The sequence below is a fragment of the Zeugodacus cucurbitae genome, chromosome 4, assembly GCF_028554725.1.
Source record: "Zeugodacus cucurbitae isolate PBARC_wt_2022May chromosome 4, idZeuCucr1.2, whole genome shotgun sequence".
In the NCBI taxonomy this organism is placed as follows: Eukaryota; Metazoa; Arthropoda; class Insecta; order Diptera; family Tephritidae; genus Zeugodacus; species Zeugodacus cucurbitae.
This window is the reverse complement of record NC_071669.1, coordinates 28,154,285-28,298,463: the sequence shown is the minus strand read 5'-3', so window position 1 is coordinate 28,298,463 and position 144,179 is coordinate 28,154,285. Positions and strand designations below refer to the sequence as shown.

The window sequence follows — 144,179 nt, the reverse complement described above, 5'->3', positions numbered from 1 at the left end:
TGGTAGCTTAATTTTTTCTAAAGAAACAGGACTTCCTATAAAATAAAAAAAATTTAAAAAATATCTTTTGTTTTAAAATTTTTTTCTTGCCAAAGTTTATTTTTTAGTTTTTTTTAACCATGTTTATATAACTGTTCGTTTGCAACATTCAACCTTGCACTTCTAGTTTTAGCATTGATATATGGTGTATTACGGGCTGTAAGGCCATTTAAATCAGCTTCTCTGAGCATTCTTCTTGTGGTTTTGGGATAACTGTTCTTCCCAAGGATATTTTCCATATCGTTGCTTTAAGCTGGATCACTTAAATGGGGATTTTTACGTATTTTCTGTACAATCCAACGAGAGTCACTTTCGTTAAATATTTTATTACGAACCGACTCAGCTTCACCATATTGCGTTGACTTTTTCGGTCTCTATAATACTTAGGGCTAACTCGTGCATTTTAATAATTGTTTGGCGGGCCATTTTGAAATATGCATTACAAATGACAATACTAATAAAATGTCAAAACTTTTAAATATTATTCCAGGATAGCTCACATTTATAATAAATATTTACTTTGCATTCGAAAATCGGCGCCACACTGTCGCCGCTAACGGTAAACATTTGTACATCATTTTGGCTGTAAGCTTATGTTTCGGTATATGAACATGTTTTTTATTACTTAACTGCTTTCCCTAAAAAAAGCGTCAGCGGCAAATGGCTGTCAAAAAATTCTCCAGCCCAAACAATTTGTATGGCGCATACCGATATAACGCAACGGCACCGCTGAGCGGTTGAAAAATTATATTTTGACAGAGCGTTCAAAAGTAAAGTTGGCTGCGAAAAAATAAGTTTCTCTGTACAATAAAATTTCACAACAACAATTCAAGTAAACACATTGATATTTGACGTAAAGTCGCCGCTTTTATTTAGGGTCGATGACGACGTTAACGCTGAGCTGTAACAAACGTTCCGCCAACGCTTTTATTTAGGGAAGGGAGTAACGCTTCTTTTTTACTTTATTTAAAATATTAAACATATACATATGAACCTAATCAATAAATTAGTAAAAGTTTTTAACTTCGAAATATAAACATGATTTTTTATTAAGCGACTTTTCATTCCGTTCCTGCATCATTTTGGCTGTGAGGAACTGTAGGTATCTATCCCAGCCAGCATTCACTATCAATTTTTAATGGAAAATTACTCATTTTCAATAGAAAAATTGATAGAAAACAGTCAATTTCTATATCAATATTCATTGTAAATTGACTGTTCCCTCGGGAGAAAATGGTCGAACAAAATTGAATGATTTTGATTGAGTCATTTTCAGGGTCAATTTCCAGTCATTTTATTATAAATTTCGATTGTTTTTTCCAGTCATTTCTCAATGCATTTCTAGTCAATACTTAGTCAATTTACAGTCATTTTATTATAAATTTCGATTGTTTTTTTTCAGTCAGTTTTCAGTCATCTTATTAATCAATATTCCTTTTTTGGTTTATTTTTAAATTCAAATTTATTTATATTTTAAATTAATTCATTAACATAGTTTTCCTTACAGCTCAATACAATCATTTATTTTCAGACAAAGGTAGACGGCGTTTTTTTACTCTTTCGTTTGCATAAACGAAATGTTTTTGTAGCGTTGATCTAACGGCTTTTTCGTCCACTTGAAACATTTCATGGCAAATATCTAAAGAAAGAGGAAAGAAATGTAGTTATTGTTAAAAGAATTAATGCAATATAAAATAATATTACTTTTTATTATTGTTGTAACCAAACATTTTTCCGCGCTTGGCTTATCTGCCGTGCCCCTCCACGAAAAAGACATTGTCAACTCGTCGAATGTTGGTCGAATTGTGGGCTTTGACTTTCAGAGGGTTTTCCCCTGTTTTCCAATTTGACCGCAATAACTTCCTCTGTCAGCTTCAACAAATTTATTTTGTTTTCTTCCTTTAGCTCCTTCACTTCTGTCTTTAAAGCCAGCACTTCCATCGTCAACTCCGCTATTAAATTTTTAAGAGACTGTTGGTCTGTGCTGTCTAGATTTTGATCTGAGAAACATAAAGTTAAATAAAAATGAAGAAAATTTAAAGTGTTTTATTTGGACTTACATATTATTTGGCTGCTGTTAGGTTCATATCCATAATTATTTATAGAGCTCATGATGTCAATCAGTTAATTAGTGGTGTGAAATAAAATCCACTTCTAGAAGATTCATTCAAACATATATTCTTGGAAGTTATTTTTTCTTTTGTAAATTCTATTTCCCTATCGTACTGAATGCCAGCCACATAATACAAGTTACAAATAGGTGTTAAATTAGTAAGGTGTTAAATTTTTCAAGACAAGACCGGTGAAAAGTGGAACATTATTGGAATTAATGATTTTTATAATTTGGATAACTGAATTCATAACTAGGCAGAAATTATTTGGTTGCTCCAAAGAAAAGAAGTACCCATTTACCTGAACATTTGATTTGCCCGTTAACTACTTTACCAAATACTACACTTTGATTTTCATCGAGTCTTTTTAAGTGAAAACTACTTTCTACCTGCCTTTTGTAAATTTGAGAAGCAACTTGTTCCCCTTTCTTTACCTTCCGCTTCACTTTTTGGAGGTGATTCTCAAATTTGAAAGCGCTAATTCCATCTAAGGACCCATACCTTTTGGCATCATCATGTAAATGCAACAATGAATGAAAGTTGCATGTAATAAATGATATATCATACATAGACGGAATGTCACTTACAAAAGATTTTAGTAAATTTTCTGCACATGGATTGTTTTGTTTTGATTCGTCTTTATGAAGTAAAATTCTTAAAGCTAAAGAAAATTTTAAAATGTGCTCATATCTTTCTGGTGATAATATATTTTTTAACAAATAAGGCCCGGTATACAATGCAAACTGTCGCAATTCTGTAGCCTTCCATCTATCAAGCTCTTTTAAACTACGTGGTTTCCTATTAAATTCCTTTGGTATATTTTTTTTATTGAAAACTAATTCTGTTGAAAGTACTTCTGCTTTATACAAAGGCAAGGAGTAATGTTCACCTCTTTTCTTAACCCATGCGTTCAAAAGCGTTCTCATAACCCCCAAGCAAGCTACATACATATAATCTAAACAACATTGATGAATAATGTCTATATTTAAATTTTCTAATGTTGATTTGGACGACTGCTTATGATGCTCTGGTTGCAAGTGCATTCGGAACGATTCATTTGTTCTCGCAACTAAGTTTTGAGTTTCGGGGAAAACGAGGCGATGTTTTACTATTTTACCTTTTCGTGTGCAACGTACACATGAATAGTACCCAGTGTGGCCTTTAATACCTAACACAAAAGACTTAGCGGGCGCATCCATTACAAAACATCGGACCGCCACGTTAAAAAATTTTGTTTCAAAAACGAGACCCTCCTGTTGCAGGACTTTAAGTTCAGAAATAAATTCACTTAAAAAATCAGTTGAGCAGTGCGGCTTTGAATTGCCTTCAAATATTCCTACAATGAAAACATAGTCCGCATTGACAATACTGCCTAATATTGGCCAAACTTGCTTCGAGCTGCTCTTGAACAGTGGCAGACCATCAATGCCGAAATCAAGCATTATATTTGGAAGACGGAAATCATTTAATACTAAGAAGTCTGTCAACGCATTCTTTAGACCATAATGTACATAAATCCCATCTCCTACATTTCGCTTGACCACTTCAGCCGGTGTTTGTAAAACTGTTCTAGCATCTTTGGGAACTTTTATGTTGCATTTGTTTAGCACACACAGTAAAGCATTAAATGCCACAAAACTTGTTCCGAAGTCTGACGCCCATTTGATAAGCTCTGAACGCAGATCATAGTTTACATCATTTTCATCACTTGTAACACTATCACTATCACTGTCCAAGAAATCCTCAAATCTACTTTCCTCTCTCGCTTCGTTGACAATATCAATATTATTTACCACTGCAACACCTTGGTCTTGAAATTGAACTTCAACACTTGAATCACTATGCAAACACTTTGAATTTATATTTTTTTTAGCTTCCTTTCTAGCTTTTCTTTTTATTTGAGTGGCTGACATTATAAAATAATTAATTTTTATTACTTTAATTGGCAAATACAAAACTATGAATTATTAAGCTATTTTAATTAATTACTTTAAAATTATGTTTTTATTTCACGCACTAGATAGCTGTTGCTTTGGAGATGAACTATATGGAAGTGAGAAATGCATGCATTATTTTGTCACAAAAAAAATATTTTGATGTTGTTAACTGTATACTCATAACGGGATCACGAAACAACACAATTGACATTTAATCAACTTGCTGAGCATTTTTTGATAATTGTACATTTTGTTATTGTAAACGGCAAATTTATCAAAAAACAATCACCAAGAACAATCAATAATGATATGTAAATCACCAAACAATCAACACAATGCTATCTGGGATATGTATCTATTTATGTACATATGTATTGGTGTTTCAAATTTCTTATTAAAAAACTATACAGTATTGATTAGAAGATTAGCATTTACAACAATATTATTTAGTGGAATTAACCGGGGAAAATAAAAGGAAAATTATTTTTGATGAAATAAATTTTGAATCATCTAAGTGGGAAAATCAATTAACTACTATATTTTTTGCACCATCACACGGTTCAACTAAACACTTTTACTTGAAAATACACGAATGCTGCAGAGAATTCAATCAAGTTTTAATTAAATTAATATTTCGTAGGGTAGCCTTTAAAACAGATTTAAGCCGGGATTGCATGGACCCAACAAGTTTTTTGTGTATTCGGGAGATATTTTCTCTCACTCCACCTGGATTTCTGTTTTCATGTCTTGTCTATTTTGTTTTTGTTGTAAATATTATGCCTAAGAAAAAAATTATTTTGAAAGTTTTTCTTTGTGTTTGTAATCGAAAATAATGTATCTTTAAATGTGCATTTAAGTGTTTTTAATAAAATATATAAAAAAATATTACACATTTTCGTTTTAATAAATGGGCAAAGCTGTGAGCCACTGCATATTAATAACAAAATATATGTACATACATACATATTGTCACCTAAAATGCAAAAGGCCGTAACTAACAAGAAATTCAAAATTGACTTTTTGACTGATTATGAAGTACTTAACCGAAACACGTGTACACAGCAAATTTTACATGCATACGTCCAAAAATAACGACTTTATAGGCGAGAATCAGAAGGCCGCAACTACAACTTCAACAATTTCATAAACCAAAAAGCCGTAACTACCCTTTTTTCATTCTCTTTGATTCAATTTCAATGTGACACATTGTGTTATCCGTAATTACAGTTTTTTTCATTATCTTTCATTCTATATCAAATTGTGTTATTGTGTTTTGCCTTTCTTCAATACAGGCAAAAAATCCGGAGAGCCAACTGTTAATATGATCCGTGCCTTGGCATATGATCCATCTGGAAAAATTTATTATAAAACAAATATCAACGACGATTATAACGTTTTGCCACAACGTCTACAACAAAAATTTAGGGACATCGAACCTTCACAGTTACATACCGAAAGAATATCAATATCCAAAAAGAAATGGAAACACCTGCAGGAACTTAAATTTTTACTTCCGGCTGACTGCCACAGCTTTTATGATAACATACCCTTTACATCTTAACCCTTCTGCTATGTTTGGGTCAATTTGACCCAATTTTCAGTAAAACTCGTCGAAATTCGCCTGTAGGTCTAGTCGTATTGTATTGATTCTTCTTCAATTTGTTAACTGCAGTAAATGGAATAGATAAATATGAAAATTAAAATAACATCTGTTTTTTATGTTGCTGAACATGTGGCTTTGAAAATTGCCGTTAAAACATACATATCTCAACTATTTTCTGCAATTAACATACACTTAAGTTGATTCAAATAAAAAAATATGAACTCTTTCAATAAAATAGTGTTATTAGTGGAGTTTTTATAAGTGGGTCAAATTGACCCAAAACACTATATATGTAATTTTTTCCTAACAAAGCAGAAGGGTAAACCTATTCTAATTTACTATTTGTATTGCAGGTTTTGTTTTTTCAAATGAATTATTTTGTTTTTCTTAACCAGTTTAATTTAGTTTTATTTTCTCGAATTAAATGTATTAATTAAATAATTTCTTTTGTGTTAAAATACTTACAATAAATAGATACAAAAAGACATAACTTGTTAAAAACTTTTTTAGTTACAGCCTAAAAGCACATTTTCTTATTTTAACCATTGCTTTCATTTTATACACAATTTTTTTTCAAGTAGTTACGGCTTTTTGGTTTCAGAAAAATAGAGTGCAAAAGGCCGTAACTAACATTTCTTAAAGACTGCTTTTTTCCCATTAATTTGGTTTTCAGAAATAAATCAGAGAACGGCTTCCGTTGAGCGCAAAAATGTTCATACACAAACAATACCCGAACTATCAGCCCATTCGTTTGCTTGCTGAGTTTATTCACGCTCGTGTAGAAACAGCTCTACCCAGGCATTCGCTCATTCGGCTCAACGATGATCGTGTTGAATGAAAACAAGCACACAAAAGAGCAAACTCAACGGGTATGAGCAAACTCAACACATATGAATAAACTCACTGTGCTTGAATAAATGCGCAACCAGCAGCGCTACTGGTTTTGTAAAATCCGTTGGCACACACACATGCATATATACATATATATACGTACATATATAATTGTATATGTATACCAAAGAACTGCAAAACTCACTTTTTCCTTGAATCAGCTCATACGCAAAAGTTTCTATTCATTTCCAATCACTGAGCGAAAGTGAGCTAAAAATTTCGTGAAGTGAGCGAACGTGAGCTAAACATTTCGTGAAGTGAGCAAACGTGAGCAAAGCATTTCGGACCGAAGGCTCACATTGTACGCGAATGAGCGGTTCGGCAACATGAGCTGATTTTTACTCAACGCTGTGCTTCGCTCAGTGATTGGAATTGAATAGAAATTTTTGCGTATGAACTGATTCAAGGAAAAAGTGAGTTTTGCAGTTCTCTGAAACAAATCCGTCTTTATTTTCTAAGCTTAAATCTACAATTTGGATATTTAGCTTTAAGTAGTCTTTAATCTATAACGTTTTTTGCTTCTCCTGTAAAATACTAAAAATGTTAGTTACGGCCTTTTGCATTTTAGGTGACGATATATAGTGTTGATAATGCTAATATGAATCGAAAACTTGAAACCCTAGCAACAGGAGCAAGTGTTTCATCATAGTCGACTTGATATTTTTGAGTAAATGCTCGTGCAACTAGTCTTGCTTTATACATACATATTTTATAGGATCCCCGAGTACGTTATATTTAATAGAAAACACCCATCTACTGCAAAAATGATAGAAGACAAGATTACGACAGACCGAAGCGTTCACGATCCACGAATGGGAATAGGCAACAGAAGAATTGTCAAATGGAAAACGGAAATGTGAAACATAGTGAACCAAATTGAATAAAGTGCAGATAAAATATCACAATGAACGTAATTCTTAAAATCTTCATTTATAAAATTATCGAATATAATAATGCATATTTATAATTAAAATTATATGTTTTGTTACAAAAAGTTCGCCATTTTGCCAACTTTTTTGTTGGTTGGAAAAGTGAAAAAATTCTTTATATACGACTTTTTTGTACTATTGTTGTTTAATTCCGCCATTGCGGACTTCTTTTTCAAGTTAATACATTTTTCGCATAGAATTTTAAATAATAATTAAGCACTAGCCTTGACTTCAGCTCTTTATTTGGTTTTATTCTTTTGTACCACCGTGTAATTTGTAAATTTTTCTTTTGTTTTTTGTTTTGCTCGCGTGTTAGGGAAAGTTGTTCGTGAAAGTTGTCACTCAACAGGAACTCAAAACCCAAAAAAGCTAACTGTAAACGACTGTCGTAATCTTGTCTTCTATCATTCTTGATCTACTGTCAACAATGTTTTTGTTTTCTGGCTTTTTTTTAATTGTCCAAGAATTATTTATTTCATGAGCACTCAACTATGCTTTAATGGCTTCCTCCCAAAAGGATTTATCGTTTCTAAATTTTATTTCATCAAATGTATTTGGGACATCTTTGAACATAGTATGTGAATTCAATATATGTGACCTGGTCTACGGAAAGGGGGCTTAGATGTCAAAAAATCAATTTTCACTTTTTAGTTGATTTGGATGGAAGATGAGAGTTGCTTATTTTTAACAGCTGTTTCCCAGAAAACTAGTTTTCGCACGTTTGCTCCCTTTTCGTAGACCAGGTCACATATATTTATTCAAACTGTTTTCATATTCATTATAAGATATAGTATGTTGCTTAATCTTTAATCTTTCACTTCTTCTACCTATTCCTTTGATATGTTTATTACCACTGTCACTAATTTCACTCGGCGGTTTAGTTGATGTACATTCTGTACTCTCATTCGAGAAATTTTGCTCTTTACTTTCTTTTCTTACTTTCACTTGGAAAAATTACGTGATCAGATTCCTTACTGATTTTCAGGAAACCCGTTACATCATATTTCGTACTTTTATTCGATAAATTTACATTATCAGATTCCTTACCCTCTTCAGGAATTCTATTTTGTATTTCATACCCCAGTCAAATAATTATATGTGCATTTCTATTTTCTTATTATAAACAAAAAATATTTCTTATTCACTGTTATTTTTTGGATTTCGCTGCAAAAACTTTTTTGCTAAAATTTGTTTTCAAAATTATTGTAGGTGCATTAACTTAATAAATTATTAAAAATTTTATTGCATTTATTTAACTTTAAGCCTAAAAGCCTCGTGGTACTAGTTTATCAGCCGAGGAACAACTAATAATCATAGGAATGCATAAAAGCTGTTCCAAAATGGCTCTAGACCAAAGCGACATCGGAACTGTATCTCCAAATTTTTTAAAAACCCCACTAATTATGGTATAGTGCGACGCAGCGGACGAAAAACAACATTGATGAGCGGTGCGAAAGGATGATTCGACGGCTAGTAGTTGCGGACTTGATAAGCAGCGACCAAATATGGACCTAGTTAAGACAGAAAATCACAATAAATATAATTTTTCCAATTATACAAAAAAATCAGTTTCTGTAACACACCTCCATGGCACCTAAACCAACGCTAAAGAAAGACATAATAAAGCACATTTGAGGTTTGCAAATAAATACCAATCAATGAAGATCTTTTGGACAGCGAGTTAATAAAATTTGCTGGCAATATTTATGGCATATAACTGGACATATCGAAAGGATAACGCTTCAATCCACACGAAGAACATCTTTAACGACCGGGAAATTTCGGTATTACAATGTGCAGCATTGAGTTCGAACCTAAATCCTATTGAGGAACTCTGGGAGAACCTCTCTGCTCCTGTTTTCCACAACGGAAAGCAGTTTGAGACAGTACGTCATCTTAAATTAGCCATAAAGCAGGAATTTGCCAATATTTACATAATTATTCTACAATCAGTAGTTAATTCTCTGATTAAGCGGCTTAATTTAGTTTTAAAATATAAGGACAATTCTACTGACTATTAAAATAAACATTTCTTTCAGTTAAACTCAAATGTATAGTGGTATTCTGGACACCTATTTTTTTATTTTTTCATTGAAATAATGAAAATATACCAATTAATTAAATTTCTCGTGAACTCATTTCTAATTAGATCTGTGTTTCCATTTAGATCCGTAGAACAATCAGAAGCGATACGTAATAACACAAAATTTTTCGCCATCAACAGACAAAAGGTTAGACGAAAGTTTAAAGAAATGCTCAGTACACAAGTGTCAAATCATAAAGCACCGATTGTATTCGTGGAAGCTAAATTATCTCGATACCAATATAATGTTGTTAGACAACCTGCTCCAGAGTTTGCTAAGTTTTCACCATATAAAATAATAAAAGAAGAGAAAAAAGTGGTATCCAGAATATCAGTGCATTCTTCTTCTTCTTGACTGGCGTAGACACCGCTTACGCGGTTATAGCCGAGTCCAAAACAGCGCGCCACGTATCCCTCCTTCTGGCAGTTTGGCGCCAATTGGTTATACCAAGCGAAGCCAGGTCCCTCTCCACCTGGTCCTTCCATCGGAGTGGAGGTCTCCCTCTTCCTCGGCTTCCACCAGCGGGTACTGCATCGAATACTTTCAGAGCTGGAGCACTTTCATCCATTTGAACAACATGACCTAGCCAGCGTAGCCGCTGTTTCTTTATTCGCTGGACTATGTCTATGTCGTCGAATAACACATACAGCTCATCGTGCCATCGTCTGCGTTATTCGCCGTTGCCAATGTTTAAGGGACCATAAATCTTCCGCAAAACCTTTCTCTCGAAAACTCCAAGTGCCGTCTCATCGGATGTTGACATTGTCCACGCTTCTGCACCGTAAAGTAGGACGGGAATGATGGGAGACTTGTAGAGTTTGGTTTTTGTTCGTCGAGAGAGGACTTTACTTTTCAATTGCCTACTTAGTCCATAGTAGCACCTGTTGGCAAGAGTGATTCTGCGTTGGATTTCCAGGCTGACATTGTTATTGCTGTTAATGCTGGTTCCCAGGTAGATGAAATTCGCCTTCTTATCCATGCGGGAAAAAGCAGAACACACGGCGCGGTTGTTGCTTCCGATGATATCAATATCATCGGCGTACACCAGCAGCTGTACACTCTTGTAGAAGATTGTACCTTCTCTATTTAGCTCTGCAGCTCGTATTATTTTTTCCAACATCAAGTTAAAGAAGTCGCACGATAGTGAGTCACCTTGTCTGAAACCTCGTTTGGTATGGAACGGCTCGGACAGGTCCTTCCCAATCATGACGGAGCTTTTGGTGTTGCTCAGCGTCAACTTACACAGCCGTATTAGTTTTGCGGGGATACCAAATTAAGACATCGCGGCATAAAGGCAACTCCTTTTCGTGCTGTCGAAAGCAGCTTTAAAGTCGACAAAGAGATGGTGTGTGTCCATCCTATTTTCACGGGTCTTCTCCAAAATTTGGCGCTTGGTGAATATCTGGTCTGTTGTTGATTTTCCAGGTCTAAAGCCACACTGTTAAGGTCCAATGAGTTTGTTGACGGTGGGCTTTAGTCTTTCACACAATACGCTCGACAGAACCTTATACGCGATGTTGAGGAGGCTTATCCCACGGTAATTGGCGCAAATTGTGGGGTCTCCCTTTTTGTGTATTGGGCAGAGCACACTGAGATTTCAATCGTCAGGCATGCTTTCTTCCGACCATATTCTGCAAAGAAGCTGATGCATGCACCTTATCAGCTCTTCGCCGCCGTATTTGAATAGCACGGCCGGTAATCCATCGGCCCCCGCCGCCTTATTGTTCTTCAAGCGGGTAATTGCTATGCGAATTTCTTCACGGTCGGGCAGTGGAACATCTGCTCCATCGTCGTCGATTGGGGAATCGGGTTCGCCATTTCCTGGTGTTGTACTTTCACTGCCATTCAGCAGGCTGGAGAAGTGTTCCCTCCACAAACTCAATATACTCTGGTCATCAATAACTAGATCACCTCTGGGGGTCCTACAGGAGTGTGCTCCGAAACTTTCAGTTAGTCGCCTGTCGGCCAGCTTGTCAAGCTCTTCATACTCACGCATTTCGGTATCTTTCTTTTTTTGTCTGCAAATGCGTCTCTCTTCCCTCTTCAGCTCTCGGTATCTTTCCCATCCCGCTAGTGTTGCGGTCGATCGCAACATTGCGAGGTAGGCAGTCTGTTTTCTCTCTACTGTAAGACGACAAGCCTCATCATACCAGCTGTTTTTTTGACTTTTCCGAAAACCAATGGTTTCGGTTGCAGCTGTACGTAAGGAGTTTGATATGCCGTCCCACAGCTCCCTTATACCGAGATGCTGATGAGTGCTCTCAGAGAGCAGGAGTGCAAGTCGAGTAGAAAATCGTTCGGCTGTCGGTTGTGATTGCAGCTTCTCGATGTCGAACCTTCCTTGTGTTTGTTGACGTGTGCGCTTTTCTACACAGAGGCGGGTGCGTATCCTAGCTGCTACAAGATGCGTACGCACATCAAAAACACTGGAGACATGTCGTCCATCTATCACAACATGATCGATCTGGTTGCGAGTGATTCGATCCGAGGACAGCCAAGTAGCTTGATGGATTTTCTTATGCTGGAATCTAGTACTACAGACGACCATACTTCGGGCCCCGGCGAAGTCGATCAGCCTCAGACCGTTTGGTGATCTTTCGTCATGGAGGCTGAATTTTCCGACTGTTGTGCCAAAGACACCTTCTTTACCCACCCTAGCGTTGAAATCGCCAAGCACGATTTTGACATCGTGGCGGGGGCAGCGCTCATAGGTACGTTCTAGGCGCTCATAGAAGGTATCTTTGATCACTTCGTCCTTCTCTTCCGTCGGGGCGTGGGCGCAAATCAGCGATGAAGAACCTCGCTTAGTTTGCGGATTGTGACTAGACGTTCATCCACCGGAGTGAATGCCAGGACTCGACGACGGAGTCTCTCTCCCACCACGATTACAATAAGCAAAATTTCCGCTGAAGTAAAACAGAGTAAATCGATAAATTCAAACTCATGAAAATCGCATTGACTCGTTAACTAACTAAAAACTTTAACTTTATACTAAATAGGTGGTTGAGTGAACAGTCTCTCTCTATTCACAGATCGTATAAGCAAGCTTTTCATGGATGTGATGCTAGCGATTCCTCCGTATTTATAACAACGATTGTGCCTCTCAAACATTCATACCTTCGTATCAACCAGTATCAACCACAATGTCAGCCTCGAAATCCAGCGCAGAATCACTCTTGCCAACAGGGGCTACTTTGGACTGAGTGGACAATTGAACAGTAAAGTCCTCTCTCGACGAACCAAAATCAAACTCTACAAGTCGCTTTTCATTCCCGTCCTGCTTTATGGTGCAGAAGCTTGGACGATGTCAACATCAGATGAGACGACACTAGGAGTTTTCGAGAGGAAAATTTTGCGCAAGATTTATGGTCCTCAGAATATTGGCATTAATTGTTTAAATTTAATAGTTAAGATTAAAAAATATTAAGATCGTTTTAAAATATTGTTAATTTTTTTCAAATGTTTTATCTGGAATAAGGTTGATTCATTTATCCTCATATATGAACGTAGAATAATAAGATAAAAGAAAATATACAGAATAGGAAACTCTGCTACTCTGTTTGTTAACGGCTTTTGGACTTTGGTCAAAATTATATTTTTATTGGTCTTTCCTTTATTATGTGAACTATTGTTGAAATATTTTCTCAACGCGAAATCAATGTAAATTTAGTCGGTATGAATGTACATACTACTCGAAATTGTTTTAAAGCTGAGATGATCGCTAATCTAAAATCTGGGAGGACAGATTCTTCCATTAAAAAGCGTGACAGTCAATGGGAAAATGAGGTTGTGAAGGTAAATATGTATTTCATCATTCAGTTGGAACTGATTTTACATTTTTAGCACAAGATATACACTGCAAATGGGATTAAAAACTTTGCAATGTTTCAAATCGACTATTCAATTTATTTATAGAATTGTCTACATATATTTACATATGTACGTATATTTAACTACAGTTTAGCTTCCCTATTTAATTGGTTGCTGTTTTCTATTGTTTGGCTCTTGACGTCTGTATCCCATAATTTTTTTGCATAATTTTTGCAATCCATTATATCAAGGTAATATCATATGGTTTGCCTTAATATGATATAGGGACTCTTTTAACATTCTACCTCGATTTAAAATTTTACATTTTGTATTGGTCGAAAAGAGTTCGAGTTATGAAGAACAAGAATAGGCATGATGATTAACAAAAATATTACTGGACAGTAGCTATTTAAAAGCGATAGCTCTTGTACAAAGTATTAATATTTACTTTAAGGGTGGAACTTCATTATCTTATATTATTGCACCACCTTACGGAGATCGTTTTATACCTCGACGATATTTTTCCCATCGCCTAAACAAAAATCTTAAGTTTGCAACCAAGAATATGGAAAAAGATGTCCTCAAAGTTGTATGTATTGTACCATTAGTAGAAATTTAAATTTTATAGCAAACATTTTTCATATAGCGTTTCGCAGCTAATTATTGGAGACAAAATAGCCTAAAGATCGCAATCGATAAATCATTCGAATTGAAAGAAGAAAGAATTCTACAGCTTAGTGATCAAACAGTCAAAGGATTCGAAAGCCACTCCTATATGCTTGAAACTATTGATGTATATAGTGATGAGTACGATTGGCGTTGCATCCCTCGTTCAAAACCTCTGGCATTTGCTGAAACCACACACGACTCCCCCGGTTTTGATTCGACGTTCGGTAAATATTAATAAATATTTTAAAAGTTGTAAAAATAATTAAAAAGAAAGACAGTGTTTTAGGAAATGCTTGTCTTTAAAATTGTCATATGTATTCTCCAAACTTTCACAAAAATTTTATAATTTTTAGATCCAAATATGGTGGATTGGTCGGTGAATGGACAAATTGTAGCTTCTTTTGGACAAGACTTGATAATTTGGAAACGTACCGATGATGTTACTATGTTATTCAATGTAAAAAGTATCAAGTCTTTGGCATTTTCTCCGGATGGCAAGATTCTTGCAATTGGATGCAAAATCGATGAATATCCAGGTTAAATCATTAAAATTATATTTTTATACATATTTTACATAATAATTCAAATGAATATTATCATACCCGAAGGGAATATGATCTGGTATGCTTTATTAATAATTTCTTTAAAATATTAAAAATCCATTTAGATTAAGAAGAATCAATGGGAATTATTCGAATATGCCAATATCTAGTTATTTAGTTTGAATATGAAGTTGTAGTTATCATAGTCGTCAAGACACTCTCGCAACATATCTCAAAGAGTATAATAGTTTTGTTCACATAACGGTTGTTTGTAACACCCAAAGCTAAAGAAGTTAGATATGGATTTATATATACTAGAGTGATCACGGTGACGAGTAGAGTTGAAATCCAGATGTCTGTCTGTCCGTCCGTACAAGTGATAACTTGAGTAAAAATTTAGATATCTTGTCAAAACTGAGTTCACATGTTCCTTGCCATCGTAAGAAGGTATAACCTATAAGCTATAACTAAGCCATATATAAAGTTATAAAGTCACAATTTGGTACAGATGATCGCACTATGAAGGGGTACATTTGGATAATTTTTGTTTTGGGAAAACGGGAAAGGAAAGAAATTGTAGTCAAAAACTAAATCTCCAAACACGACCAATTTCAACGAAATTCGGTTTGTAACATTCTCTTTCCATCCAAATGCTAATGTCTATGCCGTAAATGGGCAAAATCCTCTAGCCCCCACATGCCCGATATACGAATATTCAAACTTTCGGTGGACTTTATATATACGGTATCGGTTAAGATGTGAGATATTATAGCAAAATTGAGTGTACGTATAATCTTGGATAGCTTGGTGATGAAAATGAGCGAAAACGATTCGGCAATTATCATAGCCCCAATAAACTATATATAATAATTTTCGTTATTCTAGTGGACTTTATGCCGAACTCAAATTGTGTATTACCATAATAAAATTACATAAATAAATTGAAAGAGTTATAAACGTTTCGGTTACACCCGAACTTAGCCTTTCGTTACTTGTTTGTGTAATGTTTTTGTAGTGGGTCTTAGTTACTTTATTATAATTATTATACTCTCGCATCCTGTTGCACAGAGTATTATAGTTTTGTTCACCTAACGGTTGTTTGTGTCACCAAGAAATAAAAGAGTAAGATATGGGGTTATATATATTTAAATGATCAGGATGACGAGTGGATTTGAAATCCGGATGTCTGTCCGTCCGTCTGTCCGTCTGTCCGTGCAAGCGATAACTTGAGTAAAAATTAAGATATCTTAATGAAACTTGGAACACACATTCCTTGGCACCCTGAGGAGGTTGCTTTCAAAAATAGGCAAAATCGGTCCACTGCCACGCCCACAAAATTGCGAAAACCGAAAACCTATACAGTATCATAACTAAGCCATCAATAAAGTTATGAAAATAAAATTTGGAACATAAGATCTCATTAGGGAGGGGCACATTTGGATGTATTTTTTTTTTTAAAGTGGGCGTGACCCCGCTCCCAAATAGGTTTTTTGTATATAACTCGCAAACCAATGAAGCTATATAAACCAAACTTTCTGTAGTCGATTCTCTTACGTACCCCACCACACCCCATGAAAATAGTTGAAATCGGATAATAACCTCGTCCACCTCCCATACAAAGGTTAGGTTGGAAATTACTAAAAGTGGGTTAACTCATTAACGAAAAACGGCAGAAACACTAAATTTCACATAAGAAATGGCAGATGAAAGCTGCACTCAGATAGGAACTACTCGACCGATTTCAATGAAACTTGGTTTGTAATAGTTTCCCTACATCTCAATGATATGTTGTGAAAATAGGCCAAATCGGTTCACAACCACGCCTACTTCCTATATACCAGAACTTTGAAGTGGATCTGAATCGTTTACATTACAATATATAAAGTAAACACTAGTGAAGATATCGGTGCAGAACTTTGCACAAATACTATGTTTATAGTGTGGCAGCCCCATTCTAAAAATCGCCAAAATCGGACCATAGGTTTTCAAGGCCCCATATATCGAACATGAGGTCCTCGATGCTTCTAACCTAATATTATGGTTTCTAACTTTCAATGGACTTTATATCATATATATGACGAATATGTGGGTCAAATTGTGTATTATATAATATGAATAAAGTTAAATAAATAAATTGCGAGAGTATAAAATGTTCTGTTACACCCGAACTTAGCCCTTCCTTACTTGTTATTATTTTATAACAGTTTTAGAATTGTGGGAAGTTGTTAATTCCACAAAGTCTTTGGTTGTGAATGGAAAAGTATTCTCTAGAGACCATTTAAACCTACACAGCATGATATGGAATCAATCAGGATCACAAATTATATGTGGAACAGGATTTGGTTGCTTATATGTTCTCTCAGTGCCGGATTTAAAGGTATTAAGAAAAGTTCGACGTCATAAGATGCCTATCAACAGAATAAAGCTGTCACCGAATATGAGATACATTGCCAGTGGAGATACAAGTGGAGACATCGTGGTATATAATTGGAGTTCCTGTGATGTGTATCTAGTCGTTTGTTCAAAACGCAAATTACATACTGATTTCGATTGGCACCCTTGGAATGGGGACGACTTGGTTATAGGTAAGTACATATATGTAATATAGTTGTAAACTTGTGTTTATGCCAGTAAGTATATTATAGTTTCATATTAAACAATAATAATAATCGATCTATTATTATGCTTATAATAATTTGTATGCTATAACATACGGATTAATTCGATATTCACAAAACCCACTACTCTGATTATGTAACTGCAACTTTTAAATAAATATCTTGCTTTTCTTTGCGATCTTAGCTGAAACAGTTCCAGCATCAATTGTTGTTCTACACGTTCCGAGCAAAGAAATAGTGGCATACTACCAGAGGATGGATCGAAGTATTATTATCAACCATATCACATTTAGTAAAATTACTGCGGAGCTTCTTGTGAGTGTTTCCATGGCAGGTAAGTTATATCAGTAACTTAGTACTTCAATATATTTTAATACTACGTCATAATGCTAATCGTTTTTGTTTAGCTTAACATAATGGTATAGAAATTAGTAGTAATTTGGGTTAATTTTTTATTTCTTTTTTGTTTATATTTATTTACGAGCACACAAAATTTATATCATTAATTAGTGCTTTTGTGAAATTGAATATATGACCTGTCGTAAAGCATACCATATTGATATTGATTTTAACCAAAGAGTAGATGCACCAATCCTACTTTCCATTCTTCATTTCAATTACAAACGATTTTTCCCCATATTTTCCAAAAAATTTAGTGTTTCTCTTTTTTTATTAGTGAGTTAACGTATTTCTAACGTGTAGTTTTTAACATAGCCTTTATATTGGGACCGACTAATTAAGGTAATTTTTTATAAAAATTACTTGATAGCCTAATTTATAGTTGGAAAGAGGGATCTGATTCGTTTACTTTATAATATATATAGAATTTAAATAAAGCACAACTAAAGATTGAGAAAGGGCCCCTCAGGTTACAGATCAATTGTGTACAGATTCTAAAAATAAATCAAATTGGGTCAATGCTTTTCCTAGCTCTGACATACCTAAATAAGAATATGGGTTAATATGAAATACATTTTAGTAAAATCATGTCAACTTTTGGATTAACATTAGTTTACTGGTCTTGCATGTTTTAAAATTTTAAGATTTCGGACAATAGATCGCCGCAGCTGGCTCGAGTAAATTCCAGCGGAGATGCCCAATTTTCGGTCAATATTTGTAGCAATTATGGTTGTACTTGTTCCGGAGTAAGTCTATTCATTACTATATGGCAAACCAAAATGAGTATAAATCAAGTAACAGCTGTCAAATAGACCAACACCGAAAAAAGTTCTGCCTCATTGAAAACCACACGTATAAAAAAACACCCCGTATAAGTTATTTTAGTGGACTTTATGCCCAATATAAAAGTCAATTTATGGGTTATCCTAAGATAATTACGTGGCAATAAGTTCTCGGGAACAGACCTTCCCTATCCCCAGTCGGTTTCAACCTTGGTAATAGCCTCCATACCTCTTATATAATGATTTTCGCTCATATGGGTGATTTTTCCTTCATATAGTTCATATTTTGTCTACTTGCTAGAGTTTATATTGTATATACATAAGTATCTTAATAGAAGATACAAATGAAGACGTAATTCAAAATGAGGCTCATAAAAAAGTTCTATCATTGAAAATTAATAGATTTCAGTTATTTAGTTCACTTTGGTATGAAATTTGTTTAAGATGCTATAGAACTTTTTGTTTTGTGAGAGAGTCCAAAAAAGGTGCATTTATCCATAACTTGTTCAAATGGTTTCATTCAACAAAAGAAATAAAAAATTAAGACGAAATTTTCGAAGTGCTTCTATCAGCGAAAAATTTCAAAATATGTACGTACATATATTTGCCATTATATCTCAATGTTTGTCGATCATCATGAATTGTAGTTATTTTACAATTCGTAAAATTGTATTTATCGTTTCGCTTGTTTCTACTATTATTATTTTTTTATCATCATCATTTGTTTGAAGTAAAAAACTGTTATATTTTCCCACAACAAGCTGTCTAAAAATCTTCCCAAATTTATTCCTTCAAGGTGACGATGGCTGCTGGGATTTTAAAATACTCATTATGTCTTCTTTGAATCGTGTTGTAGATTTGCTATGCATTCCGGAAAGTGGAGTCCGTTTCGTGGTTTGGAGCCCTGATGGGACCAGATTGGCTACATCTGGCAACGATGAAACTTTAACAATATGGAATTTTTGCTCCGAAAATAGAACAGAATACGGTTCGACTATACCGAAAGGAAAATTAACTGAATTGACTTCTAAGTTTGGTGTCGTATTTAAATCATGGGATTATCTTAAGTAGTTTACTAATACATTATTGTTATTAAAGACTTATGTATTTATTTGTTATTAGCATTTTGGTTTTTATCCAAAAATTAAAAGGTTGTGTTTATAGTATTTTTTGATTATTTTGTTTAATAGTCTATTTGTTGAATAGTAAAGTACATATTTTTTTTCATCATTTCAATATATTTATGTAAATACTAGCAGACCCGGCCACACGTTGTTGTGCCGGTCCAATCTTGGCTTCGGCGACGATATTGATTACTCGAGGTCGATTTATGTTACGCAGCATAATGACAACTCACACTACTTTTAATTGCAAAGTGAGTGGTGATAGTACAGGCAATTTTAAATAGTTTGGGATAATAAATTGACTACGTCATTCTGGTTTGTAGCTGATCATCGATATCTTTGTTTTTTTTTTACCACCATTATAGGTCATTCAATCAGTCATTTATGGTTATCATATTGAGGTTTCATGTCAGGAAAACTTCTCTTTCAAGTCAATGAAGTGACAGAAATCTGTTGGAAATGCTTTAATCCATCGAGGTGTCAACTGCGACCCTACCATTTCCAACTGCTTCTACAATCGCAATTTGATATTGTTGCACAAATTAAATGACTTTAGGCATGCGATTAGTCCGTCAGTAACAGTTGATCCAGGAATAATTGGATGAGTCTGGCGTAAATCACTTGTTAACAGAATCCTGGCTCCACCGAAAACGTTTATCGACAATAAAGATCTTTTAAAGTCCTGTGCAGTACTTCCAGCGAATTCTTGAATATTTGGAAAAACTTCGCTATAGCGCTATTTTTAGCGATTTTGCCGACTGGTGTTTCGTTCATTTGCGATTTAGGAGTAATTTCAAGGCCGAATGTGCCGTTTGTTTGCCTACTAACAGGTGCCAAGTTACCCCTATTCCCATTAACCTTGGTGGTGAAAATGAGTGAAATTGGTTCTGGAATCACATCCCTTATATACTATATGTTATGATTTTCTATGGGACTTTATGCCGAATATATAGGTCATATTGTATGTTATCTTAATAAAATTACTTTACCTCTTAATAAATTTACTTAGCCTTTCCTTATTTTTTACAAATTGTTTTGGGCTATCGACACAACCTTATACATTTGAACAATAACACAAATATTTTAACAAAGCAACAATGACAACCTTCAAAATATTATTTTTTTGTTTTCTCTTTTTATTTTTTTCTTGTCAACTCGAATAAAATTCTCTTATTGCTTCTTCCTCACAATTTTTCCATATTTACTCACTTTCTAATCTTTTTCTGGCCTTCCACGAATATTTCAAGACTAAAATTAGCCAGATCGGTTTGAACTTCAACCAACAATAACTTCCCGATTTTAGAAATTTTTTAATTTTCTTCGCGGAAAGTTAAAAAAATTTAGGGGTGGACCACCTTTAACATTTAGGAGGATGAAAAATAGATGTTGTCCGATTCTCCACCCTAGCGGATATGCACGCTAAGATTCACTAAAATCGGTCAAGCGGTTTCAGAGGAGTTCAATAACGTACACTGTGACACGAGATTTATCAGCTCCCCCCAAGCTGCTTGGTTGAAACCAAATATTTTTCATAGTATTTGGTTTAGAGCTACAAAATATTTTTCGAACATACGTTAAACAAATTGCCTCAAAATAAGCTATAGATATACATACATATATATAGAACTCAATACGATGCATTATAAAATTTTAATGATTTAAAAATCAAAATTCCCATAATTGCAAACGATAATTGCGTCATCAGGATAGCGCCCATTATTTCGCATAATTTGGAAACCACAAGCACCAAATTTTTTGTAGTGCTTAATTGATTATTGTTTTCAAATTGTTGTACAATTTGGGAAAAAGAATTGTTTATCTGTGGTGGAAAAATCCAAAATCGATACGGTTCATGAATATTTGTTGTTTTTGGATAAAATTGCAGAAAAAGTGGGAAGGCATCGACAAATATTTCTCAATTATCTTCAAAATAAGGAAACTTATGAAAAGAGTTTCAAATGTGGCAATAATCGTCAATTTACGGAAGCAGGCGGGCGGTGTATACTCAGAGAAGCTTCAAATTATCACAACTCCTCTGTCAAACTTTAAGAAAAAATAATATTAAATGATCAAATCAACTACTAAAAGGGTGATTAAGGAAGGAGGAATGCAAATAAATATGTATAACCGAATTTGAAAAAGTTGATTTCCCGTTTTTTTTTTTTGGAATTTTTGGCAATCAAGAATGAAATTCAAGGCACAACAATGCCTAAATTCATCTGTCCGGTTTGACAAACATGGATGCAAGACCGAAGCGTCGGTGTTCTGGAGTGGCCGCCATACTCCCCAGACCTAAATATTATAGATAACGTCTGGGGATGGTTGGTTAAAAAGGTTTATGAGAGTGGTAAACAATATACCACCAAAACGGAACTAATCGATGACATACGACATATAGTCAATCAAACGAGCATCACAAAATGAGATTGTGTTAGTGAGATTACTGTGGGACCAAGCAAATCAGCGATCAAAAATATTCAGTCTGTTTGCAGAGGTTGAGCGAGCAGGTACAATATGAATATGTGCACGTGCTAATGAATGTAAAAATTAATGATAATTTATATTTAATATAAAGTTATTTTGTGCTATTTTATAATGATAAAATTGTTAAATACAATCAATTGTTATTACTGAATCATACAGATGAAAACATTGTAAATCAGTAAACTTTATGTAAATTACATGTTTTGCAAAGAAATCGGTGGTACTACTTCGCTACACAATAATTAATTATATTACTAACATTAATATAAAAAAGCGAATGTAGTTGGAAAATTAATGGTTTCGGTTTTATGAACTTCCTTACAAAACTAATAAAAAATTAATAATCAAAATGGAAATAAAATAATATTATATATACACCATACGTCTTAATAACTGTGAAGCATTGTATAACCATCCAAGTAGCAAAATAATCAGCTGGTTAACGGAAAATGTTTCACAGCTGAGATCACCTGTTCGATATACTACGCATTTCTACACAGAGTTTTAAATAAACGCACGGAAAATGGAATATTATTCTTCACATATAGACAAGATTTCTATTTGTGTGTAACACACAAAAACTTTGTTTTTGAAATCAGTGTGATTCACTTTTTTATTAAAAGCGTTTACAAGGAAATATGTTCTAATTCTTATATAGAGACATTTTATCACGTAAGAATTACAGTTTTCACAACAATAGTAGGGTTCTACATCCAGCATTTTTATACTCTCGCAACAAAAGTTGCTAAAGAGAGTATTATAGTTTTGTTCACATAACGGTTGTTTGTAACACCCAAAACTAAACGAGTTAGATATAGGGTTAAATATACCAAAGTGATCAGGGTGAAGAGTGGAGTTCAAATCCGAATGTCTGTCTGTCTGTCCGTCCGTCTGTGCAAGCTGTAACTTGAGTAAAAATTAAGATATCTTGATGAAACTTGGCACACTTATTTCTTGGCACCATAGTTGCAAAGTTGCTTTCGAAAATGGGCAAAATCGGACCACTGCCACGCCCACAAAATGGCGAAACGCGAAAACTGAAAACACATAAAGTGCCATAACTAAGCCATAAATAAAGCTATGGAAATAAAATTTGGTATGAAGGATCGCACTATGAAGTGGCATATTTGGATGTAATTTTTTTGGGGAAGTGGGCGTGGCCGCGCCCCCAAGTCGGTTTTTTTGTATATATCTCGCAAACCAATAGAGCTATATAAACCAAACTTTCTAACCACGCCCCCCTCCCATACAAACGTTAGGTTGAAAATTACTAAAAGTGGGTTAACTCACTAACCAAAAACGTCAGAAACACTAAATTTCACATAAGAAATGGCAGATGGAAGCTACACTCATATTTTTTTACAAAATGGAAAATGGGCGTGGCGTCGCCCACTTATGGGTCAAAAACCATATCTCAGTAACTACTCCACCGATTTCAATAAAACTTGGTTCGTAATAGTTTCCTTACATCCCAATGATATGTTGTGAACATAGGCCAAATCGCTTCACAACCGCGCCTACTTCCTATATACCAGAACTTTGAAGACGAAAAAATCGCCGAAATCGGACCATAGGTTTTAAGGCCCCATATATCGAATACGAGGGCCTCGGTGCTTCTAACCTAATATTATGGTTTCCAACTTTCAATGGACTTTATGCACTATATATGACGAATATGTGGGTCAAATTGTGTATTATTAATATAAATGAAGTTAAATAAATAAATTGCGAGAGTATAAAATGTTCGGTTACACCCGAACTTAGCCCTTCCTTACTTGTTTCAAACAATATTTGTGAAAATCCGTTTCTATGGCAAGTAGAATCAAATTGTTGTGTATAAATTTCTTCGATTTTTGTTAAAAAATTTATAATTTCGAAGGTGGTTTTACTACTTGGCAATTACTATATAGCTTTTCTTTAGTAAAGAAGAAATCTTCCTCAGTAATACCACCATCAAATCTTGGTAATGACATTAAACAATTAGGGTATTCACAAGGCGTCATATTGTCATATTTTTTTATGATACCAACACTGTTGTTTTTTCACATGCAAAATTAAAATATGACTGATACAACACTGCGTGGTATGTTTCTTGAGTTCACTATTCTATCAGCTGTATTTGTTTACAAATACAACACTGCGTGGTATGTTTCTTGAGTTCGCTAGTCTATCAGCTGTATTTGTTTACTTTCTTATTATTGGCGTTTAAGTGTTTGAAATTAATAAATTTAATAAATTTCGTTATTAATATGGAAGGAAACTACGATATTCAGGTAAATTAAGTTGAATATAAGTGTAATATGAAAATATTTTGATGTTTATGTGGTTGCAAATGATTTTATTGCAGTGTAAACCATTTCAACCCGGTACATACATAAGTGGAATGTGGCAGAAGAAGAAGCGCTTGTAGAGTTCCTAATGGAAAATAGAAGTTTCGAGGTTTGTATGTTTAATTTAAAAAACGAAACAAAGTCAAATAATTCTTTTTTAAAAGAAACCAACGGCTCAAAGATTTTAATTGTTCTGCAGTAGTGGAAGACAGTTTGGTGACGCTGTTAGAAAGCGATTCTACAAGTCCATCGGGAGCAGAATGTGTGGTTGAAGCGGGCAGTTCAGTTGGAGCTGAAGAATTAAAAAGTCCTGCGTTGAACGACAATGTGTGCACTCGAAGGCAGAAAGGAATATATTCCAAAACTGCCTTGTCAGATATTTTGCAGGTTCATGGCGAGATCGCAGAAATAAGGAAGCAAAAGCTTAAGATGGATGTTGCAGCAAGGGAAAGGGAAATGCCAATCAAAGAATCTATATCGAAACTGATTAACATGTTGTGAAGAATACAACACACCATAATCCAGTCATTGCATTCCTTCTTATTTGACGTTGAAAGCATTCTAAATTTAAGCTCCTTTAAACTACCGAATTTCTCTTTCAAAAGACAAAAACAATTCTCAATTCGTACACGGTATTTGGAAAATCAAAAAACGCTGCGGAGTTATTCTAACATCAAATCCCCCCTCTACGTATATGTTCGAAAAAACTACAATAGAGTTCTAGAAACCACTGAAATTTTGTGCGGTTGTGAAATGTACTACAATGGATTGCATTGAACACACCGAAAGCTTTAAGCTCTTCTGCCACAATCATATGTTTTCTGACATTTTGACATACAGAAAATAAATTAAATTAAAAATAACTTCACATCAAAAAACAAAATTTCAAAAAATGATGTGAAAAATATGTAATATGTATGTAATAATATGTAATATGTAATAATTATACTGGACAATAATATTTTAAGATTGCTTAAAGTTATAACTAAGTCAGGATCAATTTTCCTGCCTGTTATTCATAATTATATTTTACATGAATCTATTTGTATCAGCTGATGGATGTAAACATAGTACAATACTACATGTGTGTCACTATGCTGGTATATGGTTTCTTGAGCTTTTATTGTAGTACACATCGTAGTACATATGTCTGTCTTAGGCATAAAGGAACTTTGTATGAAATTTTACTTCTATTGCCAAATTTGTATGAAATTTGATTTCAAAACGCTATTGCCAATTCAAAAGTTCGAGTTATGGAGATCTTCGACTTATAGAAGTTCGAGTTATAGAAACTACATAGCTCGCGTATGCGAATGCGAATGCAAAAGCAAAAATATGCGCTTGACTGCGTATATTTCGATCACCTCCATGAATACGCTTTTGAATGTGTTGACAAGTTGTGTGTATTTATTTGCGAGTTTGAAAACGACCTAAATAATATGGATTTTAAATTTTTATTGATTTTTATAAGCAGTGTACATGAAAACCTCGAATTAAGCAAAGGAAGGAAAATTTAAACTGCCGGCCTAGTTTATTAAAACTTCATCACCCCTAATTTTTAAAAATTACTTTAAATATTTGATAAATATATTATTAATAAATTAATAAATATTATATTTCACAAAATACTTATATTGTATCGAAGAAAACGAGCTTAAATAATTAAAACACACAAGATAGTAAGTAACGTAATGTTGGTTGCAGTTCTGAAGAATGTGAAGGTTGCTGTGTTAGCACACGAAAGTTGAAAATTTTCAACTTCTGTGCGTCTTCGAATCCGAGTTCGAAATTCGGAGCGTTGGTTGCGAAAACATGCGAAAGCTATGTAGCTCACCTCATAAGAACATGTCCTGCACACGGAAATGCTTTATTCGAAAATAGAAATATAATAAATTAAATTACTTACAACTTAATTAATTTATAATTTTTACAAAATTAATCATATACGCGGTATTTCTATTGGTTTAGTTCACAGATGTAAACAACTACTTGAGCTATGTTTCCCCAATTTGAAGAATACCCTGCCAATTTGAAAAACAAATGTAAACAGTAATAACTTAGTTGAATTAACTTTATGACATTTGAAAACAACAACAGTACATATAACTTTAAAAGTCTGGCGAGTTGATTTGTTTTAGCTCTTATTCACTCCGGAATCGCTGGAAACTGCAGACACGATGACCTTGACTTCTGTTGACGACCTCAAATTGTGAACAAACTAGTGCTCTGCTGTTCTAGCGCTGAATCGCCTATAATTATTAATAATTTTTGAGTTCCGATGTCTTCATAACAACCAGTTAAAACACTTAAACTATTATAACAATAATAACAAATCACAAAACGATTGCAATGAATACAATAGTTAAAGTGAAATAAATTAATTTATTTACGTTATTCAATTTGAATTGTCGCCACCATTCACAATTAATACAAATAACAAAGAGTTTTATTATATTTTTCTGATTGAAATATTCGCTTTTTTAAATAACTGTTCAAAATAATTTGAGGTCATAATTCAAATTACTTTTATCAAGACTTTTCATTTTATTTTTCACTCTCGAATTCGCTTATTAAATTTTTAATCCAATTCGTATGTTTGGTGAGATTAGTTAAAATTGTTGTACGTGTTTGGGAGCATGCTCCACCATCCGATACTATACCAAACTGAATATTGTCCTCGAATATTGCCGGGCTACCTGTGTCATCAGTACAGATATCAGAAGTTTTCGTCCGATCGCCAGAACAAAATACGTAATCAGTGTCATCTTCCTCATACAGATATTGAGCACACTTCTTTTCAGAATATATTTTAGTTTTTGTGAAACGCAAATTCTTCGTCATAAGCACACTGGTTTTATTGCTTGATAGTCCCCAACCAAAAATATATATTGATGATGGCTGTACCGAATTCGCAGCAGGCAATTTGACTTGTCCCACAAGTTTATCAGTGCTATTGAACGGCCGCAATAAATGTAGAAGAGCCACATTATAAGAGTGGCTGTTTTCCACATATTTTGGATGATGGATGGTCTCCTTGATTCTACGTAGTTTTCCGCCATTTTTGAATGCTGTAGTTCCAGCCCGCACCAAAAGTTTTGCTGGTTCTACATCCTTGATGCAACTGGCCGCCGTAATCACTATCTTGTTGGTTAATAAGGAGCCACCACAAATTAACTGACGATTTTTTATAATAGAAACTGCCCAGGGCGCACCGCCAATAGGAACCTTTTTCCCACCAATAACCAAATTGGCTCGGTTTCGTTCGCTATTTTGTTTAGATGCGTTTATAGGGCATACACAAAAACTAATAAGGAGAATCAAATAAGAATTCTGAGCAAACTTCATGCTGCCGAGGTATTTTAACAATTTAATGCTTCTTAATTAACGCAGCATTGTCTTTTATAGTTTTAATAACAAAACTAACTCACTTTCACCTGATTTCATGATTGTGTATTAAAGTGATTTAAATTTATTACATTTCCATTTCTTCATCGTCTTTTATTTGGAATTAGTTCTGGTTGACCAATATTTGCATATTCTTGTAGCAAAGCACACCTCTGCAGCTGATCAATGTTAAGATTTATGTTAAGAGTTTAGTTTACACATTTACTTTTATACACACACACACATGTATGTATGTATGTAAATCCAACTTCTCCGATTTGCATTTGTTCACTTGTTCGCTAGAAGCACCATATCATGGCACAGCGAGCAGTGAGTTATATGTTAGTTCTCCTCTGTTTGCCTAAAACTGAAAAACAGCAACAACAATTGAACTCTAAAAATTGCTTTGCAAGCTTACATTCACCTCGCGATTTCTCCGTGGCATTCGCCGATTACTAATTTATTTGAAATATTTATGCTTTATATAGCATATATTTTGCCTTATGTCGTGCCATTATTTGAAATTTCCAAGGGCATTAGGACTGAATTGTAACGCTGATGCCGCAAGAAAATTCCAGAAAAACCTCGCAAAATTTTTCTCAAATCATCTCAATTAAAACTTAAGTGTTTATATTTACATATGTATGTGGAATTTGCTGTAACTATGTTGGGACTTAGTAGGCCAGTAGAATGTTTGTATAAACATAGCATAAACTTCCTATATGTAACTGCTGATCTAAAAAATCCCAACCATAATGAAAGCATAAATTCAAAGTCACACCGAATCACAATCGAAATATAACTGATTTTCAAGGATTTTTATCTATATGGTATACAAACGCACATCTGCAACAAGGCGGCAAAATATTTGGTTAGAATCGTTCTCAGACTCACGGCTCTGATAAAGTGTCGGATTAATACTGACAATACTATGCCAAGTGCTCGATATATTAATTCATAAACATTAAGTTGCACTTCAATAGCAGATTGCCACAAAATATACAAGTATCACCTACAACAAGCGTACATCGATATTGGTGAGTACATATCATCGTTTAAGTTACCCTAAATGAAAAACGGTTGAAGCGCGAAATATAAAAACTTGAATTCAATTGTCGTGACAAATTTTTAACTCGATTGAAAACCACTGGCAACTTACGTAAACTTTTACTTTAATACCCAATGTATATTAATAAATTGGTTTACTTAATGGCTCTTTATCACACTGCACTCCACAATTTCATCCACAATTACATGTACATACATAGTATTTAATAAACACACACAAGAAAAAATTATATTTAAGAACTGAATTCACATTTTAAACCGTTATTGAGTCGTTTGTTAAATTAATATTTGCATGTTAATATGAATAATTGAAAGAATTTCCTACAGGGTAGTAGGGTAAAGCGATTAAGTTCTATATATATATAATTTAGGAAGGTAAGTCTACAAATACAAAGGAAGTCACACAACTGTTAGAAACGCATTTTCAGCTTACGTACTCATGCATATACATTTATAAACCTACATACTTGCATTAGTTTGTACTTTATTTAATATCAAATATTACTTTTGAAAGCGACCGAGATTGGGGGACATCTGAATATGTGGTTTCTCTGGCTTTTTCGTATCGCAACCGCGTATTGAGTTGCAGCTGCCCTCTAAACCGTTTTCGTCTGATATTCCATATTTTGCCACATACTCTACCTATGTGCATATATGTAGGTATATATATACAAATTTATATATGTACGTATACGTATGTGTTTTAACTAGCCACTCACTCATATGCTTTCATTTTTACGCCCAGTTTCGTCTAAAGGGGAGAAGGTCCGTTATCGGCTTTTTTCATGAATCAAATTCTACACCTGATTTGAGAAACTGAAAATTGTTCTTTTTATAATCTCGCAACACTGTATGCGCAGACAGTATAATAATTTTGTTCACATTACGATCTTTTATAACACATAAAACTAAACGAGTTAGATATAGATATATATATTTACCAAAGTGATCAGGGTTTCGAGTAGAGTTGAAATCCGGATGTCCGTTAGACCGTCCGTTGGTACACGTGCTTCTTGAATCCTGACTACTACTACAAAATGGCGATAACCGAAAACCCATAACTTGGTAGAACTAAGCCATAAATACTGCTATAGAGAAAAATTAGGTACAGATGATCACACTAGAGATGGGATATTTATATATAAACCCAAACGATTACCCTCCTCCCGCCCAACCGACGCTTGGGGCGCAGTCCGCATACGAGCGGAATTTGCCGAGTCTAGAAAGGCAAGAGATTTTTATGCGTCCAGTTCTCAAACTGCTCAGCTACAGAAAGAAATATTTCAACAGCTGAGATTTAAAAATGTATAAAAACAAAAAGTTAAAAATTTCTGAATATTATATTAAGAGAAGAAAAAATAGTTTTTTTGATATTAAATATTGAGTGAGATGGATCAAATGTGCTGGAATGAGAATTAAAATCCTGACATATTCGGCGGAATGGTTCGTTTAACTCAAAATTTGTTCTAGAAGATTTTAGAACTAATGGTCAAAACTGCCTAGGTGAACGCAATGGGACATTAAACTTAATATCAGACAAAAGGAAAGAACGACTAACTAAACAATTTAAAAGTTTTACTAGGAATATTATACCTAGCATTGCGACTAGTGAGCGTGGGAAGATTTATAAGTTTTAAAGGACTAGTATACGGGGGAAGATTCAATCTTGAATCCCAATGTACATATGTGGCCTAAAGCAAAAAGTAAAAATTGTTTTTGAACGGACTCAAGCTTATCAGAATGGGATTGATAACTAGCTTTGTATATATATTTCTTTTTGGCCTTTTCAAGGCCCCATGTATTGTGCTTGTGGACTTCGGTGCTTGTGGCTAATTTTGTACTGAAAATGTCAGTAGATATTCTAAAGAAATTCAACGAAAGTGCGTTTCTTTTTATAGTATGCCGCAATGCCAAATCAAGTCAATATTCTAGCCCCATAAATCTATGTTATATACGAATTTTCAAACATTAAAAAAGGATTAAATTTCTTTTTAGATTAAAAATTATATTTGGAATATCATATTTAATTATATGTCTTACCATATCAGTCATGTAGTTCTAGTTTCAAACCAGTATTTTTCGTACCGGTACTAGAGTATTAAACGTTATATGAAGTATTTACAATGTGTAAGTTTTTTCTAATAAAACTGTAGCCATTTGTAAAATATCAATTTCTCGTTTACCTTGAGTAGACATTCTCGAGAAAGGGTAGTGACAAATGAACAATAAAAATTTATTAGAGTAGGCATATTGTACAATTCATATGTGTATGATGAATGAATCTGGAAAAAAATTATCAAGACTCCAAAAAAAGTAAGCTATAGTTTATGTAATTCCGTTCCGTTCTGTTGATTTTTGAATACTAGACAATGCTTAATTATAATACTCAAGAAATGAAGAGACCTTCAAGGTTTAGACTTGTATGCATATCGGGTCGCAAGTCAGTTCTCTATACACTTATGCGACAAGTTGTTCATACATACATACATATGAAAGTACATTACTTTGTTGCAATATTTGAAGTGACTGCTTGTAATTCGGGATGCGCTCAAAATGAAAAGCAAAAAAACGAAAGCAACGCTTTTGGTGAGGACGATTTTATAAAGATTTTTACTGAGTTCTCTCATGTAGGTGTTTCATATGCCATTAAGGATTGTTTTGTTTAAATTTTTAAACAGCCGAAAACTCAGCCGTTGGTACTTCATCTCCGATGATGTGTCCAAAAAGGCTCTTGCCGTGGACATTAAAAACAATAAACCAAAAATATTTCGACAGTAAATGAATAAATCTAGTTAAAGACCGATGAAAAAATTTCTATTAAAATTTCAATTTTTGACAGATTTTTAACAAAAAAAAAAATAAAATTTTCGGCAAATATTGGCTCAAAAAATAGTTGTAAAAAAATATATACTATATAATCCTTAGATCATTAACTAGATAATGTTATTGCAAATAAGTGTGTAAAATTTGAATAAAATCGCTTCATAAATTTTCGAAATATCGTGTACCGCACACAACCTTCTACTGCAAAGATTAAGCAAGAATGAGATCGTCTGCATACCACACCAGAGAACGTCGTTGCTCGTCGCAGCGACGAGCATAAAAATTGAAACATTTCAATTTTGTTCATACTTGTATGCAGACTTAAGCAGAAACTACAGCTCGCGAATGCGAATGCGAACGTTTGACAGTTGAGTTGAATACACATGTTCTTATGAGATGAGCTACAAAGCTTTCCCATGTTTTCGCAACAAACGCTCCGAAATTCGAACTCGGATTCGAAGACGCACAGAAGTTGAAAATTTTAAACTTTCATGCGCTAACACAGCAACCTTCATATTCTTAAGAATAGCAACAAACATTATGTTACTTACAATCTTGTGTAATTTAATTATTTAAGCTCGTTTTCGTCGATACAATATAAGTATTTTGACAAATATAATATTTATTAATAATATGTTTATCAAATATTTAAAATTATGTTTAAAGATAACGGGTGATAAAGTTTTAATATACAAGGTAGGCAGTTTAAATTTTCCTTCCGTTGTTTAACTCAAGGTATTCTATGAACACCTCTAATAAAAATCACTAAAATTGAAAATCCTTGTCCATGTTATTTAGTTCGTTTTCAAACTCGCAAATAAAAATTGAGCCTGTGTATCACCTTGTGGACAGCTATCAACGCATTCAAAAGCGCTTTTATGGAGCTGCTCGAAACATACGCAGTCAAGCGCACTTTTACGCTTTCGCATTCGCATACGCGAGCTATGTGGTTTCAGCTTAAAGCTGACTTGACTGCGTATATATCGAGCAACTCGATAAATGCGCTTTTGAATGCGCAGTACAAGGTGATACACAGACTCAAATTTTATTTGCGGGTTTGAAAACGAACTAAATAATATGGACGGCGATTATAAATTTTTAGTGATTTTTATAAGCAGTGTACATAGAAAACCTCGAATTAAGCAAGGGAAGGAAAATTTAAAGTGCCTACCTTGTTTATTAAAACTTCATCTTCACTTATCTTTAAAAATTACTTTAAATATTTGATAAACATATTATTAATAAATTAAGAAATAATATATTTCACAAAATACTTATATTTATATCGAAGAAAACGAGCTTAAATAATTAAAACACACAAGATAGTAAGTAACGTAATGTTGGTTGCAGTTCTTAAGAATGTGAAGGTTGCTGTGTTAGCACACGAAAGTTGAAAATTTTCCACTTCTGTGCGTCTTCGAATCCGAGTTCGAATTTCGGAGCGTTTGTTGTGAAAACATGGGAAAGCTTTGTAGCTCATCTCATAAGAACATGTATATTCAACTCAACTATCAGACGTTCGCATTCGCATTCGCGAGCTACATAGAAAACTATGTAGTTTCTGCTTTAGAATTTGGTGTGCAGACTATGCAACGCCATAGTTGACATGTAGTACATACAAGTGTATTTGCCGCTAAATTTTCGCTTCATCGGTTTCACCAATTAGTAATATAAACAACCTCAGGGTGTCAAGGAACATGCATATTAAATTTCTTCGAAATATTTTGTTTTTATTCAAGCAATAGCTTACAAGTAAGTGTTCGCTTGTCCTGACTGTTTTAGGTGTTACAAATAACGGATGAATTTAAATTGATTCGTGTTTATCTCAATAAATTTAATTATTGTGGTAAGAATTGACTGAACAGATTACCTTAGAACACCCTGTGACGTATTGATTTTCTCTTCACCACTTCGTTGTTTTTAGAGGTGGTGAACTATTGGGATAATGGTACAGCGTCATCTCTGCAGCGGTAGTGAAGTTAAACCGGTTTACCAAAAAATAGTGTTGCTTATGGCGCCATCTTTCGGCAAAGGTTGCGAACGCAGTACAGTTTTATATATGTACGTGTTAATAAATTGGTGTGAAATTAAAAACCGGTTCAATTCGCATTGGCTTAGAATCGGTAGCTTTAGAATGCTGTAAAAGACAGTTTAATATTTCGGGTTCACAGTGGTTCATAATATGGACCATCACATGAAAGTTTTAAAGATTCGATGCTAATTTTACACAGCGAAGTGTGAAGGAATTACAGTAGACGCTCACAAATTAGAACTCTCAGAATTTCGAATCTTCCAATTATTAGAACCAAACATTAGCTGTCATCGATTGGTCACTTCTATGCTTGCTATCTTTGGGCGCTGCTCGTCTGTCAAAAAATTTACATGTGTAAGCAACAACAAAGTTATCTATTAGAATTCGTACAGGAGAGTATGCAGATACCTCATTAAAAGTGCTATCACCGCTTGCTGAGTGCTGCCAAATTTTGTTTTACATATGTATACTATTCACAATCGTAAAAACGACTCAAAGGACAAATTTTAGACAAAAATGACAATACATAGATGTTTGTTGTTTTTACTTTGAAATACATTTTAATTTATCAAATAACACGTAAAGAGTAGACGCAGCTCGAAACAAAGGGATACAAAAATATTTTTGAGCATATTTAAGTATTTCTCCACCTAAGAAAATTGTCCAGCACTATTGCGTATGCTTTAGAGGACATTTTAGCTAGTGATGAGCGATATTTCAATTTTTAAATCACTGTGATTTCAGTGATTGCTATTTTTAAATCACTGTGATTTTATATATGTAGCTATTGCGATCACAAAAAAAAAAACGAATTTATGAGAATTTATACTCCACATTTTTTTTTTTTAATTTTTTACATTTACATTTCTATTAATTTTAACAATATCCAAAATTTACCTGCTTTTGTAATCACAATTAATTAATTAATAATTGATTTGCTTTAACTCGCGCATTTATCCACTTTAAACATTTTACATTTGTTTACTTTGTTTAATTAATAGGCAGATTTCTCAATCAGCTGTCCAAATGCACAAAATTTGCCATATGTCACCATAAAATTTTAATACGCATATGCATTTCTTAAGGCGCATTAATTTTGCTCATCTGTCGAGGCTATTAGTCAACATAATTATGTTGGCTTGTCATAAGCTATCATAGCTATCATCACTTTTTTCATTCACAATTGGTGGTTTTTTCCAAAAAAAAAAGTAGTTGGCAATAGCGAGAAATCCCTTTTTGATTCTATGTGCAAAAAGGGAAATAAAAACGTTATCCATATTTATTTTGACCAACCCGGATCTAATAATGATTGTAGATTACTTAAAATGTCAGAATATTATAGAAAAGCGGTAAACAAGAGAGAAATTTGATTTATAAATTCAACCGTTTTTTTTTTAATAAATTGCATATCGCTGAGAGTTCGCGCCCGCATCGCCAACACAATTCATTTTTAAGTGAAATAAGCTAAATTCGTTTTATTTGTCCATGATTTAGCTATTAACTTGCGGTGGTAAAATGAAACACGCCTAAGATTGCTAAAGCTGGACTTTCTCAGAACATGGGTTTTTCTCAAGACAACTTTTTGCCACCGAAAGCGCCTTTGCTTATTGACAACTGCTCTGCTCACGCACCAATTAAAAAGCTTCGAAGTGATGACGGAAACATAAGTTTTTCTCAAGACAACTTTTTGCCACCGAAAGCGCCTTTGCTTATTGACAACTGCTCTGCTCACGCACCAATTAAAAAACTTCGAAGTGATGACGGAAACATAAGTTGTGTATATTAACTGCTGCAGCTGCTGGCTTTTTAGGAGAGGAAAATGACAAGTTACTCTCACAGCTAGCGAATGTAAAAAACGGAAAACTAGCAGAAATTAGCAGATAAACACCCGAGTGCTGTTTTTGGCAATTACTTAAAATTTAAAATTTCTTAAAAGTTAATCAATATAATATTGAATAAATTGTTAGTCAAGATCTTTTAAACACAATTAAACAAATGACAGTAAAAATTGAATTAACTTTTATAATAAAATCAGCTAGCGAAAATTCCACCATCAGAAATTAGCAGCTCGCATGCGATCAGCTGACGCTCTCTTCTGCTAGTTTAAATTATAATAAATAGCCCAACAGTTCTTCATCCTTTTTCATTTCTTAACAGGTTTCCACTATTAAGAGGCTATTCCATCAAAGTTTTACCCACAACTTAAAAAATACCCTAAGCGATGTGAGCCTCTTTGTAGACGGGACGCACTGCAAAAGAAGGTTCAAGTCCAATAACAAGATGTATGTCGCCCTACAATGTAAGTAATACTAGGTTAATTCGACTATATAAGCAATATATTCTTTCCGTACAATAGCAAGTTTTCTGATGAATACAATCAAACCATATAGAGGATATGATACTCAATACACATATGTATGTATGTATGTATGACTAACAACTTGAAAAGTAAGAGGCTTGTTGAATATCTATATTATTTTTTTTAATACAAAACGATATTTGTTAGCGATATTTAAAATTTTGTTATATCGATGATTGATATAAAATTCCGATTATTGAAAAGGAATAAAAAACGATATTTTTTATAAATTTTTAAAAATGATTATTTGTTGGAAAAATACTGATACATTGATACAGTTTATAGTTCAATATTAATATATTATCCAAAAGTATGAAATCGATATGATTAAAATTTCAAGAATGTAAAACTTTAAACGGATTTATGTCAAAACTCGAATTTTGAAGTCAGTGGACACAATTTCTTGAAAACTTATGAAGCGATTCTGTTGTTGGGGAATGGGGTCATATGTAGAAGTTCACGCAAGTGAGGAAAGTTTCTGATTGCCATTCACTTGGGAGTGGCCAGGAACGATTCTTTTGCATATGACTCAAGCAGCTCACGACTTTCGGTTTTAGACCAAGTATCCTCTGGGTAGCCAACATGCATCCGTTTGAAGGCGAGCTAAAGTGAGAAGGTGAAGCCCGCTTCTGCGGTTGTGCGTAGGGTTTGGGACCCACCACTTAAAAAAACCTCCCAAATGAAAGACCGAACAAAGCCTCGGATGAGAAACCCAACTTTTGATGACGACCCCTGCAAACGTTTTAAGGATCACGATTTAAGGGCACCTGGAATGTCCGGACCCTTAATTGGGAAGGTGCCTCTGCCCAGCTGCTTGATGTCCTCATACAACTAAAGGCTGACATCACCGCCATCCAAGAAGTGCGATGGACGGGACAAGGACGGACGAAGGTGGGTCCTTGTGACATCTACTCCAACGGCCATATAAAGGGGCGCAAATCAATCAATCAATTTTCGTTTCGAGACTTGCTTCGGATACTACAATCGAAGATATAAAGTTTTACATCTCGTCGAAATTAAAAACGAACGATATTGATGACAGAAAATTTAACTTTAAAAATGAAAGATGCTATTTGCTGTGCATTCTTCTATTCCATCTGAAGAAGTAGAAGTTCCTCATGCGGACATTAATTTGTATTAGTAAATGTTCTATTTACTTAACTTTATCTTAAATACCGCCTCAATCGGACTTATCTGTATATATGCAGCATGCTTCTTTAATAAATAAATGGCGATTTCAATTTACCGTGTGTATCTTGGAAATCTGTTGTCGATTGCATTACCCCTGTTTGCACTGAGTTTTTGGAAGAAATGTCTGAGATGGGTCTTAACCAAATTAACTTAATTCCGAACAAGTATGGTAAATTCTTAGATTTGGTCTATGTTGATAATACTTCAACAGTTTCTGTGGTCCGGTCTGCCTTGGAAATTAATATCGAAATCATGGACGAATTACGTGTTTACAATAAACAGGACCTTTGTTCTCGGTTCAACTTTGCGAAAGCTAACTTCAAGAAGATTAATTGTGAACTTTCTAAATTGACTTGGCCTGATTACAGTGGTAATATTGAATTAAATATATCACATTTTAATGAAAGAATTTTAAATATTTTTGAAAGATTTGTTCCGAAATGTTTTATTACGAAAAGAAAAAGTTCAAATTTTAGGTATTCGAATGAGCTATGTAAATTAAAAAATAAAAAAGCTCGAGCTTTTAAACTTTATAAAAAAACTGAAGCTCTTGTTGACTCTTTAAAATATTCTAAATTGCGTCGACAGTTTGCGGAACTTAAAAAAAATGTTATAAAAACTACATAATCAAAGTAAAAAATAATATTATTCGTAATCCGAAATTGTTCTCTGGTTTCGTTAACTCCAAACGTATGATATCTAATTTTCCATCCGCGATGAAATATAAATCAACAATGTCATGTGACAATTACATTATTTCTAATATGTTTGTAGAATTCTTCAAATCCAATTACTGTTCAAACTCCCCTATGAATGTGCCATATCATCAAGTGTTATGTCCGAGTACTGTAATTAATACACCAATTATTTCTGAAACAGATGGCTTAAATTATTTAGTTACGTTGAAAAAATTCGTTTAAATATGGCCCTGATATGATTCCCTTAAGCTTTCTTAAAAATTGTGCAAAATATATCTATCTGCCCTTAACTAAGCTTTTCAACCTATCTTTTAAGGGGGGGGGGGGGGGGGGTTGGGGTGTGGGTAAGGTTTGACAACTTCTTTTCCATTTTTTTTTGTTTTTTCTGAACCATCAACATCTAAAGAATATTGTGTTACAACTTTTAGGTGATTCGGAGAAAAACTAACGAAGTTACAGCAGGTTGAATAACGATACCTCCAGTAAAATAAACCTACAGCAATAATTTTTTCTAAAAAAATTCATGAAAAAAGGTCTTTTTTCGACGAAACAAACCTTCTAGAATAAATTTTAAGTTAAACGAACCATTCCGCCGAATATGTCAGGATTTTAATTCTCATTGCAGCACATTTGATCCATCTGACTCAATATTTAGCATCAAAAAAACTGTGAAAAATATGTAATATGTATGTAATAATTTGTAATATGTAATAATTATATTGGATAATAATATTTTAAGATTGCTTGAAGTTATAATCAATTTTCCTGCCTGTTATTCATAATTACATTTTGCTTGAATTTATTTATTTATAGTACAATACATGTGTGTCACTATGCTGGTTCATGGTTTCTAGAGCTTTTATTGTAGTACCTATTATAGTATGGAAACCATATGTCTGTCTTAGGTATTAATAGGTAATATTCAGAAATTTTTAACTTTTTGTTTTTATAAATTTTTAAATCTCAGCTGTCGAAATGTTTCTTTCTGTTGCTGAGCAGTTTGAGAACCGGACGCTTAAAAATCTCTTGCCTTTCTAGACTCGGCAAATTTCGCTCGTATGCGGACTGCGCCCCACGCGTCGGTTGAGCGGGAGGAGGGTAATCGTTTGGGTTTATTATTAAAAAAATTTGGTGTTGGATTCGCGGTGGCAGAGAGACTCGGTCGCAGAGTCCTGGCATTCACCCCGGTGGATGAACGTCTTGCCACAATTCGCATCAAAGTGAGGTTCTTCAACATATCGCTGATTTGTTCCCACGCCCCAACGGAAGAGAAGGACGATGTGACCAAATATACTTTCTATGAGCGCCTAGAACGCACCTATGAGCGCTGCCCCTGTCACGATGTCAAAATCGTGCTTGGCGATTTTAACGCCAGGGTGGGTAAAGAAGGTGTCTTTGGCACAACTGTCGGAAAATTCAGCCTCCATGACGAAACATCGCCAAACGGTCTGAGGCTGATCGACTTCGCTGGGGTCCGAAATATGGTTGTCTGTAGTACCAGATTCCAACACATGAAAATTCATCAAGGAACGTGGCTGTCCCCTGATCGAAACACGCGCAATCAAATCGATCACGTTGTGATAGACGGAAGACATATCTCCTGTGTTTTAGATGTGCGCACGCTCCGAGGACCAAATATTGACTCGGACCATTATCTAGTAGCAGCAAAGATACGCACTAGCCTCTGTGCAGCAAAGAACGCCCGGCAAGAAACACAAGGAAGATTCGAAGGAAAAGCTGCAATCACAACTGACAGCCGATCGATTTTCTACTCGACTTCCATTCCTGCTCTCTGAGAGCACTCATCAGCATCTCGATATAAGGGAGCTGTGGAACGGCATCTCAAACTCATTGCATACAGCTGCAGCCGAAACAATTGGTTTTTGGCAACGACAAAAAGTCAGTTGGTACGATGAGAATTGTCGTTCCGCAGTGGAGAGAAAACAGACTGCCTACCTCGCAACGTTGCGATCGACCACAACACGTTCGGGGTGGGATAGACATCGAACTGGTTTAGTTTTTTAACTAAAATATCTAACGATCAATATCGATATATTCAGTATAAAGTCGAGCGGAAGTTTCAAAACCTTTATTTAAGTATATAATAAGGCTTGTGGAAGTAATTATCAATTATTTGTACCAGGAAACAATATTATTAGCAACAGATGCCCTCTTAATTGCGTTAAGATAACTCACAAATTCGCCAGATATTCTCCATAAAGTTCAGTAGAATAACGAAAAATATATATAGTATATGCGACCTGGTGTAATTAGTGAATCGATTTCACACATTTCCGCTATCAAATGATTGGTCGGTAATCAACGAACGCAATAGGCATTGGGGACCTCATATACGATATCTAGGGCTTTGAATAGTTACTACTGTTTTAGATGAGCACCATACACCTTTATGGCATTGTTTCAAATCAAATGGAATATAAAATTGGTTTACTCGTAAATGTTTTTTTGTAATGTTTTAGATTTTAGAATACAGTTTGTTTCATTTATTTAATGAAAAGTATTAAGCCATTGGCATAGCAGAAGTGGCCGATTTTTTCTTGTTTGATTTGTTCTTTATTCCATTCTTGGTGAAAGGCTTCCGTCCCGATATTTTTCCTTTGTTTATGTTATTTACGGGCTGTTTGGGCTTTGGAATTTTTGGTTCTATACGTACATATAGATCATAATTGAAATCCATGCAGGATTTTCCTGGAAGATAATTATTATATTCCATACATAATCACATTGTATCAATAATTAATAAATGACTATATTGACATACCACAGCACATTTCTTGCCCGCATTCAACACACACAGCCAACTTAGTTTCTACAATCCCAGACTTATTTTTATTCTTTTTTATGCAATTATTAAGCATGAACTCCCTACGGTCGCGCATTTCGGTCTTCAATTGCATCTTGGCCATCTCAGTCATTCGACTAAAGTACTCTTCCTCTTGCTTAGACTTTGGCCGTAACGTGGTAAGCATCTTCCAATCAATTGGAACTGAGCATAAGTCCATTATAGGTACGTCCTTCATTTCTGACGGTATAGGATCTCCGTATATATAAATCGGTTCCCGCTCGCCGTTATGCTTTAATAGTTTTCGCACCTCTTTCTTTGAAATCTTAAATGAGAAATCTCTCTCCTTAATCTTTATTTCGTCTGCACGTACTTTGATTGGGCGCATTTTATAATCGGGCACTTTTTCCATTAGACGCTTAAACTCTTCCTTTGTCTGAACGATATTCTTACTTAGATCGAGTACAGGAACCACCGCTTTTTTCTTTGCTAAAAGATCTTCTAACTTACTCATGTTACAAATTTTCAGATTTTTTAGCAACTTATCTTGCTTCTTGACCTTTTGCGTATTGATAAAATAACAAGCACATTTGTTACCGTGGCTACTATGGTAATTGAACGAGCGTTTCTTCACATTAGTCAGACTGAACTAGTGATGCCACATGTAAGTAAATAGAGAAATAATTATTAAGAAATAATTTGAAAACAATTGAAAAGTCCTCTATATATTTATTTATTTTTATATACAGTACTTTTCGATTAATTACAATGTTGTTCAATTAAAAGAATCCCGTTTAAATGGACAGTTTGTTCAATTACAGCAATCACGCTTATTTGGACCATTTGGTGAATTAAGCGATTACGTGGGAATCAAAATTTGAAAATTGTTTGTCTTATTAAATAGTACAATATTAAAATATTATCCAAAATTATGAAATCGATATGGTTAAAATTTCAAAAATGGTAAACATTAAGCGGGTTTATCTCAAAACTCGAATTTTGAGGTCAGTGGACACGATTTCTTGAAAATTTATGAAGCGATTTTGTTGAAAAATTTCCACACATCATTATTCAATTTTTTTTTGAGTCAATATATGGCGAAAATTTGACCACAAAAGTTCGTTTTTTAGTTCAAAATCTATCCAAAATTAAATTTTTAATCTTTTCTTTTTTCCTTCGTTCAACAACAATAAATATTTTTGGTTTGTTGATTTGGATGAACCAATAATAAGCTATGATGTCCACGGCAAGAACCTTTTTTTGGACACTTTATGGAAGATGAGGTACCAACGGCAAACCGTTTCGGAATTTATATATATAAATTGCACAAAATACTGTTCAAATATGTATCTGCTGAATGAAATATATGTTGTATACATTAAAAAAAATTGTAAATATACTCATTTTTTAAACCACTTAAACCCACCTAACCCCTTAAAGGAAACTGCATACATACATATGTGGACTAGAAAGTTTTTCAAATATTTGAATTTTTTTTACCATTATAGGAAAAAATTCAATAACAATTTGTTATACATACTTACATAGGTGAAGTCTATGAATCTATTTATGTACATATGTATATATATTTGTTATTTAAATTTATTAATAAAAAATTATACAGTGTTGATTAGAAGATTAGTTTTTTCAACAATATTATTTGGTAAAATTAACCGGGAAAATTTAAAAGGAAAATGATTTTTGATGACATACATATATTATGAACCAACTAAGCGGGAAAATCAATTAAAAAAAAATGTACATGTGCTTTCATATGCTATATTTTTTGCCCGATAACACCGTTCAATTATAATACATAATACGTCTTGGCAACATGTGCTATTTTGGACCACTACCACGCCCACAAAATGGCGATAACCGAAAACATATAAAGAGCTATAAATAAGCCATAAATTAAGCTTTGAAAGTGAAATTTGGCACAAAGGATTATTTTAGGAAGGGGCATATTTTGATGTAATTTTTTTGGGAAAGTGGGCGTGACTCCGTCCCTTACTAATTTTTTGTATATATCTCGTAAACTTCTTCTTCTTCTTCTTAACTGGCGTAGAAACCGCTTACGCGGTTATAGCCGAGTCCACAACAGTGCGCCACGCATCTCTCCTTTTGGCGGTTTGGCGCCAATTGGTAATACCAAGTGAAGACAGGTCCTTCTCCACCTGGTCCTTCCACCGGAGTGGAGGTCTCCCTCTTCCTCGGCTTCCACCAGCGGGTACTGCATCGAAAACTTTCAGAGCTGGGGCACTTTCATCCATTCGAACAACATGACCCAGCCAGCGTAGCCGCTGTCTTTTTATTCGCTGGACTATGTCTATGTCGTCGAACAACACATACAGCTCATCATTCCATCTTCTGCGGTATTCGCCGTTGCCAATGTTTAAGGGACCGTAAATCTTCCGCAAAACCTTTCTCTCGAAAACTCCTAGTGCCGTCTCATCGGATGTTGACACCGTCCACGCTTTTGCACCATAAAGTAGGACGGGAATGATGAGGGACTTGTAGAGGCCAAATCAACGAAACTCTCAGGGGTCGTTTTTTTCAGGCATATCCTTATATAGTCCATGGAGAAAATCAGATTATAACCACGCCCACCACCAAAACAAAAGTTACGTTGAAAACCAACAGCAACCTTAAATTTCATTACAAAGAAGGTTCAGATGAGCTGCACTCAAAATTGTATACATAATTTTAATTGGGCGTGATTCCGCCCACTTAAGGATCAAAAACCATATCTCCGAAACTACTCGACCAATTTCAATGAAATTCGGTTTGTAATATTATCCTCGCATCCCAATGCTATGTTGTGAAAATAGGCCAAATTGGTTTACAACCACGCCTCCTTCCTATATACCAGAACTTTGAAGGTGATCTGAATCTTTTACTTTACAATATATAAAGTAAACACTAGTGAAGATATCGGAAAAGAGCTTTGCACAAATACTACATTTATAGAGTGGCATCGCCCTTCTAAAAATCGCCAAAATCGGACTATAAGTATTCCAGGTTGGTGAGTCTCTCAGATATTTTGAAGAAATATAGAGGGAATATTTTTCTAATAATATGTATCCGTGCAATGAGTGAAATCGGGTCATAACTTCCCCTAAGTCAAATTGTGTGTTATATTAATAAAATTAAATAAATAAATTGCGAGAGTATAAAATGTTCGGTTACACCCGAAGCTAGCCCTTCCTTACTTGTTTTATATTATCCTAATAAAAAAGTAGACTTAGTAGAGTCAATAAAATAAAAAAAATTTGCTTATTTATTGCCTCTAAGGCGTAAAAAATTCGCCGCCGATTCAGCTAGTAGGTAAATATAAAATATTCGTTTCACCTTTTCTTACTTGTCAAAACAAAATTTTTAATTATTCTAAGCGTTTCAATAATTGCTAGTGTGCTATTAACAAAACTTTAGAAATTAAATAAAGTTCGCCAGAATTCAGAATGATTACATAATAAAAGAAGAGGAGTAGGCTTCTGAAGATTTTCATTCATTGTCCTAAATGAGATTCTTCGCGGTTAAAATATTTATAAGTCTGCAATTTTCGACGGTTTTCAAGTAGAAACAAGTTCGATATTTGTAAGAACTTCATCAATCGTCGCTGTCTTGTTGGCATAGACCGTAGACTTGACGTAGTCCCACAGGAAATAGTCTAACGACGTCAAATCGCACTACCAAATTTGGTTTTCAATAAATCGGTTGTGACATTCGCTGTGCGGCTTGTGACGCCGTCCTGTTGCAACAAAAATATTCGGTCATTATTGAGCGGTAGCGATTCCCATTCACAGTAACATGCCGTCTTGATCATCACGAGAGAAGTGACGCCGCTGGCCCATAAACCGGACCAAACCATAATTTTTTCGGTATGCAATGATGGATGGAGACATATGTAGAAGGTCACGTAAGTGAGGAAAGTTGCTGAGGAGAGTAACGATTCTTTTGCGAGGTTCTTCAACATATCGCTTATTTGTGCCCACGCCCCGACGGAAGAGAAGGACGATGTGACCAAAGATTCTTTCTATGAGCGTCTAGAAAGCACCTATGATGGATGGCTGTCCCCCGATCGAATCACGCGCAACCAGATCGATCATGTTGTGATAGATGGACGACATGTGTCCAGTGTTTTTGATGTGCGTACCCTCCGTGACCCTAACATCGACTCGGACCACTATCTTGTAGCAGCTAAGATACGCACACGCCTCTGTGTAGCAAAGCGCACACGTCAACAAACACAAGGAAGTTTCGACATCGAAATGGCTGATATGATGAGGAGTGTCGTCTCGCAGTGGAGAGAAAACAGACTGCCTACTTCACGATCGACCGCAACACGTGCGGGATGGGACAGATACCGGGAGCTGAACAGGGAAGCGAGAAGCATTTACAGACAAAAAAAGAAAGAGGCCGAAATGCGTCGTGAGTTTGAAGAGCTTGACAATCTGGCCGACAGGGGTAATGTTCGAAAATTCTACGAAAAGATCTAGTTATTGATGAGCAGAGTGTACTGAGTTTGTGGAGGGAACACTTCTCCAGCCTGCTGAATGGCAGTAAAAGTACAATACCAGGAGATGGCGAACCCGATTCCCCAATCGACGACGATGGAGTATTTACCCGCTTGAAGATGGATTGCCGGCTGAGCTATTCAATGTACTCTGCCCAATTCACAAAAAGGGAGACCCCACAATCTGCGCCAAAGACCCGTGAAAAGAGGTTCGACACACACCATCTCTTTGTCGATTTTAAAGCTGTTTTCGACAGCACGAAAAAGAGTTGCCTCTAAGCCATTGGAAACAACCCCCGCGCCGTTAGTTTTGCTTTTTCCACACTGGATAACGAAGCGAAACGTATGGGTCTGGTGGTGAACGAGGACAATACGAAATATCTCCTGTCATCAAACAAACAGTCAGCGCATTCACCTCTTGGCTCCCACGTCACGTTGACAGTCATAACTTTGAAGTGCTGAACACAAAGACGACGACACGACACGACATAGCGACGGCTGACCACAAATATCGCTTCGAAGCCAGCGTCTTGAACATTTTGAAGACGGCAGCGACACATCAAACAGCAATTTCATTGTTGCCGTACTAACATCTTTCACTTCAATAAAATTTACATATTTAGTTTAAAGTGGAATTATTTACGCAAAAAATGTAAAAATATGTCGATTTATGTGTTTTAAATAATCGATTGTTATAATAAATGATATATCAAAGCTATTTTAAATTATTGTTGTCGCGTAGTCGTGCTGTTGTCAAAAATCTGTGCCCATAAGAACGCGTGTATTTTAATATTTGACAGATGTCGCTGATGTCGTCTTCTATGTGTTCAGCACATGAAGTTGTAGATAATTTCGAATACCTAGGCAAACATCAACACCGACAGAATCACTCTTGCCAACAAGAGCACTTATGGACTGAGTAGGCAATTGAAAAGTAAAGTCATCTCTCGACGAACCAAAATCAAACTCTACAAGTACTTCATCATTCCCGTCCTACTTTATGCTGCAGAAGCGTGGACGATGGCAACATCCGATGAGACGGCACTAGGAGTTTTCTAGAGAAAGGTTTTGCGGAAGATTTACGGGCTCTTAAACATTGGCAACGGCGAATACCGCAGACGATGGAATGATGATCTGTATGTGTTATTCGACGACATTGACATTGTCCAGCGAATAAAAAGACAGCGGCCACGCTGGCTAGATCATGTTGTTCGAATGGATAAAAGTGCTCCAGCTCTGTTGGGGACTCGGTTATAACCGTGTAAGCGGTGTCTACGCCAGTCAAAAGAATAACAATGGTGATTCATGAAGTACGTGTGGACTCCATATACAGTGCATCAATTGTAAAATGTTATAATCCAGAATTTTGTAGCTTAATTTGTGATCTGTGTACATGCTTTCTTTATTCATCCTAAATTCATATTAAAAGGTTATAAGGATTATACGTCTTCAAAAAATAAAAATCAAATCCATTCGAGTAATAGTGCTGGAGAAACAGTTTGAAGAAGTTACACCATCAGTTTTTTTATTGTCATACAAATCTGTAAAGTCGGTTGTCAATATTTCTTGAGAACTATTCAACCGATCTTTATAAAATTTACGAAAACTTCCTCGACTAAAAATGTCTTAATTTTGTATGTACATATTTATTGCATATGTGTAAATACTAATATTACATACATGAATGCATACGTAAATACATAGGTATGTATGTACCTACTTGCACTTATTTATTCTCTGATTTTTGACAATTTTTTGGAAAACTGGGTGACGTCGAATGTAATACATTGTTTCCTTTGGCAACTTAATTTTGTTAAACATACAAATAAGTATCTCGTCGAAATATTACATGTTGTCGTACAGCGTTCTCTTCTACTTTAGGTAACGCCAAACAAAAAGCAATTATAGCCGTAAAAATAGGACAAAGCAGTTTGAGACAATGATATTGTTGCAACATACATATGGATATACATATATTCATGTGCAAGTGTGAGATCCTTTAAAAACCTACAATAGATCTTAGAGGAACAAAAGGAGTGGGCCCCTACTGTGCAAGATAAGTAAAAGTCAAATAACAGCTCTATTGAAATGAAATGTATTTATATGTTGAAGTGCAAGGGGTGCGCATATGTGGTATATAGCGAATGACGTTTCTTACTCATGTATAATATGAGTCATATTGTATAATCTCTATGAAAGCGAATATTTTTTAGCGTTTGTAAATAATAATATTATAATATTGAGTGATGAATACAATATTAGGGTTACAAAGAATCCATAAGAAATAAAAGAGGCCACATTTTCAATATAATATTTATATTTCTATGGATGAAACTACTAAATACTTCTTTTAAACATCAAAAAGTGAAGTATTCGATATTAAAAACATGTAATAACAAGTAAGGAAGGGCTATGTTCTAGTGTGGCGAACATTGTATATTATTTATTTATGTTTGTAAGATAACACACAATTCGATTTATATATTCGGTATAAAGCCCATTTGAATAACGAAAAGCATTATATAAGTTAATTTTATTATTATTTAAAAGAATAAAAAAAAAAAAATAAAATACGAAATAGGTGCTTTTAATCTTCCAATTTATTTTTATGACCATTACTACTGACCATTCATAACTACTGCTAAATTAAGACTATTCGTTACTACTACTAAGTTATGACTATTTAATTATATTAAACCAAGCCCTATATAAACGAGCGATTTAGCTGACGCTGCTGATCACTTCGGTTCCCGTGTTTCTTGGATCGCTGGCTTATTTCCGTGCTAGTTTTTTAGGCTGGCCTTGCATTTTATGTTATTGCGAACATTTATTTGCAGAGCTTCCATTTCATTAATTGTTTCATTCTTTTACGAAATAAATTGCAAAGCTTGCTTTATTTAATATTCGTTCTTTAACTCTTCCCCCTTGAATTTATGCTTGTCCTCTAGCGATTTCTAGAAATGGGGCATTCTCTGGAAAAAAAGCCACTTGAAAAAAAAGTTCTTTATTTTCTTTGGCAATTATATATCTTATAGTACATGTAAAACCTTTTTTTTTAAATATTTCCTTATTTATTGAATCTGCTTATTTTTAAGCCTAACAACAAGTTATAAAATCTTAAATCTATTTAAAACTTGACAAGCTCAACCAAGTGATTGAGCTGTATTGGTGAAACGTTGCTCTTTAGTACGCAGGCATATCCCTTCTTTTTAGGCGTGTTTGATCGCAGGAATGTACTAAAGCATTAGCCAATGGGTTTGGGTGATCACAGAGTTTATGGATATTTTCATTGCGCATGTACCATGGTGAGCACGTGATTGATCTAAGCATTTTCGATTGGAACCTTTGTATTATATCAATATTAGTTGCTCAGGTCGTACCCCACAGTTGAATGCCATACATCCAAATCGGCTTTATGACCGCATTGTATAAAAGCACTTTGTTATCTAAGCTAAGTTTAGAGTTTTTATTTAAAAGCCAATTTAAATTTGCAGCTCTTATCTTCATGCACGTTATTTTACTAGATATATGTTTTCTCCACGTAAGCCTTCTATCTAGGTGAATACCAAGATAGGTAACTCCATTCGCTTGAGGCACTATAATATTGTTCATTTTTACTGCCGGGCACGTTTTTGGTCTTAGCGAAAATGTAACGTGCTTGCACTTTTGTTCATTCACATTTATACGCCAGTTTGCTAGCCATTCTTCGACAGAACTTAAGTGCTCCGCTAATATTATTGATGCTATAATGGGGCATTTGTTACGACTCACTAAAGCTGTGTCATCCGCAAAAATTGATGTCAAAACATTATTAGCAGTTGGAAGATCAGCTGTATATATGATGCACAGAGTTGGGCCTAAAACACTGCCCTGTGGTACTCCAGCCGTTATTGAGCGTTCATCAGATATAAAATCACCTACTTTTACAGCAAATTTTCTATTTTTTAAATAGGACTCCAAGGTTTTATGCAATTGGAAAGGTAAACTTTTTTTAATCTTATACAAAAGTCCTTCATGCCACACTTTATCAAACGCCTGAGCCACATCTAGAAATATAGCCGAACAGTACTCTCTATGTTCGACGCCCTTCTGATTTCGTTAGTAATTCTATTTACTTGTTCTACAGTGCCATGTAGGGAAGGAGACATCTTTGATAGTAACACCTTTTCAAATATTTTAGAAAGAGAGGGTAGAAGACTGATTGGTCTGTATGAAGACGGCTGTGTCAGGTCTTTCCCCGGTTTATCTATCATGATTATCTGCGACTTTTTCCATGAAATAGGATAGTATCCGAAACTAAAAATTGCATTAAAAAGCAAGGAGAGCACTGTTAAAGCAATATTTGGTAACTCAATTAGCATTTTTGGAGTAATATTATCGTGGCCTGGCGATTTTTTTGGATTAAGCTCTTTTATGATACTAACAATTTCAGTAGTTGAAGTCTTAATAAACCCAAGCGACTCGTTTGCGGTATTGTGGATGATTGGCAACTTAAAATTGTTCTTTGGGCAATTTGATTGAAATACCTTTTCTAGGTGGTTTGCAAAAAACTATTGGCCTTATCTTCGTCACTTCGTGCCCAATTACCATTTGACTGTCTTATAGGCATGTCGGAATCTACCGGTGGCTTAAAAGACTTTTGGGCTTTCCAAAGAGAGTTTTGCTTGGTAGAATTTGGACACAGTTTCTTTATATAATTTTCAGTGCTGTATTCTTCCTCGCGTTTTAGCGCTTTTATTAATTTACGTACAGCAGATTTTTAGGTCGCCTTTTTTCGTTCACAAGCTTTTCTATTTCAATATTAGTCACGTTTCTAAAAACCTTAATGTTTCTTTTTGGTGTTGCCAAGACAGCTGCATTAGTTACTACATCATTAAATTCTTCTATACTGTTATCAATATCTCTTCCTGTATTTATTTTTAAATCTATGTTAATGTGGCTACTGATATATTTTATATATTTCAACCAGTTTGTTTTATGAGTTGTTAGAGAAACTTTCGGCTCAACTATCATGGGCTGTTCGCATAACTTTATAAGTACAGGAGAATGATCTGAAGATAAGTCAGTACATGTATCTGCTGTTATTAGCGATCTATATATATTTTTGACTACAGCAAAATCTATTAAGTCTGGTATTTTGTTTCTATCACTGGGCCAGAATGTCGGCTTACCAGGAGATATTATATCAAGGTTATTGTGCTTGTTTATAATAGTGTACTACAGCTGCCGTCCTTTCGGATTAATAAGACGTGAGCCCCAGTACATGTGTTTTGCAATGTAATCTCTACCTGCTAGAAATCTTGGACCTAGCGTTCCAAAAAAGTCTTTAAATTCGCAATCTGTAATTTTAAAGCGAGGTGGACAATATATAGCAGTTAGATTGAGGTCAGAACCCCGATTTTTCAAAGATATTGTTGTAGCTTGTAACTGGGCTGTAGCATGCGGTTCTAAAGCGTGGTGGCTTAACCGATTTCTAACCAATACTGCTGTTCCACCGTGCGCCTTTCCATCTGGATGATTTGTAGCATGAAGTCTATATCCCGGTATAAAGAAATTGTTCTTATTTGTTAAATGAGTTTCTGACAGTAGCATAACATCTATGCCTTTTTCAGTCAGAAATCGTATTATCTCCAGTTTGTGTTGGTTTATACCATTGGCATTCCATATACAAATATTTAGTATACTCAGTTTTTAGATAATAAGGTCTGTAGCATTTGGTTTTGTGATTTGATTAAATCTTGGATCATGTTTTGCATGCTAGACATAAATTGTGTCATACATTGAGTTAGGTTTAGGATCATATTTTCAATACCTCCATTAGGTGGATTTTGGGGTTGTTGCATTTGTACAACGCTTCCTTTTAGCACATTTGCATAGCTTCCTTGGATAAGACTATTTTTATAATTGCCAGGTTTCGAACTCTGGTCTGTAATTTCTATATTTTCGTTACGAGGGATATTTATCATTTGGTTACGACGAGCTTGAATTCCCAGCGATAATTTTGATTTCAAGTCTTTATATACAGGGCAGCCTCTGTAGTTAGCAGTGTGATTTCCTCCACAATTACTGCATTTTTTATTTGTATCCTCTTTTTTAAGAGTACATTTTGATGTTGGGTGTAAATCACCACATACCACACAAACACTGCGTAGAGTGCAATAAGACTTGGTATGCCCATACTCTTGACAGTTGGTGCATTGTACCGGACCATTTCTTTTATGAGGTTCTTCAATGGTAATTCTACGATGTAACAAATATTTTAAGTTGTATATTGGATGAGTTTCATTCTTTTTAATTGGGTTAGAGTTTGGCAGCAATTCGACTTTAAACATTGGTTGTGGTACCTTATTTCTATTGAAGATATTTACCACATTTTTAATTCCAAAGCCGCATTCTTCAAGGGCTTCTTTGATATCATTAGATTCTACCGAAGACTCAATGCCTTTTACAACAACAACTAGGCCTTTAGAGCTCTTCAGTTGATAATAATTGTTGTTCTTATTTGTCAAAAATTTCACTATATCCATGAAACTTTTCTCAGTGTAGGACTGTATTTTAGTTTCATCTATATTGCCTTTTTTCAAAGTCACTGTATGAAAATTGTTGGTACCTACAACTTCACTTAGTTTATCAACGAGTGCTTTTGAGCTACGCTCACGCAAATATATTGGCGGCGGCTTGGCATTCACGACTGTGGTGGCACCCTTCGCATCGTCGTCCAAACCATTGCTTAGTATGGCAAATCTGTTGCCATTTAAATTTCCAGGCTTATTTGTATTAACCGTGGCGGGTTGAAACTTTTTGGCATTAACCGCTGTCTTGATAGGACTTGATTTCCTTTTTATGTTTACGTAGCGGTCAATGCCAGTCTGTACAGATTTTACTTTTTTTTTGGTATCTTTCAAATTTTTAATTTTTTTTTGTTTGTTTTTTTTGGTTTTTGCTTTTTTTTAAATTATTACGTAGATTAGATTCAAGTACGTGATAATTTTAAATAAAAAACAAAAACAAAGAAAAATTAAAAATTTGAAAAAATACAAAAAAATTAAAAAAAATATTAAAAAATAAAAAAAACAAAAAGGGATTAAATGTCTGCTACGTCCACGTCGTTAATCCGGGGTTACGCTAAATTCTGATAATAATAGTGCATAAATCAATGATTTTTCATTATGTTCTGAGTTGGTTTTTTATTTGTAGTTCATACAAATATTGCTGTCCCAAAATTCCCTTTGGGGGGTAAAAAGGTGATGAAATAAGGAACATTTTAAGATATTTTCGAAAAAAATCGAAGGAGGCATAAGTTGCTAAAAATTCCAAAAATTTTTTTTTTTCATTTTTTGCTATGAAATATTAATTTTAAAAATTTTTACGATATACAGTTTCAAAGTTTGAGAAATTCTGTACAAAAAAGTCACATGGTGTTTTAAAATCTGTTCATTAGTTTTAAAGTTATGGCGGTTCAAACATTTTTTTACAAAAAACTTTGGCCCCTTATAATATGGCAACCCCGCATTACACAGACCTAAAACCATATGTTTATACTCTCGCAACCTGTTGCACAGAGTATAATAGTTTTGTTCACCTAACGGTTGTTTGTGTCACCAAGAAATATAAGAGTTAGATATGGCGTTATATATACATAAATGATCAGGATGACGAAAAGATTTGAAATCCGGATGCCTGTCCGTCCGTCCGTCTCTCCGTCTGTTCGTCTGTCCGTGCAAGCGATAACTTGAGTAAAAATTAAGATATCTTAATAAAATTTGGAACACATGTTCCTTAGCACCCTGAGGAGGGTGCTTTCGAAAATGGGCAAAATCGGTCCACTGCCACGCCCACAAAATGGAGGAAACCGAAAACCTATACAGTGTCATAACTAAGCCATAAATAAAGTTATGAAAATGAAATTTAGAACATGGGATCCCATTAGGGAGGGACACATTTGGATGTAATTTTTTTTGGAAAAGGAATATACGTAAATCCCTCAGATATTTTAATGTAATTCATTCCCTCTGAATTTTTTTCTTATAACAGTTTCTCTTACCTCAGTCCCCATATACTATTTACGATGATTTTCGTTATTCTATTGAACTTTATACCAAATATATGGGTCGACTTTGGCAGCAATTCGACTTTAAACATTGGTTGTGGTACCTTATTTCTATTGAAGATATTTACCACATTTTTAATTCCAAAGCCGCATTCTTCAAGGGCTTCTTTGATATCATTAGATTCTACCGAAGACTCAATGCCTTTTACAACAACAACTAGGCCTTTAGAGCTCTTCAGTTGATAATAATTGTTGTTCTTATTTGTCAAAAATTTCACTATATCCATGAAACTTTTCTCAGTGTAGGACTGTATTTTAGTTTCATCTATATTGCCTTTTTTCAAAGTCACTGTATGAAAATTGTTGGTACCTACAACTTCACTTAGTTTATCAACGAGTGCTTTTGAGCTACGCTCACGCAAATATATTGGCAGCGGCTTGGCATTCACGACTGTGGTGGCACCCTTCGCATCGTCGTCCAAACCATTGCTTAGTATGGCAAATCTGTTGCCATTTAAATTTCCAGGCTTATTTGTATTAACCGTGGCGAGTTGAAACTTTTTGGCATTAACCGCTGTCTTGATAGGACTTGATTTCCTTTTTATGTTTACGTAGCGGTCAATGCCAGTCTGTACAGATTTTACTTTTTTTTTGGTATCTTTCAAATTTTTAATTTTTTTTGTTTGTTTTTTTTTGGTTTTTGCTTTTTTTTAAATTATTACGTAGATTAGATTCAAGTACGTGATAATTTTAAATAAAAAACAAAAACAAAGAAAAATTAAAAATTTGAAAAAATACAAAAAAATGAAAAAAAATATTAAAAAATAAAAAAAAAAAACAAAAAGGGATTAAATGTCTGCTACGTCCACGTCGTTAATCCGGGGTTACGCTAAATTCTGATAATAATAGTGCATAAATCAATGATTTTTCATCATGTTCTGAGTTGGTTTTTTATTTGTAGCTCATACAAATATTGCTGTCCCAAAATTCCCTTTGGGGGGTAAAAAGGTGATGAAATAAGGAACATTTTAAGATATTTTCGAAAAAAATCGAAGGAGGCATAAGTTGCTAAAAATTCCAAAAAATTTTTTTTTTCATTTTTTGCTATGAAATATTAATTTTAAAAATTTTTACGATATACAGTTTCAAAGTTTGAGAAATTCTGTACAAAAAAGTCACATGGTGTTTTAAAATCTGTTCATTAGTTTTAAAGTTATGGCGGTTCAAACATTTTTTTACAAAAAACTTTGGCCCCTTATAATATGGCAACCCCGCATTACACAGACCTAAAACCATATGTTTATACTCTCGCAACCTGTTGCACAGAGTATAATAGTTTTGTTCACCTAACGGTTGTTTGTGTCACCAAGAAATATAAGAGTTAGATATGGCGTTATATATACATAAATGATCAGGATGACGAGAAGATTTGAAAACCGAATGTCTGTCCGTCCGTCCGTCTCTCCGTCTGTTCGTCTGTCCGTGCAAGCGATAACTTGAGTAAAAATTAAGATATCTTAATGAAATTTGGAACACATGTTCCTTAGCACCCTGAGGAGGGTGCTTTCGAAAATGGGCAAAATCGGTCCACTGCCACGCCCACAAAATGGAGGAAACCGAAAACCTATACAGTGTCATAACTAAGCCATAAATAAAGTTATGAAAATGAAATTTAGAACATGGGATCCCATTAGGGAGGGACACATTTGGATGTAATTTTTTTTGGAAAAGGAATATACGTAAATCCCTCAGATATTTTAATGTAATTCATTCCCCCTGAATTTTTTTCTTATAACAGTTTCTCTTACCTCAGTCCCCATATACTATTTATGATGATTTTCGTTATTCTATTGAACTTTATACCAAATATATGGGTCGACTTGTGTTATCTTTATAAAATTACATCAATAAATTACGAGAGTATAAAATGTTCGGTTACACCCGAACTTAGCCCTTCCTTACTTGTTTATTTTAGGTTTTACATGTACTGTAAGATATATAATTGCCAAAGAAAATAAAGAACTTTTTTTTTCAAGTGGCTTATTTTCCAGAGAATGCCCCAAATATGGAATGTTATTGAATTGGGGTAGGTTATTTTGTATCTCAATTGTTGATTCATTGCAGTTTGGTGGTGCGGTGATTTCTGATACTTTCGTTTCTGTGACCGGTGTAGGCCATAGCTGCAATGTTATACTCTTCTGGCGTTGACTGTATTTGTGCAATCCCAAGACGAGAGTCAGAGCAATGCCAAAAAGCGTTACCAGGGCAATATTGTTGATCATAGAGTGTGTTTTAATGTGTTGCAATTGTCCTGTGTTGTTTAAATGCAATACTTCTAGAGCTTCTAGGGATAATATCCTCAATCGTTCAGTTTCGTCAGGTGTAAACTGTACGAGAGGAATTCCTGGTTTCATAATGGTGGATTCCAGGTTGCTGAACCGCTTGTTGTTGATTAGCACTGAATCATCTGATATTTGCATTAGGTAGGAGCCCTCTAAATGCAAATCCTTGAAATTCCAGGTTATGTTGCCATTGTAGTTGTTTAATAGAATGGTACCGTCGTCGATTTCTTCCACCTCTGCTACGTGGTCAGCATTGCTAAATCTACACATCGCGTTTTCTTCTTTAACTAACTTAGGAGTACAATTTGAATTACTGATATTAATAATATTGTATTTATCAAACATTTTTATATTTACTGTTTTACAATTTTTTAGAACGCTATATATAAAATTTTTATTAACAAATATTCCATTTGTGTTTAAATTTATAATTGAATTATTTTTTATTATTGGTTTTACAAGTATATTTTGATATTATGTTTCTTCTATATTTGGTATTTTAACAATGTATAAAAGCATAGTTTTATTGTGTAGAATTGAAACATTAGAAAACTCCATGATTTCTTCTATCGAAAGGCTTTCCAAGTTCCTCTTTTTTTAAATGTTCTATATTTAAATTAATTCGTCTTCATTTAATGAAATTGCGTTTATAATATTTAACCGTGCCCATTGAGATGCGTAATTAATATTAACTATTTACCAGTAGTGTCAGTCATATTTCATAGAAATAGTCTGTAAATGGTAAATTTTGATAAGGATTTTATGGACTGTTTTTCCCGATTCTGTTAAAATAGTAGTGTTTTTGTTTTCCTTGAGTACTTCTTTTCCTATCCTGGTTGATAATTAATTACTTTCTTCCGATTTTTGTTATGGTTTAATAAGTCTGCGTCTCTTTTTGTCCTTAGTCTGTCGATGTTATCCTGTCGAGTCTTTTCATATTGATCTGGATCTGTTGTTACTTTCTTACCATTAAATACCTCTAATGGTCGTTTCTTCGTAATTGAATGAAAATAGTAATTGTATTCGTATTTTGCCCCGGCTAAAAGTTCGTTGAAATCTCGATGAGTGGATTCTTTTTTAAGACATCTCATTATTTCTGATAATGTCGAATGAAATCGTTCTATTTGTACGATAACGGTGCTTTTGTATAGTGGAGCATTATAAATTTCTATTCCTAGTTCTTCTAACATGAATTTAATGGATTGTGAATTGAAAGATTTTTCATTGCCCAAAACAATATGCTTAGGGACTCCTATCGCGCAAAGGGCTTATAATATCTTTTATTGCTTTAGATTCAATGATTCGAGCTTGAGCTAGTTTGGAAAATTTATCTATTGCCGTTAGTACAAGATGTCAATATGCAGTATTTGACCGGGGTATTCTGGAATTGGACTTATAATGCTAGGTATTAAACCATGATTAGAATTTTCAGCGTTGTGCTGTGTGGAAATGATAGAATCAATTTGTTCAGTTGTTATTTTTGAGATTGTATCATCTACAACGTTCTCTTTTCCCGATTTATCAAGTACTTCTTGATCGTAATCTTCTAGGAAATTTATTGAGCAATCATCGTAGAATTCGTAAGTGTTGTTGTCGATTTCGCCAACTTGGTCTACGTACTCGTTCAAATTTTCATAATCAGTCGTTGTAGAGTACCTTTCAGCGGATTGTATTTCCTCTCCTTTATTAGAAGTTTGTATGTTAAAGTTCCTCTGTCGTTTGTGTACTTCTGATATTTGATCTGAGGGTCTTTTGCCAACTACAAAGCGAGGTCGGTTCATGTAATTGACCATTTTCGTTTGTGTACTGGGGTCCACGTCCATAGGTTCTAGACGAGGCAATGGTTTTTGTGCCATAAGGCTAGGTGGGGCCTGGAATTGTCTATTTGGGAATGATTGTCGAGGTGCGGCAGTAGGTTGGAAATTGTTAAAGTTCTGTCTTGGTTGTGCGGTTGGTGGTAATCCATATTGTTGGTATTGGTAAAGTCTTGGTGGGACTGGAGGTTGTTGTCCATGTTGTTGGTATTGGTAAAGTCTTGGTGGGACTGGAGGTTGCTGTCCATATTGCTGGTATTGGTAGGGAATTGATGGGACTGATTGTTGTCTATTTATAAATTGAATGTTGCGTGCAGCAGGTATGGGTTTGAAATTCTGATTTCTGAAGTTACTTGTTTCACCTTTGTTGTTCAAACACAAATGTAATGCTGAAGGTAAAGCTACTGGTTCTTTCATTCCTAATAGGCGCGGTAAGTCAGCTCTCAACCCTCGTACAAAGGTATCTAGAGCTTTATCTCTGTACATTTTCGTCATTAGTTGTTATGCTTCTCTACCTAATCCCATATAACCAATTTTACTCAAAATTAGGGATAAGTGCTTATAGACTGTCTGATGGAATTCTTCTACTGATTGATTATAGGTTTGGACTAACATACTCATGTCACGTTTGTCCGCATAATGTAATGTTAGGCATTTGGAAATGGCTAATCAATTAATCTTATAATAGATTCTAATGCCTTATCAGCATGTCCTATTATATTACTTCGTATGGTATGCAAGATACCATAGTATTTTGGCGTACCTTGATAAGCACTATATGCTTCTAGGATACGATCAACATCCTTTTTTCATGAACTGAATTCGGATGGATCACCTGAAAACTCAAGTATTGTTTTTACTATGTCTGGTACCCTATCTAAGTCACCTAAATTCCTGGCATGTTCTGGAGCGATTACCTGATCGGCTATATTGTGGAATTCTTCCGGTGAGTTCTGTCGCCTTAATAATCCTGGCAATTGCTGTCCTATAATTTCACTAATCGTGGCTGCAAGTGCAGCTCGGTCAACGTTTTCGACCATAATTCTGTTTTGTGTTGTGGATGCGCTAAGTCTTGAAGGCCCGATTAAATTGTTTGGATTGGCCATAAAATAATCACGCAATTATTAATTTCATTTCGTTTCAGAGAACGAATAAATTGGTTGAAAATATTTCGGAAATAATGCCGTAATTTTTGTTGAAATCATGCAATTTTCGAGTTTAATTATAACCAGTGTCTGACTGTTTACAAAAATCGTAATGTTTGATTCTTTTTCTTTATATTAATTTCCAATAATTATTATTTCAAAATTTTTTATAATAACAATGATTTTTAGTGATAAATTTAATTAATCTTACAATACTATGGTTAATGATGTGGCTCCTTCCCTCGACGATCCGGATTTCATACTTTTGGTAACTTTTCTGTTACTACTGAGGCTCCTGCGATGCGTACCTTCCTAGGGGTGTCCTGCGGCCTTGCCTACAAGACTTGGATACCACCGATGATAGTTTTAAACGACGTTTATTTTAAGCGAATTTGTGCGTTTTTCTACACTTCGCGATTGGATTAGGCTGGGCTGATTACGAAATATTAATTATTGCAGAGCTTGCATTTCGTTAATTGTTTCATTCGAAAATTCGAAATAAATTGCAAAGCTTGCTTTATTTAATATTTCGTTCTTTAACTTATATACACATGTATCCTAGTGCTAGCCTTTGCCTCTAGAACAAGCTTAGGTTCGGTCTCTGAATTCTTCGTTCTTGAGCTCGTTATAAATGCAGCCCTCTTCACGAAACAACTGTTTCTTTTCGGCTTTTTTGAAGGAAGGCCGGATTTCTCTGGTGTTTTTATTTTTATTTTATCAGTATTCATATATGTATTGAACCCACGAGAGTGGGGAAATAAGATCTGTTTGCGCATACCCCCGCTACGTAAGTAAGGCCATCTTATTACGCAGAGCACCAGGCTATTTAAGGGCCCCAGCAAGGTTGAGCAACGAAAACTCAACGATTGAGTTATACCTCAGTTAGAAACATTCCGACTGCAGCCTGGCGAGCAGTTTCTCGTTCGTCCGTAATACCACTAATTTTTACCAGAAACATAAACATACCGACATAATGCGATACAAGAAGTGCGAGGAAACTCAATTTGATTGATATTATTATGATATACTAAAATCTGAAGCGATTATACTCACATTTTTATTCAAGAAAACATGTTCACTTAATTTCATTAAAATATCACACATATTGTCCGATATGTGTATATGGTACATAAGACATTCGAGGTCGTTCATTTAATTTTGGCATTAACCGAAATTATTTGGATTTATAATAATAAATATTTGAACCAATTCGATTGAAATAACTAAAAAAAATTACCGATATTTTCGTCACAAGGTCAAGTATTCATTCAAACCTTGAATACACTATTTGTGTTATTTTTTATTTCACATGTTGAAAGGTGAAAGATTCGGGTGGAATTTCAAATTGTAAGAATGCCTCTTCGTACTGTGCTCTTCTGGTATAAATTTTATTTTTTCTAATAGAGCATGTGTTACTAAACAATTCTTAGAAGGAAGATTTATGAAAAATACACTTTTTTAATAGTACAACTCAATTTTATATTTATGGCAGAGATGTCAATTAGTTAATACTCATACGTCAACTTTTCTTAGTTGCATGAAGCATATCATTGTAATTTAGTTACCATCTAAATATTGGTATATATTTACAAAGAAAAAATACATTTCGTGTCATATTACAGCGTTGTTGTTGTTACGCATTTTCCACTTCAAAAGGGTTTTCAATATTATGGCATGTAATTCGAGCCCAGAAAAGGGCAAACACATATTTGCTTACTTTACTGGCGCTTAATTACTAATAAATCTGTTGCCAACCACTTGAAGTGTTTCAATTTGTGTGCGACTTGGTGGAGTAAACAATTGTTGCATTGCGAGGTGCATATGCATGTATGTAAGTATATGCAGTCGTGTGTATGTGGCACATATGTATGTGCGCTGAGTTGAATAAATAAATGTCATTTTAATATATACATATATGTATGTACATATATAAGTAAAAACAGGTTTAAAAATTAACAATAAGGAGGGGCTAAGTTCGGGTGTAACCGAACATGGTATACTCACGCAATTCGCAAGACAACAAAGGAACAAAACGGGGTAAGTGGTATTAAGGGAAAAGTCAAGCAGATTGGCGAAAATCATTTTAATAATAAACCTAGACCAAGGCCTAGACAGATTTCATTATGTGAAGGTCTATATCCAAAAACCTGTTTGCACGAAATTATATTAAGGATACATTGTTATCCATATAATCTGCATAAAGTCCGTTAGAATCATGATATATAGGGTTGGAGCTGTTGTAATTCCTGGTCAGATTTATTCCATTTTCGCCATCAAGCTACATTGTATCCAAGATAACACTTTCTTTAAATGTTAATATTAACCGATATATGCCCAATGAAATTCATTATATTAGGTATATGGGAGCGTGGAAAAGTTTTGAACCGTATTTTAACTTATTATTGGCCTATATCCAAAAACATGTTTGCTCGAAATTTTATTAAGGATACACTGTTTCCATATATATATATATATATATTTGGCGTAGGAACCGCTTTAAGCGATTATAGCCGAATCCACCAGAGCGCGCCACTCATTCCTCCTTTTTGCTTTTTGGCGCCAATTGGAAACACCAAGTGAAGCCAGGTCACTTTGCACTTGGTCTTTCCACCGGAGTGGAGGTCGTCCTCTTCCGCGGCTTCCTCCAGCGGGTACTGCATCGAATACTTTCAGAGCTGGAGTGTTTTCTTCCATCCGTACAACATGACCTAGCCAGCGTAGCCGCTGTCTTTTTATTCGCTGAACTATGTCAATGTCGTCGTATAAATCGTACAGCTCATCGTTCCATCGCCTGCGGTATTCGCCGTTGCCAATGTTTAGAGGACCAAAAATCTTGCGCAAAACCTTTCTCTCGAAAACCCCAAGAGTCGTCTCATCGGATGTTGTCATCGTCCACGCTTCAGCGCCATACATCAGGACGGGAATAATGAGCGACTTATAGAGTTTGATTTTGGTTCGTCGAGAGAGGACTTTACTTTTCAATTGCCTACTCAGTCCAAAGTAGCACCTGTTGGCAAGAGTGATTCTGCGTTGGATTTCAAGGCTGACATTGTTGGTGTTGTTAATGCTGGTTCCCAGATAAACGAAATTATCTACAACTTCAAAGTTATGACTGTCAACAGTGACGTGGGAGCCAAGACGCGAGTGCGCCGACTGTTTGTTTGATGACAGGAGATATTTCGTCTTGTCCTCATTCACCACCAGACCCATACGCTTCGCTTCTTTATCTAGTCTGGAAAACGCAGAACAAACGGCGCGGTTGTTGCTTCCGATGATATCAATATCATCGGCATACGCCAGGAGCTGTACACTCTTGTAGAAGATTGTACCCTCTCTATTTAGTTCTGCAGCTCGTATTATTTTTTCCAGCAATAGATTGAAGAAGTCGCACGATAGTGAGTCACCCTGTCTGAAGCCTCGTTTGGTATCGAACGGCTCGGAGAGGTCCTTCCCGATCCTGACGGAGCTTTTGGTGTTGCTCAACGTCAGCTTACATAGCCGTATTAGTTTTGCAGGGATACCAAATTCAGACATCGCGGCATAAAGGCAGCTCCTTTTCGTGCTATCGAAGGCAGCTTTAAAATCGATAAAAAGATGGTGAGTATCGATTCTTCTCTCTCGGGTCTTTTCCAAGATTTGGCGCATGGTGAATATCTGGTCCATTGTGGATTTTCCAGGTCTAAAGCCACACTGATAAGGTCCAATCAGTTCGTTGACGGTGGGCTTTAGTCTTTCACACAATACGCTCGACAAAACCTTATATGCGATATTGAGGAGACTTATACCACGGTAGTTGGCGCAGATTGTGGGGTCTCCCTTCTTATGGATTGGGCAGAGCACACTAAGATTCCAATCGTCAGGCATGCTTTCTTCCGACCATATTCTACAAAGAAGCTGATGCATGCACCTTATCAGTTCTTCGCCGCCGTATTTGAATAGCTCGGCCGGTAATCCATCGGCCCCCGCCGCTTTGTTGTTCTTCAAGCGGGTAATTGCTATTCGAATTTCTTCATGGTCGGGTAATGGAACATCTATTCCATCGTCATCGATTGGGGAATCGGGTTCGCCATCTCCTGGTGTTGTACTTTCACTGCCATTGAGCAGGTCGGAGAAGTGTTCCCTCCATAATCCCAGTGTGCTCTGGACATCCGCTACCAGATTACCTTCTCGGTCCCTACATGATAATGCTCCGGTCTTGAAACCTTCTGTTAATCGCCTCATCTTTTCATAAAATTTTCGAGCATTACCCATGTCGGCCAGCTTTTCAAGCTTTTCATACTCACGCATTTCGGCCTCTTTCTTTTTACGTCTGCAAATGCGTCTCGCTTCCCTCTTCAGTTCTCGATATCTATCCCACCCCGAACGTGTTGTGGTCGATCGCAACGTTGCGAGGTAGGCAGTCTGTTTTCTCTCCACTGCGGAACGACAATTCTCATCGTACCAACTGGTTTTTTGGCGTTGCCGTAGACCAATTGTTTCGGCTGCAGCGGTATGCAATGAGTTTGAGATGCCGTTCCACAGCTCCCTTATATCGAGATGCTGATGAGTGCTCTCAGAGAGCAGGAGTGCAAGTCGAGTAGAAAATCGTTCGGCTGTCGGTTGTGATTGCAGCTTTTCGACGGCGAACCTTCCTTGTGTTTGTTGACGGGCGTTCTTTGCTGCACAGAGGCGAGTGCGTATCTTTGCTGCTACTAGATAATGGTCCGAGTCAATGTTTGGTCCTCGGAGCGTACGCACGTCTAAAACACTGGAGGCATGTCTTCCGTCTATCACAACGTGATCGATTTGGTTGCGCGTGTTTCGATCAGGGGACAGCCACGTTGCTTGATGAATTTTTTTATGCTGGAATCTGGTACTACAGACAACCATATTTCGGGCCCCAGCGAAGTCGATCAGCCTCAGGCCGTTTGGCGATGTTTCGTCATGGAGGCTGAATTTTCCGACTGTTGTGCCAAAGACACCTTCTTTACCCACCCTGGCGTTAAAATCGCCAAGCACGATTTTGACATCGTGGCGGGGGCAGCGCTCATAGGTGCGTTCTAGGCGCTCATAGAAAGCGTCTTTGGTCACATCGTCCTTCTCTTCCGTTGGGGCGTGGGCGCAAATCAGCGATATGTTGAAGAACCTCGCTTTTATGCGGATTGTGGCTAGACGTTCATCCACCGGGGTGAATGCCAGGACTCGGCGACGGAGTCTCTCTCCCACCACAAATCCAACACCAAATTTGCGCTCCTTTATATGGCCGCTGTAGTAGATGTCACAAGGACCCACCTTCTTCCGTCCTTGTCCCGTCCATCGCACTTCTTGGACGGCGGTGATGTCAGCCTTTAGTTGTATGAGGACATCAACCAGCTGGGCAGAGGCACCTTCCCAATTAAGAGTCCGGACATTCCAGGTGCATGCCCTCAAATCATGATCCTTAGTACGTTTGCAGGGGTCGTCATCAAAAGGGGGGTTTCTCATCCGAGGCTCGGTGTTTGTTTTCATTGGGGAGATTTTTTTTATGTGGTGGGTCCCAAGCCCTACGCACAACCGCACAAGCGGGCTTCGCCTTCTCACTTTAGCTCGCCTCCAAACGGATGTCTGTTAGCTACCCAGGGGATACTTGGTCTAAAACCGGAAGTCGTGAGCTGCTTGAGTCATATGCAAAAGAATCGTTCCTGGCCACTCCCAAGTGAATGGCAATCAGAAACTTTCCTCACTTGCGTGAACTTCTACATATGACCCCATCCCCCATATAATCTGCATAAAGTCCGTTAGAATCATGATATATAGGGTCCACTAATATTAACCGATATATGCCCAATGAAATTCATTATGTTAGGTATATGGGAGCGTGGGAATGTTTTGAACCGTATTTTAACTTATTATTGGCACAGAGCCATATTGTTTAATAATAAATATTTGTTCTGAATTTCTGTATGATATCTGATAGATTTAGCGATATTTTCGGTTAAAAATTATTCACAGGCACTGGTATTCAAATGTTCTATATGTATCTGGAGCCTTGAAAAGTTATGGTTAGATTTCGACTATTTTTAGGGGACATCATTCTGCAAAGTTGTATTTCGGTATCGTAATTTTTGCTAAATCTGCGCATTCTAAAGTGGAAGAAGGTTAGGCGAACAAAACAATTGTACTCTAAGCAGCATGTTAGGAGAGTATTCAAATAATTAATTTAGAAAATATTTTAAAGTAAACAAGGAATTGTATATGTAGATTAATATATGATAATAGCGAGATCAGAATTAGCTTTAAGAGTCTATGTGGGGAAAATCTAACTAATACAAATTCAAAGTTCATTTAGTATTACTATTTCATAATGATGTGATGACGTTGTATGGTCCACTTATTTTACTTGATACGGTATTCTAATCATTTCAATACTTTTTTCAGTATAAGCTAACAAATTAAGTCTATTCAGCGAATTTATAAAACTGTTTACGTTTTTGGTAAAAAATGTATCCAATATTGGCGAATTTCTTGTGGGTTTGATATCACCTAGAATCAGGATATGGTAAAATATAAGTTTTACTTATATGCATATACATATGTGTATGACTTTTGAATATTTAATGCTAGGCACCGTTTGATTTCTATTTGTATATACAGTGTCTATTGCATTGCAAAAGAACTGTTCATAATGCGGCACACTATGGTGGAAATGTAATTGTATGCACATTTATAATTTTTGTAAAAATCGTATCACTTTCAAAAATCTTCACAACTTATTGTTTAAAGAACAAAAGTTACATAGTATTCTATCCCATCATTTGTTGTATGCCTATGTATAGTGCAATATAAAACTGCGAATGTATTCTACGCCCTTTAGACTGAAAATAGCACCATGCCCACAACCAAAAAGGTCGGTTGATGTATGATCCGAATCCTTCATGTAAATATATACTATAGTTACATATTAATGTATGTGCCAGGTACTGCGATGATATGAGAATATATGTTTGTAGCTACATGCTGGCACAAATCACATTGAATCGCTCCTTTTCCTTACCTGAGAATGTGCATTGAAATAGGGCTTTGTTTCAGCATTTTCGAAACTGCATAAAAAATTGTAAATGATATCCTTTTCAATATTGAAAATTAAGATGTACAACGATCAGGATGCAGATGTTCACTTGGCACACATTTTCTGATGATTTTGTGCCTCTGATCGCTTTATAAAAAGGTATAGTTGTGTAACTGTTTTAAAATAGCTAGCTGTCGATGATTCTTAATGCATAATGAAAATTCATTACATCGCCCATTCACACACATTTGTATATACATACATATTTCTATATGTAACTGTAATTGTGGTTATATTTCCTTCCAATGTCTGCAATGAAATAAAAAAAGAGCAGTACCATGATGAGTGGAATCGGTAAGACGGCGTACCAGGAGTTAAGACATTAACGCTGCTAAAGATATATATACATACATATGTATGTAGTTGGGAAGATTTGGATATTTTATTGTTTGAATGCGGAGGCTTCTTCTTTTTAAATTCCAGCAAGTAGCAGTTAAAAAATTTTTGAAGAACATCGTGGTACCATTTAACAATTTTTTTTTTTTTAAATTGTGTTAACGTTTCAACAAATAAACATTTTTTTTATAGATTTTTAAAGTTGAATAATTGTTTTATTAAAATTGTTTATATATACTTATGTAGGTACCGCCTACGCGATTATAGCCGAATCTAAGAGCGCCATTCACTCTTTCACGCTGTTTGGCGCCAATTGGAAATACATGTAGAAACCAAGTCGTTTTCCACCTGGTCTTTTCAACGGAGTGGAGAAACCCCACTTTTGATGACGACCCCTGCAAACGTTTTAAGGATCATGATTTGAGGGCATGCTCCTGGAACGTCCGGACCCTTAATTGGGAAGGTGCCTCTGCCCAGCTGGTTGATGTCCTCATACAACTAAAGGCTGACATCACCGCCATGCAAGAAGTGCGATGGACGGGACAAGGACGGACGAAGGTGGGTCCTTGTGACATCTACTACAGCGGCCATATAAAGGAGCGAAAAATTGAAGAAGAGAAGGACGATGTGACCAAATATGCTTTCTATGATCGCCTAGAACGTACCTATGAGCGCTGCCCCCGCCGCTATGTCAAAATCGTGCTTGGTTGATCGACTTCGCTGGGGCCCGAAATATGGTTGTCTGTAGTGCTAGATTCCAGCACAAGAAAATTCATCAAGCTACATGGCTGTCCCCTGATCAAAACACCCGCAATCAAATCGATCACGTTGTGATAGACGAAATACATGTCTCCTGTGTTTTAGACGTGCGTATGCTCCGAGGACCAAATATTGACTCGGACCATTATCTAGTAGCAGCAAAGATACGCACTCGCCTCTGTGCAGCAAAGAACGCCCGTCAACAAACACAAGGAAGGTTTGACGTCGAAAAGCTGTAATCACAATCGACAGCCGAACAATTTGCAGACGTAAAATGAAAGAGGCCGAAATGCTTGAGTATGAAAAGCTGGCCGACATTGGTAATGCTCGAAAATTTTATGAAAAGATGAGGCGATCTACATAAGGCTTCAAGACCTGAGCATTATCATGTAGGGACCGAGGAGGTAATGTGGTAACGGATGTCCAGAGCATACTGGGATTATGGAGGGAACACTTCTCCGACCTGCTGAATGTCAGTGAAAGTACAACAGCAGGAGGTGGCGAGCCCGATCCCCAATCGATGACGATGGAATAGATGTTCCATTACCCGACTATGAAGAAATTCGAATAGCAATTACCCGCTTGAAGAACAATAAGGCGGCGGGGGTCGATGGATTACCGGCCGAGCTATTCAAATACGGCGGCGAGTAGCTGATAAGGTGCATGCATCAGCTTCTTTGCAGAATATGGTCGGAAGAAAACATGCCTGACGATTGGAATCTCAGTGTACTCTGCCCAATACACAAAAAGGGGGACCCCAAAATTTGCGCCAATTACCGTGGGATAAGCCTCCTCAACATCGCGTATAAGGTTCTGTCGAGCGTATTGTGTGAAAGACTAAAGCCCACCATCAACAAACTGATTGGACCTTATCAGTGTGGCTTTAGTCCTGGAAAATCAACAACAGACCAGATATTCACCATGTGCCAAATTTTGGAGAAGACCCGTGAAAATAGTATCGACACACACCATCTCTTTGTCGACTTTAAAGCTTCTTTCGACAGCACGAAAAGGAGTTGCCTTTATGCCGCGATGTCTTAATTTGGTATCCCCGCAAAATTAATACAGCTTTGTAAGTTGACGTTGAGCAACACCAAAAGCTCCGTCATGATTGGGAAGGAACTCTCCGAGCCGTTCGATACCAAACGAGGTTTCAGACAAGGTGACTCACTATCGTGCGACTTCTTTAACTTCATGTTGGAAAAAATAATACGAGCTGCAGAGCTAAATAGAGAAGGTACAATCTTCTACAAGAGTGTACAGCTGCTGGCGTACGCCGATGATATTGATATCATCGGAAGCAACAACCGCGCCGTGTGTTCTGCTTTTTCCCGCACGGATAAGGAAGCGAAGCGAATGGGTCTGGAGGTGAATGAGGACAAGACGAAATATCTCCTGTCATCAAGCAAACAGTCGGCGCATTCGCGTCTTGGCTTCCACTCACTGTTGACAGTCATAACTTTGAAGTTGTAGATAATTTCATCTACCTGGGAACCAACATTAACAGCAATAACAATGTCAGCCTGGAAATCCAACGCAGAATCACTCTTGCCAACAGGTGCTACTATGGACTAAGTAGGCAATTGAAAAGTAAAGTCCTCTCTCGACGAACAAAAACCAAACTCTACAAGTCTCTCATCATTCCCGTCCTACTTTACGGTGCAGAAGCGTGGACGATGTCAACATCCGATGAGACGGCACTAGGAGTTTTCGAGAGAAAGGTTTGCGGAAGATTTATGGTCCCTTCAACATTGGCAACGGCGAATACCGCAGACTATGGAACGATGAGCTGTATGTGTTATTCGACGACATAGACATAGTCCAGCGAATAAAAAAACATCGGCTACGCTGGCTAGGTCATGTTGTTCGAATGGATGAAAGTGCTCCAGCTCTGAATGTGTTCGATGCAGTACCCACCGGAGGAAGCCGAGGATGGGGAAAGAGACGAGTGGCGCGCTGTCATCGATTCGGCTATAACCGGCTAAACGGTTCAACCCCAACCACACATAGGAAGGTTGCTTTCGAAAATGAGCAAAATCGGACCACTGCCACTTTCTGAAGTCGCGATTGGTATCGAATTGCTTGGAGAGGTTCTTCCAGATACCGACGGGCGTTTTGGGGTTGCTCTACGTCTGTTTACACACCCGTATTAGTTTTGCAGGGATACCAAATTCAGACAACTTAGATTTCCGTGCGCTAAATTTGTAGCTAAATCTGTAACTTTAAAAAATAATTAAATAACCACAATATTTATATAATGGTCTTCATATGTCATATATTTATGTTAGAGTATTTAAGTATATGAGAATGTGTGGACGTATACATGTAGGTATGTATATGGACTAGATATGTTATTAAACACAATACCATTTTAAAATTGACCAAGGTTATGCAACTGTAATTTTAACAGAGGATATATTCCACTGTTCATGCATATGCATTTTTCTTACATAAATAAATTCTCTTAGATAGTAGTGAGGTGTTCGCTCTTAACATTGTTTCACCAATTTGGCCCTTATTAGAATTCGGAACAGTTTGGAAATGAAACGAAATGAAAAGAGAAGTTGAATTTTACAAGTAGCTTCAGTCATTCCCTGAACGCGAGTTGGTAAATTACTATATTTATTGAGGCGGGTTTTGTTGCGGCAAGCGTTTACGCATCAAAGTGAGATTATTGATAAGTGAAGGAATTGTTTTGTATTTGTACATAAATATATAAAAAGTGTTGTGAATGCTACCTGCAATTGATTTGTTTCGATATTCTGCACGTTTTAGAGCGAATCAAACGAAAACTTGTGTTGTGAAAATTGATTATATTGCTGTGCAAACAAATGAATTCATTAAAATTTTAAAGTGCAGATGAAAAACGAATTGGATATGAGACGCGACACATTTTAATGGAATATTAATGGAATTAACGCTAGAGTACTAAAAGCTTCACTGTTGTGCAAGAATTGGGTAAGGCTACGCATTTTAGAATATTTTTGCTTTTAACTAAAGTCGGAAGTAGTACTTGTATTCATATGTATATGTGTGTATATGAATACAGCCTACGCGCTCGCAATGAAGTGTCCGCATAATGCATTAATTAAGTTATTCAATACAGTTATTAAAGCAAGCAGGCAAAAGCAGCGCAGATACTTAATGCATATGCACAAGCATTTGTTGAAATAGGCATATACATATATGTACATATATGTATGACGGTCTAAGTATACATTAGTATGTATGTATTGCATATGAACTTTATATATGAAAGTATAAAAGCATCGCTGAAACAAATAATGTAGAAACGCTACTTTTGTATTTGAAATAATTTGACTTATCTATGTAAATTTAATTATAAACTTTTCATATATATTAGCATGAATCTATCTAGTGAAGTAATTTAATTACATTTAAACAGGAATAATAAAAAATATTTGTACTAGTAGTAAACTTATGCGCATATAAATTAACATTTTCTGCTAGATTATATTACCGTCTAAAGATTATCGCGACAATTATGTGGCAGTGAAGCCGAGAAATAAGACTTGGTTCTTCCACTATTTTGTAAGAAATAACAAATGGTAACTCATCTTTTAAAACACCGCTGCTCTTTTCTATCGCTACTGAATACTTGTTTAGTTGTACAGTGCAACGCTTCATCATTGCCTTTCATTACCTTTTACTTGCAGCATGTTCAAGTAAAGTATCGGCGAATGTATAAGTACATGCTTGCATGCAGATGTAAGTGTGTGTGTGTCTGTACGAATTAAAATGTATTCCTTTGAAATGATGAGATGCTCCATTCGTATACATACATATGTACATTAGTATGTGAACTGAAAATTAGAAAGGCTTATACATGTACATATGTATATGTATACAAACTTCAACTTATGTATGAAAGAGTTTTACTGCCCACGGAAAAAAGAAAGTAGGCTTTGTTCTCGGTGTATTATTTTCATCACAGTGGGATACTCATATCGTTAGTCATTTTTTTTCGTCGAATGCAACACCAACATGGGTTTTAAAAAATATGCGTACCCAAATTTCGAAATCATATTGGTGTGATTAAGGGAATAACGTTTGTAATTGTTAATTTAAATTGTAGAATTGTGTGATATAAATACATGTGTGTATATCTGCACTGTACTGGTTAGAATCAACACACATTACTGGAAAGCAAACATGGTAATGCTAGACATTCAGTCTTGCAAAGGTTCTCATTATAGACGTTGTGCTATAAAGTTATATTAAAAAAAGCAACATAATAATTTGATTGAAGACTGAATTAACTCTCAATCAATGGTATTGCTACAGGAATCATAAATATTATCCAATATACATTAAATGTGGGTGTTAAAGCAATTAGCTTTAGTATTGCAATCACTGTAGTTTTACCGTCGTTCATAGTTAGACAGGAACGGTTTTTGTGAACTAAACAATAAAGTAACTAGATACATATATGAATTTGTTTTACTTGCCGTCGGTTTTCATAATTTAAAACATACTAAAATGTTATCTCAAATGCTAGGTATAACATATATAAATTGTATCCGGTGTTGAACCTAACGTTATGAAAACAATATTGAAGAAATAAACTTTGAAAACACAAGTAAGGAAGGGCTAAGTTCGGGTGTCATCGAAGATTTTATACTCTCGCAATTTATTTATTTAATTTTATTAATATAACAAACAGTTTGACTAACATATTCGGCATATATATATACTATACTAGCTGACCCGGCAAACTTCGCCCCGCCCAATTTTTATTTGAAATAGTTAAAACGCTTTTTGAACTCTGTTCAAGGCCATTTATTTGTATGGAATGTTAATATATTCAGGGAATAACGTCTCTGATCAGTATAAATATTTTTGGCGAAGTTCGTTCTTTGTTTTGTTGTGTAGCGTGTAAACAAATAAAGAAGATGGCTCTCCAACACGCTAACATGACACATACATACCTATGTATGTACATATGAAACTGTAAAATTTTGAACTTAAACGATAAATCGGTTTGAATCATTCGAATTCTCAGAACGAACATTTCCTCACTTTTAGATTTGCTGTGTTGTAGTAAACATTCACTACAGTGAAATTATTATTTATGAATAAAGACGGAAACCTTAGTATATACATATCTGGTATAAAAATCCACGGGATTGAGATTTGAACTTGAGGTCAAAATTTTTAAAATTATTGATGAAAATTTTCGTAGAGTTGATAATAAGCACAAATTTTCATAAAATTTGTTTTAACAAATAAGTTAATTACAAAATTGTTTGTTGATAACATGTAACATTTAATATTATAATCTTAGGAAAGATAATTCTTAATTTTTAATAGTAGTATTTATTTTTTTGAATTATAAACATTTTAATTTAACTTAGCACTAATTGGTGCACAATATTTTTGGTTAACCTGTCTCGAGCTAACACAAATAGATTTGATGGTTTTCCCACACGTGAGCATGCAACATATAATTGCCCATGGGAAAAACATGGATTATCCAAATCTAACCCACAAATGGACATTGTTTGGCCTTGAGACTTATTAATGGACATGGCAAAAGCTAAACGAATAGGAAACTGTAGTCTGTGCATTATTGAGGTTCGATTTTTTTTTTTTCAAAATAAGATTTAATAAATAAAATGAAAAGCAAGCTAATAATACTTACTTTTATTTAATTCGTTTAAAGAGTTTTAAATAATAAAAAGAAAGCAAAGCGTGGCCGAGTCTGATAAATTTTAAACACACGTTTTACGTTTAATAAATTTTAGCTAAAATAAACGTTTGGACTTTTAATATAACAGCATCTGCTTCTATAGCGCCATCTAGCCTAATACAGCGCACTTATTCAATTACCTTACAACGTCAGCCGTTAGTATCACAAATAAGTGTCAATAAATGTATTCTCATGTAGCGCCATATACTGCAATAGCACATATAGCTCTAAATTTAACTCCAAGTGAACTCCATACTTATGTTGTGCTTAAGATAAAACAGGAAAATAGTATTTTACAGTTCATACTTAGGTTATGCTTAACTGAAAATGGGAGGCTTAAGCAATGCTTCAATAACAGCTGATTTTTGTTTTGAATTTGCTTTGAATTTTCAGCGACATCTTTCGTAGCGTAGGGCAAGTGTCCGTTCGTTTGCACTCAATAACAGCTTATACTTTTCCTTCAGTTCCCATAGGTGCTCCGACTCGCTAGTGATGAAATTTGGGGTTCTTTTGTTGTTTTCATCAATTTTTGATATAATTTTCCTCGCAAATTTATGTATTGTCTGTTATAATTTAAATATTTCAAACATATTTTATGAATGACATTTTTAAAACATATGTTGCCCGTAACGTTGCCATATATCATAATACAATTTTATAGAAATTAAGCATTGACTGTGAAACGCAAACGACTACTCAGTTTGCAACAATACTTAGCTAAGATTTTATTTAGGCACAACTTAAGTATGGACTGTGTAACCGGGCATTAGCCATACAAAATTCTATACCTAAATGCAAATAAATGAAATTTTTTTCTTGCATTTAGGAAATACATGCAGAAATCAACTCTGCGATTTCCTAAATTCCTCTGAAATCTCCAAATTCGAGGAAGATTTATTGGAAAAGAGTGGCAGCATTGCTTATTTGTCTGACCATACATTTGTACATAACTTTATTTATTACACGGATTGTATGTGATTTTTTCTTAAATTTAGAATATTGGAAGTCATAGATTCGTATAACTTTACCACAAATAATATAAACTTCAAACAACGCATTTTCATTTAATGTTTTTAGCAAGTGGCAGCTTTTGTTATGACAGCCTAAATCCATGAAAATTTAGAAAGAAATATAGCGCCATCTACTGTAACATAGCGCACTTAGCGCCACCAACTGGTGGATAGCTCTTTGCTAATAATAAACAAATAATTTGCAATAAATAAATAATGCGACTATAAGAAGAGTTATAAACTATCCTATCTTTCAAGTTGGACCAAACTGCACACAGTGTTAAAAATTTCATTAAAATCGGTTCAGTAGTTTAGGAGTCCATCGAAAACAAACAACGTGACACGTGATTTTTATATATTAAGATAGTCCATTGAAAGTTTGAAACCCCTAATATTAAGTATATGGGAGATAGGTGAAGTTATGACCCGATTTCACACATTTTAGGCACGGAGACATATTATTAGAAGAAACATATTCCCTCTGAATTTTTTCAAAATATCTGAGAGACTTATCTGTATTTTCGGTAAAAAAATTTGTTAGAAGCACTGAGGTGGTCATGTTCGATATCTGGGGCCTTGAAAATTTATGGTCCGATTTCGGCGATTTTTAGAAAGGTAGTGCCACACTATAAATGCAGTATTTATACAAAGTTCTGTTCCGATAACAACTTTTGTTGCGAGAGTATAAAAACCCGTTGTATGACTTTTATAATACCCATTAATTTTTATTTACAATAGATGTTGCAATATGCAATATGCTAAATACAATTTGCAATAATCAACTACATTTAGATCGATAGAGTATTTGTATTTTAATATCTATACCATACAGAATGTTTTTGAGTCACACTTATATAGTTTTAATCTTAATTCAGAAGGATATTGCCAAGAAACATCAACATTTCCGAAAATACCTTTTAAATTGAAGAATGCATTTGGTTCGTTGGTTGGTTGAAAAGGGAGGCGAAGATAGCCTGTCCGCAAGCGGCCGCACTTAGGCCATTATTAGGCCCATTGTGCTCCCCGAAGGTACCCTGGTAAGCGTCACCTGAACAACTCGGTCGATTTAACGAAGTTTCTGAGTTTATTCCATCCCTTGCTGCCCAATTTCTCTCAGATTAGAGTAATGGGAGCCTTGGAAGGTATCTCTTCTTAAACGACAGAAGGCCGGGCATTCGCAGAGATAATGCTCTAGTGTTTCATCATCTTCCGCGCACGCCTTGCATTCCGCCGATTCTACCATACCAAGTCTCTGCAGGTGGCCTCTTAGAGGCAGGTGCCCCGTGATGACCTCTGTGATACAGCTTAGTTCTCTTTTGCTTAAAGTAAGAAGTTGTTTGGTCTGTCCAGTGTGAACACTACCCCATAGTAGCTTTGATGTGCGACTCGTGTTGCACATGTTCCAGGACCTGAGACGTTCCCCTAGCATCCATTGCTTTAGGCAGCGCTGAAGGGAACTGAAAGGTCTGGGGCACTTTAAGGGAACTGTATTCCCCGCTGCTCAAATTCAAGAATGCATTTGCGATCTAATAAAACATTTTGTTCTCATTTATGTGGGTTTAAAACTCAGCAATTTGTTGAATGTACAGTAGTATACTCGTATAAGGTTAATTTCTAAGTAACAATTTCTTGTGGATTTCTTGAGACTTTACATACATATACTTGTATATACAGTAGTTTTCCGAAATAACGAATATTCGTTTTAACGAAAACCGCTTATAACGAACAAGCAAATTTGTTACATTGAGTACCGTAAATAACGAACATCGGGGATTTGTAAGTACTCGGTTTAACGAACAACATGAAGAAAGAGAAAAAAATCAAATAACTTCGAATCAGAATTAAAAATGAAACTTGAAAAAATTAAAAAAATGTGCAAATTGAAAAAAATTATGAGTTTTATAAAAAAGCTTAAAATTATTGGTCAGCACCAAATATAAGTATAAGTGTCAGAATTGGTCCATTTTGGAAAAATTTATTGGATTTCAATTGTTTTGTTATGGTTTTTTTTTATTTTTTTAACAAAGAATTAATAAAATAATTTATTAAACTGCAATTTATGGATATTTAACTCATTTTTATAGAGAAACATACCTCTACCTTCGAGTACTCACGAATTAACGAAAAATTCGATATAACGAACAGGCCAGACAATTAATGTGTTCGTTATTTCGGAAAACTACTGTAATTATTTATATATTATTATACACATATATATAAGTATATGTATGTAAATTCATCTAGAAATAATACCTAATATTCATATATATGTATATCTAATAGGCTTTATCTATGTAAATACTCCATAGAACATTCGTAGGGGAACACATTTATTTGAAAGCATTTTAAATCTCTGAAAATGGCTCGAGCGAATATACAAAGGATTATCTATGTTGTAAAAGTTTTACAATACTGGATATTGCTGAGCTGTAGTTTTTCACAGTTTGGAGTAATAGAATCGAGGATAGGTGGAGTGTCGCTCCCGTTGGAAATTGATAAATCTTTTTCTATGGCGTGGGATCACGTTATAGACTTAGATGATAGTTTTCGCTTATTATGGACAATCACAAATCAGGATGCCATGTTTGAAGTACACGTACGAACACATGGATATGTGGGATTTGGTTTCTCAGCAAATGGAAGACCAGAAGGGGCGGACGTTGTTATTGGATGGGTGGATAATGGGCAGACATTCTTTCAGGATCGCTTTGTTTCACCAAATAGCAAGTCTACAGAACCTCAAGTTGATCCCTCTCAGGACTATGTACTTCTTAAGGGGTACGAAAACACAACACATACAATCATACGGTTTCGCCGAAAATTAGATACCTGTGACGGTGTTTCTGATATTCCAATCACTGTAAGTAAATCGTTATATAGGTTTTCTATTAATTCATTAGTACATTGGTAAATTATTAATTCTTAGAACAATACTATGCGTTTAATGTTTTTATACGACGAGAACGATCCTCGGAATGGCTTAGTTAATCCTGGTTCTTTGCCCAACATAAGGAATGCTTGGCGACAATCACGGTCAGTAGTTTTATTGGAACGCCCTGTTCCCTCGCAAAATTCAGAAAGCACACGAAAATTGGAATTCCGTAATTCTGGCGTCGAGTTGCCATATGACGACGAAACATTAATATGGTGTAAATTTTTCAAACTGGATAAACTGAAGAAAAAAAATCATATTGTCAAGGTTAGTATTAAGTTCAAGTTATAAACAAATTTAAGACAAATTTAAATTTCGAAATATTATTTATTTTCCTCCTTGTAAACAAAATTCTCTTTGGCCTTTACAGTACCAACCTATTTTTGATTCGTCTTGGAGTGTTCAATATTTGCAATATATTACGCTGTATGAGTGCCATGGAAGTGGGCCGGAACTTGACGCATTGGCACATGAACCTGGACACCAATGCCATAATGTACGTAACTCACAGCTGTTATGTAATACATATATAGCTTCTTGGTCTCGTGGAGCTTCGGTAAGCTAATCTTACAATATATTGTACCCTCGTTTTTTGCTTATAAAAACTCATATTTTAGGATTTCATCTATCCACCTGAAGTTGGTTATCCACTGGACACAAATATTGTGCGTTTTGTTATGATGGAAACACATTATAATAGCTTGAATATTGATTTTGAGCAATTCAAAATAAATCACATGTTTGATAGTTCTGGACTAATGTTACACATCACCGAAAATTTACGAATGAATGATGCTGGACTAATGCCCATCGGTAAGTATACATATAAATGTATGATATACATATGATATTAATAACTGTTGCTTAATTTTTAGGGATCGAACCAAATTGGCATCATATTATTCCTCCGGGTCAAAATCGAGTTGTTTCACAAGGTCACTGTATAGAGCAGTGCACAAACGCTGCATTTCCAACAGAGGGTATAAATATATTTGCGACTATGACGCGAACACATCAGATAGGTGTAGAAGTGAAACTACGTCAGGTAAAAAACATTGATACCATATAATATTTTTATTTTGTTCATATGCACATATGAGAGATTTTAAAATGTATTTTTAATATATATTAATACATCTGTATTTGTAGATAAGAAATACGCAAGAACTGGCTCCCATCGTTTCTGACAACAATATTGACCCGAATCATCAAGGATTCCGACGGTTACCGCAGGTTACGCGCTCTTTTCCCGGCGACAGATTGATCGCTGAATGTGTTTATGATACATCAGCTCGGCGCGCAATCACTTTAGGTATAAAAATTGGTCAAATTCGTTTAATGTTATTTTACAATTTAGATATATTTACTAGGCGGACCGTCTATGAAGGAGGAAAGCTGTGTTGTTTTTATGATGTACTATCCAAGGCAAAATAAGCTCATATCATGTCATTCCTCCCCTAGTTTGGCAACTGTCTTACACTCTTTAGGAATTGAATATTTAAATGCGTAAGCCTATTATTAATGCAATTTAAATTAATAGATAACTAAATTGTATTATTTCTGCAACAGAAACTCTGACCCTGTTGTTATATCGTTACCAGCGGAATTACAAGGAATGACTCTCGAAGAACGTTTATTGACATATGACTGGGAGAAACAGTTTGAAGCGTTTCAGGATATAACACTGAAAGGTGCCTTTAAAGCTGCATGCCAAAGAGATAATCCCATGCCCAAGGTAATTTAATACATTGATTAATTATTAATTGTTGTGTTAAAAGCGTTTTTGTTTCATTTATAGGTTTCTAATATTTTAACTAGTTGGCCCATTAATATAACCGATACATACGAGCCAGCAAATCTTTGCAGCCAACGACGACACAATAGCACACAATATGAAACACAGAACCCCTACGATGTTGTACAGGGTGTTTCAAACAACGATTTACTTGAGGCATCCGTACGTAACAGCCGAAGCTCTTTTAGCGAGACATTGGCATTGAGCAGACAAGAATCTTCTTCTGCGTCATCTACAATGAAATTGTTTGGTAGCAGTTTTGTTTTGATATACCTAGTTTTAACTTTAATACTAAATTAAAGACAAATAGATGATAAAAGAATGACTGTAATGATAAAGCAATATTTAAATGACAATGAAAGGAATCGCCCTTAAAATAATGTTGTACACCTTAACCAATACTCGTATTTAAGCAATAATGTATGTAACGTTGATGTTAGAGTTCGTGATTAAAGTTGTAAGTCTTTCATATTTTAAGATATGTATAAGAACATTATATTATATACTAGTTAGTTATACATAACTGTAAGGCTTACTACAAATTTTAATGTTGAGTATGCCAACCCAAGCTGTGATATATTTTAGCAGTACTTTATATGAGTAAGTTACTATACCATATGTATGTGTATTTAGTATGTAGAAAAGAATATGTAACTCGACGTTGAGCGATAATAAAATCATATTTATTAGTTTTATTGTACCAATGTAGAAATGTGTATATAGTTGAAAATAAAACAATAAAACAAAAATACTGCTTAAAATTGTAAGTGTTTGTACTTTATTAACTGATGTATACCTCTGATTGAAGAAAGTAATAAGTTGTCAGGTGAAATAACAGCACAGTAAGTCACAATTGTCCCAACTTGTTCATAATTTAAATGGAGGTGCAGGCAAAATTGCCATTTTGACAGGTCTTAAGCCTTTCAGACGGCTAACCATAAAATAAGAAAGTGTCAGTGTTTAAGTCGTGATTCAGTTAATTACTACTAATAATAAGTGAAAAATCTGCAGATAATATGAAATCTCTAATGAGGGAGATATTTTGTTGGAGTAATTTTGTTGTTCATTCTGTGGTGGCAGATGCGCAGAGGATATATGTTTCATTGACCATATAGAATAGTGGTTTGGAAATAGTTTAAGGCAAATAGGCAATATAAGCTAAATTAGTTGGTTTAGCATTATCAAGAAATTGAATCTAATAATAATAAATAATATTCAATCTTCTTATGTATGTTGATTCCACTAACAAGTTTTGAAACCATATTTTCCTAGTTTTATGAGCGTTGTTTCTGCATTATACGACGAATATTTTGAAATCCCTTTCCGTTATTTAAAAAAGTATTTTGTTATAATATTAAGAATTCAGCATGACATTTTAGAGTTCCTTATGTGCTCTTCGCTTCTCTTTATTTTCTCAACTTTTGCGTATGAATATTCCTAATTGGATATCCATAAATATGTGAGGTGTTCATCGTACTTTGGAAACTCACATATTTTCGAGTGCCTGGACAGATATATAATACAGTGCTGGAACGTATGTATGTACATATGTGTGGCAAGTACATGTGTCTGTGTGCGTAAACAATAAAAAAAGTTGTACACAGAGGCAATGAAACACTGACTTCGACTTCTTGTCAAGTAAGATTAAGTTGAAAGCAAATAAATAGCGGATGCACCTTTGTGTTTTCTGCTTCTCTACCGTCTACTGGATCTTCTTAAATTGCGATCGTGAGGAAGTCCTTTGCAGCGCAGCCTTCTGAAATTTGATAAGCGGATTAGTTAGGTAGAAGAACACAGCCGGTGTGTGTGGTTTTAAAGGTGCGCGCGCAAATACTCAGCTTCATTTGTGATGCACATTAACTATTATTTTTGTTTATTCTTCGCTTTATTTTATAAACATGTACATATGTACATGTATATATATATATATGTGCATGCTTGACTTTATCGTACATGGCGTATTTGAATTTCAGTTAAATTCGTTTGATACCAAAGAAGCCTTTCAGTTTCAGTTTTCCATTTACTAAATCCTTCTTTCTTAATATACTGAAAGGCAAAAAATTCAAACACTAACCAAAACGTAAGTTAGTAAGTAAGTTGATAATGAAAATTGATATCTTTGATTATTATAAGTAAGTAAGTTGATAATGAAAATTGATATCTTTGATTTTTATATTACTTCATGGATCAAGGGACTAAAAACAATAAAATTGTGAAAAACAATAAATTTATTTAATCTTCTTCTTGCAATATGTGCTCATATCAGTATGGTTTCAGCGGAAAAGTTCGTTCAGTTTGTATGAAAAGAAGTCACAAAAATATATTCCATACGTTTTGTCTTACACCGAAACTTCACAAAACTTGTATATATTTTATAAAGTCACAGTCGGATAATCGCTTCGTGAAATATACCATTTTGAGTGATGCGAAAAATCTAGTCTAGTCAAAGACCAATCCCATATAGTGTTTCAAACATAATGTTATATAGGATAGCTATGTTAGATTTTATAATTTAATCAAATAAAATTCTCCCATGAAATAAAACTTCAGACTTCAGTGCTAAGTGCACTTTTACAATATACATACATATATGAATCTACTAATGGTCGTTGGTTATTTTGGGAGTAATTGTAATGACTTTCGGCATTGAGGAAGTCACACGCTAGGTGCATGAATATGTAAAGAAATATATCCTTAAGTTGTGAGAAAGATTTCTGCATATAATGTAGAAACATTAGTACATACAAATATATAAAGACATAAAATGTTTTATATATTTGTACATTTATACATACATAACTATATTCCTTGACTGTTGAATAAGACGCATACAAAACTGACTGAATCGTATTAATTAAGTATATTGTTCAGCGTTTTTCCGTATAATGGGTGGTTTTCTAGACGTGTTGTTTTCAATGAGACAATACATTTGTGGTCTTTTTGACAGTTGTTATTTGACTTATGCCCTGAATACATAGACCTCAACAAGCGACGAGCAGCATCTGCCAAATATTAGAATACACTTCACGGCAGCAGGATTGATGTTGTCGCTGTCGCAAAATTATAAATTTTTGACAGTAGAAACGTAAAATTGCTTTGATATATCTTTACACAATTCAAGTAGCGTCCAATTACATACTTTCATTTTACTTTACATACGGCCCCAATTATTGCGAAAAGTAGTCGAATAAGTTGATCTCCATATGTCTAAAAACACATTTTAAAATTACTTGATTAAAACTTGGTAAACATATTCCTTTGTACCATGAGAGGGTTTCGATTGCAAATGGACGAAATCGGATCGAAAAGTTATAAAGGGCTTTAATTAATACACAAATAAAGCTGTGATAATGAAATCTTCTACAGAGAATCACAGCATAGTTGGATATAATTTTGTTAAAAAAGTGGGCGCCACAAAATAGTTTTCTTGTATATTTCTCCCAAACCACCTAAGCTACATAAGCCAAACTCATTGGACACATTTCCCTGCAGCATGCATTTCACATCATATGTGAAATCGGATATAAAACACAAACATACCCACCTCCTACAAAGGCTATATAGAAAACTACTAAAAGCATGTTAATTCACTGACGTAAATCGTCAAACACTAAATTTTACGAAAGAATTGCATTTAACTGCACTTAACTGCACTTTGCGAGAGTATAAAATGTTTGTTTCCTCACTTGTTTGTGTATATAAATGTAAACAAATATTTTATAGTCCGCAAAAGTAGTTTATAAAATGATATCATCACTGAAATACTCATAAGAAAATTATTTAGATTACTTTTATAAAGTCCTATAATAACACACTAATGGTTTAAAAAAGGGTCATTAGAGTTAATGGAATGATTTCATGGGCATTTAGGAATACAAGTCATTACAAAAGAGATAAAAAATCGCCAAAAAAATTTGAAGTCATTGTTACTTCGGGCACAGGTAACGCATATATATGAATTTACTGGGTTCTCGTGAAGGTTGTAATGCAACCACACATACATAGAGTACCATCTATTGGTAAATTCTTATGAAACAAATCGCCCACAAATTACAACTTCATCAGCTACCTTGATGTAAATATCTAGTAGATAAGTGCATGCTGGTTTTGGGTGAATTAACTCTCTTTAGATGGTTATTTAGTTATAGTTTTTTTTTAGGCTCCCTATATTTTAAGCAGAAGTTCGCCGATATCTTGTTGCCAGTTGAGTCACCTACGTTAAGGAAATAAACATGAGGAGCTGATATAAACATGAGCTTACCACAGTGCGCTTGTTGCCCAACTAATTATAATTTTTGAATTACTTTACTTATTAAGGCAGTAATCGACTTTCAATTTCTTTTCGAATTTATTCGAATTTTTTACAAGGTATTCTACTTAGACTAAAGTCGAAAGTATTCTGTAACATATGCCATATCCCTCCAATATTGAGTTTGATGTACGGTGGTGTATTTTTGTATAACAATTTTTTTATAATAATTTCTTTTACTTTACTTTTAACATATGCCAATTAATTACCCAAAAATATGTCGACAGCCGTATAAATAGAAACTTACTGCAATATTCTATAATTTCACACGTGCCTGAAACTTATGGAAGTTTTATTATAATAGCCACTACCCCAGATCGGATAATCTAGACTTTCAGATTCAATGTTTATAGTGCTTATGTACACAGGATTATGTTATGACGAATGAATGTATAATAGTATACTCTTAAAATATTATACACGGAGAATGGCAGTGAATGTCAGTCATGTGACGCAGAAGTGCCATAAAGTGCGACCCTGGCTTATATGTGTTTCATTTCAGTAACGTGACACCGCCGAATTTCAGATCTTATAGTTTAGTTTGATTTTTATGTGATTTGAAAATAGATAAGTCCCGATAATTATTATCAGCTTAATTGTCCCTAAAATATATAGACCACGTATGATCGCATATATGACAAGGAAGTTGGATACCATTATTAAGGGGAATTCTCTCATATTTTATTTATTGATTGTTGGTTATTGATGGAACATACATTCTTCCTCTCCTATAGTCCAAAGCAGCCAGTTTCTAGGCGATTACTTTCTTCAGTGCAATTGTTGACAATACAGGATGTAGGAGAGTTTTTTGAGATCCGTACATCGAGCTTATATACAGTCTTATTTAAATGATCCTAATTTTTTATCCCTGTTTTTTAAGCAATGTTTAGCACCTGCGCAATCGAAACAGTACAGTTTATATATATTTACCACAATTGACCTTTCCAAGCTTGAAGTGTTTTTAACATCAAAATTACCAGAATAGGAATCGACGAAACCAAAACTGTAGGTGATGAGCTGTTTCATTATCATGACATAATTCAATTTTACATCTATTGCGTTTGCGTTTTCACCTTTTTCGAAGCGAAGCTATAAAATATGGCGTATTTTCCCTTAGCTTTTCTGTTTTCTATATTGTTATTTTTTCACTAGTTTTATTTGTGGCTCAGTTATATCACTAAGTCACTACTCATAGTCATCGCATTCCGTTGGTTTTATATCATTTACAGTGGAACTTCTCTAACTCGAATCACCATAATCCACAGAAAAACTTCGTGTTAGAGAGACTACTTCCCATAAAGTTTAAGTTCATACGTTAAAACATCTATTTTGTAATTTTTATGGTTGCAGTTTGCTACTGTTTGGTGCTTGACATCTGTATCCCATGCCATTGTTACTTGATTTATGCAATCCGTAGGTGAAATATCATATTTTTTCTTCGCCTTCGTACGATATAGAGGGACTCTTTTAAAATTCTGCATCGATATTAAAATTTTATATTTTGTATTATGCCCTGGTCGAAAAGTTCGATTTATGGAAGGAAATTTGAATGAAATTTGACTTCTATTGCCACTTCAAGAGTTCGAGTTATGGAGAACTTCGAGTTATAAAAATTCGAGTTAGGGAAGGAAATTTGTATGAAATTTGGTTTCTAAGCGCTATTGCCAACTCAGAAGTTTATGTTATGGAGATCTTCGAGTTATGGAAGTTCCACTGTATGTATTTCCATCAATATGCAAGATAGCTTATCAAAATTATGGCATCGTAAAATTTTAGAAATATTTACTATAAATGGTGGCGAAAATGGGTGAAAACTGTCCACGATTCACCCGATCATCCATATATGGGCTAAATTTTGAGTTATTTTTTGAATTTTCGTGGCAACATATTCTAATCTACTCAATACAGTATATTATAGCATATGCATACCTTAATAGAAGATATATGTACTCGAAAATTGTACAAATTAAGGTTCAGTAATAAATAATTTACTTATAAAAAATGAAAATTATATTTGTGTAATCAACAAAAAAATACTATATTGAAATTCATAAAAAGGTTTGCTGTTTGTTCGATGATAGATTGTACTGTGGATCTTGTCTAATCTAAGAATTAATTTCATAAAAAATCAATTTAAAGGTTGTAATAATTACATAGATATTTTATTAAAATTATTTATTAATATTGTATAATAGGTATATCTCAAACTAGTCAGCTAGCTTTCGAAAGTTTAAAGTCCATCCATTTCCATTAAAGTTTGGCGATTTTTTCGAAATAATCGCAATTCTACTTGTTTTCGAAACGAACTCATTCATGTACTGATTTGCGCATATACTTTTCGCTACTTTCTCTTCTCCATTGGACGAAATTTCAACGATATTTACATAATCCAAGTCACAGTTTACCTTTGAACCCATGTCGAACGCTGAAAAGTTAATAAAACAGTAAAGAAAACAAGTAAGGAAGGGCTAAGTTCGGGTGTAACCGAACATTTAATACTACCGCAATTTATTTATTTAACTTTATTTATATTATATAATACACAATTTGACCCACATATTCGTCATATATATTGTATAAAGGCCATTGAAAGTTGGAAACCATAATATTAGGTTAGAAGCACCGAGGTCCTCATGTTCGATATATGGGGCCTTGAAAACCTATGGTCCGATTTCGGCGATTTTTGGAATGGGGCTGACACACTATTAACATAGTATTTGTGCAAAGTTCTGCACCGATATCTTCACTAGTACTTACTTTATATATTGTAAAGTAAACGATTCAGATTGTCTTCAAAGTTCTGGTATATAGGAAGTAGGCGTGGTTGTGGAGCGATTTGGCCAATTTTCACAACATATCATTCGGATGTAAGGAAACTATTACAAACCAAGTTTCATTGAAATCGATCGAGTAGTTCCTGAGATATGGTTTTTGACCCATAAGTGGTCGACGCCACGCCCATTTTCCATTTTGTAAAAATATCTGAGTGCAGCTTTTATCTGCCATTTCTTATGTGAAATTTAGTGGTTCTGACGTTTTTCGTTAATGAGTTAACCCACTTTTAGTAATTTTCAACCTAACTTTTGTATGGGAGGTGGGCGTGGTTATGATCCGATTTCTTTCATTTTTGGACTGTATTTGGAAGTGACCAAAAAAAACGACTGCAGAAAGTTTGGTTTATATAGCTCTATTGGTTTGCGAGATACGTACAAAAAACTTAGTAGGGGGCGGGGCCACGCCCACTTCTCCAAAAATATTACATCCAAATATGCCCCTTCATAGTACGATCCTTCATACAAAATTTTATTTCCATAGCTTTATTTATGGCTTAGTTATGGCACTTTATGTGTTTTCGGTTTTCGCCATTTTGTGGGCGTGGCAGTGGTCCGATTTTGCTCATTTTCGAAAGCAACCTTCCTATGGTGCCAAGAAATAAGTGTGCCAAGTTTCTTCAAGATATCTTAATTTTTACTCAAGTTACAGCTTGCACAGACGGACGGACGGACGGACGGACGGACGGACAGACAGACATTCGGATTTGAAATCCACTCTTCACCCTGATCACTTTGGTATATATAACCCTATATCTAACTCGTTTAGTTTAGGGTGTTGCAAACAACCGTTATGTGAACAAAACTATAATACTCTCTTTAGCAACATTTGTTGCGAGAGTATAAAAATGTGACAAAGCAATAGACATTCCTAAAAAAAGCATGAAAATATCATACAAAATAAATAAGAGAATCGTTGATAGTAATTATTTCGTATGATTCTTAAGAATCATAATATCGAATTAAGATGAACTTCCGAAAATATGAGAACAAATGCAGTAAAATAGAGATACGGATAAGACGTTTTATATATACGTACTTCTAAAATACAGTCCCAAGCGATTTGGTTCGGGAACATTTACATCCCAACGACATTCGGAGAAGTTTCGATGCTCATAAGACGGGCTCGAAATATCACCCCTCATTGTATGTATCTCCCCTCCGCAACCTATGCCCGACGATTTTTTGCTGGCGTAGTAAAATATATTTAAAGTATCAAAGTTTCTGCTAAATATACGAAGTGCACTCGAGTTTGTTTGAAGGTGCTCATCATAAAAATAGGAAATGCATCGTGTCCGTAGAGTTTTACTAACTGAGGTGTCATTTATCTGGAAAGAAATATAATACAAATAGAATTTATAAAACTATTACACAAACATTTATTAATATACCATAGCATGCTTACCTGGAAATTAGGTGTAGAACAATTTCTCTCCATATAATGTGAATTCATTACGAGCACATATAGGTTAATGGTGTAATTATCTGGTAAAACTATATTTTCGAAACAGGTTTGATTGGAGTCCCCATTTGCTCCGAAATCGATAAGTCCGCTGAGTTTCGAATAAGTGCGATTACAACCTGAAAATATGGCAAAATACCTTTAACACACTGAGTTGTGTAATCAAATTAGTTTCTAATGTGATAACCGAGTTTGCGGAATCAAAAATACAGTGATGCATAAATTACATAAAATTATAAATTTAATTAATTGAATTAAACATCTTTCCTTTTATGTATGATGCAAAAGCTTATATGTATGTATGTATATGAAATATTGAAATATTCGTAAAGCGTTATGGCCTTACGTTTTGGTATTTACGAACTCTATTGAATTACTCCAACTTTATGACGATATCAGGGAATTAAAACCTAAGTTGGCTCCGATATATGTATAAATCGACTATATTTCTCCAAAAGAACGAGACAATACTCAATTATTTTTTAATGAATTATTCAAGACTTTAAAAACGTTATTGAATACAAAAATTCTTCCAGTACCAGATTAGTAATTTCATATAAATATAAAAGTTTCCAACAATTAATTTGGCGGTAAAGTTCTTTTTGGCTATCTGTGACCTTTAGTTACTTACGTTGCTGACTGGAAATTTCGATTTTAAAACCTTTATCTTCTACGGAATCATCACTGTGAAAGGTAAGTTCGGTAAAATCATTTTCATTTTCCCTGGAGGCAGTTATATATTTGGTAAATCCTGTTGCGTTTCCACAATAAGCTTCTTCCTCCTGTCAGAAAGTTTAAATACATATGCATGAATTACTTTGAAATTCATTTTTTAATATTTTATTATAAAAAAAAATTAATGAAATAAATTTGAATTAATTTACCGTATCCTGAATTATTCGAAGATAGTCAACGCATTTGCCTGTTTCAGGCGATGCCGGCTGTAAGAGTAAATAATCAAAATGAATTTGAAAATCGGTCGTTGATTTTATGCTCCATTGGCAGTGAGTATTAGATAGATATGTGGAACCATTATTAGGTGGAAATCTGATAGTTAAATTCTAAAAATATAATACTTTTAATTGATTTATGTTATTAAAAACGCTTTTTAATAGCCGAACCTTATCTCTCTGCAGCACTAGTTCATTGGAAACGCCACATATAGACCTTTCTATTTCCAGAACAAGTTCGAGTGTGTAATTTCCCTTCTTAATAAAACTAAATTGTATCAATGCATGTTCATTGGAAGTTACAAGCGTCTTTTTAACTTCATCTTTTGTGCAAAATTTACCCATTGAAATGGATGTATCCATTCTTTGTGCAGCTTCGATGAACTCTAGGTAATTGCACTGTCCACACTTCTTATGCACACATTCAACCGGATTTATATCAAGATTTCTAATTTGCATTTTGACGCGATAACTTTCTGGTGCGGTGACACGAATTTGGCAGTGCAATTCCTCGAATGAATTAACTGTATAATTCCTAATCATTATAAGAGGTTGTGAAATGCTATCATCGTTGGTCAAGGCGATGCGCTCGTTACAATTGCGGACAAAGATCACTTCGGCCATAAAACCTTTTTCTGCATTGCTATCATCAGACACTGCTGTTATAACAGCCTGATTAGCGTCGACTAGAACCAAAGGTGGGTCCGCACTTAAATTCCCGCAGAGCTTTACTAATTCATTGTCAAGTCTTGGAGCAGAGCCTGCATTGATTGCTACAAAATCAAACTCACACTTGTAGTGTGTTTCTATTTCGAAATATTTAAAACGTACTAATATGGAGTAATCTGTCGGTGCTATTATATTCCAAACGCAATTCATATTATTTGCGTATGAGTTGCCTTCTTTGTTAAGTGCTGTTAGAGGACGAATGATTGCGTAAGTGGTGATATTTCCGCCGCATGTATTCAGTTGATATGCTATCAAAAAGTGATCATAGAGCATGTTACTAGTTAAACGCAAATAACGGCTTTCCGTTACTTCAATTGGACCACAATATTCGCCGGCTTTAATTTCATTTCCATCGGAATCCTTTTTATATACTGTGAAAGTTCCCAATGAACATGGCCAACCTGTAGTGTGTGAATGGCGAGCGTATGTAGGAGATCCTTCTTTGATTTGCAAGTTGATTGCATTTGTAGAGTTCGATACAAATGTATAACCGCACTGAAACCGTGAGTACGGCAGGCTACGTAAATCAGGAGTTTGTACTACTTGCAACTGGTCGGTAACGTTAAAAGTAGCCAAACAGAGTGCTGATACACGAAAAGTGAATCCATCTCCTGTAGTTGAGTTGTTAGTACGAAATACAATCATAATGCGATTTGATGTTGCATTATACTTGCTGGGAACATCTCGGCCGCAAAATCGTTCTTTTGGTTGCCAAACATCACTTTCATAGGTATATATTTGAAGATAATCTTTTGTACAGTTTATAGATTTTTCAATAAAAAATCTCCCTGTAAATTCCACAAACATGTAAAGTCCTGAACCTGCTTCAAATTCCAAATTGCATTCTATATTATTTTGATAATTTTTAGAGTTTATAGACACTGTTGGGGAATTACTTTTGACCATCGTTTTCGTGCCACAAGCAATAGATGATTCAGCCCTTATCTGAAATGATGATGAGCCAGCCTTATAGTCGCTCGAATGATACAATATGGTTGTCACATGTTGTTTTAAGGCAATACCAGCTAGAAGTTCTGTTGAATTGTGACATATTTTAGCTATTTGTGGTTGATCTGCCGACATAAAGGAATAAACGCCAATATATTCTTCATTGCAGTCGTTAATAAAGCTGAAATTTCCAATAAGTTTATAAGGTCGACTTTCAGAACCGCCTGTGATCATCCATGAACACTCAACAGGATTGCCATCTCCATTGTATACAAAATTGTCTGGGGGAAATACTATTTTGAAATCATCAAATATATTAAAACTGCCGCCACAAGAATGACGATAAAAATTTGCAGAAAATCGTTTAATCTTAACTACATCATTTTGCAGGATAGATAGCATTCCACCTCTGGATGAAAACGATACCACTGTATCAGATATATTCCTAAATATTGTTTTATATGGCATCATTAATCTTTCGTCTACGAAACGGATGGCATATGGATAGTTCATTGAGTTATTTCTGGCAATCTGAAGCTCCTTTATATGAAATGTTATAGTCTCAAATCCGTTTAATCCAAATTTTAAGCTGCAAAAGAAATTTGTATTCGATGGAAGGTTGCTTGTATCCACAGATCCAGCAAACTGCTCGTTGATATCTTTAGGGCAAGGAGATTCTTCATTCGAGCTGTAGCGTGCCTGAAGTTTTCGTATTGGCCTCAGATACCCGTTAATATCGATACGAACATACATAAAGTTATCCGAGGATACTATTTTCTCAGACGTAGTTACGTTGTTTGCATCAATTTCGACAATTTTTGAAAGCATAGTCATATCATTGAAAAATGATATTTTTGTTGTTCTTAGGAAAGGAGGACTTAACATCATAAATCTGGAAGATTGGAAGAGAAAGCTATGAAATACAAGTAAATTGTTTTATAAGCCCAATAACTTAAAACTTGACAATAATATTGAACTCCAGAAATGAATAGTGTTAGTGAAGATATTTACTGGAATCCAAAAGTGAGATAAAGTGCGTTTTATTAGTTATATGAAAGTAAATAAAATGTATTTAAAAATTTAAAATTAAGTTTTCTGCGAAAAATTAAAAAATTTAAAATAACTCCGATTTCTGAAGCCAAACAAAAACTTGTACAGTTTGCATAGATGAAGATTACAAAGTTGTTTAAGAAAAATTAGTGCCTATTAGCCTTTTGCAGTCTTCCAACATTAGAATGCAATAAATTTTGTGTAAGTTCGAGCGGTATATTTAGCCTTAACTCCTGAAGAGCTGTCTTAACCTAATTGTTATACTCTCGCAACAAAGTTGATCAGGATGACGAAGATGACGAATGAGGTAACCGAGTTGTCCTGAACCGATTTCATTCATTTTCACCAGCAAGGTACACTATACCCCAGAATATATGCTCACTTAATTTTGCAAAGATATCTCACATATTAACCAATACATATAAAAACTTATAATTAGGTATATGGGAGCTAGGAGATGTTATGACCCGATTTTAATAATTTTTGGAACAGAGACCCACTATTAGAAGAAAACAATATCCTCTGAATTACATTAAATTATCTGAGAGAATTACCCATATTTTCGGTTAAATTTACCCTTAGGCGCTGAGTTCAACATGTTCGGTATCTAAGGTTTGAAAAGTTATGGTGCGTTTTCGAAAATTTTTTTCACAAGTGAAGACAGAGATGATATGTACAATTTGTGTAAAGTTTTATTCCGCTATCTTCATTGGTTCCTTATGTATATATTATAAAGTGAAGGAATCAGCTGGAATTCAAAATTTAGTTAAAAGGAAAGCAGTTGTGGTTGTGAACCGATTTCGCCCATTTTTTATCCTTGTTATCAGGGTGTCAAGGGGTATTATATACCGGATTTCATTGAAATCTGTCGAGTAGATATGGTTTTTGACCCATAAGTAGGCGATGTCACGCCCATTTTCTATTTTGTAAATAAATCTGAATGCAGCTTCCTTCTGCTATTTCTCCTGTACAATTTAGTGTTTCTGACGTTTTTCGTTAGTGAGCTAACCCAATTTTAGTAATTTTCAACCTAACCTTTGTATGGAAGGAGGGCGGGGTTATTATCCGTACAGTGGCGTACGTAAGAAAAACCAGAAATTTTGGTTTATATAGCTTCATTGGTTTGCGAGATATTTACAAGTAACCGATTTGGGTCGGGGCCACGCCCTTTCTAGTGCGATCCTTTATTCCAAATTTTACTGTTATAACTTTATTAATGGCTTAGTTATGACACTTTATGTGTTTTCAGTTTTCGACATTTTGTGGTCGTGGCAAAGGTCTGATTTTGTCCATCATCGAAAGCAACCCTCTCAGGGTTCCGAGGAATACGTGTTCCAACTTTCGTTAAGATATCTCAATTTTTACTCAAGTTATCTGTTGCACGGTCAGACAGACGGACGGACAGACAGACATTTCAACTCGTCCCGTCATCCTGATCATTTTGTTATATATAACCCTATATCTAACTCGTTTTGTTTTATAACTTACAAACAACCGTTATGTGAACAAAACTATAATACTCTCTTAGCAACTTTTGTTGCGAGAGTATAAAAAGAGGCATATTTGCATGTAATTTTTTGAGAAAGTGGGCGTGGCCCCGCCCCTATTTAGTTATTTGTACACATCTCGTAAACCACTAAAGCTATATCAACCAAACTCTCTAGAGTTGTTTCTTTTAGCCACTTCCTTGTATAGTTCAAAAATGGAAGAATTCGGATTATAACCAAGCCCACCTCACATACAAAGGTGAAAACTACCAAAAATTCTTTAATCCACTAAGACAACACCAGACACCTTAAATTTCATGGTAAAGAAGAGGTGCGCGCAAATTGGTATGCAAAGTTTGAAATGGGCGTGGCTCCACCCTCTTATGGGTCAAAAACCATATCTCAGAAACTACTCAACCAATTTAAATGAAATTCGGTTCATAACATTCTCCTGGCATCCCAATGATATGTTATGAAATTAGTCCATCGTCCATAGTTCACAACCACCCTTTCCATACAACGTTACTTTGAAGTCGATCTGAAGCATTTATTTTACAATATATAAAGTGAGCACTAGTGAAGATATCGGATAACAAATGCTCGAATACTGCAATTATAGCGTGTCAGCGCCCTTATAAAAATTGCCGAAATCGGACTATAAGTATTCAAGGGCCCGTACATCGAACATGAGGACCTCAGAACTTCAAATAAATTTTTACCGAAAATGTAGGTAAGTCTCTCAGATATTTTGAAGAAATAGAAAACGAATATTTTTCTTCTAATATGAAATCGGGTCATAACTTCTCCTAGCTCCCATATACTTAATATAAAGGGTTTCAAACTTTCAATGGAGTTATCAAATTGTGTGTTATATTAATTAAATAAAATAAATAAATTGTGGGAGTAAGAACATTTTAGTTCGGTTACACTCGAACTTAGCCCTTCCTTACTTGTTACCTTTAACTTTGAGCTCTGCTAGTTTTATCTCCATATAGGCTCGCAGATGTTTGCCTCTATTTTGTGGGTTAGATGTTAAACTCACATTTTACATTATAATGTGGGGTGCAATGATTAACAGTATTATTTAAAGTTTGATTTTACAGTGCTTCTCCCTCCTTTCTCCATACAAATCGACGATAATCAGATCAAATTAAATTAAATTTGTACTCATCTGTATATTAATCTTTACTGAATTCTATAGTTTGTTATCTCGGTGGATTTACCCTTTGGTATAGTAAACGCTTCGCAATATTTCTTTTCGATAAGTGTGGCTTGTTTCGTGATATAACAATCTAAAATTGAGTGAATGCAAAAGCTACTTAGTAAATTACTGTATTTAAAGTGTTGTCAACAAGTGTACAATTTTTTTGGTTCCTATAATCGGATTTATCTCATTTCTTTTAATTTTTCGGAGAGAATATTTTTTTTAAATAAATTTTTATTACATTCAAATAACTAAAAAAAACGCACTTTATCTCACTTTTAAACGAAAATATCGTAATTAGTTTAAGAGATAAGTAACTTAAAAGGTGAAACATTTCCCTGTACACGTAATTTTTTGTTCGTAGTACACTTATTCTCAGTACTCAGTTTATATAGTGGGAAAAGTAAATCCCTTTAGCTAATATCACCAAAATAATTTAAAATAAAAAATCACAAATGTAACTCCCGGTAGAAAACCGTGATATCCAAAATATTTCCTCAAAACCGTAATTATACATAAACATAAGAAGACATATAAAAGACTTGATATAATGTTTACCTATCTGTATTATTGGGCACACTTTGAGACTCGAATTTTTCAAACTCAAAGGATATTCGTTGGCCTTTCGGAACCGTTATTTTCCATCTGCAAGATGCATAGCCATAGGCCCGCTCCTGTGGTGCCAATGTTAATATTCCTGACTCGTTGTTCACGTCGCGATAGCAACCACCATATAACCGATGAAATTTCAATCTAAATCCTCGATGTAAATGACTGCCAGCAAACGTTATGAAACGTAAGGTTACAACGTTGTAATCGGTTTCTAAAATAGGCAAAACAGTAGCATTTCCGTATAAAACAGCAATCGTTTCGGTGTTCTCTCTCACTGTGAATATTTCAATGCGATCGGAACGGTTCAAATTGTTGGCATCGAAAGGTAAATCAAAATCACTGAAATTTAAACGTATTCTGGATGGAATTGGCATTTTTATTGTGTATTCACAAATGGCGGGTTTTAGATAAGCGCCAGGCCCTGGGTAACCTTTTGATGAGATTTCTCCAATTAAGCCTGTATAAATTCCACCACAGTTCGCTATAGATACATTTAGGAGAAATCCGTTTCGTGGTTCATTTATGTCAGTTAAATAATGCAAACGAAGAATATTTCCAGTAGAGCGTATTGGATTTGGTTTTGTACAAAAACGTCCAAAACTATGTGATAATTCCGTGGATCCATCAAAAAATTCGATATACTCCTTATCGCAATATCGCGTATTAAGGCTAAATCGTTCTATAAATTCTGCTTGTAATATTTCACCAATGGGACCGACTATAATCCAATTGCATTCCGTATGTGGGTTTGGTACATTGGGATAGTTAGGTGAGCTTATATTAACTGAAGTTAGATAATGAGTTAGCTGTATTTCTGTTTCGCAACCTCCGACTTGCTGATAAGTCAGATTAAAGTCGAAATCCATCTCAAATGGATTAGTCCAATTGAGATTGTATTTAATTGTTAATCGGTTATTTGATGACTTAATACTTTTAACATTTCGACCCTCCTGGTTACATATCCGCCCAGGTGTTAATATGGGTGCATTATCATCAAAACCGTCGTATACAATTGCATATTGCCGACATGTCTGCGTTTTAGGCACGACACGTTTTCCGAAATTAAAGTTTAAGGCGATCCGCTTTCCAGTCTGCGCTTCAATGTGCCAGAAGCACTCTGTATTTGAACTCCAAGAGCGAATGGCTCTTCTGTCCAGTATTTGCCCTGTTAGTCCGGTCATATTTGCTCCGCAAGCAGTTCTAGCCAATGCTGTAAAACCAGTGTTAGTCACGCTATAATCAGAATGAAATACCACTTTCAAATATGGGGTGCCATGCACAACTTTAATTGGCAGTATAGACTTGTTTCTGCTATCAAACATATTCAGCTCTTGATGCCAGTTTCTTAAGTTTGGGGATGAAAAAACGCGCAAGTAATCTGATTCTCCATTAGTTTCGAGCTTAACGTCGTATATGCTCAAAACAATATGCTCCGTCGGATCTTCTGGTTTTATTACCCATTCGCAGTCCAAATCATTAGCATAATCGTTGGGATAGCCAGGTGAGGATATATTTAGGCGATTTATATAACTTATAACAAATGTATTGTTGCAGGCACCTGTTGTTAAGTTGGTTTGTGTGACGCTATTGTTCACAGTTTTCCAATTAATTTTAAATGCTTCCAACTCTTCATTATTACTTATTAAATATAAAACATTGCTACTTGATGTATATTGCCAGGGAGAAACGGGTATTGGTATCTCCAAGGCCGAGTCATCGAAACCATCATACAACTAGTAAATGTATAAAAAAAATAAAAATAATAATAATAAATCAATAAATATACAATCTACACAACTTTTTAGGAATATAAGTATTCTTACTCTTAAGCCCCTATTATACTCTTTGAATTCGATATAAATAAAACTTCCTCTAGGCAATAGAATTCTCCATGTGTATGCTTCCTTATTACGAATGGAATTTAAAGGGGGTGCCTCGATCGAACCCACTCTGCTGTTTAGTTCACTGTAATGAGCTATGAAAAAGAATTAACAATCAAATTTGACGTTAAATCCATTTTCCTTTAAATCTACATATTGTCGAATACAAAAATTACATGTATATTTTATTCTGTTTAAAAAGGTAAAATAAAATAAGTCAATTGTGTTGACGGTAATGTTAATTATAAAGAGAGGAACATCTGTGGTCAAGAGGAAGACTGATTAATTTATTAAGTCTAAGATTTATATAATTTTTGTTTGAACATATATTAAGGGGCTAGACAAGTGGTATTCGAAACTCCTGATTTCCATTTTTTTTAATTTATTTAGAAATTTGCCGCTGTTTTCTCATGATAATGCACCTATTGATATGGCCCTCGTCATTTACTCTTGGATTTAAGGACCCACCAGACATCAATAAAATAGAGAATATGTAGTATCTAATCAAGATTGATACAGAGGTAAAGTTATATATCAAAATGATCATGATGACGAGAGGTGTTGAATACAGGAATTATGTCTGCTGTGCAAGCGATAACTTTAAACAAGTAAGGAAAGGCTAAGTTCGGGTGCAACCGAACATTTTATACTCTCGCAATTTATTTAGAGATTTACTTATATTTTCGGTGAAAAATTACCCTTAGGCACTGAGTTATTCATGTTTGATATCAGGGGCCTTGAAAAGTCATGGTGAAAGTGAACGAATCAGAAGGATCAAAATTGAGTTATATGGGAAGCAGACGTAGTTATATATTCCTATATTCCACCAGTGTCATCAGGGTGTCAAGAAAATATTATATACCGAATTTCATACAAATCTGTCGAGTAGTTCTTGAGATATGGTTTTTGACCCATAAGTGGGCGACGCCACGCCCATTTTCTATTTTGTAAAAAAATGTGAGTGCAGCTTCCTTCTGCTATTTCTTCTGTAAAATTTAGTGTTTCTGACGTTTCTCGTTAGTGAGTTAACGCACTTTTAGTAATTTTCAACCTAACCTTTGTATGGGAGGTGGGCGTGGTTATTATCCGATTTCTTTCATTTTTGGACTGTATAAGGAAACGGCTAAAAGAAACGACTACAGAAAGTTTGGTTTATATAGCTTTATTGGTTTGCAAGATATATACAAAAAACCTATTTGGGGGCGGGGTCACGCCCACTTTGCCAAAAAAATTACATTCAAATGTGCCCCTCCCTAATGCGATCCTATGTTCCAAATTTTATTTTCATAACCAGCCAGTGGTCCGATTCCGCCCATCTTCGAACTTAACCTTCTTATGGTGCCAAGGAACACGTGTTCCAAGTTTCATTAGATATCTCAATTTTTACTCAAGTTACCGCTTGCACGGACGGACAGACATCCGGATTTGAACTTTACTCGTCACCCTGATCATTTTGGTATATATAACCCTATATCTAACTCGTTTAGTTTTAGGACTTTAACTATAATATTAACTATGCAATTTTTCAATGGTCTAATTTCGCTCAACCAGCTGAGAAATACATACACCAAGTTTTATAAAGATATGTATCTACATTTTTACTCAAGTTGCACAACTCTATATCTACCTAGTTAAGTTTTAGATGTGACATACAAAACTATAATAAGACTTACCATAATTCCACAGTAGCTTAAAACCTCTCGCCGTATTTCCTTCTACACTACGGAATTTGATCCAAACTCTCTCAAATATAGTTATTTTATCGGTTACAGTTTCATTAGAGCAATATAAGCTGACAATCTTCCCAAGCTCGTTTTTCTGTCGTATTTCCAAGAAGTCTTGGTTACAGTTTTCGGATGCCACAATATCCATTTCATCAATATCCAGCTCAATGTAGTTTCCTGAGGACGCTACTATTTCCCATATGCATTCAACATTTGATGGATATGATTGAGGATAGTATGGTGAAGTCAATATACCTCGCATCGATGTTACGGTACCGCCACATGAATTTTGCACTATGCTATATTTGGCTTTAAATTCAATTTTCGTTGCATAAATATACACAGCACTTGTTGATAGTATAATGTTAGACTGATGAGAATCGCAATATTCATTTAATTTGCTTTCATCATTTCCATCCATTAACTGTAATAATTTAAAATTATGAATAAAAAGTTGTGAAGTCATCAAGCTTTTGTTCTTACAACACCTACTCTCAAGCCACTGGTACAATTTGCTTGTTTCGAACAATCGCATTCCAAATGGAGTATATTGAGGAAAATCTTTGAATCTGCCGATTCAATTTTCCATTCACAATTTTCATCCCAACGAGATTTTATATAACCAGAAGTATCATTTAAATAGCCTCCACATGCCTGGTAGAGATATTTATAAGAAATAATTTACATTTTACTCAGTGAAGATAAATAATTTTGTATTACAATACATATATGTTGAGTGTTGAATTTGACTTACCCACATTTGAATTTGAAAGAAAATGGCATTTTACTTACCCGCTTGAATTTGAAAGCGAACGCTCCCCAACCATCTGCACCCGCTTTGTAAACAACTTTCAGACGATTGCTTTGTATCCATCTAGTTTCGGGTAATATGCTTCCACAAGTTTTTTGTAGAAGTTGATCTGTATCACCAAGTGGCTTCCACACACTCAAAAAGGTACCACTACAGCTGATATTGAAAGCATCAAATGCCAAATTTATTCCATAACTATTATCGACTATAATTTGCCAGACACATTCTGTATTTATACCAGAGACATCTGAAATACTCGGGTATTTTATTTGTCCGCTATTGCCGCGGAAGGTTCCACCACATGAGGATTCTCGAGTGTTATAAGTGGCGGATATATATTTCCTTGACCTTGTACTACTCGTATAAAAATGAATGTATAAGTGATTAGCCGCTGATGTCACTGTAACGGGCACTTGATCTATACGACACTCCTTCAAAATATAACTAGTGGAATTCTTTTCATCTGAAACAATAATACCATCCTCAGTGCAGTCTCCTCCTTTAGTTTCAATGTGTATTTCATCGAAGTTGAGAACAATTTTTTTGCCAGCTTGAACTTCAATATACCAATCACAGTTCATATTGATGCTATAAGGTGCATTGGGTGATTCTATTACTCCATAATTTGTTGATAATTTGTGTCCACAACCAATGCGTTTGTACTCCAACCTAAAACCTTTCGCATGTTCAGAGTAATCGGTCACGAATTTTACTTGAAACCGATTGCCTTCAGTTGTAATGGATCTATGAGGTTTCGAACACAAATGCTGATTGGAAAGTACATCTTCGTTTCGCAAATCAATAATATCTACGTAGTCGAAATCGCAAATTTCATCTCGAATTTCAATATCTAAATGCGAAAATATTAATTGAAATTTATTGTTTTGACCGCCGTGTACATCCCATAAACAATTTAAATTTGGAGGATAATTGTCGGGAAAATTTGGTGATTCTATTACGCCCTGTAAGTTGTCAAGTTTAATATTACAGTTAGTTTCGTAATCGATGAAGAACTGCAAGCCATTTTCAACATCACTTTTATCAAAGTTATATGTTATCAACGCCTGATTTGAAGTAGTTGTTAACTGAAAGGCAGTACTAAGAGTACAATTGAATTTTAATTGAGGACCGTTCGCGGTTAGTCCATCATATACAGCTAAAACATTTTGGTTGCATAAATTGGAGTAATCTCCGGTAACAGTAATATATACTGTTATTGCTGATCCTCTAGCAACAGTTATAAGCCAATCGCAAGATATTGTTCCAGCATTTACATCAGAATTGTGAGGAGAATGTATTGAACCAGTATATGAATTGAGTTTACCACCACAACCCGTCTCAGTTTGCTGCCAAGTAAGATAGAATCCCTTGTCGGAAATGTATGAGTCGGACACGAAATGTAGATACATGTAATTTGTAAAGGATGGTAACCGTGCGGGTATAGTGTTTCCGCAGAATTTGCCAATCAGTGGGGATGTTGAACTTTTACCATTTCTAAATAAATAAAAATATAACATTTAATTTAAATTAGTTTAAATAATTAATCTGCGATATTATGAGTAATCAATATGTAGATTAGCATTTACAATTCTTTATATAAATTAAAGTAAAAGCTTATTTGAAAATATGTTCACTGATAACGGGATTTCATTATATTAGCCAAACTATCGATATTATTACGAAAATAATATAATATAATAATAATATAATAAAACGTAATGTTTTGCAGATTTTTGTTTTGCTTCTTACAGTATTACGTAATTTAACACTAAATACTTTGGCTTCACACCTGAAATTAAACTTGCTTGTTCTCTATGTTAATCTTAATATATAAAAATCACGTGTCACATTGTTTGTTTTCGATGGACTCCTAAACTACTGAACCGATTTTAATGAAATTTTTAACACTGTGTGCAGTTTGATCCAACTTGAAAGATAGGATAGTTTATAACTCTCCTTGTAGTCGCATTATTTATACATTGCAAATTATTTGTTTATTATTTGCAAAGAGCTATCCACCAGTTGGTGGCGCTAAGTGCGCTATGTTACAGTAAATGGCGCTACATTTCTCTCTAAATTTTCATGGATTTAGGAAGTCATAACAAAAGCTGCCACTTGCTAAAAACATTAAATGAAAATGCGTTGTTTGAAGTTTATATTATTTGTGGTAAAGTTATACGAATCGATGACTTCCAATATTCTAAATTTAAGAAAAAATCACATACAATCCGTGAAATAAATAAAGTTATGTACATATGTATGGTCAGACAAATAAGCAATGCTGCCACTCTTTTCCAGTAAATCTTCCTCGAATTTGGGAGATTTCAGAGGAATTTAGGAAATCGCAGAGTTGATTTCTGCATGTATTTCCTAAATGCAAAAAGAAAATTTCATTTATTTGCATTTAGGTATAGAATTTTGTATGGCTAATGCCCGGTTTCACAGTCCATACTTAAGTTGTGCCTAAATAAAATCTTAGCTAAGAATTGTTTCAAACTGAGTAGTCGTTTGCGTTTCACAGTCAATGCTTAATTTCTATAAAATTTTATTATGATATATGGCAACGTTATGGGCAACATATGTTTTACAAATGTCATTCATAAAAATATGTTTGAAATATTTAAATTATAACAGACAATACATAAATTTGCGAGGAAAATTATATCAAAAATTGATGAAAACAACAAAAGAACCCCAAATTTCATCACTAGCGAGTCGGAGCACCTATGGGAACTGAAGGAAAAGTATAAGCTGTTATTGAGTGCAAACGAACGGACACTTGCCCTACGCTACGAAAGATGTCGCTGAAAATTCAAAGCAAATTCAAAACAAAAATCAGCTGTTATTTAAGCATTGCTTAAGCCTCCCATTTTCAGTTAAGCATAACCTAAGTATGAACTGTAAAATACTATTTTCCTGTTTTATCTTAAGCACAACATAAGTATGGAGTTCACTTGGAGTTAAATTTAGAGCTATATGTGCTATTGCAGTAGATGACGCTACATGAGAATACATTTATTGACACTTATTTGTGATACTAACGGCTGACGTTGTAAGGTAATTGAATAAGTGCGCTGTATTAGGCTAGATGGCGCTATAGAAGCAGATGCTGTTATATTAAAAGTCCAAACGTTTATTTTAGCTAAAATTTATTAAACGTAAAACGTGTGTTTAAAATTTATCAGACTCGGCCACGCTTTGCTTTCTTTTTATTATTTAAAACTCTTTAAACGAATTAAATAAAAGTAAGTATTATTAGCTTGCTTTTCATTTTATTTATTAAATCTTATTTTGAAAAAAAAAAAAAAATCGAACCTCAATAATGCACAGACTACAGTTTCCTATTCGTTTAGCTTTTGCCATGTCCATTAATAAGTCTCAAGGCCAAACAATGTCCATTTGTGGGTTAGATTTGGATAATCCATGTTTTCCCCATGGGCAATTATATGTTGCATGCTCACGTGTGGGAAAACCATCAAATCTATTTGTGTTAGCTCGAGACAGGTTAACCAAAAATATTGTGCACCAATTAGTGCTAAGTTAAATTAAAATGTTTATAATTCAAAAAAATAAATACTACTATTAAAAATTAAGAATTATCTTTCCTAAGATTATAATATTAAATGTTACATGTTATCAATTAACAATTTTGTAATTAACTTATTTGTTAAAACAAATTTTATGAAAATTTGTGCTTATTATCAACTCTACGAAAATTTTCATCAATAATTTTAAAAATTTTGACCTCAAGTTCAAATCTCAATCCCGTGGATTTTTATACCAGATATGTATATACTAAGGTTTCCGTCTTTATTCATAAATAATAATTTCACTGTAGTGAATAGTTTACTACAACACAGCAAATCTAAAAAAGAAGGAAATGTTCGTTCTGAGAATTCGAATGATTCAAACCGATTTATCGTTTAAGTTCAAAATTTTACAGTTTCATATGTACATACATAGGTATGTATGTGTCATGTTAGCGTGTTGGAGAGCCATCTTCTTTATTTGTTTACACGCTACACAACAAAACAAAGAACGAACTTCGCCAAAAATATTTATACTGATCAGAGACGTTATTCTCTGAATATATTAACATTCCATACAAATAAATGGCCTTGAACAGAGTTCAAAAGCGTTTTAACTATTTCAAATAAAAATTGGGCGGGGCGAAGTTCGCCGGGTCAGCTAGTATAGTATATTTTATATTTTGAATGCATATAATTACCTGATCTCTAAATAATCATCGTTACAATTGCTTGATGTGGTTTCTACACTGAAATTCTTTACAACAAGTTCTATTTGGTGACCGATTGGAGCACTTATAATCCAAGTACAATCCATTGAATCATCGTAATTTCCTGGCCAGGATGGTGTTTTCAGAACTCCGTATCTCGCGGTAAAATTCCCACCACAACCTGTAAATATTTTTAATATATATAAATTTGTTTCAGTCGAAAGTATGATTTGTAAATACGTATAATACGTACATACATATGTATATACTTTTCAGTTTTCATTTGTATTTGATAATCTTCACTGAAATAACGCTACTCACCCGCGTTGTTATCAATTGCTTTAAAGTTGACAAAAAGGTTAACAAGGGAACGTATTTTGCGCCTCATATGTAAAATTATAGTGATGGTTTTTGTGTGGAACGATTCATTTATATCTTTTGTTTGCTGACAAAAACTAAAATGTGTTCATAGTTGTAATTCATTTCATATTTATAATTAGAAAAAGCCAAAACCTCACCTCATCAAAAGTTGACCTTTAGTGGAAGTATCATTGGAATAAATGTCAATATCTGCATCGCCTGGATCACATTTAAATAAATTCCAATGTGAAAAGTGTGCACTCAGTTGAATGTGTTTTCCTGGTGGTGCTTCGATCACCCATTCACAATCCTCTTCCATATGTTGGGTATTTGCTATATGATGGAATTGACCGCTATCTCCCGTTAAAATGCCTCCACAATTCAATCTTTCAAAATGATATTCAACACGTATTCCTCTGCCTTTTTGTTTATTGGTGCCACCATGAAAAACTATGCGCATAACATTTTTTTCTGATACCAGATGGAGGAATGTCCCTTCATAATAACGACGTTTATTGTTATTCGATAAATAAACCTGTTCAAAAAATAACTTGTAATGCGAAATGAAATTTGAGTAGTAATGTGCATCTCCAATTTACATCAACAAACGTTTCATCATCACTAAACGATGTGTTATTACTCAGCAAGGATGGGGAGGCGTCATCGACCTCCTGACGTGCATCATTTTTGCTTATCGAAAAGTCCGTAAAATTAATGTGTACGACGGTGTTTGCTGGTCCTCGTATGATAAAAGTGCATTCCATATGCTCATAATACAAATGTGGATAATTTGGTGTTGTGAACTTGCCTTCATCAGTGTTTACAAATTCACTATTGCAAACTTGAAGTAAATTAATTATTAGTTGATATACACACATACATAGGCAATTCCATAAACATTTGTATACAAATTTATAGTATTATTATTTACAATAATAATTAATTTACAGTATTCATGTGTGTTCATACCTCTTGTATATTTCACTTCGAAGTTCTTTGGCAAACTGAATGAGGGTAACAGGTATTCATAACGTATTAATAATACGTTGCCGCTGGATGTTACCAATTCACCATTTTCCTGATATCCGCAAAGCCGCTTGAGCAGATTGGCATCATCTGTATTTCCATCGAAAATCTGTCAATGAAAAATTTTTTCATGATTTTTTTATTATTTTGTGGCATACTTATTCTGTGGAAACCTAGCAAATACACTCATACTTACTTCAATTTTTTGTAAATAACAACCTTCGGATTTTAGAAGGTCAATTTTAGTGAAATTCAGATTGATTTTTGTACCCATTGGTTGTTGTATTAAATATGAACAAACGCGGCCGTTAATGTAGCCAGCAATTTCTCCTGATGGCTCCGAAAATATACCACCACAGTTAGGTGTAGCCGGCAAAACTTCGTAGTGCAACTGAAATAAGCTATCTGTTCCGATAGAATCGGTATGAAATTGTAGTCGGATGGCGTTGGAAGAAGAATGCAATGGTTCCACCAGAGTTGGTTCACATACTGATCTTAATAATAAATCCGAATCATATATCTACAGTTAGATAAAACGTAATTAATAAAATTGAAATCTTTACGAATGACCACCATTATTATATTACCGTTACTTTGTCTCGGGTACAGTTATTCTCTCTTGCACTACCTAAATTAATTTCGTAAAATCGTAAAAGGAATCGGTATCCGAATGGTGCATCCAATCTCCATTCACACTCTCGATTAGGTGGCGTATTTCCTGGATAACCAGGCGAACGTATTATTCCATTTGCTCCGACTTCGAGTGCCATCACTCCACCGCAAGTATAATTCATAGAAGTCCAGGTTAAATTAAAACCTGCGCCAGTCGTTTCATTATCAGAACGAAACCAGAAGAACAATGCATTTTGAGAAGTTTGTATATTTCCGCCCAAAGGCAAAGAGTTTCCACAAAATCTCCCAATCAATCTTGAAGCTAGGGAACGGCCATCGTGCAACTGAAGCCAATCCTTGTTGCAATCAGTGGTTGGTTCCAATTCGAATCTACTAAAGGTTACATTTAATATTTGAGCAATATTAGTACGTATTATCCAGGCACATCGTTCATTTGGCAAGTAATCCCCATCATTAGGAGGGTAAGATAAAACTCCGGAACGTTGTTGTATTATGGATCCACAAATACTTCTAACTATTTCGCAATATGGACCGGTGGTTCCACGAGGACAAGAACATCGGTATTTATTATTTAATAAGAGTGTACATGTGCCACCATTTAGGCATGGGCTAGATTGACAAGCATCGGGTTTATCGCATGTAGGCCCCATGAATCCGGGTTCACAAAAGCATCGTGTGCCACTTCCGACTACCTCACAAGTTGCATTATTCTACAAATTTAGTATATATGAATTAAAATAAAAACTTCATACTGTTACTCATGGCAGAAAATAATCGACACTAAAGCGAAAAAATAACACAATTTCTTAGGTGACAGTTCACTTGAGTTCCGCAAATTCGGAATGGATTTACCAGAAAAAATTTATATCAGTAATTTTAATTTCCGTCTGTTCGTACAAGCAATAAGTTGAGTAAAAAAAAAAATATGAACAAAATGGAGTTAACTGATATATATATACAGAGGTAGTCAAAATTATTTACACATCGGACGTTTTTTTAGATGTTTCACAGAAAAAGCTTTCGCTTGTTGTTGTTGTTGTTGTCGCAGGGTAACAAAATGCGATTTTGTTGTAAACCTTGATCTATTCCCGAGAGAATGAAGTCGGTTTGGCTAGAATAGCTAGAAATATGGCGGAGAAATAAGCAAATGAACTGAAGACTCGGAGTAGTCAAAAGTATTTACACACATTTTTTTTGCGTCAAAAGTATTTACACACAACATGAACTCTATTATCCTTTTCTTATTTAATGATAACTATAACATTTTAAGTATAAATTCCTATTCTAAGGCGATAAATTCATAATGGGTTACATTACCATTGGCGTCAATACCAGCCTGCTTTATCTTCCGAATTGATTCAACCCAATTGTGCGCTAAGTTAACAGTTAATTTAGACCAAATGTCGCTAATTTCGGCGTTTTCGATTATTATATCAATTGTCCTCTGATATTTAACGAAAGACCAAACATTTTGACTAAAGTTTTGGTCAGGGCTGTGCGGAGGTCAACTTGATTTGCTTCATTTAAAACTTTTAAATGTAAAGATCCTTTATGAAATGGAGCATTATCCTGTTGTAAAATGTAGTCAATAGTTGGAAAAGGCCGACGGACCACTACAATGGCATGGTCATGTGAATTCTGATATATCCGGATGATTTAGGGTCACTAAATTAGTACCAAATCTCCAAAACAGAAGTAAGGAAAATTTCCCCAAAGAATAAAAAAAAATCAAAAATCATCACTCCCGACTCTATTTAGCGTCTAAGCTGCATTATTCTTCTTCTCACGTGGTAAATGCATAAAGCGTTTACTAAAGAAGCCCTGGAACAAAAATTCAGCCTTATCTGTCCACGACAGGTTTTAGAATGCATTTTAAGGCAAATGAGAGGCATATCGCTTTTTTGGTTTCGGAAATAAAGCTTTTTTTGGTTTCGGAAGTGGTCAACTTTATACACAACGTATGTATTTATGTTACTATTTTAAAATGTCCTTAGAAGTGTAGCATCATTGGCTGTTCATGCAATATGCTGATTCGATGATGCTGCAATATTAAGAGGACTAATTGTGGGATTTTGTATGACAGTTCCTACTAATCTTCTACATTATCTTAGAGTTATCTCAGGTTTCTGCCCATTACTCTTTAAATTGTCCTTGCAATACTTCGTTTCCTTCTTTTTAATAACATTATAAACAGTATTCCATCAAATTCTATAAATTTTAACTAACTCCGAAGCCTAAACCCGTGTCTTAAACTTAATAACAGTCTCCAATCTAGTTATAATCGATAATTCCTTTGTTTTCGACATTTTATTACCAATTTTTATATTTTAAGGCTGAGTTAGGTAGTTAAGAATGCAATAGAATCAAATTACTACTTTTGCTCAAACCAAATCCAAGGATAAAGGCTAAATCGCCGTGTGTAAATACTTTTGACTACTGCGAGTCTTCAGTTCATTTGCTTATTTCTCCGCCATGTTTCTAGCTATTCTAGCCAAACCGACTTCATTCTCTCGGGAATAGATCAAGGTTTACAACAACATCGCATTTTGTTACCCTGCGACAACAACAACAACAAGCGAAAGCTTTTTCTGACTACCTCTGTATATATATATATATATGTATATGTATATGTATATATATAGTTAAGTGACCAATTAAGCTATAAAATTCGATACGGAGAATCAATATAAGGCGGAGCATCTATAAATAGTATCTTTTGTATATAGTACATATGTATCTCGCAAGCTGTTAAACTTGGAAAATTTTTAAACATCGGTCGAATTGTCGAAATCGGACTATAACTTTACAAGGTCCCAGATATCGAACGTAAGGACCCTTGTGCTTGTGGATAGTATTTTAAGGGAAATATCGACAAATCTGTCATATATTCTAATATGTACCAACCACATATAATATCAGTTTCAAGCTACCGGTGTGCTTAAATATCGTACATATCACAATATGCGAGACATACATACATATAAACTTGGATATAATGTAGTTTGGGAGCGAAATAAGTGAAATCGGTCCAGGAACTCTATTTAATGTTATTTGTTATTCAAGTTGTGGGTTATATAAATAAAAATAATAATAGTCAAAAAGTTGAATATCAAATTTAATACCGAACTGAAAATTACAAGAACTAAGTGCTGTCCACATGAGTCTCGGTTATAATTTTTTAGTTGAATTTATATACTAACCTGACATGTATGATTCGTACAAGGATCTGTAAATGACTGTAAGCTGCAACCAGAAGAACCAAATCCATGACCGTACATGCCTGACGGGCAGGTGCAGACAACTGTGTTTGAAATATATTCACACTTAGCTCCGCTATAGCATATGCCTTTGGATTCACAACTTTCTGGAGCCGTGCTCTCGCATATTTTTCCATCACCTTTCCAACCCAATGGACAATTTCCGCAGTGGTATGATCCCTATTAAAATACATTAATTAAAAGTGTTAACACAAATTGAAACAATTAAAACAAGGACTTTTTCAGGATGTCAAACCAACTTAGATTTAAATTATTTATGTATATCTTATATTCATGAGTGACATCAGTTCATGATTGCCATCATCTACATATTAAAACGATTTTCGTTATTAAACATAACTTTATCCCGAATACATTGGTCGATATGTGGGTTGTCTTGTTAAAATAGTTTGCAAATATTTCTCAAGCATAATTTAGTTGCAATCGAGTGACATTGCAGTCCAGTCCTTCTTAAATTACAAATGCATCCTCTACTTTTACTTGGACCGCTTACATTGGTCAACATAGAATGCCACAATTGAATGTCCTTAAATTGTGTAGTAGCACGATACTGATATAAAACCATCATGTTCATCATTCTTGAAGCCTCTATTTTGAGAGAAAATTCCTAAGGTTAAGTTGTAATTCTACCACGGATCCAAAATATATCTTCAGCTTCTCATAAACAGTTCCAACGTACACTGCTGGTCATAGGTTAGAAGCACCCATTTTTTCCTTAAAGGACCCGTTATATTTACTACCAAATATGTTTTAGTTGAGCAAATCTTTTATACTCTCGCAACAAAAGTTTTGTTCACATAACGGTTGCTTGTAACACCCAAAACTAAACGAGTTAGTTATAGGGTTATACATATATACCAAAGTGATCAGGGTGAAGAGTGGAGTTCAAATCCGAATGTCTGTCCGTCCGTCCGTCCGTCTGTCTGTGCAAGCTGTAACTTGAGTAAAAATTAAGATATCTTGATGAAACTTGGCACACTTATTTCTTGGCACCATAAGAAGGTTAAGTTCGAAGATGGGCGGAATCGGACCAATGCCACACCCACAAAATGGCGAAAACCGAAAACACATAAATTGCACTAACCAAGACATAAATTAAGCTATATTTGGTATGAAGGATCGCACTATGAAGGGGCATATTCGGATGTAATTTTTTTGGGAAAGTGGGCGTGGCCCCGTCCCCTACTAAGTTTTTTGTACATATCTCGCAAACCAATAGAGTTATATAAACCAAACTTTCTGCAGTCATTTTTTTAGCCACTTCCTAATACAGTCCAAAAATGAAAGAAATCGGATAATAACCACGCCCACCTCCCATACAAAAGTTAGGCTGAAAATTACTAATAGTGGGGTAACTCACTAACGAAAAACGTCAGAAACACTAAGTTTCACATAAGAAATGACAGATGAAAGCTGCACTCAGATTTTTTTACAAAATGGAAAATGGGCGTTTCGTCGTCCACTTATGGGTCAAAAACCATATCTTAGGAACTATTCGACCGATTTCAATGAAACTTAGTTTGTAACAGTTTCTTTACATCCCAATGATATGTTGTGAAAATAAGCCAAATCGCTTCGCAACCACGCCTACTTCCTATATACCAGAACTTTGAAGACGATCTGAATCGTTTACATTACAATATATAAAGTAAGCACTAGTGAAGATATCGATGCAGAACTTTGCACAAATATTATAAATATTTATAGTGTGGCAGCCCCATTTTAAAAATCGCCGAAATCGTATAATAGGTTTTTAAGGCCCCATATATCGAACATGAGGATCTCGGTGCTTCTAACCTAATATTAGGGTTTTCAACTTTCAAATTGAAATTGACTTTGGGTCAAATTGTGTATTATATAATATAAATAAAGTTAAATAAATAAATTGCGAGAGTATAAAATGTTCGGTTACACCCGAACTTAGCCCTTAATTACTTGTTCTTATGTAAGTTCAAACAATGTACGATAAAAAACTGCGCATAGTTGCTTGGATTGTGCAAGCATAACTATGCATTCGAAAACTTTGGAATCTTCGATGAATCCACATGCGCTTTCAGTTGGTCATTGAATTAGACGCACTTAACCTTTTTGTCTTATGTAAAAATCATATACAGTTGATCTCCTTTTTACACGGTTTTTTTTTGCACGGTTTTTTTTTACACGGTGTTTTTGAACACTTCCCAGTTACCATTTTTACACGGTTTTATTTATTTTACACGGATTTTTTATTCTAATTGTATACTTTTTGCAATAAAATCAAAATTCCATCCGTCAATACGTCACAAATCCATTGCTGTTAATAGAATTTAATGAATTCTAAATTAAAATTAATTTAAAATTAAACTAAAAAATACAAATCTTAGATTCGAAAGCCAGTGAAAAGGTTGCAACAATTTCAATACGTAAACAAATAAATGAAGCTGTATGAAGAGTAAGAAAAAAGAAGACACAGCGATTAATGACGGAACTTTGAAAATTATTATTTTTTTACCATTCCCAGAATAGTTGTTGTTTGTTCCTTCTAACAGTAATATGTACATACATATAATACCAGAAAAGTCTATAACAACAACAACAGTGAAAATTCTCACTGTACACGTTTTCTATTTTTTGCACGATTTTTTTCTTAAATTGGTCCCAATAGTGAGTTTTATATAAAAATTTGATTTTTTTTGCACGGTTTTTTTTTACACGAGTAATTTACTGTCCCAGTTAACCGTGCAAAAAGGAGATCAACTGTATTAATAAAAACGTAATATTGAGAAATTAATTGTTTTTTAGCAATATTTGGAAATAAATAGGAATAAGCAATGATTTGAGCTTGTTGAAACGCCTAAAAATATACTTCTTTCACTCACATAGACTATTGCATCGAAATATTGTCAAATAAATAAAGTGCTATTCCAGAACTGTTGATAGATGTTTGAAAGATCCAGAAGAATATGAAAAAAAATTTAAACCGCAAAAAACAACACGAGTTGATCGTAAAATTGTTAGAATTGCTTACAATTCTACTAAGTCGCCATCTAAGATCAGGGAATCAGTCGGAGTAAACACATGGAAAGTGTATGAAGGAGGAAAGCAATGCGAAGATAAAAAACCATTAATTGTAGCAATTACACTTGCTTGAAGTGAGAATTCGCCAAATTGTATAGATTCTCTCTATCATTTAAGAACGAAACGGATATATGAAGTTATTGCAAATAAATGGAGCAGTACACTTCCTAATAAGTCTAATATTGCCACTCACTAAAAATAAGCTCTTTTTCTTCCAAAAATTAATTACTTTAAGTGCGTCTATTCTAGTGACCAAAATATATGGCCTTATATTAAACTGATCTAAGAAAATGTTTGAAAAACACAATTTTTTAATCTTTTGAATACTATACCTTAAATATCATTGAATAACCATGATTTTTGCATATCATCTTATATTTAATTGAATCCAAAATAAAAGTTCTAAGGTGAATACTATTATAATTACGTGTGCGTCTAACCTATTGACGAGGAGTGTATACAATTTTCAATCCGATTTGTATTTGCTATAACTATTAAAAAGGCCCGTGAAAATAGGATCGACGCACACCACCTTTTTGTCGATTTTAAAGCTGCTTTCGACAGCACAAACTACCTTTACGCCTCGATGTCTGAATTTGGTATCCCCGCAAAACTAATACGGCTGTGTAAGTTGACGTTGAGCAACACCAAAAGCTCCGTCATGATTGGGAAGGACCTCTCCGAGCCGTTCGATACCAAACGAGGTTTCAGACAAGGTGACTCACTATCGTGCGACTTCTTTAACTTGATGTTGGAAAAAATAATACGAGCTGCAGAGCTAAATAGAGAAGGTACAATCTTCTACAAGAGTGTACAGCTCCTGGCGTACGCCGATGATATTGATATCATCGGAAGCAACAACCGCGCCGTTTGTTCTGCTTTTTCCAGACTTGATAAAGAAGCGAAGCGTATGGGTCTGGTGGTGAATGAGGACAAGACGAAATATCTCCTGTCATCAAGCAAACAGTCGGCGCACTCGCGTCTTGGCTCCCACGTCACTGTTGACAGTCATAACTTCGAAGTTGTAGATAATTTCGTATACCTGGGAACCAGCATCAACAACACGAACAATGTCAGCCTCGAAATCTAGCGCAGAATCACTCTTGCCAACAGGTGCTACTTTGGACTGAGTAGGCAATTGAACAGTAAAGTCCTCTCTCGACGAACCAAAATCAAACTCTACAAGTCGCTTATCATTCCCGTCCTGCTTTATGGTGCAGAAGTTTGGACGATGTCAACATCAGATGAGACGACACTAGGAGTTTTCGAGAGGAAAATTTTGAGCAAGATTTATGGTCTTCAGAACATTGGCATCGGCGAATACCGCAGACGATGGAACGATGAGCTGTACGAGTTATACGACGACATTGACATAGTTCAGCGAATAAAAAGACAGCGGCTACGCTGGCTAGGTCATGTTGTCCGAATGGACGAAAACACTCCAGCCCTGAAAGTGTTCGATGCAGTACCCGCCGGAGGAAGCCGAGGAAAGGGAAGGCCTCCACTCCTTTGGAGGGACCAGGTGGAGAGCGACCTGATTACACTTGGGATCTCCAACTGGCGCCGAACTGCTAAGGAGAGAGAGAGGTGGCGCACTATCGTCGATTCGACTATAACCGGCTAAACGGTTGCAACGCCAATCACATACATACATTAAAAAGGGACAAGGTCTAACAATGACAATAAGGTTCGTTTCTAACTATCGAATTTATTTTTTGTACTCCTCAAGGATTAACAAATAATATTTTATGGCATTACGATTAGTGTCCGACCGATACCAAAATTTTGCCCGATGCCGATTAATCGGCCAGATTAATGGGCCGATGCCCATGCCGATTCTTTTATCAACAACATTATTTAGTAAATTAGTATAGTAACAAAATAAAAACAAATACAAATAACATCACAAAATAAGTAAACAACTCAATTCATATGTAAATATGAAGTTGTGTATTCATTTAATTAATATTCAAAACTAAATAAATTATTATTATATAATAAGATATATGTTGATAGAACAAATAAGTTATTCGCGATTTCTCAAAGCGAATCAGCAATCAGCAATATAGCATATAAAAAAAAGGATTTTTTATTTTTTGTTTATTCGACAGTTTATAATTTCAAAAATATCCTGTGAATCGTTTCTTGAATATATTTACTATACTGTGACCTACGATCTTTTTGATTTGTTGAAAATTGTCAATTTGTCATTTAAAAAACGACCATTTTTTACCTACAAAATCGAAATTTTTTTCAGAACTACGCCATTTTGTTAAAGTTTGATATTTTTCAATAATCGTAAGTCATTGTATAGGGATTTTATTCAACTTTAATAACCTTTTTCAATTTTTGTGTTTCAGTTACTCATTCGGCCGGAATCATGTCAGTTGGGGAACATTTTTTTTGGCACCTCCCAAGACAACCCATAACTCCTTTATTTTTCAAAATTTTTGTAAAAAATCTTAAAATATAGTTAAAAGTACACCTTATTATGCGCAAAAAACTTCGAAACATTCGACCGAGTACTTTCTTAAAAAAATTCACAAAATTCACCTATTTTCATGGGTTACACTGGGTTACCCCTTAAGGACAAATATGAGCATTAAGGCCAATATTCGAAAATAGTAGGTCTTGTAAAAAAATCCGTTATTTTCAAAGAGACGACTTTTCTCATTTATATCTCGCATTGTGAAAGGCGGCAAATAGTGATAGTGACTCAATAGAAACTTCGGAAGCATGTTTGGGAAGTTCTTTTCCATGCACCTTATAGTCCAGGCCAGCACCATAAAAATTTTCTTTTAAAAATAGGTTAACCTAGTTACATTATCTTAAAAATCTCATCAAATATATGAAAGGTTAATGCTAAATTATTGAATTTCTTTATACTAGACCTTAATTATCACCATGATGAATTGTTAGTTTAGTCAAATGTGATTCACTGTGTTTTATATGGTAAACAGAAGAATTAAAATTTTATGCTCTAAAGAAATCCAAAAAAAAAAAATGTTTAGTATAATCCGAAAGAAGTAGAAAGAATCGATACCAAGGCGGATTAATCGGTCGGTCTCTAATTATGATAAATAAAATAGTTTGTTAATTAAACTTACTGGCGCTTCAACTTTTTCGTCTATTACATATGTACATACTCATATGCATCGATGTATGTATATGTAATGACGCTAGATATTTAAATGCGTTTATTAAAAATTGTAATCAAAACGGTAAAGAGCAACTGTCGGGTGTGCTAGTTTCAGTAAAAATAATTGTTTCAACACAAGTTAAAGAGATACCAATTATAATTGAAATACTTTCACTGTTTTGTTGAAGAAGCAATTACGAGAGTATAAAATGTTCTTTGAGTTTCAGAAATAAATTATCGCTAAAGATCAAAACTGGCGAATACGAAGAGTGGGTCAGTTGTTGCCTTGATTAGGGAGCAATGCAACACTTATCATACGCAAAGCTTTTACATTTGTAAAGTTTTTTGAAATATCTTTATCTAGGCACCCATACCTATTGTACTGCCTTTCGTGGTTATGTTTTCATGTTTTCAAGGGAGTGATTTCATAATATGATCAATAAACTAGTTTTAGTTAATTGGTTTAACACACCTAATTAAATTGGATAAATATTCATTATCAAAATGTAAATATAAAAAAAATTATTCAAACTCAGCACGAGGAGGAAGCGCGGTTTTAATCAAAAGTATTATTAAACATTTCGAAGAAGCTCAGATTAACACTGAAGAAATTCAAGCTACAGCAATTTCAGTAAAAATGCACAGTCAGTCATTATACTTAATTGCTCTATATAGTCCGCCCAGGCATGATATCAAAACTGATACTTCTACGAGTTTATTAAAAAAATATGACGGAAGGTACATCATGGGTGGTGACTTTAATGCAAAACACACTCATTTGGGATCTCGTTTAACTACAACCAAAGGTCGAGAACGTCTGAAAGCTATACAAGTTATTGGATGCAATGTTATTTCGACAGGGAGACCCACTTATTGGCCTGCAGGTAGTAGGAAATTACCAGATCTTCGTGACTTTTTTGTCATCAATTTACGTATTGAAGGTAGCTCAGATTTAAGCTCTGACCATTCACCAGTGTTACTAACTTTATGTGAAAACCCAGCAATTTCATCCGGCACGTGTTCTTTATCTAATAAACATACTGATTGGATTAAATTTAAGACTAAACTGAATAAAGTCGATTTAAGCTAAACCGCATATCGACAGATGCGGACTTAGATTGTGAAGTTGAATCTTTCACAAAAGTAATTCAAAGTACTGCGAGGAACAGTACTAGTATATTCGCAAGAATCTAAGTGGAAACAAATTCCCAAATTACATCTTAGGTGGTATCCATAAAAAACCCAAACTTCGACGAAGATGGCAGCAAACTAGGGCTTCTGCTCTCTATTCCTTCAAAATGTATTTGTCCAAACTCACTGTTGATAAAACTACCAATTATTCGCTCTGAAAAGCGGCAAGGAATATTAATAAACAAATAAAACATGTTGCATCAATAAAATTAAACGAAACTGAATGGGCCAAAACGAATGCACAAAAAACTAAAGTGTTTGCAAATCATTTGAGAAACACATTTTCACCAAACGATGGACATGAGCTAAACTGTGAAAATAGTTAGTTGGATCCACTCATCAGCATTTCTCCAGTTACTAGTAAAGAAATTAAAAGTCTTATCAGGAACGCAAGGCTCAAGAAAGCTCCTGGGTTTGATTTAATAACCGGAGAAATATTACGCAATCTACCAAAGAATTGTATAAAAACAAGTAAGGAAGGGCTAAGTTCGGGTGTAACAGAACATTTTATACTCTCGCAATTTATTTATTTAACTTTATTTATATTATGAGTATATAATTAATATTTGTCATATATATTGTATAAAGTCCATTGAAAGTTGGAAACCCTAATATTAGGTTAGAAGCACCGAGGTCCTCGTGTTCGATATATGGGCCTTAAAAACCTATGGTCCGATTTCGGCGATTTTTAGAATGGGGCTGCCACACTATAAACATAGTATTTGTGCAAAGTTCTGCACCGATATCTTCACTAGTGCTTACTTTATATATTGTAAAGTAAACGATTCAGATCGTCTTCAAAGTTCTGGTATATAGGAAGTAGGCGTGGTTGTGAAGCGATTTGGCCTATTTTCACAACATGAAATCGATCGAGTAGTTCCTGAGATATGGTTTTTGACCCATAAGTGGGCGACGCCACGCCCATTTTCCATTTTGTAAAAAAATCTGAGTGCAGCTTTCATCTGCCATTTCTTATGTGAAATTTAGTGTTTCTGACGTTTTTCGCTAGTGAGTTAACCCACTTTTAGTAATTTTCAACCTAACTTTTGTATGGGAGATGGGCGTGGTTATTATCCGATTTCTTTTATTTTTGGACTGTATTAGGAAGTGGTTAAAAAAAAACGACTGCAGAAAGTTTGGTTTATATAGCTCTATTGGTTTGCGAGATATGTACAAAAAACCTATTTGGGGGCAGGGCCACGCCCACCTCCCCAAAAAAATTACATCCAAATATGCCCCTTCATAGTGTGATCCTTCATACCAAATTTTATTTTCATAGCTTCATTTATGGCTTAGTTATGGCACTTTATGTGTTTTCGGTTTTCGCCATTTTGTGGGCGTGGCAGTGTTCCGATTTTGCTCATTTTCGAAAGCAACCTTCCTATGGTGCCAATAAATAAGTGTTCCAAGTTTCATTACGATATCTTAATTTTTACTCAAGTTACAGCTTGCACAGACGGATGGACGGACAGACAGACATTCGGATTTGAACTCCACTCTTCACCCTGATCACTTTGGTATATATAACTCGTTTAGTTTTGGGTGTTACAAACAACCGTTATGTGAACAAAACTATAATACTCTCTTAGAAAGTTTGGTGCTAGCAACTTTGTTGCGAGAGTATAATTGCTTCCTACCTAAAAGATAGATACTTTCGCATAAAACAAGAGGATGTATACTCAAACTTGCAATCGATAGAAGCGGGTGTACCCCAGGGAAGCATGTTGGGGCCAATGCTTTACTTGCTTTTTACAAGAGATATCTCCACTGACTCAAGTTATGTGACAGCGACATTTGTGGATGAGACAGCCCTGTTGATTCCAAATCAATGCCTATTAAGCTCAACTATGGGGTTGCTCAAGTCAAAACTGTATTGCCTGCATTCAGCGCTTCCAAAACAAGATACTAAGAAGTATAGTTAATGCTCCTTGGTATGTTAGATCTGCTGACCTTCACCGTGATCTTGGTGTGAATTCAGTAATAACCAAACATGCAAAGACTCACGAAATGAGACTCATCGGAACTGCTGAATGAGAAAACCGACTGAAACGTAAGAGGCCTTAGCAAAGCAACTGTTGCAGCAAATGAATTCCTCTAACATTTAGCTTTTAATTATTATTTTAAACTTATTAGAATTGAATTGTTGTTAGTATTAAATCCTTGTACAATTGTAATAAAAAAAAATAAAAAATAAAAAAATAAACCTCTTGATAAATTGTCCTGCTTCAATAGGCTGTCAGTTGAGAAATCGATCGTGTGTATAACTTGTCTGATGGTTTGAAAATTTCTTATTTAGGAAAACGCATAATATTTTTGTTCTCAGGCCAATGTGTACTCTTGGATAGCATCTAATGTAATATAGAATAAATTTACCTCTGAATTAATGCATGACACTTTCGGCTGCATGCTGCATCCACCGTTATTAGCAGAGCATTCATTAATATCGGCACAAAATAAACCATTGCCAGTATAGCCCATGGGACATGGAGCACATTTGAAACTGCCCGGTAAATTGATGCATTCACTATGGCAAGGATTAGTTGTTTCTTCACATTCGTTTATGTCTATATTGCAAGCTGCTTCCGGTACTACTTTATTCTTAGTCCAACCCTGATCACAGATGCATGTGTAGCCAGCATCGTTGTTCGCATACACGCATGTTCCATGACCACACAATTCTCCATTGCCAGATTCCTCACAGACTGCCTTACGTATCCGGCAATGCGTGCCATAAAACCCGTTATGACATGAGCAACTAATATAAAATAAACATATAACACATTTTATTACGAATAAATTTAATTTGACACATTACCTGAAACCTCCCATTGTGTTAATACAGTCTCCGTTATTTTGGCAGCCCAAATCAGTACCTGCATACAAATAACATTCGTCCACATCTTCTTCGCAAGTTTTCCCCTTTATATACAAAAAAATAATAGAAATTTAAATGTTTTTGGAATATATACATATATTTATAATTTATAATTATAATAGATAAACCTGCGAAAGACTTAACACAGCCGTCTTCAAACAGACCAATCACTCTTCTACAATGATTTTCTAACATATTTGAAAAAGTGTTACTCTCAAAAATTTCTCCTTTCCTTTGTGAAAATAATGTAAGAAAAACGTTCGATCACAGAGAGTACTGCTCAGCTATGTATGTACATATATTTCTAGATATAACAAAGGCGTTAGATAAAGTGTGGCATGAAAGGCTTTTATTTAAGATTAAAAACATTTTACCGTTTGAATTGCTTAAATCATTGGAATCCTTTTTAAAAAATAGAAAATTTACGGTTAAAGTAGGAGATTTCATATCTGATCAACGACCTATAAGGGCTGGTGTACCACAGGTCAGTCTACAACTCTATACTTAAATTTTGCGGATAACACAGCTTTAATGAGTCATAACAAATGTCCTATTATAGCATCAAAAGTATTGGAAGAACACTTGATTTTTTGTCGAAGAATGGTAAGCCAACTGGTGAATAAATGTGAATGAACAAGTGCAAGCATGTTACATTTTCACTACGACTAAAAATGTGTCGGGCCTTTAAAGTTAATAATGTCCTAATGCCCCAAGCGCATGAAGTAACTTTTCTCGTAACATATAATGAATGAAGATAAGAGAACCAAATTTAAATTGACTTTTAAATAAAAACTCTGAACTTAGCCTAGACAGCAAAGTGCTGTTATACAATGCGGTCTTAAAGACGATTTAGATATATGGTATTCAACTACGGGGAACGACTTGTGCAATCAACATTGATATAATACAGAGATTCATATAGAATTTCTGAATATGAAATTTATTAAGAAGAATCTTTGTTTCTGTTATATTATTTCCGTAAAACCGGAAAGTTAATCACTGCATGACGCCCACTTTTCTGCACACTCCTGTGTTAGTATCTACTATTTTTTGTTCATATCTACATACAGTGGCTGACAGCTTATTTTATGCAGCGCATACTTCCGATTTTAAAATCTTATGACTTAACGACTATAAGGAATACAAAAATAACTAATAATTACTAGTACCATTAAAAAGATAAAAAAATCTACTTTAACAAAAGAACTTAATTTATTTTAAAAATTATGGGATATGTTATACTTAATAATAGTTATCATACCAAATATTAAAAAATGTTCCGAAAACAACATTTCGTATTTAAGTTTTAAAAATTCGAATTCCTGCATAAAATAAGCTGTGACTAGAATATATGCAATACTTTTTGTTATTGAATATACACCGCGCGTCATCAGGATAGTGCCCCCTCAAGCATGCTTGGTTGATACCAAATATTTTTCACTCAAATTACTCAATTGCATCTAGACCTACTTTGAGAACGATAGAAAAACAGGTTGCTAACACTCACATCTTACATATACTCGTACAACAATTATGAATATAATTGACAATGACATTTAAATGGAATGTCGAATACAATCACTGATCCAAAAAGGTTTTATAATTTTTTGGCGAATTCAATCTTAAATTATTCCGTTTTGTGAAACCACTTAATAATGAAATAGTTTAGATAAATACTTAGGAGATTAAAATAACATTTTAAGTAAAATAGTTACTTCCTGGCTTTATTATTATTCCATTGTCCCAATATTTCGGACCTGGTCGAGTGGTGGCTGTAAATTAATGTTCTTCTAGTTGATTTGACAGATTTATGAATGTAAGTATGCACCCATAATATGGTTGTGTTAGTAATTATATTTTCACTCCAAACTCACTCAAATTACTCGTGTAATAGCAATTGAGAGGTTCTTAAATCAATAAGCTCTAATTTGGTGTCTGATAATACTGAAATATACTTACAGTCCATCCATTTGAACATTCACAGTGAAAGTCATTGTAGCCATCGTAACAGGTACCACCATTCTTGCATTTCGTACCATTGTCACTCTTATCTTCGCATTCATTTTTCAGAACGATGTTCTCTATTCGCGCGATACGATCTTGAGTGCGTTGTAAACGCCCCAAATTACGACGAAGATTTATTGACTGACCTCGTCCACGCGTCCGATTTTGCAAGCTGGCGAAGCGTAGGCCCAACGATCTTAAATCCGATTGGAATGTAGTTAATAATGAACGCAGACTTTCAGAAGTTAACATATCTTCATGATGTGCCGGCCGGAGCTGGGCCCTTTTCTTTTTCACTTTATTCAAAACATTCACTGAGTTAAGAAAAATACTTCCTTCACCTTTAACACGAAGTGTGATATTTCGATTAGGTACAGCATGAAATATTAATTTTCCGTCATTGGTGTAAATTTGAGGTTGTTCATTGAATTCATCACTAACGATGTTATATATTTGTAGAAGTATTAACAACGTTATGAAATACTTTCGAATGCTCATTTTTGCACAATTCCCACAGCGATCATTGATATGATCGATTTTACAGTTATGTATATGCCACTAAATTCCTAAAACACTTATTTCACGCTTAATACTGAATAGAATTTGTGATTGATGCCTGTATTTATAGAAAATAAAAAAGGGGCGTCATTATAAAATTGTTCTATCTTATACATTTATATGTGTATATACATACATACATGCATATATATACACCACCATATTTGTCTGGATATTTAAAAATTAATTACTTGATCTTAAAATAATTTTTAAGTTCTGGTGATAACTGAACTTACTTTCAAAATTTTTATTCTTTATAGTTTATTGGTTATTCATATCCTATTTTGTTTAAATAAATAATCGTTTTAGCGTCAGGGAGTTTTACAATATACTCGTGCTCGAATACCATGTTTGTTGCGACGAAAATAATAACTAATCTAATGGCGAAATGAATCGATGAAACACTATGAGATTCTTTACTCGATGAAAATGTTTCATATCAATTTCATTAAATTATATGTACAATTACAATAATTTTTTTACAGCATTATTGTATGCACATTTCAAAGACTAGTTTCTTTTAGACTATTTTCTGGAAAAGTGTATTAGGGAATAGTATAAAATAGTATTAAAACTCTTACAGTTTAAAATTGTTTCATACCCAAATCATGTTCGAATTTATATTTTAGTCTTTTATTATAAAATAAATCAGGAGAAGCCAAATTTAATAAAAAAAAGGGTTAAAATAGAAAAAAATTAAATAATTAAAGCTTGAGGATATGTGGCAAATAAATGATAAAAATGCCTAAAACTTTTTTTCATAATTCAAATGCTGTATATTACAATCTGTATCTGTATATTTGTATAAATTCTGTATGATTTATTGATTAACATTTTTATACTCTTGCGATAATCACATTATAGGGGAAAATTGGAGTTACAGGAAGGTGAAGACACATTTTTCATTATTTGGCAGTTTGCTTGAGAAATCTTTACACCCCATTGTTTTAAAATAACTCACACGTTGTTCGATATATCTGCCACAAAGAACACTAGAACAAAGAAAATTATTGTATGTACGTATCGCCAGTAATTCGTATACAGTGGCTCACAGCCAAAGTGATGCAACCGTACAAAAAATACTACTATACTAAAGCACATATTACTTAAAAACTAAATACATTTTCCAAAAAATTTAAATGCCATTTTACAGCGGCAGATATACACATTAAATTTATGCTTTAAAAACTCAGATTTTATAGTTATTTTATTTATCTACAACGAAAACAAACTACAGTATAATATTGCACCTCACAGCGAAAATGATGCAGTAACAAAAAAACCAAATATATTGCAATTTTTTAAGGACACAACTAAATTGTTAGGTCGATTAGTACTTTGTAGGAAGCCCCTTACTGTCAATAACTGCTTTCATATGTTTCCATTTTTTTGTATAGATTGGAGCAATTTTATTCCGTTCTGTTTGCAGGGCGTTTCTCAAGTCGGCTTTATTTCTAATTTAGTATTTTCGCATGTCTCGTATCTAAACTGATTACAGATCTTATGTGGACAGTTCAAAATAAGCCAACTTTTCACAACTCCGAATTTGTGCATCGGATTTTTATCTTGATAGTACCTAAAGTTATCAAATGTATTTAATTTCGCAGCATTTTGTAGCAAATTTCTTTTAAAAATGTTCAGATACATAGTATAATCGATGAATTCCGAATTCCCGACACCAGGAGACGACATGCATCACCACACCATTACATGCTGTCCACCATGTTTTACGGTACTACATAGATTTTGCGGTTGTAGCTTAGCAATTGGTTTTGTCCATATATATATATATATATTTGGCGTAGGAACCGCTTTAAGCGATTATAGCCGAATCCACCAGAGCGCGCCACTCATTCCTCCTTTTTGCTTTTTGGCGCCAATTGGAAACACCAAGTGAAGCCAGGTCACTTTGCACTTGGTCTTTCCACCGGAGTGGAGGTCGTCCTCTTCCGCGGCTTCCTCCAGCGGGTACTGCATCGAATACTTTCAGAGCTGGAGTGTTTTCTTCCATCCGTACAACATGACCTAGCCAGCGTAGCCGCTGTCTTTTTATTCGCTGAACTATGTCAATGTCGTCGTATAAATCGTACAGCTCATCGTTCCATCGCCTGCGGTATTCGCCGTTGCCAATGTTTAGAGGACCAAAAATCTTGCGCAAAACCTTTCTCTCGAAAACCCCAAGAGTCGTCTCATCGGATGTTGTCATCGTCCACGCTTCAGCGCCATACATCAGGACGGGAATAATGAGCGACTTATAGAGTTTGATTTTGGTTCGTCGAGAGAGGACTTTACTTTTCAATTGCCTACTCAGTCCAAAGTAGCACCTGTTGGCAAGAGTGATTCTGCGTTGGATTTCAAGGCTGACATTGTTGGTGTTGTTAATGCTGGTTCCCAGATAAACGAAATTATCTACAACTTCAAAGTTATGACTGTCAAGACGCGAGTGCGCCGACTGTTTGTTTGATGACAGGAGATATTTCGTCTTGTCCTCATTCACCACCAGACCCATACGCTTCGCTTCTTTATCTAGTCTGGAAAACGCAGAACAAACGGCGCGGTTGTTGCTTCCGATGATATCAATATCATCGGCATACGCCAGGAGCTGTACACTCTTGTAGAAGATTGTACCCTCTCTATTTAGTTCTGCAGCTCGTATTATTTTTTCCAGCAATAGATTGAAGAAGTCGCACGATAGTGAGTCACCCTGTCTGAAGCCTCGTTTGGTATCGAACGGCTCGGAGAGGTCCTTCCCGATCCTGACGGAGCTTTTGGTGTTGCTCAACGTCAGCTTACATAGCCGTATTAGTTTTGCAGGGATACCAAATTCAGACATCGCGGCATAAAGGCAGCTCCTTTTCGTGCTATCGAAGGCAGCTTTAAAATCGATAAAAAGATGGTGAGTATCGATTCTTCTCTCTCGGGTCTTTTCCAAGATTTGGCGCATGGTGAATATCTGGTCCATTGTGGATTTTCCAGGTCTAAAGCCACACTGATAAGGTCCAATCAGTTCGTTGACGGTGGGCTTTAGTCTTTCACACAATACGCTCGACAAAACCTTATATGCGATATTGAGGAGACTTATACCACGGTAGTTGGCGCAGATTGTGGGGTCTCCCTTCTTATGGATTGGGCAGAGCACACTAAGATTCCAATCGTCAGGCATGCTTTCTTCCGACCATATTCTACAAAGAAGCTGATGCATGCACCTTATCAGTTCTTCGCCGCCGTATTTGAATAGCTCGGCCGGTAATCCATCGGCCCCCGCCGCTTTGTTGTTCTTCAAGCGGGTAATTGCTATTCGAATTTCTTCATGGTCGGGTAATGGAACATCTATTCCATCGTCATCGATTGGGGAATCGGGTTCGCCATCTCCTGGTGTTGTACTTTCACTGCCATTGAGCAGGTCGGAGAAGTGTTCCCTCCATAATCCCAGTGTGCTCTGGACATCCGCTACCAGATTACCTTCTCGGTCCCTACATGATAATGCTCCGGTCTTGAAACCTTCTGTTAATCGCCTCATCTTTTCATAAAATTTTCGAGCATTACCCATGTCGGCCAGCTTTTCAAGCTTTTCATACTCACGCATTTCGGCCTCTTTCTTTTTACGTCTGCAAATGCGTCTCGCTTCCCTCTTCAGTTCTCGATATCTATCCCACCCCGAACGTGTTGTGGTCGATCGCAACGTTGCGAGGTAGGCAGTCTGTTTTCTCTCCACTGCGGAACGACAATTCTCATCGTACCAACTGGTTTTTTGGCGTTGCCGTAGACCAATTGTTTCGGCTGCAGCGGTATGCAATGAGTTTGAGATGCCGTTCCACAGCTCCCTTATATCGAGATGCTGATGAGTGCTCTCAGAGAGCAGGAGTGCAAGTCGAGTAGAAAATCGTTCGGCTGTCGGTTGTGATTGCAGCTTTTCGACGGCGAACCTTCCTTGTGTTTGTTGACGGGCGTTCTTTGCTGCACAGAGGCGAGTGCGTATCTTTGCTGCTACTAGATAATGGTCCGAGTCAATGTTTGGTCCTCGGAGCGTACGCACGTCTAAAACACTGGAGACATGTCTTCCGTCTATCACAACGTGATCGATTTGGTTGCGCGTGTTTCGATCAGGGGACAGCCACGTTGCTTGATGAATTTTTTTATGCTGGAATCTGGTACTACAGACAACCATATTTCGGGCCCCAGCGAAGTCGATCAGCCTCAGGCCGTTTGGCGATGTTTCGTCATGGAGGCTGAATTTTCCGACTGTTGTGCCAAAGACACCTTCTTTACCCACCCTGGCGTTAAAATCGCCAAGCACGATTTTGACATCGTGGCGGGGGCAGCGCTCATAGGTGCGTTCTAGGCGCTCATAGAAAGCGTCTTTGGTCACATCGTCCTTCTCTTCCGTTGGGGCGTGGGCGCAAATCAGCGATATGTTGAAGAACCTCGCTTTTATGCGGATTGTGGCTAGACGTTCATCCACCGGGGTGAATGCCAGGACTCGGCGACGGAGTCTCTCTCCCACCACAAATCCAACACCAAATTTGCGCTCCTTTATATGGCCGCTGTAGTAGATGTCACAAGGACCCACCTTCTTCCGTCCTTGTCCCGTCCATCGCACTTCTTGGACGGCGGTGATGTCAGCCTTTAGTTGTATGAGGACATCAACCAGCTGGGCAGAGGCACCTTCCCAATTAAGAGTCCGGACATTCCAGGTGCATGCCCTCAAATCATGATCCTTAGTACGTTTGCAGGGGTCGTCATCAAAAGGGGGGTTTCTCATCCGAGGCTCGGTGTTTGTTTTCATTGGGGAGATTTTTTTATGTGGTGGGTCCCAAGCCCTACGCACAACCGCACAAGCGGGCTTCGCCTTCTCACTTTAGCTCGCCTCCAAACGGATGTCTGTTAGCTACCCAGGGGATACTTGGTCTAAAACCGGAAGTCGTGAGCTGCTTGAGTCATATGCAAAAGAATCGTTCCTGGCCACTCCCAAGTGAATGGCAATCAGAAACTTTCCTCACTTGCGTGAACTTCTACATATGACCCCATCCCATACATACATATATATTTCTATCCGATATAAAGAGTTTGAAATTACTCTCATCTGCAAAAATTACGGTATTCCATAAGCTTGCAGGGTTGCAGGTTGCAGGTTTATATAACTGCACTTCGAGTTTTAGCATCGATGTATTTTCTGTTCTGTTCTTCCGAAGGACTTTTTCCATTTTGTTGGTTTTAGCTTCAGCACTAGAATGGGGATTTTCTCGTATTTTCCGTGCAATCCAACGGGAGTCACTTTCGTTAAATGTTTTATTATGAGTCGATTTATTTTATTTGCGACACGATTTCAAGAACATAACATTAAATGATATGCCGAATAGTTCCTTGATTCAGTTTCACCATTTACGTGACGTTTTGTTGACTTTTTCCGTCATTATAATACTTAGGATTAACGGTTAGTTTATATAACAACATATATTCAAGTGTTTGCAAAACTTTATATTAAAGAAGAAATGAAACGCTATGTCCGAGTTTTACACAACATATAATACTTAAATTTGCAAGGCTTAAAAGCAGGGATTTTTTAAATTTATTCTGATACATAGAATATGAGGTGTATTTGCTTATTATTAAACTGCAAAGGTTAGGAAAATGTTATAAATACTTTTACTTTTGTCGTTAGGTGAACAAAACTTGTACACTCAAAAAAAAAAATATATATGAAATAAAAAATTTACAAAATTTATTCTTACTAATTGATATGAAACTGAGGCTGAATATACACATGTACATTCAACTTAAGTTTTCACTATTTTTTTACAGAACGATTTATGGGTATTCCTTTCTATGTATGTATGTATGTGATTGGCGTTGCAACCGTTCAGCCGGTTATAGCCGAATCGACGATAGTGCGCCACCTCTCTCTCTCCTTCGCAGTTCGGCGCCAGTTGGAGATCCCAAGTTTAACCAGGTCGCTCTCCACCTGGTCCCTCCAACGGAGTGGAGGCCTTCCCCTTCCTCGGCTTCCTCCGGCGGGTACTGCATCGAACACTTTCAGTGCTGGAGTGTTTTCCTCCATTCGGACAACATGACCTAGCCAGCGTAGCCGCTGTCTTTTTATTCGCTGAACTATGTCAATGTCGTCGTATAACTCGTACAGCTCATCGTTCCATCGTCTGCGGTATTCGCCGTTGCCAATGTTCTGAGGACCATAAATCTTGCGCAAAATTTTCCTCTCGAAAACTCCTAGTGTCGTCTCATCTGATGTTGACATCGTCCAAGCTTCTGCACCGTAGAGCAGGACGGGAATGATAAGCGACTTGTAGAGCTTGATTTTGGTTCGTCGAGAGAGGACTTTACTGTTCAATTGCCTACTCAGTCCAAAGTAGCACCTGTTGGCAAGAGTTATTCAGCGCTGGATTTCGAGGCTGACATTGTTCGTGTTGTTGATGCTGGTTCCCAGGTATACGAAATTATCTACGACCTCAAAGTTATGACTGTCAACAGTGACGTGGGAGCCAAGATGCGAATGCGCCGACTGTTTGCTTGATGACAGGAGATATTTCGTCTTGTCCTCATTCACCTCCAGACCCATTCGCTTCGCCTCCTTATCCATGCGGGAAACGCCAGGCGTACGCCAGGAGCTGTACACTCTTGTAGAAGATTTTACCTTTTCGGTTTAGCTCTGCAGCTCTTATAATTTTTTCCAGCATCAGGTTAAAGAAGTCGCACGATAGTGAGTCACCTTGTCTGAAACCTCGTTTGGTATCGAACGGCTCGGAGAGGTCCTTCCCAATCATGACGGAGCTTTTGGTGTTGCTCAGCGTCAATTTACACAGCCGTATTAGTTTTGCGGGGATACCAAATTCAGACATCGCGGCGTAAAGGCAACTCCTTTTCGTGCTGTCGAAAGCAGCTTTAAAATCGTCAAAAAGGTGGTGTGTGTCGATCCTCTTTTCAGGGGTCTTCTCCAAAATTTGGCGCATGGTGAATATCTGGTCAGTTGTCGATTTTCCAGGTCTAAAGCCACACTGATAAGGTCCAATCAGTTTGTTGACGGTGGGCTTTAGTCTTTCACATAGTACGCTCGATAGAACCTTGTATGCGATATTTAGGAGGCTGATCCCACGGTAATTGGCGCAGATTGTGGGATCTCCCTTTTTATGGATTGGGCAGAGCACACTGAGATTCCAATCGTCAGGCATGCTTTCTTCCGACCATATTCTGCAAAGAAGCTGATGCATGCACCTTATCAGTTCTTCGCCGCCGTATTTGAATAGTTATGCCGGTAATCTATCGGCCCCCGCTGCTTTGTTGTTCTTCAAGCGGGTAATTGCTATTCGAATTTCTCCATGGTCGGGTAATGGAACATCTGTTCCATCGTCATCGATTGGGGGATCGGGTTCGCCATCTCCTGGTGTTGTACTCTCACTGCCATTCAGCAGGTCGGAGAAGTGTTCCCTCCATAATCCCAGTATGCCCTGGACATCGGTTACCAGATTACCACCTTGGTCTCTACATGAGAATGCTCCGGTCTTGAAACCTTCGTTAAGTCGCTTCATTTTTTCATAAAATTTTCGAGCATTACCTCTGTCTGCCAGCTTCTCAAGCTCTTCGTACTCAGCTCTCGGTATCTATCCCATCCCGCACGTGTTGTGGTCGTTTGCAACGTTGCGAGGTAGGCAGTCTGTTTTCTCTCCGCTGCGAGACGGCACTCCTCATCGTACCAGCTTGTTTTTTGTCGTTGCCGAAAACCAATTGTTTCGGCTGCAGCGGTACGCAGTGAGTTTGAGATGCCGTTCCACAGTTCCCTTATACCGAGATGCTGATGAGTGCTCTCAGAGAGCAGGAGTGCAAGTCGAGTAGAGTATTTCGTGGCTGTCTGTTGCGATTGCAGCTTTTCGACGTCGAACCTTCCTTGTGTTTGTTGACGGGCATTCTTTGCTGCACAGAGGCGGGTGCGTATCTTCGCTGCGACCAGGTAATGGTCCGAGTCTATATTTGGTCCTCGGAGAGTACGCACGTCTAAAACACAGGAGACATGTCTTCCGTCTATCACAACGTGATCGATTTGGTTCCGCGTGTTTCGATCAGGAGACAGCCAAGTAGCTTGATGTATTTTCTTATGCTGGAATCTGGTACTACAGACGACCATATTTCGGGCCCCAGCGAAGTCGATCAGCCTCAGGCCGTTTGGCGATGTTTCGTCATGGAGGCTGAATTTTCCGACTGTTGTGCCAAAGACACCTTCCTCCTTTCCTTTCTATGGGATCATGGTAAACTTTACACCTGTGCGCAACAATATACATATATGTATGTATGTATGTGTATGTATTGTACTTAAATATAGGAGTCTCCCTTTAAGTATATATATATGTCTATATCTATATCTATGTATACATCAATCAAAGGATGTAGAAATCTATTACTGGTTTTGAATGACAATTTTATCATAGGTATTTAGTTTACCCGATAGTCTCCGTAATTTGCGAGGTTGTGCTTTTTTTGGGCTAAGTACACTTAAGTATCGAAGAGAGTATTTTTGGCAGATTACTTCAGTTCAAACATCTCCGAAGCCTGAAAACATCTTCTCTCTGTATGTGGTCGTGGTCTAATCACGGTGAGCCGACGCAAACGCTGGCCTAGCAAGTACTGACGGAAGATTTTGTTATATGATTGCCAATAGTTACTCGCATAATTGACCGAAATTTGTTATTCTGTGCTAAATAAAACCTTTATATTACTGCAGAAATCATCGAATCATCATCATTTTTCGAAAATCGTCATTTTTCTAGACCTTATATTATTATACCTTATATTGTTAAATATTTAACAGGTCCTACTTTGGACTGAGCAATTGAAAAGTAAAGTCTTCTCTCGACGAACCAAACCAAACTTTAAAAGACGTCAGCATCCAATGAGAGGACGCTAGGAGTTTTCGAGAAAAAGGTTTTGCGAAAGATTTATGATCCTCAGAACATTGGCAACGGCGAATACCGCCGACGATAGTGGGCGCAAATCAGCGATATGTTGAAGAACCTCGCTTTGATGCGGATTGTGGCATGACGTTCATCCACCGGGGTGAATGCCAGGACTCGGCGACGTAGTCTCTCTCCCACCACGAATCCAACACCAAATTAGCGCTCCTTTATATGGCCTCGGGCTTCATCTTCTCACTTTAGCTCGTCTTCAAACGGATGTTTGTTGGCTACCCAGAGGATACTTGGTCTAAAACTGGAACTGCTTGAGACATATGCAAAAGAATCGTTGTTGCTTCCTTTTCATTAGGGGGTTTTTTTATGTGGTGAGTCTCAAACCCTACGTACAGCCACATAAGCGGGATTCGCCTTCTCACTTTAGCTCGACTCCAAACGGATGTCTGTTGGCTACCCAGAGGATACTTGGTCTAAGACCGAAAGTCGTGAGCTGCTTGAGATACATGCAAAAAATCGTTCCTGGCTACTCCCAAGTGAATGACAATCACTTCTTCACTTGCGTGAACTTCTACATATGACCCCTTCACCTTTAATTATTATGTTAAATTTCAACAGGATAACCACCCAAAACTCATGCCAGGTGAAAACCCCCAATTCGCGTCAAACAGCAAGAAGGAGAGATGAATGTCGCGCTATTATAGATTCGGCTACAAGCGCATAAGCGGTGCCAAATATAAGTACAGTGGAACTTCCATAACTCGAACTTCTATAACTCGAAGATCTCCATAACTCGATCTTTTGAATTGGCGATAGCCTTTAGAAACCAAATTTTATACAAATTTCCTTCCATAACTCAAACTTCCTTAACTCGAAGTTCTCCATAACTCGAACTTGGCAATTGGAATAGAAGTCAAATTTCATACAAATTTACTTCCATAAATCGAACTTTTCGACCAGAGCATAACTGTATATAAATCGATATTTTACAGCTTTTTGAAAAATTTATGTTTTAATGAAATTTTCTATAACTTGAAATTTTTTTGTGGTTTATGGTGATTCGAGTTAGAGAAGTTCCACTGTATACACATATGTACATATATAATAGTATATATTATATATATTATATTTGTTGATAATTTAATTATTTTGCCAAGAAACACAAATTTTAATTAAGTTATCTTTTTTCAACGCTTGTTAAGCCTTTTAATGAACGTTGTTAAATGGAATTAGACTTTAGTTAAATGCAATCAGCGTATGGCATGTATGAAAGGTACAGAAAATGTTCCGCAAAGAGCGAAAATCAGATATTTTCGAACATTTTTATAAATGTTTCAAATACATATATACATATATACATACTTGTATGTAAGTTGATATTGAATATATATCCAACTCGTTTTAGGGTTTTATAAAATAAATTTTTTATTTAATTGACTAACAATAACAGCAATGTGATAAAAGACGATCATAACATGCGCAAAATGTATCAGACGTGCAATGATTGGAATCTTAGGGGAAATGTTGCTTGATTTATTGCTTGAACGCGAGATTTGCAGTGGCAAATCCGCCGCTGATAGATTTTGTTTAGTTGCAGCAGATTCAGTGAAACAGAAAACGTTTTGCTTTTCTCTGTGGACTATTGGTCTGATACAGATTGCTATATATTTTAAGGAAATGTTGAATCGGTGTACATTTTTGTGTTATTTTAAGTTACGAAGCTAAGCAGTGGCAGCATATTCAGTCGCGGAATAATAGAAATGAGATGAATAGTGTTCCCTCAACAAACCACAGCAGAATGCTGCGGATGTGGCACGAAATTTACCAAAAAATTTTAAAAATATTAAATAAATTTTAAATCATCAGTTAGTATTTCATGTCATCTTTTTCATCCAACTATTAATTTCCATTTTCTATAAAGAACTGATAATCTAAATTATTCAAAAATGGTTTTATTTACCTAATGCTGCATATTTTGTCCGCCGCTCATACTTTCTAACTTCTGGGCCAAGATTTTTTTCCATAACAGTCTACAGTTATGCCAGCAACTTCTAATCGAAGTGTGAACAAAAATTTCTCAATGGATGGCCGTAGCACTCCTCCTCGGGTCCTGTTTTGACAACCTAATGATCATCCTATTAACCTATTTAGAAATTTTTTGAGTTTTTTTTCTTTCTGGAAACATTTTCTGTTGTTTTAAACTCCGAAAATATGAATTAAAAACCATCGTTTTAAAAACGTTTCATTGGGTTGTAATAGCAAATTAGTAAAATCCGGTATTTCGCAACTCGATACACCGATAGCACTTTAACGCATTATTCATATTAATTCGAAGAATAACTTAATATATTTAATTCATAAATATTTTCTAATCCATTTAAGTCATAGCACATACATACATATGTATGTATATGGATTTATAACTGAGTAGTCGTGCGTTTGCAAATTTATCTCTCAATTTATATCTTCTCTATTATCGATGAAGTATGTAATACTAAATACTTTATTGAATCAATAAAAAATGGGAGGCAACAACAAAAAATAATACTGCGAGTGTGTCCAATCAATGTAGTGCAAAATTTTATACGAAGATGTAAGATTAAACATATTGATATGGATTCGGTAAAAGCTACTTCAAAGCGGCACAGCATCAGAAGCAAATGAAGCGAAAGAAATTGCAATAAACTCTTTGCCCTGCGAGGGTTAGGGGTGTACGAAGGCATACCATGGTAGTAATTGCCGGCTGTAGGTTTCCATTTTGTGGGATAAAAGGCATATGCATACACTTTAGTAACACACAAACCCATAGCATATATTTATATTGTATATTTATCAACGCGGGAAAGAAAACAGTTGAAATAAAACATTTTAAATATTTTTGATATCAGCATTGAGTTAATATTTTATTCTAATAGTTTCTTTTATGTTGTTTATGGAAGATTTTGAGGTACTACATTTGGTTCTAACCCCCTTGTATAAGAAACCAGATAAAATCTGAATTTTTGGAAATACTATTTTTATGGAAATCGTTGTCATTTGAAGGGATAGCCATAACGCATTTATTTGAAAACTTAATCGAAATAAGATCAGGAAAATTATGCATCATGTGACCGGAAAATTAAAAAAATCTTCATAACAAAATTATTCGCTTTTACGCTTTGCCAAAAAAATTTCAAAAAGAAAGTTCACACGGGTTCTGACAGTCAAGGGTTAGGGGATAGAAGATGTTTAGTGGAGGGTTGTAACGCGTTGAGTTTTGTTGCCGGGAGGAAAGGGAGCATCTTCACATTGGAATCGGAAATTTGTAAATGTGATTTGCACACTATTTCCGGAGAAACATATGCAACATGTATGTATGTATACCACTTTCACTGCAAGGGTTCTGGGGTGTCTGAATTTATGTAATTGTATATATCAACTATTTTATGCAGCTAAGAAAAAACCGTTTCGATTCATGTGCACTAAGCCAGTCTTCGCAATGTGGAAACGTTCAAAGAAACTCATCTGAGGTGTCGAAATGTCAAATAGTAAAGAGTTCAACACCTTTTGTGCAATGATTCTTCTTAAGAAGGATATTGGATGAACAAGCCAGCTTTCTGTTAAGGTAAAGCTAATATGTAAATATTACCCGCTTGAAGAACAACAAAGCAGCGGGGGCCGATAGATTACCGGCAGAACTATTCAAATACGGCGGCGAAGAACTGATAAGGTGCATGCATCAGCTTCTTTGCAGAATATGGTCGGAAGAAAGCATGCCTGACGATTGGAATCTCAGTGTGCTCTGCCCAATCCATAAAAAGGGAGATCCCACAATCTGCGCCAATTACCGTGGGATCAGCCTCCTAAATATCGCATACAAGGTTCTATCGAGCGTATTGTGTGAAAGACTAAAGCCCACCGTCAACAAACTGATTGGACCTTATCAGTGTGGCTTTAGACCTGGAAAATCGACAACTGACCAGATATTCACCATGCGCCAAATCTTGGAAAAGACCCGAGAAAAGAGGATCGACACACACCACCTTTTTGTCGATTTTAAAGCTGCTTTCGACAGCACGAAAAGGAGTTGCCTTTACGCCGCGATGTCTGAATTTGGTATCCCCGCAAAACTAATACGGCTGTGTAAATTGACGTTGAGCAACACCAAAAGCTCCGTCATGATTGGGAAGGACCTCTCCGAGCCGTTCGATACCAAACGAGGTTTCAGACAAGGTGACTCACTATCGTGCGACTTCTTTAACCTGATGCTGGAAAAAATTATAAGAGCTGCAGAGCTAAACCGAGAAGGTACAATCTTCTACAAGAGTGTACAGCTCCTGGCGTACGCCGATGATATTGATATCATCGGAAGCAACAACCGCGCCGTTTGTTCTGCTTTTTCCCGCATGGATAAGGAGGCGAAGCGAATGGGTCTGGAGGTGAATGAGGACAAGACGAAATATCTCCTGTCATCAAACAAACAGTCGGCGCATTCGCGTCTTGGCTCCCACGTCACTGTTGACAGTCATAACTTCGAGGTCGTAGATAATTTCGTATACCTGGGAACCAGCATCAACAACACGAACAATGTCAGCCTCGAAATCCAGCGCAAAATAACTCTTGCCAACAGGTGCTACTTTGGACTGAGTAGGCAATTGAACAGTAAAGTCCTCTCTCGACGAACCAAAATCAAGCTCTACAAGTCGCTTATCATTCCCGTCCTGCTTTACGGTGCAGAAGCTTGGACGATGTCAACATCAGATGAGACGACACTAGGAGTTTTCGAGAGGAAAATTTTGCGCAAGATTTATGGTCCTCAGAACATTGGCAACGGCGAATACCGCAGACGATGGAACGATGAGCTGTACGAGTTATACGACGACATTGACATAGTTCAGCGAATAAAAAGACAGCGGCTACGCTGGCTAGGTCATGTTGTCCGAATGGACGAAAACACTCCAGCCCTGAAAGTGTTCGATGCAGTACCCGCCGGAGGAAGCCGAGGAAGGGGAAGGCCTCCACTCCGTTGGAGGGACCAGGTGGAGAGCGACCTGGTAACACTTGGGATCTCCAACTGGCGCCGAACTGCGAAGGAGAGAGACAGGTGGCGCACTATCGTCGATTCGGCTATAACCGGCTAAACGGTTGCAACGCCAATCACAATATGTAAATATTTTTATGTAGCTCCGTTATATACAAAATAGCTATAAAGCAGATACTTCCATTTTTTATATACACATACAAATATCAATTTGGTTTTTAAGACTACAAATAAATATTTACTTATAACATGCAGCAGTTTTAAATATTACTTTGCGCTTTAATGCAACGATTCCCATTGTATTTCTACGTAAAACGAACGGGTTGTTTGTGCACTAACAAATAGTATATTGTTTCATGAATATATTTAGACCAGTAATTAATTGCATGAAAACGGAGACATCCCCAAATTTAAATGGTAACTGCCAATTAAGAAAGCATTTCTAAGGACCGGAAATTACATGGATAAATTGATTTTGCACAAAATACAAACAAAAATAACTACTTAAGTCTTCAACCATTTGTTAGATAAGCTTAAAGTATTATTATATTTATATGGATTGGTCTCTTTAATGCTAATCTTGACTTTTCTTTCATTTTTATACTCTCACAACAAAAGTTGCTTACAGAGTATTATAGTTTTGTTCATTTAACGGATGTTTGTAAGTCATAAAACTAAACGAGTTAGATATAGGGTTATGTATGCACATATATCAAAATGATGACGAGACGAGTTGAAATCCGGATGTATGTCTGTCGGAACGGATAACTTTCATAAAAATAAAGATATCTTGGCGAAACTAGGTACACATGTTCCTTGGGACCGTAGGAGGGTTGGCATTGGATATCCGGGGCCTTGAAAAGCTATAGTTAGATTTCGACAATTTTTCCATAAATGAAGCCACATATGATATACACTATTTGTGTAAAGTTTGTTCCGCTATCTTCATTGGTTCCTAATGTATATATTATAAAGTGAAGGAATAAGATGGAGTTCAAAATTGAGTTATGTATATGGGAGGCAGTCGTGGGTTTGAACCGATTTGGCCCATTCATAATTGTGGCCGAATTTCGTTGAAATCGGTCGAGTAGTTTCTGAGATACATTTTTTTACCCATAAGTGGGCAACGCCCATTTTCCATTTTTTTTAATCTGAATGCAGCTCTCCTCCGAAAACATATAAAGTGTTATAACTAAACTCAAAAATGTATAGATCTTAATGGATAATATTTTGAAAAACAATGAAGCCATTTTCGATTATTAATCATTTTTGTTCTATAATCCCGAAATATAAAAGGCAACCGTAACTAACTTGTCTAGTTTTAGGTGACACAAACAACCAATATGTGAACAAAACGTTTATACCCTATGCAACATGCGAGATTATAAGTGTATTAATAAGTGTATTTAGTGATTAGTTAGAAATGATTGGAATATTATAAATTAAGTAAGTTAAATTTGGCTTTTAATATACAGTCAGCGTCAAAAGAAAGTGTACAACACTATTTTCCTATATAATTATGTTTTTGTTAAGTGATACAATGTTAGAATTTATGTTTTTTTAACACTAGACACACTGCAAAAGTTGTATGCTCTATTACGAACCCAAGCAATTGGATCACTACCCACAGTCACCAGGCCTAACCCCTAACGAGTATTTATAATTACCTGGACAAAAATATCAGAAAAAGGGCGATCTGCAGTAAGGACATGCACAAGGATGTTATTGTTGAATAATGACAAAAAAAATAACACGAAAACTTGTCAATTCGATGCCTCGACGTTTACCATCCATAATTAAAGCGAATGGAAAGCACATAAAGTATTTAACTTTTGTTTCCATCGCTCCCTGTTCATTTGTAGACTTGTGTTTTGACGCCAGAAATTTGATGTGTTTTCAGTTTAATGTTCATAAATTTTGTTGTTGTAATATATTTGTTTTTGTTTTTTATAAACTTGATTAGTATTAAATATCCATAAATTCTTACATTATATCACTTAGCAAAAACATAAAAATATAAGAAATATAGGAATAGAGTTTTGTACACTTTCATTCTGATGCGTAGAAAAATAAACCGTATAAACCAAAAAAGAATGTGACGTTATTCAACTTGTTATGTTGTATTATTTTTTAACCACAACAACGACACATTTCAGTTGTGCCAGAATTAGGCATGGTTTTTTTTTCAGAAAGAAAGACATACATAATTTGTGTTACAACGATATTTGTAAAAAATTTTATGTTGCTATTTTCAGGAATAACGACAAATTTAACTTACGACATGGAAATTGATTTATATTTTTCACAAATAATGACATAATTCAAAGTGGGTCACGTTTATGCCCAAGAAAAAGTCCACTTATGCTCAGCATTTTATTAAATATATTACAGACCACTACTTTATTCAATAAACTAATGGCGTAATTCGCTAAATAAGAGACAATTGAAAACTTTAAACTGCTCTCCTGAAAATTCGACTCTTTTGAGTTGTGACACTATTTATGTAAATGAGCGATATATATAATAAATAATTAATTGCAAAAATTATTTACTTTACATAAAAACCAAATAATAACAATTATATTGCTTGTTCATTCTATTAACATTGAATAAATGTATGTATGTATGTGATTGGCGTTGCAACCGTTTAGCCGGTTATAGCCGAATCGACGATAGTGCGCCACCTGTCTCTCTCCTTCGCAGTTCGGCGCCAGTTGGAGATCCCAAGTGTAACCAGGTCGCTCTCCACCTGGTCCCTCCAACGGAGTGGAGGCCTTCCCCTTCCTCGGCTTCCTCCGGCGGGTACTGCATCGAACACTTTCAGGGCTGGAGTGTTTTCGTCCATTCGGACAACATGACCTAGCCAGCGTAGCCGCTGTCTTTTTATTCGCTGAACTATGTCAATGTCGTCGTATAACTCGTACAGCTCATCGTTCCATCGTCTGCGGTATTCGCCGTTGCCAATGTTCTGAGGACCATAAATCTTGCGCAAAATTTTCCTCTCGAAAACTCCTAGTGTCGTCTCATCTGATGTTGACATCGTCCAAGCTTCTGCACCGTAAAGCAGGACGGGAATGATAAGCGACTTGTAGAGCTTGATTTTGGTTCGTCGAGAGAGGACTTTACTGTTCAATTGCCTACTCAGTCCAAAGTAGCACCTGTTGGCAAGAGTTATTTTGCGCTGGATTTCGAGGCTGACATTGTTCGTGTTGTTGATGCTGGTTCCCAGGTATACGAAATTATCTACGACCTCGAAGTTATGACTGTCAACAGTGACGTGGGAGCCAAGACGCGAATGCGCCGACTGTTTGTTTGATGACAGGAGATATTTCGTCTTGTCCTCATTCACCTCCAGACCCATTCGCTTCGCCTCCTTATCCATGCGGGAAAAAGCAGAACAAACGGCGCGGTTGTTGCTTCCGATGATATCAATATCATCGGCGTACGCCAGGAGCTGTACACTCTTGTAGAAGATTGTACCTTCTCGGTTTAGCTCTGCAGCTCTTATAATTTTTTCCAGCATCAGGTTAAAGAAGTCGCACGATAGTGAGTCACCTTGTCTGAAACCTCGTTTGGTATCGAACGGCTCGGAGAGGTCCTTCCCAATCATGACGGAGCTTTTGGTGTTGCTCAACGTCAATTTACACAGTCGTATTAGTTTTGCGGGGATACCAAATTCAGACATCGCGGCGTAAAGGCAACTCCTTTTCGTGCTGTCGAAAGCAGCTTTAAAATCGACAAAAAGGTGGTGTGTGTCGATCCTCTTTTCTCGGGTCTTTTCCAAGATTTGGCGCATGGTGAATATCTGGTCAGTTGTCGATTTTCCAGGTCTAAAGCCACACTGATAAGGTCCAATCAGTTTGTTGACGGTGGGCTTTAGTCTTTCACACAATACGCTCGATAGAACCTTGTATGCGATATTTAGGAGGCTGATCCCACGGTAATTGGCGCAGATTGTGGGATCTCCCTTTTTATGGATTGGGCAGAGCACACTGAGATTCCAATCGTCAGGCATGCTTTCTTCCGACCATATTCTGCAAAGAAGCTGATGCCTGCACCTTATCAGTTCTTCGCCGCCGTATTTGAATAGTTCTGCCGGTAATCTATCGGCCTCCGCTGCTTTGTTGTTCTTCCAGCGGGTAATTGCTATTCGAATTTCATCATGGTCGGGTAATGGAACATCTGTTCCATCGTCATCGATTGGGGGATCGGGTTCGCCATCTCCTGGTGTTGTACTCTCACTGCCATTCAGCAGGTCGGAGAAGTGTTCCCTCCATAATCCCAGTATGCCCTGGACATCGGTTACCAGATTACCACCTTGGTCTCTACATGAGGATGCTCCGGTCTTGAAACCTTCGTTAAGTCGCTTCATTTTTTCATAAAATTTTCGAGCATTCCCTCTGTCTGCCAGCTTCTCAAGCTCTTCGTACTCACGCATTTCGGCCTCTTTCTTTTTTTGTCTGCAAATGCGTCTCGCTTCCCTCTTCAGCTCTCGGTATCTATCCCATCCCGCACGTGTTGTGGTCGTTTGCAATGTTGCGAGGTAGGCAGTCTGTTTTCTCTCCGCTGCGAGACGGCACTCCTCATCGTACCAGCTTGTTTTTTGTCGTTGCCGAAAACCAATTGTTTCGGCTGCAGCGGTACGCAGTGAGTTTGAGATGCCGTTCCACAGTTCCCTTATACCGAGATGCTGATGAGTGCTCTCAGAGAGCAGGAGTGCAAGTCGAGTAGAGTATTTCGTGGCTGTCTGTTGCGATTGCAGCTTTTCGACGTCGAACCTTCCTTGTGTTTGTTGACGGGCATTCTTTGCTGCACAGAGGCGGGTGCGTATCTTCGCTGCGACCAGATAATGGTCCGAGTCTATATTTGGTCCTCGGAGCGTACGCACGTCTAAAACACAGGAGACATGTCTTCCGTCTATCACAACGTGATCGATTTGGTTCCGCGTGTTTCGATCAGGAGACAGCCAAGTAGCTTGATGTATTTTCTTATGCTGGAATCTGGTACTACAGACGACCATATTTCGGGCCCCAGCGAAGTCGATCAGCCTCAGGCCGTTTGGCGATGTTTCGTCATGGAGGCTGAATTTTCCGACTGTTGTGCCAAAGACACCTTCTTTACCCACCCTGGCGTTAAAATCACCAAGCACGACTTTTACATCGTGGCGGGGGCAGCGCTCATAGGTGCGTTCTAGGCGCTCATAGAAAGCATCTTTGGTCACATCGTCCTTCTCTTCCGTTGGGGCGTGGGCGCAAATCAGCGATATGTTGAAGAACCTCGCTTTGATGCGGATTGTGGCTAGACGTTCATCCACCGGGGTGAATGCCAGGACTCTGCGACGGAGTCTCTCTCCCACCACAAATCCAACGCCAAATTTGCGCTCCTTTATATGGCCGCTGTAGTAGATGTCACAAGGACCCACCTTCTTCCGTCCTTGTCCCGTCCATCGCACTTCTTGGATGGCGGTGATGTCATCCTTAAGTCGTATGAGGACATCAACCAGCTGGGCAGAGGCACCTTCCCAATTAAGGGTCCGGACATTCCAGGTGCATGCCCTTATATCATTATCCTTAAAACGTTTGCAGGGGTCGTCATCAAAAGGGGGGTGTCTCATCCGAGGCTTTCGTAGATTTTTCATTGGGGGGTGTTTTTATGTGGTGGGTCCCAAACCCTACGCACAACCGCATAAGCGGGCTTCGCCTTCTCACTTTAGCTCGCCTTCAAACGGATGTCTGTTGGCTACCCAGAGGATACTTGGTCTAAAACCGGAAGTCGTGAGCTGCTTGAACCATGTGGAGAAGAATCGTTTCTGGCCACTCCCAAGTGAGTGACAATCAAAAACTTTCCTCACTTGCGTGAACTTCTACACATGATCCCATCCTATAAATATGATTTGGAAAATTTAGAAAGACTTGTTTGTTAACTTAATTTTCGAACGGCCTCATTTGAAAGTGTTTAATGTTTCGTCTCACTGACGTAGTTGGTACCTGAGACTTGTACCAAATACTATTATAAAGAGGAAAGATTTGTATGTACATATGTTTGTAATGAATAAACTCGAAAACTACTGTACCGATTTCGAACATTATTTCACCATTGGAAAGCTACATTCACCCCGAGTAACATAGGCTATATTTATTGCTAAAATCTCAACTTTCTGGAATTAGTTCCCAGGTGAGAGTATCAAAAAAACTCCGGGATCTTAATCTAAAACTGAAATCGCTCTTGAGAGTCGAGTACGGAGCGTGTGCAGCGGCTTGAATAACAAAATATTAGAAATATACAAGCTCGCATTAGGCCGTCAAACTCCCAATACCTTCATAATCAGAGAGAAAGACAACGGACATAAAAGACTAATCAAGTTATAAACTATAATTGCAAATAAAATATAATTTCATGTTCGAATTTTCCTCACTTAACTTTTTATACTCTCGCAACAAAGGTTGCTAAGAGAGTATTATAGTTTTGTCCACATAACGGTTGTTTGTAAGTCCTAAAACTAAACGAGTTAGATATAGGGTTATATATACCAAAGTGATCAGGGTGACGAGTAAAGTTCAAATCCGGATGTCTGCCTGTCCGTCCGTCCGTCTGTCCGTCCGTGCAAGCTGTAACTTGAGTAAAAATTGAGATATCTTAATGAAACTTGGAACACGTGTTCCTTGGCACCATAAGAAGGTTAAGTTCGAAGATGGGCGGAATGGGACCACTGCCACGCCCACAAAATGGCGATAACCTAAAACACATAAAGAGCTATAACTAAGCTATAAATAAAGTTATGAAAATAAAATTTGGAACATAAGATCGCATTAGGGAGGGGCACATTTGAATGGAATTTTTTTGGAAAAGTGGGCGTGGCCCCGCGCCCAAATAGGTTTTTTATATGTATCTTGCAAACCAATAAAGCTATATAAACCAAACTTTCTGCAGTCGGTTCTCTTACATACCCCACCACACACCATGAAAAGAGTTGAAATCGGATAATAACCACGTCCACCTCCCATACAAAGGTTAGGTTGAAAATTACTAAAAGTGGGTTAACTAACTAACGAAAAACGTCAGAAACACTTAAGAAATAGCAGAATGGAGCTGTACTCAGATTTTTTTACAAAATGGAAAATGGGCGTGGCATCGCCCACTTATGGGTCAAAAACCATATCTCAGGAACTACTCGACCGATTCGAATGAAATTCGGTATATAATATTTTCTTGACACCCTGATAACACGGACAAAAAATGGGCGAAATCGGTTCACAACCACTACTACTTTCCTTATAACTCAATTTTGAAATCCATCTTATTCCTTCACTTTATAATGTAAACATAAGGAACCAATGAAGATAACGGAATAAAACTTTACACAATTAGTGCATATCATCTCTGGCTTCACTTGTGAAAAAATTGTCGAAAACGGACCATAACTTTTCAAGGCCCCAGATATCGAACATGTTGAACTCAGCGTCTAAGGATAAATTTGAACCGAAACTATGGGTAAGTCCCTCAGATATCTCAATTTGATTCAGAGGAAATTGTTTTCTTCTAATAGTGTGTCTCTGTTCCAAAAATTTTTAAAATCGGTCATAACATTTCCATATACCTCATTGTAGGTTTTTCAAAAGTATCTTCTCCTAGCTCCCATATACCTAATTATAGGTTTTTCAAAAATACGGTGAGCTTTATTCCGCATATATGTATTGGTTAAATTTCTTCAATAAATTGCGAGAGTATAAAATGTTAAGTTGCACCCGAACTTAGCCTTTCCTTACTTGTTTAAAATGAATCCACGCAAGGAAAGACAAAGTACATACATACATACATATGTATGGGAGAGTGTGTATACCCTGCAAGCCAGGCCTAACCACTTTCCCCTCATGTTTCTTCAATTACTAACACCAACGCACACATTTGGGTTATTTTGTTTTTGTATTCGTACGTGTGAGGGGAATAGAATAGTGGTTAAAAAACTCACAAGCAGCTATGCTGGCCTATGGCAAACTCACCACTTTTTTTACCACTTTTGTGGGTTTAAAAAACTTCGGTTTAACCAGCTTTTTCACAACCTTTGGCTGGCAGGGTAAGTGTTTAAAAACTTATAACTTTAACTCCGTGCGAAGCCGGAGTGGTCTGCTAGTATAGTATAATGATAAACAATGAATATATATGTGTTTAGCATATTAATATATGTATACATATGTACATATATAAAGCTTTCTAATGTAGTGAATATAAAAACCTACCTATTGATGGAGTCTATTAGGATATACAGAAATTTGTAAATGCATACAAAAACTCTTTCAAAAACGGCTCAATAAGCAAAAATAATCTTCAAAGGGTTCACAGTCTGGAAAAAGATTATCAGTATGTTGTCGCCATATGCTGCACAGTGGGGTGCTAAAAATGTCGGAACGTGGGTTTATGTTAAGCAGGTATGCAGAGAGTGGGGCTAACAAGTTGAGCGTATAAATGGCAAAGCGACCAAATAGTTGAGTTGCGGCGCTGCTGGCCTGGTCTTTGAAATGTTGCCAAAAAGTGTTGCATGTTAACGTTCAATCAGCTTATGCTGATGTGAGCACTGGCTTGTACAAAACAATGACTATCGACGCGCTTCAGTTCGCACGAATCACAAAAAGAGGGGTAAACGGACGTTGAATGTCTGTTGGTGCTTGCCTACCGATGCAAAACAGATTTCCCTTTTGCGGGGTTCATTAGAGAAAATGAAATGAAAATACCAATAAAGCGGAATAGGAGGTGCTCCTAAAAAAGCTGATGAATGCTCCTATTGTGGATTTCAAAAATTGCTTGTCTATGAAGTGAGACTAACAGATTTTTAAACTAAAATTATGAAAACTTAGTGGAAAAAATTATCAAAAATAGATGCATTGTATTGCTCGGGATACATTATAGTTATACTTTTATCTCTCCGATTGACTTTAAAATTGATATATATTTGAATAAACGGAGAAAAGTCAAAGTTGTGAATCACTATTGACACCTATCCCTTTCAGAGAACAGCAAACTCTTTTTTTTATTTTTTTTTTTAATATGGTTTGAGGTTCCTTGATTTCATCCAAACCGGTTTTCAAGAATTTTTCTGTATATATACAGAGCTACATGCTGATATGCAATGTGTATGGCAACAATACGTATTCCACGCAAAATACGGTTATGGTTGATACCAAATTCTATCAAAAACAACGATGAGACGAATTACAGAAATGTAGCGTAATGAGTTCGAAATATTCCAGCTGAGATATTAACCCTTTTTCAAGCAACATATGTATACGTTACTTATTAAGGTAGTATAATGTACTTGCATAACACTCACTCAGGTATTGAGTAACAACAATCAGGGGTGATATGTGTTAATCCTTTAGAGAAATTGCATGCTAGTTCAAAAACTGAACAGCAGCTGTCTCCAATTCTTTTATTTTGAGCACATCTATTTCCATCGCAAAGTTGTTTATCGCTAGCTCGTATACCCGATGGAATTTCATAGTTTTTATAGTAGATACTTGATAATTATTTTTTTCTCAGAATAATTATATAAGAATAAAGTCTACATTAATATGTTTGCAAACGTTTGACACAAGAGCCGTATCCATAAATGAACTCATTGACAGTAATATATTTTGTAGAGACAATGGAACGTCTAACTTAGCTGTAATATTTTCCGTTTCAAGTTTTTA

At 35.6% G+C, this 144,179-nt stretch overlaps 5 protein-coding genes and 1 long non-coding RNA gene across 10 annotated transcripts; 3 read left to right on the top strand and 3 right to left on the bottom strand.

The window, feature by feature from the left end:
• The first annotated feature begins 13,129 nt into the window (after positions 1-13,129).
• On the top strand, positions 13,130-19,580 carry LOC105218925 (protein cortex). 3 transcript variants are annotated; one of them, XM_029044668.2, is made up of 7 exons: positions 13,133-13,389; positions 13,859-13,993; positions 14,051-14,297; positions 14,427-14,609; positions 16,820-17,200; positions 17,418-17,567; positions 19,271-19,580. In XM_029044668.2, the coding sequence occupies exons 1-7, from the start codon at positions 13,270-13,272 to the stop codon at positions 19,483-19,485; spliced, it is 1,431 nt and encodes a 476-aa protein (XP_028900501.2). In that variant the 5' UTR covers positions 13,133-13,269; the 3' UTR covers positions 19,486-19,580. The 3 variants fall into 3 exon arrangements, with proteins under 3 accessions (XP_054085418.1, XP_028900501.2, XP_011193098.2); XM_011194796.3 differs by having other exon boundaries at positions 13,134-13,389; positions 19,211-19,580; XM_054229443.1 differs by lacking the exon at positions 13,859-13,993 and having other exon boundaries at positions 13,130-13,389; positions 19,211-19,580.
• Positions 19,581-24,092: 4,512 nt separating this feature from the next.
• Positions 24,093-25,637, top strand: LOC105218924 (uncharacterized). Its single transcript, XR_852122.3, has 3 exons — positions 24,093-24,295; positions 24,370-24,461; positions 24,517-25,637. It is a non-coding gene; the product is annotated as an uncharacterized LOC105218924 (long non-coding RNA).
• Positions 25,638-26,153: 516 nt separating this feature from the next.
• On the bottom strand, positions 26,154-27,697 carry LOC128921541 (trypsin-4-like). Its single transcript, XM_054229485.1, has one exon. The coding sequence runs from the start codon at positions 27,695-27,697 to the stop codon at positions 26,897-26,899; it is 801 nt and encodes a 266-aa protein (XP_054085460.1). The 3' UTR covers positions 26,154-26,896.
• A 12,653-nt stretch (positions 27,698-40,350) lies between these two features.
• On the bottom strand, positions 40,351-41,388 carry LOC105218926 (uncharacterized). Its single transcript, XM_011194797.3, has 2 exons — positions 40,690-41,388; positions 40,351-40,616 (listed from the first exon to the last, which is right to left on the bottom strand). The coding sequence occupies exons 1-2, from the start codon at positions 41,222-41,224 to the stop codon at positions 40,429-40,431; spliced, it is 723 nt and encodes a 240-aa protein (XP_011193099.1). The 5' UTR covers positions 41,225-41,388; the 3' UTR covers positions 40,351-40,428.
• Positions 41,389-69,358: 27,970 nt separating this feature from the next.
• On the top strand, positions 69,359-78,709 carry LOC105218929 (MOXD1 homolog 2). 2 transcript variants are annotated; one of them, XM_011194800.3, is made up of 10 exons: positions 69,359-69,717; positions 75,789-76,339; positions 76,406-76,678; positions 76,782-76,967; positions 77,029-77,224; positions 77,287-77,456; positions 77,561-77,723; positions 77,782-77,917; positions 77,981-78,146; positions 78,210-78,709. In XM_011194800.3, the coding sequence occupies exons 2-10, from the start codon at positions 75,839-75,841 to the stop codon at positions 78,504-78,506; spliced, it is 2,088 nt and encodes a 695-aa protein (XP_011193102.2). In that variant the 5' UTR covers positions 69,359-69,717; positions 75,789-75,838; the 3' UTR covers positions 78,507-78,709. The 2 variants fall into 2 exon arrangements, with proteins under 2 accessions (XP_011193102.2, XP_011193103.2); XM_011194801.3 differs by having other exon boundaries at positions 75,763-76,339.
• Positions 78,710-84,647: 5,938 nt separating this feature from the next.
• On the bottom strand, positions 84,648-120,583 carry LOC105218930 (cubilin homolog). Of its 2 annotated transcripts, none has more exons than XM_054228822.1 (22): positions 119,959-120,583; positions 117,940-118,043; positions 117,498-117,879; positions 107,660-107,896; positions 104,414-105,169; positions 104,023-104,346; positions 103,770-103,935; positions 103,400-103,641; positions 102,959-103,335; positions 102,762-102,895; positions 102,432-102,621; positions 98,185-99,697; positions 97,876-98,046; positions 97,342-97,816; positions 95,612-95,763; positions 93,735-95,521; positions 87,930-90,327; positions 87,693-87,869; positions 87,440-87,590; positions 86,752-86,927; positions 86,386-86,674; positions 84,648-84,940 (listed from the first exon to the last, which is right to left on the bottom strand). In XM_054228822.1, exons 1-22 carry the CDS (start codon positions 120,499-120,501, stop codon positions 84,723-84,725), a joined length of 10,962 nt encoding a protein of 3,653 aa, XP_054084797.1. In that variant the 5' UTR covers positions 120,502-120,583; the 3' UTR covers positions 84,648-84,722. The 2 variants fall into 2 exon arrangements, with proteins under 2 accessions (XP_054084797.1, XP_011193105.2); XM_011194803.3 differs by having other exon boundaries at positions 97,885-98,046.
• Between the last annotated feature and the right edge of the window lie 23,596 nt (positions 120,584-144,179).

Coding starts and splice junctions, on each gene's coding strand:
- LOC105218929 (XM_011194800.3), top strand. CDS start 75,839: ATGGCTCGAGCGAATATACAAAGGATTATCTATGTTGTAAAAGTTTTA. Junction 77,225..77,286: donor TGCTGGACTAATGCCCATCG/GTAAGTATACAT, acceptor CTTAATTTTTAG/GGATCGAACCAAATTGGCAT. Junction 78,147..78,209: donor GAGATAATCCCATGCCCAAG/GTAATTTAATAC, acceptor TTTCATTTATAG/GTTTCTAATATTTTAACTAG.
- LOC105218925 (XM_011194796.3), top strand. CDS start 13,270: ATGAATGTACATACTACTCGAAATTGTTTTAAAGCTGAGATGATCGCT. Junction 14,298..14,426: donor CGGTTTTGATTCGACGTTCG/GTAAATATTAAT, acceptor TATAATTTTTAG/ATCCAAATATGGTGGATTGG. Junction 14,610..16,819: donor CAAAATCGATGAATATCCAG/GTTAAATCATTA, acceptor ATTTTATAACAG/TTTTAGAATTGTGGGAAGTT.
- LOC105218926 (XM_011194797.3), bottom strand. CDS start 41,224: ATGAGTAAGTTAGAAGATCTTTTAGCAAAGAAAAAAGCGGTGGTTCCT. Junction 40,617..40,689: donor CGGGCAAGAAATGTGCTGTG/GTATGTCAATAT, acceptor ATTATCTTCCAG/GAAAATCCTGCATGGATTTC.
- LOC128921541 (XM_054229485.1), bottom strand. CDS start 27,697: ATGAAGTTTGCTCAGAATTCTTATTTGATTCTCCTTATTAGTTTTTGT.
- LOC105218930 (XM_054228822.1), bottom strand. CDS start 120,501: ATGAGCATTCGAAAGTATTTCATAACGTTGTTAATACTTCTACAAATA. Junction 103,336..103,399: donor ATGATGAAACGTTTGTTGAT/GTAAATTGGAGA, acceptor TTTTTTGAACAG/GTTTATTTATCGAATAACAA. Junction 87,591..87,692: donor TTCGAATAATTCAGGATACG/GTAAATTAATTC, acceptor ACTTTCTGACAG/GAGGAAGAAGCTTATTGTGG.